Genomic DNA, 144,179 nt, shown 5'->3' with positions numbered 1-144,179 from the left:
TGCAACTTAAATCAAAGACGATGCAGTGAGCTCTGCAAAAGAAAATCACAGCTAAATTTACTAGAAAAGAGAAACAGAGTCGTTCAGGGAGCAAACAGGACTCGCAAAAGAAGTTGATTGAAGCGAGCCGAGAATAAATAACCGCTTTTGGTGATGCTTGTGCGGTTGCTCAATCTATGTTTGCGCCAATAAATTTCACGTCCCTGAAGGATGAGGTTAAGAAGTTTGCGGGGATACGGTGGCCGCAGCTGGCACAGGACATAGTTAACTGGACGAACACGGGAGAGGCCTTCACCCTTCTGTGGGCGTAATATGGGTGGTGATGACTTCGCTGATAAAACTAAAGAGTGGGCCTAAAACCGCTGTTCTTGTGGAATGATATGCAAGAAAAGTAAATCTCACCGGCAGCCATGGACTCTCCAAACACGAAGTCGCTGGTCCCGCAGGTAGAGAATGTGGATTCGTCACTAAATATGACCTGTTGCCATTCCTCAGCGCTCCATGCTTCGTGCCGATGTGCAAATTCCAAACGCTTCCTGCGATGTCCGCTGGTCAAAAGCGGCTTTTAAGACCCGCAGCGTTAAGTCTCTTTCGGATAGACAAAACGCTTAGGCTAAGGCCAAGTTCTTCTTTGATTTTTTTGGCTGTCGTGAATGGATCGTGGACGGCGGCAGCTATTATCAGCGCGTCTTCCTACGCAGTTGTTCTTCTGGGTCTTCTTTGATGCGGGGGATCTTCCAAGCGGTTTTCCCGGTGAAACACTCGAAGAATGCGGTTGACTGTCTTCTGAGGACGGTTCACCTTACGGGATATCTCTCGCTGGGACATGAACTTTCCCAACGAAACAATTTCTTGGCGCTCCTCTAACGTAAGTCGTCGTGGCATTTCGCTTGCGACAAGTGGTCTGGGATCGCATCGATCATTGCAGCAGTTATATACCCTCATGAAAAAATGTTTCGCGGAATGTTATTGGTGGAAAAAGACAATATTGTCACGAATATTACACAGCACACAGAGACACAAGAACTGCTCCAGTCTGCCGAGCGGTCACCAGCAAGAAGACGAACCACTTCTTTTTCCTCGTCACAAGCGAGATGGCGAAGCACTTCTTCGTCCACTTCTGAGCTGTATCATTGCTCCCTCCCCTGCAGCATCGCCCCGATGCGGGCTGCTTTCACAGAGGGGAAAATGGGTTAGACACGGAAAGTGAGACACAGCTATCACGACACACAACCGGCGGCACTCAGCGTCAAGTACAATCAGCAGGACGGTCGTGGTACGGCTTCATACGAACGACGTGCACAACATCCGGATGCGGTGGTCTGCGCGAAGGGCGGCCTGGGTTTGCCGGTGAAACTTCGTACGTCACGTCTCTAATGCGGCGGAGAACTCGGTAAGGTCCGAAGTATCGGCGCAGTAATTTTTCGGACAACCCACGGCGACGAACTGGTGTCCAAACCCACACGTGGTCGCCTGGTTCGTACGTAACAAATCGCCGTCCGAGATTGTAGCGGTCAGCGTCGGCGTGCTGTTGACGGTGTATTCGCTGCCTGGCCAGTTGACGTGCTTCTTCAGCCCGCTGAACGAAAGTGGCGACGTCAAGATCTGGCTCTAGGTCACACTGAGGGTCGACGGGCAACATGGCATCCAAAGAAGTAACAACCGGACGACCGAAGACAAGCTGGAAGGGCGTGAGCCGCGTTGTCTCTTGCAGGGCCGTATTGTAAGCGAACGTTACGTATGGGAGAATTTGGTCCCATGTTTTATGCTCCACATCCACATACATGGAGAGCATGTCGGCCAGGGTTCTGTTAAGGCGCTCTACCAAACCATTTGTCTGTGGGTGGTACGCTGTTGTACGCCTATGGCTGGTGTAGGTCAGATCTAGGACTGCCTGAGTCAAGCGGGCTGTGAAAGCAGCTCCACGGTCAGTAATTATAACCGCAGGAGCGCCATGACGCAGCACGATGTTGTGTACAAAAAACGTAGCCACTTCGACAGCAGTTCCGTTTGCAAGCGCCGTTGTCTCAGCGTACCGCGTCAAATAATCCGTCGCGACAGCAATCCAACGTTTTCCAGTGGATGACTTCGGGAAAGGGCCGAGTAGGTCCATTCCCACTTGTTGGAAAGGCGTCTTCGGAGGCGCTATGGGATGAAGAAATCCTGCGGGTTTGAAGGGAGGAGACTTACGGCGCTGGCAGTCGCGACAGGTTTTGACGTATGTCCGCACTGATGGAAGTAATCTTGGCCAGTAGTACCTCTGCCGAATCCTCGCTAAGGTACGACTGACCCCCAGGTGGCCGGCAGATGGTTCGTCGTGGCAAGCGCTCAAGATATCAGGTCGCAACTCGGACGGGACTACGAGCAGAAATGTTGCAGTGTTGCTCTCAAAGTTGCGCTTGTAGAGGACGCCGTTCTGCAGAGTGAAGGATTTGAGTCCACGAAGAAAAACACGAGGAATGCGGGGACCGTCGCAGCCTTCCAGGTACGCGATGAGCGGCGCTAACTCTGGGTCTTCCCTTTGAAGCTGCGCCATATGGGTTGCGCCAACAGCACCAAGGAAAGAGAAGTCTTCAGTGATTTCCGGGGAAGCAAGGTCCACTGGCGCGCGTGATAAACAATCCGCATCTTGGTGCTTCCGCCCCGACTTGTACACGACCGTTACGTCGTACTCCTGCAAACGGAGGCTCCACCTCGCCAACCGCCCAGATGGATCTTTGAGGCTGGCCAGCCAGCATAACGAGTGGTGATCACTGACAACGCGAAATGGTCTTCCGTATAGGTATGGGCGGAACTTACTGATGGCCCAGACTACCGCAAGACATTCTTTCTCAGTCGTTGAATAGTTGCATTCCGAGCGCGAAAGTGTACGGCTTGCGTATGCGATGACTCGTTCGGCGCCATCCTGCCACTGTACCAGGACCGCCCCAAGGCCTACGTTGCTAGCATCAGTGTGTATGTCAGTTGCTGCGGCGTCATCGAAATGGGCGAGTATCGGTGGACGTTGCAGGCGGTGGCGGAGCTCCACGAAAGCATCCTCTTGGTCGCTTCCCCACAAGAAGGGTGTGTCGTCTCTGGTCAGCGCTGTTAAGGGTTCAGCTATTTTGGAAAAATCTTGGACGAATCGTCGATAGTAAGAGCACAGTCCCAAAAAACGTCGAAGGGTCTTTTTGTCAGTGGGACGCGGGAAACTGGAGACAGCAGCGGTCTTGTCGGGATCTGGGAGAACACCGCGCGCGCTGACAACATGGCCGAGGAAACGAAGCTCCTCAAAACCGAAATAGCATTTCTCGGGCTTGATCGTAAGTTGCGCACATTGGAGCGCCCGGAGCACTGTGCGCAGCCGCTCCAAGTGTTGCTCGAAGGTGGGCGAGAAAATGACGACATCGTCCAGGTATACGAGGCACGTCTGCCACTTGAGCCCAGACAAGACAGTGTCCATCATGCGTTGGAAAGTGGCCGGCGCTGAGCATAGTCCAAACGGGAGCACCTTAAATTCGTATAGACCATCAGGCGTCACAAAAGCAGTTTTCTCGCGGTCTCGCTCGTCCACCTCTATCTGCCAGTAGCCGCTTTTGAGATCCAAGGAGGAAAAGAACCTGGCATCACGTAGTCTGTCGAGTGCATCATCAATCCTGGGAAGCGGGTAAACGTCCTTTTTCGTCACGTTGTTCAGTTTGCGGTATTCGACACAAAATCTCAGGGTGTTGTCTTTCTTTTTCACGAGGACTACCGGTGACGCCCATGGACTTGTCGACGGTTGAATGACATCGTCGGCGAGCATTTCGTCCACTTGCCTTTTAGTGGCTTCGCGTTCCGTCGAAGAAACGCGGTATGGGCGCTGGCATACGGGTGGTGTAGTCTCGTCGGTGATAATGCGATGCTTTGCGACAGGCGTACGACCGACCCTGGAGCTTGTGGCAAAACAACCCGCGAAGTCGGTTAGAAGCGCCGAGAGAAGAGCCTTCTGCTCAGGCGCCAAATCGGGATTGATTCTGACGGACGGAAGGACAGGGCATGGTGGGGCCTGGTCTTCAGGGCTTGTCTCCAGGGCGCACACTTGAGGCACCACAGCGAAGTCATGCAGGAAGGCGACAGCCGTGCCCTTGGCGAGGTGCTGCAACTCGTTGGCAAAATTTGTAAGGAGCACACTAGCACAACCGTCTTGTAGTTGGACGAGCCCGCGAGCGATGGCTACTTTTTTCTCGAGCAGCAGGGGTACGTGGCTATCAGCGACACCTTCGTAGTCGTGGAATAAATCATTCCTCACGAGAACTAGCACACTGGACCGGGGTGGCACCATTACGTCGTCGTCAACAAGTCGCAGAGCAGTGAAGCGTGAATCGTCTGTGTCAGTGCGTGCCACGGCCCGTTTCGTCGAGAACGTGACCCGTGATTCATGGAGGTCAATGACAGCACCGTTCGTGTGGAGAAAGTCAAGACCGAGGATGAAGTCCCTCGAACACTCACGGAGGACTACAAACTCGCCGACGTACACAAAACCACGGATATCGACACGAGCTGTGCACCTGCCGGCAGGGATAATCAGGTGACCCCCAGCAGTGCGAATGCTAGGCCCCGACCACCCCGTCAATACTTTCTTCAGTTGTACGGCAAGGGCCAGGCACATGACAGAATAGTCGGCACCAGTATCCAGCAAAGCGGTCACGTCGATTCCGTCAATTTTGACGCACAAATCGGAGGTAGCGCGTCGGATGCTGTCGCTACTCGCTCCCGGAGAAACATCGTCGCGTGGTAGTGGCGCAGGAGGATCTTCACAAGTCCCGGCATCAGCGGCCTTGCCTCCAGAGGCCGCTGGAATCAGTTTTCCCGGCGTGGACTGGGAGAACGGCGTCCGGAGTAGCCTGCGGCTTGACGGGGGCTTGGAGAACGGTAGCGTCGCGGCGACGGTGATCGAGCCTCCTGGTGGCCTGACGTGATGTGGTTCTGGCGCGACGACAGATGGAATGCTATCTCCTGCGGTCGTTCCCCGTTCTGAGGGCACGGGTCGTCCGGCGCGAAACCACGCAGGCCCACGCGGCGGTATGGGCACGCCCTGTAGAGGTGACCCGCCTCGCCACAGTGATAGCAGAGGGGCCGACGATCCGGGGCACGCCACACTTCACTCTTTCGCGGCCGCTGATAGGCTGGCGGAGCGTCACCACGAGGGGAGCTCGACGAGAGCACTGCTGGAGTCGCGGCAGTGACGTCGTACCCAGGGGCCTGGCGCAGGACGGACGCATACGTGGGCCTTGCATCAGGCTGGCGAGGAACCTCGGAAATCTGGTGCTGTTGTGCTGCCAGGCGCACCTCGTCCCGGATGACTTCGCTCAGTGGCGTGAAAGATGGCGTCTCGGACGGCGTACGGAAGGCCTGCAGTTCCTCTCTGACGACGGATCGGACCAGCTCGCGGACGGGGATCGATACCCCGCACCTCCACCAGATTTGTCACGAATATTACACAGCACACAGAGACACAAGAACTGCTCCAGTCTGCCGAGCGGTCACCAGCAAGAAGACGAACCACTTCTTCTTCCTCGTCACAAGCGAGATGGCGAAGCACTTCTTCTTCGTCCACTTCTGAGCTGTATCAATATGACGAGGCGATATTGCCTTTTTATATTTTTCCAACTTCAAAGTCGTTCAAATCAAGAAGTGCCAAGCACTGGCTTTGCCAGTTCTTTCCCACCAATTTTGTTATCGCCCGCAAGATACGAGAGGTAACCAAGTCCAGACTTTATCGCAACCAATGGAAAGCTTAGAATAGAGAAAAACGGTGGTGATCTCGTCGCGGGGGTGAAGCTTGTTGCATGGAACAGCGAACGAGGAAGAGGAGAGTGCGAAATAATGATTTTTCCTTTTCCAAAGCCGGCCGCTAGGTGCCTGGAGGGCTAGGCTGGTCGACGCTCGCGCGATAACCTTCCAATCGCGCTAGACTGTGCATCCCGACAGCCGTTTTCCTTGACATCAAGGCCGCCTTTGATTCTGTCTTTCACCATGCAATTCTCGCAGCCTTTGCCAGTCTTGGCCTTGGAGGAAAGCTATACAAATGGATTGGGCATTATTTAAAAGAACAGCAAATTTTTAGGACCACTCCAAACGGTCAAACACGCTTTCACGCAGTGGAGACGGGCGTACCACAGGGAGCGGTGCTCAGCCCCCTCCTGTTCAATATTATCCTTATACACATAAGAAGAAACCTTCCGCGAGGGGTCCGCATAACGATTTATGCTGATATCTGCATCTGGACCGCATCATGTTCGCGCTACATTACCCAGCAACGTCTTCAGAGAGCGCTATTGCACATTTAGATGTACCTGGCTTCCAGAGGTCTTCGTCTCTCGTCAGAAAAGAGTGTTGCAATGGCTTTTACAAGAAAAACGATGACCCGATATCCACTGCTCCTACGCGGTCGATCGCTACCACATGTACGATCTCAGCGATTCCTGGGTGTTGTAACCGACTATAATCTGTCATGGTAACCTTAGAATAAAAAACTCCGCGAGTGGATCACTGCAGCATCGCAAATGTTTAGGTTCATAGCGGGAACATGGTGGGGTAGCAACTGCCAATTAATGCTTCTGCTTGAAAAAGCCTACTTTGAAGGAACGTTGCTCTACTGTCAACCAGTGCTTCAAAGATTATCCACATCAAGCAATAAGACTCTCGCTACCGCACGGAACAACTGCCTGCGAATATGCCTTGACCTCCCATCCCAGATGGTTGCTCTGCATCAGGAATAGTAGCGGAGGCTGGATGTCTCCCACTAGAGGTGATTGCCGCCCAGGAAACTATGCGTACCCATCTCCACCATGTCCTGCAAGGGAAGAAGCACTTCCTACACCGTGTCCACTTAACTCACACCAACTCTAGCTTTGGCCAGGCAGTGCAGCTCCTGCCCCTCCCTACTATTAATCAGCCCCAGAATCTACTACCTCTGGCCTTTCCTCCATGGACACTCTCTCCTCTAAAGGTGAAGAAGTTTGTTCCAGGTGTGAATGCAAAGAGCCGCATGCCACAGGCAGCTCTTCTGCAAACTACTCTCGCCTACTTAACGGAGGAATATAGGCAGCACACCCATATCTTCACCGATGGTTCAACTACTAAAAAAACCTCTTCATGTGGCCTTTATGTGCCCTCAATAGGCCATGCCCTTTCTCACCGGCTGCAGCGGAGGACATCGTCTACGACAGCTGAGCTTCATGGCATTAAGGAAGCTGTTTCTTAAATCCTGCGCCGAACTGCCGGCCGTTGGGTTATCTTCACCGATTCAAAAGCATCTCTGCAGATCCTGACCAAGTTGCTGAAGAAAACAAATCACCAGCCAGTTTCCCTGGACCTCGGGTACCTACATGATTTAGCTATTGCCGCAGGCCACTGCGTAACATTTCAGTGGGTACCTGCTCACTGTGGCATTCTGGCTAATGAAAAAGCAGATGAAGCGGCCCGTAAGGGCCATCAACATCGGAGATACATTCGAACTTTTTTCACGAAATCTGATGCGTCCTAAATGGCTAAAATGTTTGCTTCCAAAGAAACTTACCGCCTTTCGAGTTTGCCGACACATCAGTACAATTTCTTCACTCAATCGACCCACATCTTAGATCAAGACTCTCACCCAGAATTATTCGCCATCGGGAAACACTTTATCACCGACTTCGTCTGAATTCTGCATATACAAACGGCTTGAGATACCGTTTTGGACAAATCAACAGTCCGCATTGTGACAACTGTGCCTCGCTAGAAACTGTGGAACATATCCTGCTTGAGTGCCCTGCGTATGCTAACGAGCGTACGTACTATGAACATTGCATGCAGAAGCTGTGCCCAGTGCCCCTAACAATGGACAAAATTATAGGTCCCTTAGCCTGCCTTAGGCAAAAGAGACTTGCAATGAACTTTCTATTCACATATTTAAAAGACATTGGACATCTCGATAAGCTTTAAATTCACTTGCACGTTACCTTCATGCATTATTCATGCAATGAACTTCGTCAGTCCATTTGTCGGTCTATGCACTCCATCATTCCATAGGTTACATCAATACTCGCCGTCGCATCCTTAGTACCCATTTCATGGCGCATTTTATCTTCGTTTTTTTACCTTTACCACACTGCTCTCCTTTTATATTTGTCTCCCGAACTCCCCTCCCTACGCAGAGTAGCATGCTAGCGATTTTTAAACGCCGGCTAAATTTTCTGTATTTTATTAAACAGTTTCTCTCTCTCATAGTGTCCTATTAAGCATTTGGAGAGCAGCAGATTAAATGCTGCAATGTTTTATAACCGAATATTAGATTCAGGCCCAATGCAGCTTTTGCACTGCCATTCGTAATGGTCGCATCAGAAGCACAAATCGCTCATCTGTATTTACTTGACTTTAACATGCCCTTAAGTTTAACGCGCGGCCTTTTACCAAGGTAGGAAATGAAACTTCAATGGCCTCGAGTTTCAACGCGCACAAGATTTTTAAGCTTCGATAAAGAAAAAGTAGTGCTTGTTCAGCGTGGTTAAAGCGAGTAGACGTGCGAAAGCAGGTCTTCATTCTTAGCGGACAAGTAAGCTCGGCCTTAAAGGCATGAAGCAATAGGGTTAATTGGTTAATGACCATATGTGCACAATTAGTCATTCTCTACTCAACATTCATAGGTCGCGCGGAGTCGTCGTACCAATACCAGTGCAGTGGTTAAGCCATGCGCCACTGCACTGCCATGTGGCTGTTTCTATCACAGCCACCGCCCCGAAATTTTTTCGACCTGTCACTGACCGCACCATGGCCCAAGAGCATATCGCGACTTCTCCTGTCATAGGTTTGTTCTTGCCTGGATGGTCTCTCTTTCCGTGTGTAAAGTTTACTATCTGTGTGCCACCCAACTTCGCGCACTTTGACGTGGCGTTCGCGGACACCCTGGAGCGTGTGAGGGTAGCGGTATCGGACTCAAAGCAGATGCCCTCGATTCAGCGTGGCAAGCTCAGTGGAGACCAGCTACCAAGTGACAAGACGTTTTTGGTCGTCTGGTTCCCAGCTTTCGCTGGTCGCAAGCCAGAGAATGCGTCGAAGCCAAAGGTTCACAAACAGAACAAAATTTATACAGCAATGAGACGATACAGAGAACTTCACAATCACTAGTACAAACACATACAAAGTGATTAACAAAATAATGCAACTCGTGCAAAGTTAACCTCGAGAGAGACTACAATGAAAAGAGATATTGCACTTAAAGTGCTCTAACACAAAGTAGAGGCAAACATACAAAAAACAGTTTCTTTAGCGGACACTGCGACAGTACGACGATCAGAGGTCCACGATGATGCCATTCTGCAGACTGGCGCTTGCTTCCTTGTTGAACCGCGGCTGGGTGAGCGGTGTGGTCCCGGGAGTCGAGCGGGCGCGCTTCACTGAAGCATAAACGGCGACTCGGACTACTCTGACAGCTATTAACGGCCTTCTTATATAGGCTTGCTCCACCTCTGTTTGTTCTACACGCCAAAGTAGGCGCGCACATACACACATTATCGGCCGTGCAGTCTCCTTTACCTTCTCGCGCCGTTCGCGCGTCCTCATTGCTCAAAAGCCGGGAGTCGCTTCGAGGAGCATCTTGCAATTTCTGGCGAGGCGCCGCTGCCGACGTGCGAGTGAAGAGGGGGACATGTCTTAGCGCATAGAGCATCTCCAACATTCCGGAGAAATCGACATCATGGCTGACTCATTCCCTCCGGCGAGAGGTGGTGGAGGGGGCAGCCACACACAAAAGGCTATACTGCGTTTCATACATCAGGTGCAATGCTGCCAAAGCTAGCGCTCCTCTTTGCGCCACCTGCATCCGTGACACAAAATAGTGCGTTACTTGTGGTGAGCGAAAACTAACAAATGCTTTGCGAGCAGGCTTCATGGATAATACTTTTGTCATCAGCGTGACAAAAAACGCTGCTATTGCGAGCGATTCGATCTGGATCTGATTTTGTATTTTGCGTTTGTCGTATTTTTCCATTTCACGTTTTCGCTGTCTCCGTAACCCTGGCCATGTTTACTCTTTCTGTCCGTCTCTCTTTCACATTTGAGAAAATGGCGTCCTGCTCAGCGGCCGCAGCCACCTCTCCTGTACGCATTTTCGCGAAGGTTCGTGCATCCAAGCTGTCAAGGCACTCCCGTACCGGGATCCGTTTTCCGGAGAAGTCCGTTCGGGAAGTACTGAGTGCTGTGAACGAGGACATCTCCCCGTACCGTTGCCAAAATCAAGGCGGAGCGTCTGTGTTGGCCTTTGGCGTCTCCGAAGAAAAGACCTCGCGACGTGAAGATTTCAAGCTCGCGAACAGTCAAGAATGAGAGCTTCACAGTCCATGCCATCCGTCTGAAAGTGCACTGTATGTACGCGAAGAGGGAAGTCCCAACACTGGACAGTGTGCTAAAGGCTCTCAATGAGCACGACGACCTGCCGAACTTCAAGAAAACGACGTTGCGGAGGTTGATGAAGGACATCGGATTCACATTTGAAAAAAGAAAACGGAACCTTGCGCTGATCGAGCGAAGTGACATCATTGCCTGGCGTCGCAGGTACCTGCGGGCGTTCAAGGAATTCCGAGAACAGGGCAGGTACGAGTCGTTCCTTGTTTATTTTCTTGCGCAGCACGTTTAGACTGTCGCTTATTTTCTTACGCAGCACGTTTAGACTGGCTTCACATAGAGCTTACGTTATCGTTGCAACCTCGTAATCGTAACAGTGGGTGCTGCTTCTGAATGACACATTTAAAAGAAATTGTCTGAACCACGTTGCTGTTGCGGACCTTTTGCGTAGAGGTGACGTTTCACAGCAAGTTTTGCGCTACGTTTCGGTGGGGCACGAGTCTGCATGGGTGAGATTTAATCGCTTGGCAAGCAAAAACAAAACTGCCAAAAAAGTCGTAGCATCGCAATGGGTAGTGCCACCTCGTCGTCACTGTAGGAACGAATTAACACCTACCGTACACTGCCCGTTGCTCCGATGGTGAGAGTTACTGGCGCTTCTGCTGCGAACATTGGGAATTTTGTTCGCAGTCGCCACAAGTGAAGATATTTCATATGTTGCCGTATTAGTAAAGTACCTCATGCAAACATACAGTGAATATAAAGTGGCTACCAAATGCCGCCTGGGCGTGAAACATAAGCCCGAACAAGGGAGCAATAAAACCGGTAATTTTTTTCTCGATTGTATTTTAGCGGCTGTTTGTGAGACAGTGGTCAGAAGTGTGTTTCTTGCAGTGCGTTGCCTCCTTACATGCTGCAGTGTGTTTGTTTACTGACAAGCATTAACTCGTGCACTTGGTTGGTTTGCATTTGCAGGTGCAACATCTGCCTAGATGAAACCTGAGTAAACGCAGGGCACACAAACGAATACGTCTGGCAGGACAAGACTGTGAAGTCATCTCAGGATGCCTTCCTGAAAGGTTTAACAACAGGATTGGCTGCGCCTTCAAGCAAGGGGGCCCTTTTGATCCTTGTGCATGCTGGGAGCAGTGCAACAGGATTCGTTGGAGATGCTGCTGACTTCTTCAGAGCAAAAAAGCGAAACCACGCTGACTGTCACTCTGAGATGGATGGCAACTACTTTGAGAAGTGGTTCTCCGACAGGCTTTTGCCAAACATTCCTGCCAATAGCATTGTCGTCATGGACAATGCTCCTTATGATAGCGTGGCTCTTGAAAAAGCACCTACCAAGACTACACGGAAAGCTGATATTCAGCTTTGGCTCACAAAGGAAGGTGTTCCGTGGTCACAGGACATAGTGAGGGCAGAACTGCTGGAGCTTTCTCAAAACATAAACACACCCAGCGTTGTGTACCGCATCGACACCCTGGCGGCTGCCCCTGGCCACGAAGAGCTTCATTTACCACCATACAGTGGTAAATGCGAGTTCAATCCCATAGAACTTGTTTGCAGCCAGGTGAAGGGATACATCTCAAGTAGCAACAAAGTGGAAAAGCTCCTGCCGGCAGTACTGGCGTCTGAAGGCTAGCAGAACTGGAAAAACTGCTGTGTTCATGTGGAGCAAGTTGAGGCCTAAGCATGGCAACGCGGTATGTTTGTTGACGCTGAAATTTAACCGGTTGTCTTCAGCATTTCTGACTCGCGCAACTCCTCCTCTGATGAAGGTTGAAGTGGCATCGAGGATCTTGCCTGACTTCGAATTGATGTGTAATACACATGCTAACATGGAAAGAGAGAGGACTCATCGGCTTGCTGTAATAACCTTTGTGCGTGTTTGGGTGGAAATGTGAAATATGTGTGCATGTGGGTGTGTGAGTTTATCAGTCTACTGATGAAATTGTAACATTTCCATCAAATCATTGCATCAAATTGTATCGGGCAATAACTTGTAGTGTAGGTGGTGAGGTGTTCGTGTTAATAGTGTCTGTATAGAAGTAGAATTTGTAAGCGAGCCCACATAGCACTTTTTCCAATTAGAAAGTGAATACTGGTACACGTCGTCAGTATGTGCAGTTTTTTTAAGATCCATTGGAGAAAAATACCGTGGAGCTTAATCAAGCGTTGTGTCAATTATTCGAAAAGTATCTGAAAATTTGCGAGCAAATTGGATTCATTTAAAATAATTTTGAACATGTACTGTTTGGTTCGTTCGACTAAGTGAACAGAAATTTCTTCAATGTGCTGTCCAAAAATTTCGAACATTCAAAAACCCCTAGGAATGGGCCTCATTTTTTGTGTGAGGGTTGGGAATGGTACGTATGGGTGTCTGATCTTCATGTCCTTAAAAGGAAGACCTGGTTTGATGTTGTCTTGCACTACTGTCAATCTCTCGTCGTTTTTATATGTTATGCAGTGCCAGTGTTGAGGTAGTCAGTACTGTATGTTTTGTCCTTAATTTTTTGGGGGTGTGAATGATTTCAAGCTGGCTTTTGCTCAGTTCAGTGTGAATTTGTTTCGAGGGATGTCTTTGTTAGTACATTGGTCAGGTTTTCGTTTTATGAAATAGTGTTGTTCGTTAGCTGCACATTTTTTTTCCTATTTTGGAGCACTTGACTGATTGTGTGTTGGTGTACATCCACTGCACGTGTCCTTTAATTTGTATGCACTGTGATCCATGCCACTGGCTCTTTTCAGAGTAAACCATTTCTCGCAAACACTGCGGGGTCAGCATTCTTTATTGTCCCGTCTCATGTATTGTTTGCACTTTCGAAATATTTTTTTCCTAGCGTTGTGCAGCTTTTTCTGCATTCTTACTTGACGATCCCACAGCTTGAAACTATTTTTACCTGGTTGCATGAAAATCCTGCCTGCAGCTTTTGCTCTTCTAGGAGAGCAGGGAAATCGAGACAAGCTGACTTGCTTCTGTATTACCCTCATATGCATTTGTGCACGACAACAAATCTGTAACTCTTGAGGCAGAAGTATTTTCTGTCACTGTGTGAATCAACACTATGTTCTAAATTTAACACGGGAAAAGAGGCCATATCGAAGTGGTGTGTGTAAAAATAATTGGACCTAATACTGTTCTTTTGCCGCACATAATAGCCAAGTTATAGAGCTCTATTCAATGACAAAGGAAAACACGCTTTGCTTAAGAATCAAAAATATCTTATCAAAAACAAAAGAATTAGAGATATGTACAAGAATGTTGCACCTATAATGTCAGAAAATAGGCGATTAAGAAGTCTAGAATAAGTTTACTGCGCTCCTGCATGATAAATCAGCATTATAAATTAACAGACATCTTGCTTCTGAACTTTGCAATCAGTAGTAAAAAATATTTGCTCTTGCCAAGTCCTTTGGACTACTACTCTACAGCACATTGCCAAATTTGGTCCCGGACTATTTTGGCGAAGATAGGATTAGGCGCTCACCGGTTGCACGGAAAAATTCATAACATGCCAGGGACCTTAAGAGAGGACCACAAAAGAGTGGGTTCCTCGGCAATGGCGTAATGGAAAGTTGCAGACGGCCACTTGTTAATCAGGCCACGGCGGAGCACTCACCCCTGTGCTAATTAATTAAACCCGACGAATGAACGTCGTCTTTCGCACAGATCTCTCGCTTGCCTCTAGAAAATATAGTCACAATACTGCAGAACCGGCCAGAAAACCGCCACTGCTGACCAAAAGCCGGTGCGAGCTCATTGACAACGAATTTCGGACAGCTCACATTAACGCGGTATACATCAAATGAACAGATGCGTGCAGTTCATTTCAGAACCTGGCAGAATATTCAAGCGATTCAAGTCACGCGAAATGCAACGTGGAATGAAAAAAAATGCGCGAAAGCTAAAAGTTTTAGTATGCGGGATTCGAACCCACGCACTCCCATTGCCTGTCGACTCTCCGGAGCGACGCGGTAGACCACACGGCCACGGAACTTTTTTTTTCTCTTCAACATGGTATTTATTACAGTGATGTAATGTTCTATGTACATGAACTATATACAAGCCTTTATGAAAACAGTGTTAAACAATACATGTTGAAAAGACCATGCACTAGAAAAGGGGCAATGCAGAGCACATCACTAATAGTGAGTGCCCCTCCGGTTCGTACTCAGTCTGGGCATACACATTTCTTAGATGAAGAACCATTCCACAGAAGTGGTCCTTTGTAGACACAACAGGTTCACAGTGCCTGTCCATCATGCGGGTTTTCCAGAGGCTGTGCAGTCCAATCAGAAAGAACATGTCCAGGGGTTCATCAACAAATGGCAGCGCAGTGAGATAGCGAACAGAATGTGGAGTCAGATTAATTCTTTTTTTAAATGTGCGTTGCAGGATATCCCAGAAGAGTACTGCATCTTTGCAACTGTTGAAACAATGCTCAATTGTTTCTGGTTCATCACAAAGGCGGCAATTAACGGTAGACACAAAAATGCCCTTTTTCTCTAACCATGTTCTAACGGGCAACGTACCGGTGTGTAACTTCAAGAAAAAGGTCTTTGTACACGGCGAGACTGGCATCTTACGTACTCTTTTCAGTACGTCATGCCCCGGTAAACCAAAATACAGAGAGCGGTACATGGGCGGAGGGAAGAGCATACTAATCAAATCCTTATACAACTTTTTCCTCGACACTAAAAAAAGGAACTCAGGAGAAAAACGAACAAGTAGGAAACGGACAGCCAAATACACCTCTTGCATTATACCCCACAAACACGGACGGTCACAAACATTGAAAGACACAATGAGGTTGGGTAAAACATGAACTAAATTTGTTTGCAGGAATGAACGTACTCTTGGGTGTGTAGTGTCACGGAAAAACATGAACACGCTATGAGAGAGAAATAACTAGAAGAATAAGAATGCGGTGGAGCGCATATGGCAGGTTCTCTCATGAATGGTAGCTTACCAATATCCTTCAAGAGAAAAGTATACAACAGCTGTATCTTGCCGGTACTGACCTATGAGGCAGAAACGTGGAGGCTAACAAAGAGAAGAGCAAGTTGCTGGGCTAGTTGGTACTGTTGTATCTTGGTGGAGCAGCGCAAAGGACGGGACACAAGAAACAAGGAAGCGCCTGTGTACGTCCTTCCTTGTTTCCTGTGTCCCGTCCTTTGCGCTGCTCCACCAAGATGTAACAAAGAGAGTTCAGCTTAAGTTAAGAACAACGCAGCGAGCTAAGGAAAGGAAAATGGTAGGTGTCACGTTAAGAGATATGAAGAGGGCGGAGTGGGTGAGGGAACAAACGCGGGTTAATGACATCCTAGCTGAAATCAAGAGGAATAAATGGGCTTGGGCAGGGCATGTAATGCGAAGGCAAGATAACCGCTGGTCCTGAAGGGTGACGGAGTGGATTCCAAGAGAAGGCAAACGTAGCAGGGGACGGCAGAAAGTTAGGCGGGCGGATGAGATTAAGAAGTTTGCGAGGATACAGTGGCCGCAACTGGCAAAGGACAGGGTTAATTGGAGAGACATGGGAGAGGCCTTTGTCCTGCAGCGGGCGTAGTCAGGCTGATGATGATTATGGTAATGCTGATGTTGCATATCTACGAAATTGTAAAGGTTCTTGAACGACTAAGATTCATTAAAAGATTTGTTCTCCACTTGCTCATTTGTTCGCTTTTAGGTTTTTCATATCAGCGGCATACACTGTTCTGCTGTTTTCGGACGCATATTTTTCAAGACTTCGTGTGATATTTTCTTTACTTATTAAATACGCAAAAACATGGAACATTGGCATCAGTTATCTTTGGCACGATTTTTAAGACATACGAATACATTCTTTTATTAAAAAAATACATATTTAACTTGTTAAGACAGCGCGTAACGTTATCTATTGCAGAATGGTAATGCAGTTACTATTCTTGCATTTCATCCATATACAAATTCTATGAGGAGGCCGCGCTGCAATATGAGCCTCCCCCCCCCCCCCCTTCTGAACAAAACTTCTGGCTACACCACTGTCAGGTAGACATTGTATGACCATATGCTGACTTTCGTGAGCAACCTCTCGCTATCAGACTAATTTATCTGCCACCTGCCCAGTCGGGTTCTAGCTACTCCACAAGGTTACGTGACTTAGATGGCACGACGCCCTCCACACATTCACTACAGCTGGTGGGCGGCCCTGCGAACTAACACGACCTTCCTTCTATTGAGTCCAGCTTCCGCGACGCGCCTCCAAACTTGCCCGAGCTACCCAAGCTACTCGGGTAAACTTGGGTTAGTTCGGAGCGCAAGGCAAGACAATATGACAAGATGTTTGCTCGGGGTCGGCAGATCTGTTCGGAGCGCAAGGCAAGACAATATGACAAGTTGTTTGCTCGGGGTCGGCAGATCTCAGTAGTCCTTTCGCTCTAATACGCACGTGAGGTTGCCCATTTGCCACATGCCTCACTACAGAAGATAACTTTGTTTAAAAGCTTTTCCGAGCTTCTTCCTTAGTGCCCTGCTCTGAGCACGCAGTGCACGCCTTGACCGAGATATGTGGAGCATAACAGCGCGCCAGGATGCTGCGCTTCGATAACATCAGGGTGCTTTTGTCTTTCGACGGGCGCCCTAGCGGCGGTGGCGCGCTCGACGAACTTCGCAGAGACACAATAAAGTCACTGGAACGCGACTTTTAAGAGACACAACGCTTGTGCGCTCTGGACGAGAGCGTGTGCGCGAATTGCCCGCTCGTCATTTGTCTGCCCGGTGGGTGTCTATGCGTATATAGAGAGCCTGAGCACGTAAGGTCGCTTTTTTACAGGGAAGCTGTTAGAGGACGGTACAAGCCATTTAGGAGGTACAGGAGTGGTAAAAAAATCCTAGCCCGCTCCGAACAGCAGCGGAGCAGCTGCTCTCTGCTAAAGGGGCGCTGTTATCGCACGCATCTCTCGCCGCTCTCGGGTTGCGAGGGTATTCGCTGAGAAGGGGTGGTGCTCCGTCTCTCTCTCGCTCTCCACGATAACAGAGCAGTGAAAAAGATAGTGCGGCGCGCGCCTTCACTGCTCGCTGTTCGAGATTTCCGCATTCGGCTGTGGTGCAGCGCGTCACGGAGCAGACGACCATTTGCGCAAAGTGACGCGCGCTGCTGTCGGCCGTATTTAATTGCATTTCAACTGCTTGTCCCAACATTTCGGCTTCCTGTCGTACGATATTGTAAGGGATGAGTAAGTGTCTGCCGGTCCCAAGAAGGCGTTAGTGACGATTGTTGGCACCCGCCGTCATGTTGACCTAAGTAGGAGGGGAGGCAGTTTGCAAACAGGCTTTCGGAGATCATTACGAGCGTCCGTCTTTTGATCTCCGGTGTCCCGCCGCTGCCGGAGTGCCCCCGGCGGGAGGCGGCAAGTAGGGCTCAAGGCAGGCAGCAGCCAGAGATGGAGCGGCCGGCTCGCCCAGGCCTCCCTTTGTCCCCTTTCGGGGAAGGACACGAGGAGAGACACGGGTCGCGGGGTTTGTTTCGCGACAGGGCCGCGTCGCGCTAGACGTACAGGCGCCCAAATTTTTAACTGGCGTGCGCGAGCGGCAACTTTTCTGTGCGCCAGCGCCATATGACGGAGCGAACTTGGCAACAGAATGAGGCTAAGCGCACGCACGAAAAGCACGCTCAGCTGGACCCATCGTCTGCTGGGCTGTTCCTTCTTAAGGACGTCGCCCCTTATTATCGCGTTTAGACGAGCAGGCAGCGTGAGTAGGCGAATGGTTTTGGTCGCATTTTACGTTCCGAGTACAGCGTTGCAGCAACCAAGAGAGGAAAGAAAATTTAAAGATAGGCCGAACACGCCCAATAATGCGATAAGCCGGAGAACATGGATCGGTCATTTGTTACTTGTTGACGCGAACGCTTTTCTTCATCTGTATGAAGGGCGCTTATCAACTCTGCAGGCTTTATTCTTCAACGTGGCGACGAAACTAAAAGGATGCTGTGAAACTGAAGTGAAGCAGTTCTACAGCCGTGCTCGCGGCATTTCGCGACAGTTATCAGATTGCCACCACGTATACCTGAAGCGACAAGACTCCGAATTATAGGAATGTCATTGGGCGGTTCATCGCAGAAGGAATTTGCTAAAGCAACTGGAGTGGCTGGAGCTTCAGTGGGCAGAATCACACGTACCTACCGGGACGAAAAAAGGATCGGAGATGCTCCTCGCTACCTCATCAGGAAAACAGAAGAAGAAGAAGACTTGCAGATTGTTGCCTGCGTTAGTGATAACCCTTTCATAACAGCGGGTGAAATAACGGCTACCCTCGGCCTTAATGTGTCAGACAAATTTATTAGGCAACGGCTAAAGGAAGCAGGGATCAGAAACAGGACCGCTGCACATAAGCCCCTACTTTCCGACAGTGCCAGAGGAAAAAGGCTTGCCTTCGCTCAAGAGCATCTGCATTGGACCGTCGACGATTGGCGAAGCGACACGTTTACAGATGAAAGCACTATCTGCACTCAGTGGGACCAGAACCAAAAGGTATACCGTCCAGTCGTTAAAAGGTAAATAATTAGACTTGCGTTTTGTCGCGTGGCTTGCTTTATTATATACCATATTTCATTTCATTTCTTTGTAATACCTTAAAAACCCACGGGGGGTATTACATAAGGGGTGGGTACAAAACAGTCAATTGAAGAAGTGTTACGTTGAAAAAAGGTTGGTAACAGCTGCGGCGAATGTGGATGGTCATGAGATCATCGTGAGATCATTATTTTGATACTGCTGTCATTAATTCGGATTAAATAGTCCTTTTTTTAAGGTATGGTCCCCGCTACGTCCACAACGTCAAAGCAAGTCGCCGAACATCTGTGATTGTGTGGGGGGTGATTACGAAGGATGGCCTCGGGCCTCATCATCGCATTGATGGTCGGCTGTGCTCCGAAGTCTACACTGGAATCATTGACCACCAGCTCTTCCCTCACGTCCTTGATGGACCATACAGAGATGGATATCTCCTGCTGCAGCATGATCTTTCTCCGATCCACACGGCTCACGCAGTGAGCGCTCACCTTGAAAGCCTTGGAGTGATGACGCTGGACTGGCCGCCCAAGGGCGCGGACATGAATGTCATCGAAAACGTCTGGGGCATTTTAAAAGCCAATATGTCAAAAATGGGCCTCCATACCGCATCTTCTGATGAATTGTGGGACGCCACCAAAAGTCAATGGGAAGAACTGAAGGCCGTCAGTGACCTTGTACCGGCGCTCTAGGAAACCCTGCCACGCCGCAATTCTGCTGTCGTCTGGCTTGGCGGTGACTTCACCCGCTACTGAAAGGCCTGTGAGCGCCCATTATTGGTTCACACGATTTGTTTTTATTTTATAACGTTTCAGCAAGCATGCAGCGCATAATAAAATGGTTTACGACCTTATCTTCTGTTGTTTCGCTCAGATGCTGGCAAAGGGCATTAATACGTTTGACAGTAACAAAAAATATTCCTTACGATCCTGATAAATAACGCGTGACACAAGCCGAGTTTTTAGTAGCGTACCTTTGCGATGGCATTCCATTATTTCTTTAAAACTTTATTTCTTTATTTCTTTAAACTAGCCTGCACGTCTACACTTGTAAAATTCCATTATGTTTGTCTTGTCGCTTCAGGTATACGTGGTGGCATTCTGATAACTGTTGCGAAATGCCGCGAGCACGGCTGTAGAGCAGCTTCACTTCAGTTTCTCTGCGGCACTTTAGTTTCGTCGCCACGCTGAAGAATAAAGCCTGCAGAGTTGATAAGCGCCCTTCATACGGATGAAGAAAAGCGTTCGCGTCAGCAAGTAACAAATGACCGATCCATGTTCTCCGTCTTATCGCATGATTGGGCGTGTTCGGCCTATCTTTAAATTTTCTTTCCTCTCTTGGTTGCTGCAACGCTGGTCTTCGGAACGTAAAATGCTACCAAAACCATTCGCCTACTCACGCTACCTGCTCGTCGAAACGCGATAATAAGGGGCGACGTCCTTAAGAAGGAACAGCCTAGCCAACGACAGGCCCAGCTGAGCGTGCTTTGCGAGCGTGCGCTTAGCCTCATTCTGTTTCCAACTTCGCTCCGTCATATGGCGCTGACGCACAGAAAAGTCGCCGCTCGCGAACGCCAGTTAAAGATTTGGGCGCATGTACAGCCTTTGTCAAAAGTAACCAGGCTGCATGGTTTGCTTCTAGCTTCTATAGCGGAGCCCTTGTGACTTTCCTAGAGGTCAAAAGTTGTTGGAAGGTAAGAAGACCCCCAGTCCTTACCTTTAACGACCATTTCAGCATCGGGGAAACTGTAAGGGCTCCACTATACGAGCTAGAAGCAAACCGGGCAGCCTGGTTACTTTTGACAAAAACTGTACATGGGGCTGTAAAAGTGTCAGCACCGACACTGTGTAGGTGCTAACACTTTTGTAGCCCCTCGTATGTCTGTGTCGCACGTCGACGGCTCACCGCGTCTTGACGGATACCAGATGCTGTTCAATCTAGCTGCGAGCGCTTCGTTCGGAGGTTCGACAGCTCTTTTGAAAAGGGAACACTGCTAGACGAGGCGGGGTCCGGCGAGCCGAGATAAATGGGAGTTTTTGGCGACAGAATTGCTGGCTGGTGTTAGGTGATAGCGCCGCTCTCGAGAACCGGGCGTGCGCAGGAGACGCCACCGGAGAGAGCGAAGGCCGCCGCTTGTTTAAAGACAGTGACGGCCTGTTGGGTTACGACACCGCCCTGACCCCCCCGGGGGGGGGGGTGCGGCTGCTGAGTCAGCAGTTCAGGGTAATCCGACTCGCAGGGGATGCGGTTGGGTGCTCCTGGTTGGTGTGCCCGACGGTCGTGGCTCTCGTTTGGGACCGATAATTACCCTCCCTAATTCCTAGAACCGTCAAGGTCATGGGACCTGAGGAGACCAACGCACCCGTGGAAGTGCTTTGCTTTTCTATTTCTGTTTCTTCCATAGCGGGGAGAGTTTGTCTAATACAGTGGAAGTGTGGGGCGTGGCACGTAACCCAGGGAGCCTGTGTTTCCATTCTCGGAATGTACGATTTTGAAGTGTACATTATGTCCTTTTTACACTACGTATATTTGAGAGAGGGTTTATGTGCCTTATGGAAATTGGAGAGCGGGCCACACGGCTAATAAGCAATGGTATTAACAATTTGCAACGCTTGGATGCAGAAGAATATGGGCCGGGCCCATATGTCTAAAACTGGGTTCCGGAGCCCGGGAAAAGGGTTCTGGGCTACGGTCAGATGTAACGCATCTTCGGATATGCCGAGTAGGGGCCTCCCCTAATGTTAGCCAGTTCCATGTTTTTGTGCTCACTGCTCAACTGGTTGTAAGTATGTAAATTTATGTACATGAAGCCACAGTTTGTATCCCTTGCAAGTCATCGGTTGTTGCCGAATATTGTCTGCTAGACGTTCAGCCTTCATAACAGCAAACCGTCTCCGACGGGCACGCCTGGTGCAAGGGAAGGGAAAGAACCTGAAACTTTACTGATATAATGCATTTACCTCACCTAAGCTCTGTTGTGGCTCTCTGAGCACTCACACTGAGCTGTCACGTGCTATATTTCTATCATTTTTGTTCGGCTTTCAGGAAATTCAGTACACTCGAATACGATTTCAGGACGCAGTCTCTGCCGGTATTTCTAAAGGGTTTTTATTACTCCGTTATTGCCATGTCGCCATCTCGAGTCTTGTAAGAATGAATCGGTTTAGTGCCTTCGCGCAGGTAAAGCAGGTCAAGTCACTTGTGTGCTGGGGATTTAGCACGTGTTGCGGAAGCTTCTGCGAGTATTTCATGTAATGCTATGGCGTATGCTCCAGCTATGAGGTTTACGTTTGCGGCACTCGCGCTCCTCCCTCGGCGCTCACGAAGTTACCAGAAGGCGTATTTTGTCATAATGTCAGCAGAATATAAGCGCCCAACGCGTGGGTTTCACGACATGCCGTCATATGGCTAGTCAAAACTGTAGATATTCAGCGAGATGTTCGTGCAACGTTCCCTCGATTTCAGGTTCCGCGCTGCTCTTAGACGCCCCAATATACTCGCGAACCCTGGATAGGCATAAAGTCGGCATCCGTGATTATCTGCCAGTACTCGGATGTGTTTGTGGTTGCCTTGAAGGACAGCGTTCCACTCTGCGTTCAAGCACATTGCGTTCGGCTTCGGAAAAGGAGCGAATCATTTCGCGCCTGGGCAGTTATACGCATCTCTACTATATACGCACGGTGTCACTGTCAGGGAACTTTTTTTGCTTCTGCGTACTCAATTTTTGATTGCGGAGCGAGAAATGGTAGGAATTTAATATGTTTGAACCGATTAGGATATACGAAAACAGGCTTTTCTTTAATAATCATCCTGTTTTTTTATCTTTGTTGGTGGATTCCCGCTGTATCTGTCGGGGAGCTCGTACTATATTCCGACTGTCTCCGCGGTTGACGTCATTGTCTGCCCTTGCGTGCTCAGCTGTAGTGGAAGTATTGCTCATGAAATCTGTGTAGCTATACTCCATCCGCAGCCATTCTCCTGCGAGCTGTTGATAACGTCAATTCATTTCAGAGGTAAAAAAATGTTATTGAACAGTATTTATGCTGTAACACGTCCGCAACCACTTATTTTTATACAATAGAACCAACATGAGAACGGAACATGATGAACCAGGACGTGCTAGCCGCGTGCTGATGAAATCGTTTTGTGATATGCTCTCAGGAGTCACAACTTCTGAATATTTTATTCATATATATTTGACGCCAACGAACATCGTTCAGTTTTCAGCACCACCTGCAGTTTTGCAAGCCTTCTAGGCCGGAAATGAAAAAAATAAACGGAAAGGCAGCTCCACATGCAAAAAAAAAAAAATGAGGCGCGCGCGGCTGAAGCGGTCAGCTTGACCGCCGTCAATCTGTAGAGTAAATGTGTTCAGCGGCGAAAAAACCTGCCTTTTGCAGCTTGGATGTCTTGCAGTCTTGCTGGCAGAGATGCGTACAGGTTTTGAACCAAGTCTGAATCGGAGCTCCGCCGTTCCCACTCTTCTTTTAGAGCTACGCATAAAGCGTCTCTGCTCGGTATATGAAAGGCACGTCGCGCCAAGTTACGCTTCATTAAGCCCCACACGTTCTCGATGATATTCATGTCAGCACCTTCAGGCGGCCATTCCTGCCCGTTGATCTCGAGTTGATCAAGTGTGGCTCGGACACACCCGCAAAGAAGGTGACGCCTATGAGAACTTCGTATAAAAAGGCGGAACGAATGCAGCTGTACACAATAGTTTCAGAACGTCTTGCCACACAAAAAACAAAATGGCGTAAATATACACAACACTGAGTTGTTAGAAACTTAAGTGCTAGGTGAGATATACTGTTTACAGCTTTTTTTCAATTGTAAAATGGCGCGTGTGTTTAATGTACCGAAATCACGCACAAGCTTTCAGAGCTGCCAAGCAGGTGCATGTTGAACAATCCTGCCATATTTCACCAGCACTGGCACTGAGTTTTTGAATGTTAATTCTCGCTGTCTGAGAACCGAGACAATATTTTTGGAGCAAAGTAAAATAGGGGAGGTCTACGCAAAAATAGTAATTGGTCTTTGATAGCCATGCAAAGAGCACATCGCATCTTATCGTGCCGTCACTGGTGGCCGCTCAGCCCTTGATAGATTTCTCATAGACAAGCCTTGCAACTAGCCGTATCTAACAAGAATCTGCAAGGTGAGGGGCACTGTATGCTGTATGCTACAGTTCATGTTTTTTTTATGAAGAACTTTATAGGAACATTTTTCTTACCCACTTCAGGGAGCAATCGCGGACAAAGATCGCTTAACTATGTAGCTGCCTGAGCACAGCAGTGGTAACGTTCGACCAGGAAACAAGTGATCGCATTGACTTCTTAAGGAACAGACAAGCCACAACTCAACTCGAGAATAACGACGCACAGTTGGAGGCGTCACGACCCATAGTTAGAGGCGCATAGTTGGCCGTGCCTCGTTTCTTTTTTTCTACCACGTTCTTTGTCTTGAGCTGCGTTCTCTGTTTAGCAGTCTAGGCTGCTCTGAAGCCCGTATTCTACTCACTTGGCCCTATGTATGGGGCTTCTGTCGTGTTGGAAGACAAACCGTCCGTCAGGGAACGGTCCATCCAGGAAGAAAGGTAGCATCACTTCTTGAAGGATGTCCACGTAGGCATTTGCTGTCAAGGTGCCTTCAATTCTCTGCAGTGGTCCAAGCCCCGGACGTGTGACCGCGCCCCATACACTGACTGCACAGCGCCCGCTGGCTGCGACTTGCTGGATATATTCTGGTTCGTACCTGCATAAAACCGTTAGAGTTTTTGAGTAAGCGCCATACAAAAACATTTTAAGGCTGTGAAAAATTTTGCCGATAGTGCGCAACTAAATAATTAGTACAACTCAGGAACACTCTGAGGCCCTTTTGAAAAAGAGGTTTCTAATTCGATATGGAATGCGTAGCCGTTTACCATGGGCTACTGTAAGCAACTGCGGTTTTCTTAAAGGAGTAGAGACACCAAATATTAGTTGTGTGTTCAGTGTTCGGAATGATGCGCAGCACATTACAAAACCTGGAGAGCCGCGTTGATTGCGCGAACAATCGATACTTCATTTATAATAGAATTTTCTCTCATGCTGTTCAGGATTCAGTTTTAACGGCAGGACAGCATCTGTGACGTCACAGACGTGCTCCGGTCACGTGAGTCATGCAAAACCTGCGATGTAAGCGCGGCTTCGTTCATTTTAATTCGCCCCAGTTCATACATAATCCTGCCCAAGAGTTGGAACAACAAGAAATTAACAAGCAGTGATTATACCGTGGGTTCTGCATAACTCACGTGACCGGAACATGGCTATGACGGCACAGCCGTTGTTTGGCTGTTCGGAGTGGCTTAGGATCTTTTGGCCGCCCCTGTACATCGGCAGCCGTAACACTGAGCGCGCCCATTGGCGGACAGCAGTGTTAATACTCGACCAGACGTACCGCACCAGGTAGCGAGGTACTGCGTGGCTCGGAGGCTGGTATGGCAAACATGATGAAGCGAGCAAAAACCGCTAGACGAAAGGCTGCCTGAAAGAAAGGGCGAGGAAGGGCCGCTGACGTGTCGCGCCACATCGATCCAGGCAGAAACGGAAGAGCCAACGCTGCAGCCGGACAGAACGGGCGTGGTCACACAGGGCTTACAGCTCAGGGTCCTTAATCTCCGCCTGGGTCAGTCGCTCCCGTTCCACATCATATGGAGAAGTACCAATGGAGGTGATGTGTGAAAGAGCGTAAGCTGCCTCGTTGTCTGTGAATATGATACTGAGAATACACGTTGTAAACTCCGGTATATACACAAGGTGGCGGAGTTTTCAGGGGCTGTACTTGAAAGAGTTCGTTGCAGACTGAGCGCCATGGTTTAATTGCTTTATTAACGCTAAGGAACAAAATGCTAACACTATGGCACCAAACGCGCCCGGCACAACAGAGTGACACCATACGTCTAGAAAATGCCCCACAGGACACGACGCACGGTCGGCAACGGGCACTTCAGTAGTGCGAAAACGCTCCGCGGCACTCGATCACTACCTGTACTCGTTGGGGGAGCGATTCAAAAAGACTGCACAAAGTCGTCTCTCTCGCGGACGAGATCCCACGGTTGTTGGATGGCTGCCCAGAGTTCGTCGGCGGTAGCTGCCTTGAGGTTCTTCTAAGCAAGCTCATTTTTAAGCACACCCCAGATATTCTCAATGATATTCAGGTCAGCTCGTTTAGGCACCAAGGACAAGGTGCACACTGCACGCTCTTCAAGGAGGTCGCGTACAACTTTGGCGATGTGAATAAGATTCAGGTCCTGTTGGAAGAAGAAATGCCCGTCCTTAAAGGGACCTTCCAGAAGGTACGGCCGCAAATGCTGGTGTATGAGGGGCGCAGTAGGCCGCAGCTGTGAATGGTGTAGGTAGCCTGATGATAAGGCCCAGACCATCTTTGCTGACTGTCCCCCACACATTCGCAGAGCAAAGCCCACTGCTTAGGACCTCGCAGACGTAGTGGGGCTCGTACCTGGTCAGGTAATGAGAAAAACGTGAAGGCATCAGTTCTGTTGGCATGCCCGGTTTAAGAAGAAAGCATCCGAGTCAGCGTATTGTAAATTAGGAATGCTAGAAATCGCAAATTACAAAAGGAACGATGATGACAAAGCTGGCGCATGGACTCTGGAACAGGAGAGGTGGGGCAAGGGGAGCGGTCGCCCGCTCTACGTTTCTTCAGAAGGGGCAGCCTTCGCACTCAATTAGATTTCTGACAAATTATTCATTTCTAGGACGTAATCACTTTAAAACACAGCTGTTTGGCTTTGTAGCTACGGGAGTAAAGCATTTCGTTTCAGTAACCTAAAACATGTATCAATGTTCCAACAGAAGTTTTTTCTTGTCTGATCTCTATTGAACAGCGCATGAAACAGAATTTACGCAAACCTTTTGAATGCAGTAGGTCAGTCTTCATTTGTATATCTTTATAAAGCTGCTCATTTCATCATGTTGCAGCAACAAATACACTTTTTAATTGTCCAAAATAAGAAAAATATAAAAGGAAACATAGTTGAACATGCAAATTAAACTTAATGAACAAAGAAATAAATAACAAACTCAAAGTCTTGCCCCCCCCCACCCCCTCAAAATATCTTCCGGAGTCCCTATGAAGGTGTTTTATATTTGCTCGAAAGCGTTCCTGCCGATTTCGTCATAATGAATTTCTGGTCTGGAGAAATACCTAGTGTTCTGGCGCCTCCAAACGCGGCGCTGCTGGTCCCATCGAGAGGACAACGTACTTTCGTCCATGAATACAACTTGTCTCCAGTCGTCCACTGTCCAATTTTGGTGCTGCCGTGCAAAGTCCAGTTTTTGCTTCTTCTGCCTTGATGTAAGTTGGGGTTTTTGTGCAGCGATGTGGCCGTGAAGCCCTGCAGTATTAAGGCGCCTGCGTATGGCACGCTCACTCAGTTGCAGATCAAGGGCTTCTTTGATCTCCGCAGCACCTAAAAATGGGTCAGCTACGGCGGCGGGGATTATCAGCTTGTCGACGTCTCCTGGCGTAGACCTTGGGCGGCCAGGACGCGGTGCGTCTCAAATTCGCTCCTCATCATCCCTGTACGCATGGACGATGCGATTTATGGCCGTCATAGATGCACCTGTCAACTTTGAATCCCTCGCATTGACATACCCTGCACAGAAAGTTTGACAATCTGCCGCCTCCTATCTTCCGAGATACTAGGCGGCATCTCGAAAAACTGTGATACAGAGCCGCAGTGTGTTCGAGAGGAAATTTAGCTTCGAAAGAACGACACCGTCTGAGTGGTGTTCCTGGACGCACACTTCAGAATCCGTTTTGCCATGGTTACCTGTCACAATTAATTCGAAAAAATGCCCAGTCAAATGCGCCCGAGGCAGCCCTGTGCGAGGAAGGCTGCCGGGTGGGTCTGATAACGCTCCAGACTAGAAAGATCTGGCAGGTCGCAGTTCGTGAATGTGGCATATACTTCAATAAGAAGCAAATCTGTGGTTAGCACACCCGATGACCAACTTTTTTTTTCTTGCCACTATCAGGACGCGCTTAGCTATGCATCTATGTCAAGAGTCTGGAGCAGGTCTCTTTCGCATGACCCAGTGCCTCATACTGTGTGCAGCTCTTTCAAGAACAATGTCATCGGGGACGTGGTTGGCTCGTGGCACAGAGTTTTGAAAGACGCCTCTTCAAATTCAACAAAGCAGGAGCGGAACATTATCAACCCTGCTGCGTAGAGCAAGTCAACGATGGAAATTAGAATATTGAAAGGAGAGCCTATGACGGAGTATTGCGTCGTCCATGCATACAACGGCGTAGAGGGGTGGATTGAAAACGCAGTGACAGCAGTGAAGGCAGCGCTGATGCTTTCCATATGCTCCGCTGTGTAAGCTGCAGGTCGAGGGCGCGTCACTTACCCAGCCGCACTGAATGATGTGTGCGCGTTACAAGGGGAGAAAAGACACCTTCGGTAGCGAATCCAAATCGCAACTCCGCGCCAATGAGGGCTTTTGACATCGATAGCTCCGCCATGCGCTTTGCATAACACTGCTGGCGTCACGTCAGACGCAGACGGGTGGTATCCCTGCCAGTTTTGCTTCGCTCATATTTAAAATTGCGCGAACAAAACAAGGACCGAGCAAGAACACAGTAACACACACAAGCGCAGACTTCAAACATTCCTGCCGGCATGACTACAAACCCGCCTTCCTTGTCAGCCTGCATTACTGTAAGGCCGTCCTGCTTCAGGAAGCTGGCAATTTTCTTAAACGGAGGCTTCTTAGGAGGTCCATCACTTACTGTACGAAGTAGGCAGTCCATTCCATCCCCGATGACACGATCCTTGTACCGGCTGCTTGCGTAGCGAACAATTTGTCGCACGGTTGCTACAAGTTGAGAACGTTTTGGTCCCAGTTCGAAGGAAAACTTCGGCCCCTTTTCCAGCCCACTTAGTATGTTATTCGCGATGCTAGCATCTCCTTGTATCGAAACCGTGCTGCTTGGCTTGTTGGCACAAGTCTCCGAAGGCAGTGTCGCGCGAACAATGTGCCACAAAACTTCGGTGGAACAGGCTGCCATTCTTTTCAGTCCCGCAAAGCGCCGGCTTGCAACACCTGCATCCGCTCCATCATAAACAAGAACGCGCAGCCAGTCAGTGTAAAACCGGACTTGTCTCCAGCATTCCGATTTCAAAACCTTGCGCACCGGCGCGGTAGGGACTATGACCCATAACCTCCTCCGCCACTACTCGGAGGGAGGCAAAAGAAAAACTTAAGGGCCGCAGGCTTTTTCGTGAACCCATAAGCGGCAAACACGCAGAGCGTTGGAAACTGCACTCATTGTCACTGCTGTACGACTTTCTGCAGTATTTCCTCTCTGGAATGAACAAGATGAATGCGTTTGAGCACTCACCTGTTCGTTGCCGACGTGCCAGCTGCCAGCCTATCGACACGAAGGGTGTTTTTATACAGATGGTTCTCGATGGCATTGCACTAACCGGTTCCGCGCAAGCATCATCGCGCTAAGTGTAACGTATTTTCCTGCTAGGACGACTAGGGGTTATGCCTCCACGGCACCAGATCGGTGCGCCGAGGGCAAGGAAGGAAGGCTCATGCACGTGCCGTTCCTTTGGAACCTACGTCGTCATAGGGAGCAAGCCGGTCATACTATGTTGGACAGGAGGATACGGTTTCGGCACTTCAGCTCGGCGTTGCTGCCATGTCCACATGCATATAACTTATCACTAGAGGCCGGATTTTTAGGCACTAAAAAGCACGTTTTAGGCGCCATGAATAGGCGGCTAAAATTGCATTTTAGGCACGTAACGGAGAAAAATAGGCACTATAAACTTTAGCAAAATTGTTCACAGTTCCAAACTTCAGCGCGCAATATCTGTCGTAAAATAAAACAAAACACAGCAGGAATGATTTGGGACCTTAAGCAAGGTGCGAACATTAGAAGCCGTTTTTTTAAGGCTCTCGCGCAACTTTTCGTACAATACACATGCTTCAGCAGAGCAAAAGGGAAGGTTACCAACCGTTTTAAAACACTTTGGTATACCTCGAAACAAACAATTCGCTTGTCGAGTACAGAAGTAGAAAGAATGAACACCTTAACAGGAGGCCATGTATTTAGAAATTGATAGAAACATTGTCAATTCAAAGCATCTGACAAATAATCTTCGCTCACACAGGAATCGAAGAGTGTTTTATAGTTTGTGGCTTCACGTGTCTGGAGCCACGCGACTATCAAATGGTGCTTGCCATTAGAAGAGTTTGGAAACCATAAATACGAGATGCTAGAAAATGTTATACAGAGTGCTGCTTGATGCGGAATATGCCGAAAAGAATCATAGTTCTGCACGGGACGTACATCCACGAGGATCCATGGTAAAATAAACATCATCCATCTAGAAATCACTGCTAAAGCTATGGAAGCAGTAGCAGACAAGCACCATCCCCAGGTTAATGGACTCAAATTTCAATTCAGTTTATTTATTTCCATGGAAAGAGGAGCTGAGGCAAAAGGCTGACTTGCCTGACGAAGGCCTTAGCACCCATACACGGTTGGCAATGCAGTGGCAAAAGTAAATCATGTGAAAAAATCTTACTTGTAATACAAGTTACGAAAAAAAAAGAGGACGCATATGCAGGTTGTAATACAATAATGCACAAAAAAAAATAATTTGCAACACACACTTCTGCACATTAAGTTCACAGAGCAAGAGCAGGCAACACAACCAAGATTTACTGATCAGAATACATAATCATCAAACAAAGTAGCATGATTCACAGAATACACACAGTAGCTGTAAAGAAATATCGAGTGAAGTATTATGGAAATTTAATGTTACTGCTTATTAAGTAATGTTTAAGGTTCTTATTGGACGAAGATGCGGAAGAATTGAAGTCAAGAGGTGGCGGTAAATTATTTATGGCTGTAGGAACTTGGTAGCGTAGTGTCTGTTTGCCGTAATTGGACTGGATTTTAGGTACCAGTTTTCTTTGCATTCGGAAGTGGTACGTTGTGGAAGAGTTGTCAGGAATAGAAGCGTATAGTCGGTTTTTGTGAATATATTGAAATAGTCGGAAGAAGTATATCTGATCTGCCTTCAGAATGGTGTGTTTGATGAATAGTGGCATTGATGGGAGGTTTTGTGGTCGGCCGTGATATCGTTCAATTGCTCTCAGTGCCTTCTTTTGTATCTTAATTAATTTTTCGTAACTACCGGAAGTTGTAGTACCCCAGACGAGGACGCAGTAACAGATTTTAGAGTAAAAAAGTGCACAATATATAATTATTGTCACCGACAAACGCAGCAGAAAAGCGGGAAGCCACGTAGGTATGATGCCAGCCAGTCGGTAAAGGCAGCCAACTGTTCTGCTCAGACTGGAGGAAAGTTTCAAAATATGTGTATTCCAGGACAGTGTCTCACTAAACCAAACGCCAAGAAATTTGTAACTGGAAACTCTGTCAATCGTAGTGTTAGAATAATAAATATTAAGCGAATGTCATTCTATAGTGTTAATAGGCCTTAAAATTATGTAGTGAGTCTTCGAAAGATTTAATGATAGTCTGTTTGCCTGCAACCAGGATTGAAGGTTATTTAGGTATGCATTTGCCTTGCCTTCCAGGGTGCAGAGAGCTCTATCACTGAAAAAAATGTTTGTGTCATCAGCATACATTACCATGTCTGTTGAATCTGTTATATTACATATATCATTAATGTAAGTTATAAATAGGAGCGACCCTAGGATTGATCCCTGTGGCACACCTTGTGTGATGGGGAGCTTCTCTGAATTTTCGGAATTAATGTGGACATACTGAAAACGGTTATCTAAATAACTAGAAAGCAGGGCTGAAGAAATTCCACGCACACCGTAACAGTTTAATTTATGGAGGAAAATAGTGTGATGTACGCAGTCAAAAGCTTTTCTAAAGTCCAAAAACAAACCAAGCGTGTATTTTCTCGCTTCAATGTTATCAATTATTTTTTCCTTAATTGTTAGCAGCGCTTTTTCTGTAGACCTATTCTTCAAGAACCCGTACTGCGAATCGTTTATAATGTTATATTTGGCGAAGAAATTTTGTAGCCTGCGGGTGATGGCGCCTTCAAATATTTTAGATAAAATAGGCAGATCAGAGATGGGTCTGTAATTAGTAATTTCGTTTCTGTCGCCACCTTTGTAAATCGGACAGACTAGCAACCATTAGGTCATCCGGAAACACACCGGTTGTGAACATGAGATTTATGATATGAGCTAGGACTTCTGATACGGACGCGGATACATACTTTAAGGGGATAGGTTTTATGTCATCATACCCAGCTGATACGTTGTTTTTAATGCCATGTCTTAACATGGTCACCTCATTAGGCGTCGTTGGGGTAAGCGTTAACGAATTTGGTATGGGCGTTATGAGGTTTTGATATGTGGTATAATGGGCAGGTTCATCAACCACAGAATCGGCTACTTTCACAAAAAACTCATTCATAGCTGTTGCTAAGTCAAAACCAGTAAGTTTCCCTTCGGGTATGATTATTTCATCAATATTACATGGCACGTTGTTATCGAGTAAGTAGCCGAGTTCTTTCCAGACTTTCCTGTAATTATCATGTGTTTTGGAGAAACGCTGGACATAGTAATTGGTTTTGGTGTATTTAAGGTCACTGTTTAGTTTGTTTCTGAAAGCCTTGAATTTATTAAAAAGTGTTATATGACGGGTTTGGACAAATTCGTGATCAATTTTATTTTTCATGCGGATGCGTTCATAGAGGGATTTGGTTCCAGGGTTTCCTATATTTCTTGGGATTTTTTTTTCATGAAGAGGGAAGGCTTCATTATAGCATTTTAGAAAGCTCTTGATAAATGCAGCATCAGCACTATTTACACCCTGAATATTGTATATGTCGTCCCAGTACTGATTGTCAATTAGTGCTTTAAATTTGGATAATGTGACGTCATGAATTTCTCTACATGTGTAACCGACTCTATGAGTAGAATGTGTGTTTCGTTTAACAGGGAGGAAACAGAATATGGGTAAATGATCGCTAATATCACTACTGAGTACGCCAAACAAAGGTTCCGAAGGCATCTGAAGGCAAACGTCCAATAATGTGGCAGTCTTAGTAGTCAGTCTAGTAGGCAGTGTTATGTGGTTACAACATGCATAGGAAAAAACAATATTGTTGAATTCACGGGTGCTACAGTCGTCGCAGAGTAAATTGATGTTCACATCGCCCATGACCACAAACGGAAGTTTCGTGGAAATGAGGTGTTCAAACAAACTTTCTAAAAATTGGAAATAGTGTGACTTGTTCCCGGCCGGCGGCCGATATATGGCAACAACTATAACATTTGATAAAACCACAGACAAAGATTCAACATCCGGGGTCACGACCGAAAAGTCGTCTAATACTGTATGTGGATAACAATCTTTCACATAAATTGCCAGACCACCACCACGTCCATGTTCTCTCGTTATGCCATTACATTTATAACCATTAATATGAATATATTCGTCCTGAGTGGACAGCCATGTTTCTGTGAACAAAATGACATCGAACTTTACCTTTAACGATAAAAGCAATGCATATTGATGCATTGCTTTTATCGTTAAAGGTAAAGTTATGCCTCTTATCAGTAAGAACAAGCTTGTATGCTGAACAGCAACGCTCAACATCAACGGATGTTACAGGAGCGTGCTTCTGCTTAGGAACATTTGATGGCTTTACAATGTTCGGTATCATAAAATATTCACCGGTAAGTACTCCTGAAATTTGCTTGAGGAGCGAGAACCCATCGTTGTTGTCCAAGACGGACTGCAACTTTACACGGATTTTCTTGGCAACTTCTCCGTGAGGAAGTGCAGCGATTCGTTGCTGCACATTCTCAATTAGTCCAGAGTTGGCAGTGAGCATTGCACCCCCACATTCCATTTTTTTAATAGTGCTCGCAAGAGAAGTGAAGTTAGCGCACAGGTACGCGAGGTCTCCTTGGAGGTTGTCTTGAGAGAGTTCTGCTTGAGCCCTCCTGACTAGAGCACTCTCATCACCTGAGAAACTGTTTATGACGGTCTTCAGGTCAGAAAGGAGGTAGTTGTAGTATTCAACGGCTTCCGGCCACGTTCCCCAACGTGTGATGATAGGTTCCGGCGGGAGAGGCACCTCCGGCAACTGCTCTTTAAACGCGCACACACTAGAAGGCGCTTTCAAAAACACACCCTTGACTGAAGCAATAAGTTCATTAACGTCCTTGCAGTGCTTTTTGAGTTCTTCAGAAAGAAAAAATCTTCAGAAAAAAAATCAGTTAAACTGTTTCCAGCAGGTCTATGGAACATTTTACAGTTGGTTTCAATTCGAACCAACTGGAAATTATTTGGAAGAACCTATAACTTACTCCGTATACTTTCCGAAATGTGGTGCCATCTGGTTAACTACCATTTTGACAGCCAGTCATCAACAAGCTGCCACGATAAAATGGCACATAATAGGAAAATGGTTGCTTCGATATTTTCGGCTGACATGGTTGGTATTGTGTACACAGCCGGCGTAAATACAGTGTTCACTACAGCCAACTCACGAGGTCATCTAATGTTGCCACGTGTGTGTTCTACTCAAAACCGAAATGAATTCGAAAGTAAACAGAATCTGAAAGCAAAACCACAGCGTATTTCAGGCCCCGTTTCTGTAAAATAGGGCATTTTTAGGCACCGACGTCGGAAATAGGCATTTATAGGCACTGACACCCGAAATAGGCATTTATAGGCACTGTAAAAAGAGTATTAAACATATGGAAACGACGGAAACATATGGAAAACATGGAAACGACGGCCGCGGTCCCATCGCTGCAATGGTCGAAGTGAAATGCGCTTGGATTGACTCTGATGCTCGGCACGTAAGTCGGGGAAGAACTATGTTGTTTCGATGTAGTAGCTGCTGGCAGTCACTGCCCTTGACGACTAATTTCCATGCGGAGCCTTCGGGACTACGCACAGTGACGAGACATCGGTCCAACGCTCAGGCTTCGCGACTTCGGAGAGGCGGTGACGCTCCGTGTGGCCGTTGTCTTCCGTGGCCACAATTGCTTGCTGTAACCTTTTCAGCTGGTCGTTCTGTAGGCCGTCCTTGAAAATGACCATATTGTTCGCGCTTAGTGGGTTCATCTGATTGCTTATCTTGGCGAGCATAACGTCTGCACCTTGAACAGTGTCCGGCCACCGACAACTTGACCATTGAAATTTTTTGGGGGTCCAGTTCTGTTCGCAGGTGAACTTGAATGAGTTTAAGCTAGCCATTACACGGGTAAAGTCCGCGCACAGGGCGGCGATCTGTAGGCTTAAAAATGCTTTGAAATATCGTGGATGTGTAAGTTTTACTGAAGAGGGCATTGCTGCACGATGAGCTCTTGAAAGAAGACATTATGTGGCGTAACCGCGAGATATTTTTACGCCGTTTGAGAAAAGTAACCGTCAAACAGGGTTTTGCAATTCGGAAGCGGACGATACCACAATTTTCCTAACCGCAGGTAAGCAAGCAGATGTAGAGGTACGGGCAAATATGTTGCTTCTGGAAATGGACTTTTGGGCTCAAAAAACCCTCAAAAATAAACACTAGCGAAACAAAAGCAGCGCTATGCACTCGAAAATTGAATGAACTATTAAGAGCCTATGGTTAGGAACACAAAAGGTTGAAATCGTTAACCCTGTGAAAGAAATTGAGTGGTATTTTCGAGACACCTGACATGGAACTACCACATAGAGTACCTACATACTCGTATGTTGGTCGCCGTTGTTTCTATGGCTATGATTCCTTCTTAACATAACTCAGTATGTATACTCTTCACGACAGGCGACTTATGCGTGACATGCAGTTTCTGTAAAATTCTGTGCGTGGCTCCATTGATTCTCAAGAATTATTGATGTCACTGAGATTTCGCGTGCCTCATTCAACAGCCACCAAATGTTCTGATACTTTTCATCCTATGATGAATGTCATGTGTTCACTAACTCGTTTGTAGAACATATATAATTCCACATTTGTAAGCACTGATATATTTGAACCGGTTTTCATGCGTCATTTTAATGAATAGTTTTTAATTGTCTTTGTTAATTATTGTGTGCGTGACATCTTTGTATCTGACTTAGTGTGCGCTCGTTTTAGGCCAACTGGCTGTTGAAGTACACCCAAATAAATTTATCAATTATTACCTCTATTAAAAGTTGAATCAGAAGTAGGCACCATCACCCGAACAACATGCTTACTACTGTCTAAAAGAAAACTTTTTTTTGTTATATAACCTACTTGTGGTATCGCTTTTACAGTACTGCAGCTTAATTTGATGCACCACAGGGTTAACCAACTTATGAAAATTACGCTTACTGCAGAAAAGATCATTACGTATTTTGCATTTATATCTTACTGCAGTCCAACCGCAGAGCCTTTTTTGAAGCGCAATCCACTCTCAGTGTTCTTCATTCATTACAGGATAATTGTAGATTATGAATATTCCTTCAAATCTAATGATGCGCAATAATATTGTCACGAGTGGTGGCTGCAGTCCGGCGAGCGGGAAAGCAGCGAAAAGGGCTTCCAAAAGAATCCGTTTATTGGGCTCACTTGTGCCCACAAAAACTTGATGACTCGGCGGTGGAGTAGCAATAAAATAGGCGTGCCCGGCAGTTGTCGAGCAGAATGCGCACCCCTCTCGGCCGTGCTCAATATAAAGCTGATATCTAACTTCCGATGCGGCGTGCAGAATTGCTACAACAGTGTGGAACAATGTAGAATCGGCTCCGAATGGATGAGATCAATGGAGACAAATCTGGTCTTGTCTTGCATCACAGAGATAAAGCGGCGTGCCGGCAGCTCTGAAGAATGAACAAAAGAGCACAACAAAGATTTCCGGCACTATAAACCTTGCAGAAGAAAGAATATATTCGAGACCGCCAAACGCGACACAAAGTAAAATATTTTGTTTAAATACCTCGTACGTATTCATAGAGTCATTTGATATTATGAACTGTACCGACACTGCATAACAAGTAGCATGCTGCTGGATGCAATCCAGTTAATGACCCTTACCACGAAATTGGTGTTTTTTATCGCGAACAACTGTTGTGAATAAAGTTCTGCTTTGTGTTTGGGATGTTTTTACCTTGATGTATTATAATTTTAGAACACTTATTATAACACTTATATGGCCATAATAAAGCAATAACGAAACTACTACAAAGATGCAAAGAGCGCATTTAGAGCGCCAGTCGTGCGCTGGTGCCTCTACGTTTTCAAGGTCATACAAGGGCGCTTCAAACTTAAAACAATGAGCGTCCCCATGTACGAGGAAACTAAATCCGCGTAATGTCGTGGAATGGCGAAAAAGGAATTTGGAGTACGCTTACGCTTCGCCTTAAGTGTAGATGCAATAGTGTCTTATTCTCCTCTTTCGTTCTTTGTCATTTATTCATTACAAGGCGCCAAATGTCAATCGCTATCTAGGTTGCACATTACGACATACTACGCAAATCGTCGGACATGCACACGATTTGTTTTAGTACAATGAACCACCGTAACACCGTCGTTTCATTCCGCGCATTTTTTAAAACTTCAATTACTGTAATTACTGGCTACTATAGCCTCCGTACACATCTCCAATACACATTACAAAGTCATAAACACCGCAACGCGTTCACTAGGTGCCCCTCTGCCGCGTTTGAACTTTTTGTGACTTATGGCTTACGGGCCTGCCTGCCGCGCAGAGGCGCAAGCTTGACCCCCGATGCCGGCTAATTTCTTTTTTTTTCAGCTTTGTTCGAAAGTTCTATCATTTTTTCCGACTGACACACGGTGACGGACGACGACGCAGACTTTTCAGCAGAACAAGCTGTCGCGTAATATAGGCAACAAGCTGCGAGGTCGCAACTCACCTGTGCGTAGGCTATCAAACAGTCAATTCGTGCACGGGAGACATCGCTAACGCGAACACGTTTTGCCCAGCTGTTTCAGGTGCTGTTCGTCTGGTGGTCACCCTTTACGCTAGTGCCGTATCTTAAGATTACTGACAAAATATTTGGTTAGACTATGATTGCTATTTGGAATCAGAAGTAACATGGATTGGAAGTGTTTTATACACAAATGAGAAAAATGTATGCCAGGAAAAATGAAACCTAGTGACTTGTCAGATGTCCTTGCAAGGCGGTTACTTGCGCCATCTGCCGTGGCATTGAGTTCTAGAGCAATGGAATGACATCCCGTCGTCCACGTAACACCTCCCATTCCTCCGCCACTGGATCCCATTAGGAGTCGGCCGTAATGGGAACAGCACGGCGGGTCCACAGTTGTTGTTTGATTAGGTCCCCTGCATTTTCTATTGGGTTGAGGTCAGCTCCTTTAGGGGGACAGTTTAGTTCGCGCACTACATAGCTGTCGAGGAGTATCGCCACTTTACGGGCTGTGTGCACTGGACCTCTGTCCTGTTGGAACTGGATTTCACCGTGAGGGAAAGGGCCGTCAAGAACGAATGGCAACAGGTGGTGAGTGATAACTTTGCAGTATTCTTCTAATGTAAACAGCCCTTCGATGCGGCAAGCGGGCCGAGCCCTTCCTTCTGATCCCCCCCCCACGTTTACAGAGCACTGCCCGCTGCAAAAAATGCTTTGGGTGTATTCCGGGAGGTCGGTAAGAGTCGAGAAATAAGAAAGATGGTGTTCTATCCGAGTAAGAAAGATATGTATTACTCAAAACGAGGAAATAGCATGAGCAATCATTAAAAAGAATCGACAGGGCAAGGAGGAAAGGCATAAAAACGACACATGCAGAGACTATTACTGAGGCGTACTGAAGCGAACGTATTTTCGTCAGTACCAAACAAGCATGCTCACGCGATTACACACAGCAAAACCATAGCACAAGTTAGGTTAAAAACAAAAATTAACTGTTCTATAAAAAATACACCATGGGAGTACTACGAAGCTTATCACTTATGAATCTTGCTATGTGCAATGTCAGCGTGCGTTATAGAAGCCTTGGTGGCCGAACCTACCCTGATGCATGCCATATCCCAAGTAATATGCAGGGTGCAACCTGCACGGGCGTACTACCAAATCCTTGTCTTTTATAGTAAAACTTTAAATAGTATTAAAATTTAAATAAAAAAAGTTTGCTTCGACATCGTATGGAGGCGAGCGCTAGTACTTTATGGACGAAGACCGACCTTGGCCCGAATGCGAGGACACTGTAATTAAATATGCATATAATTTGGGCGTGGCATAATCGAGAAGCGAAAAAATCAGCGCAAAGGTAGGTACCTATACCTTACAAAAAGTGATATGAAATAGACGAATTAGACAAAGTTTCCCGGGTGTCAGTGCTAGAAATTTGCTGAAAATTCGCGGAAAGGAGAGTGTCCGTATTTAAAATTTTATCCACGAAGAGGGTTGGAGATAGAGGGTTCGAATTGAGCATTTGTTAATAGATGCACTTTGTATACAGCAAAAGCTTTGTTTTCAGATTTGCTTTGTTTTCAGATTCAGATTTGCTGAGTGGTCGCCATACATGCCATTGGAGGTCCCAGTAAGTGCTGAAAGTCGGTTAGTCTGAGAAGACAACTTCGCCCCAGTCTTTCACTGACCACTGCTCAACGGCTTGTACAAAGATCAACCTTTCTTTGTGCTGTTTATCTCTCAGGTGCGGCTTTTGGACTGCCACGCAGCTATGGAGACCTGCTTCCTGCAGTCTCCTCCGTATCGTCTTGCATGAAACAATCAGAGCAAGGGCGTCCTTTAGTTCTTTTGCGCTGAGGAACAGATCGGCAACTACCACAGCCATAATTAGTCTGTCCTCGTCTTACGTCGTTGCCCTTGGTCTACCGCTGCGTTGGGCGACAACTAGCCTCCTTTTAGGCTTGGATTATCCGGTTCATAATGACTCTTGACCTATTAGTGCCCCGGCTAATTTCCCTCTGGGAGACACCGATGAAAAGACGCACAATGCGCCGTATTTCTTCTAGCGGCACTTTCAGTGCCATGATGCTGACTGAAGTCCGAGCTGGAGAACGGGTTTTTTAATTGCTTACGACGAGACAGTCACCGTGGTCACAACATCTAACATAGCCGCAAAAGCAGACCAAGGTTTCCTGCATTCCCAGGAAGCGGCAGTAGCAACAAGTTCGTCTATCGGCAAGCGAGACGAAACGAAAGTTAGATGGTCGATGGCCCGCATTTCCGAGAAGATTACCGAGGTGAAAGTAATGAGGAAAAAAAGCGTTTCCGTTGTGTCATTCTGCATCAGCGCCGTAACGAATAGTTAATCCAGTGCCTCCTCTATTTTTACAATGCCAGCCGCATCATCGGCTTCGGAATGGGAGCCGTCCGTGCGCCGCAGTTCAGTTGCCGCGATGTAGCGCTACTCAGATGGTAGGGCTGCTCGCGTCATGCTTGCTGTATGGGTGCGCGTTGCTGGCATTATGGTGATTGCTCTTTCCCACTCCTACACCATGCGTCTGTCAGATTCTTGCTTCCCACCGCTTCTTCCGTATCTGTCGCTTCATGTTCGGCGCAGCGCTTTTGCCAACACCAACAGGCTGTAGCGGCAGCTTTTCTCACCGTTTGTAGAGGTGGGCTGAGGCGTTCGTTCCGCGCGCCACTTGAGGATGGCGGCTGGCATAGTTGAGGCGCTGCTTGAGGTGCTTCCGCTGCTTATTGCTGTTATTTGCCAGACGAATAGAGCGTTGTAAGCTTTTACTTTCGTTCTTTTCGTGTCACCATTGGAAACGAAAACTTATTTGTGCGGGTAAATGGTGTGGCCCGCGACGCTGATGAACTTTCCTCGCACATAAATATAGCGGCACTGTTTAATTAGGTGCAGTGCGGTTGCTGCTTTTAGTTTTGTGTGAAGTCGGGGAGTTTTTAGGCTCGTTTATGTGGAGCTGAGGAACTTCGCTGCACAGATTGTAGAAAAGAAAGTGGTGTTTAAGTACACTTATTTACATATATTTACAACTATTTACACTAGCACCATAATTAGGGAGTAATTACTAATAGGCATCCACAGAAGTGAACTGTTCCCACTTCGAGTTATTGATCAATTCGCTCTCGCCCTACCATAAGCTTGCCGTCCCGGTTAGCTCAATTGGTAGAGCGATTGCTCCGGTGAAGCGGTGGTCCCGGGTTCGATCCCCGGACCAGGACGAATTTTTCTTTAACTACGAAGTTTCTGAGAAAGCTGTATAGCTTTCCTTTGTAGCCGTATGGCTGCGCTCAGGTGGATGCCAATGTGTAATTACTCCCTTATTACAAATCTACTCCACCTTGGGGGATTCCCCTAAAACATTTGACCAACACTAGCACCATATACGATACTTTGCATGTGTCTGTAATGCAAGTGTTTGTATTTACAGCCATTTACATTTATAGCATTTGTGTACATTTACAGTAAATATAAATTTGCATTGCAGCGCAACCACTTTCGTACGCTCGAGCATCAAGAAGCACCTCATGAGCTAGCGAAACACAACAGCCAGCGAAACAAAACAGTCCTAATGCCCGGATGGAGCCGCAGCTAACTATGCGAATTTCTGAGCTAGCTCCATAGTCTAGCTCTGAAGCATGGCTGGCATGGCTCGACAATAATAGTGATGGCATCTCTTCGCACACCTCTGCGCCCTCAAAATCAGTTCATACACCTATACTCAGAGTTTACTCCTACTCACAGTATACTCACTTTACGCGAGAGCGGCTTTTTGGCGTATAACTTGGCGAGAGACTTTTAGTCTGTAATTTCAAGGGCATGGTTGCTAAGGAGGGGCCTAATGAGCTTCGTGCAGAAAAGCTCTAAAAACATCCTCTTGTTAGTAGGGCCTTCGGTGTCGCACACTAGCACAAGAGCCTCCATCAATAATTTAACGGCGTGTTCGACGCTTACTCATGAGTGGCTTGCTGATGGCCTTTCTGTGCTGCGGCGAAACGTCCAGGGAGGCCTTAAGCGCCACCAACACAAACAGGTTCCTTTGTTGGATATTTCATCCTTCCACGATCCTGGTATTTGATGAATCAGTCGATCGGCGAGTCTCCCACTGCTTTTGAACAAGTTCAATGCAGCGTTCACCGCTCCAGTTTTCTGTTATATCTCGAACAATGTATCCGCCAATCATCACGATGCTGGCTAGCTTCGGATCCGGAAGGCGATGACTTGGAGGTATGCACAATTTCCATAGTTTTTCCTCTGAGGCAGTGGGGAAAACACTTTGTCGAACAACTGCGTTTGCTCACTTTAGCAGAAATGGCAGTGACGTTGCAGAATGATGTAGACCAGCTTACTTTGCTCGACATCGCGGAAGGCACTGTGGCTGTTTCTAGCATCTTTCTTTGTCCTCATATTACACTGGCTACATCCATAGTGTCGCTTCATCCATAGTGGCTACATACATAGAAAAAATTCGAACAATGGCTCAATTGGGTCGCTGGGAAACTTTCGAGTGAGCACAAGTTTGAAACCTTGTCCTCCAATAAAGAAAGAATGCACTCCATATTCGATGTGGTGGTGAGAAAGAGTGCATGGCGTGTTTCGTTGCTGAGGTAGCTTTCCTGGCTGCTTTTTTCCTTGAGCCTCGACAGGTAAGGAATGAACTCGTGCTCGAGCCATTCTGGTCTCGGATCACCGGCGTCGATGAATGGTCGGGTGTCAGGGTCGTTGTTTTGAAGATGTTGCGTTGTGCTGCTAACATCTATGAGGGCAAACCATCGGGGCATCATCAGCATGAATTTGACCGTTGGGACTACTGACACGAATTCCAGGGCTGCTGTAACCGATGGGGAAAAAATTTGTACAGCACTCTTGATGCTAATCTTATCAATGTTGGACGGATACAGATGGCGACGCGTGAGGAACATCACCGGCTTCACTGTTGAGGCTCGCGACTTTTTGTAGACGTTCTTCAGCGGGGTCGAGCTAATCTGTTTGTCGGCCCCCATATCCTTTGCCTGGAACTGCGACCTCACATTCTTTATGATATGGCTCTGGTCGAAAGCAAGGAAAGTACGCCTCGACTCGCCCAACGGGTGTGGAGCAATGGCCGTGGCAGACTATTTGCGGACGACGCCCATTGCAGCGACATTGCTTTTATAGTTGTCTGTCACCAATCGCACAATCTAAACGCCAATTTCTTCAGTTTTTTTGATGACATACGTCATTGTCTCAGCAAACTGGACACCAGTGGTAACTTTCGTGAACAAATAGGCCAGAGGAATCTTAAAGCTTGCACAAAGACCACAGAGCAAAAAACAAAGCAAACAGTTGGCGAGGCCATTTTCGGTGCCCACCAAGTGCTGCAAATCTGCGCTCATGTGGACTTCTCCAAAAAAAGCGTCACGCTGCTTATGATACAGCACCCGTTCCTTGATTCGCATTTAATCAACTATTAAGCTGCATACTCTTGCCTGAGGAGCAGTTAGGCTCAGCAATTCTGCTTCCAGTCTGTAGCTTACGACAGTGCTGAGCCTGATTTGTCCGGCTGTGAATCCAAGGCACTTTTGCGAAGTGCTCCTGCATTGCAAACGAAGGACGCATTCGGACCGCAGGTATTCCTATACCTTTGCAGACAGGCTACGGATGATGGTCGAATATCTGATTGTCGCTTCCGACCATGATGGTCATTTTTGTCCGCAGTTTTTTACTTGGTTGTGTATAAAGGACGCTTGCAGATCAATTTCCTGGGAACCTTCTACAATTCTCAAGAATGCGCTCACTCGAGAATCCTCCTTCATCTTGAGCAAGTCCTCCTTGTTTCGTTCCATCGTTTGCGTAAGGGTGTTTACCTTTTTTCTAAGGGCTCTTTCTTTAAGTTTCCGTTTCCAGCGCTCCATGAAGAATCGAAAACTTTTCATAGGACCCATTTGAGTGATTTAGCTTCTTTTCACTAACGGTATGACGTTTTGGAGCGAGGAAACGGTGTTTTTAAGGTCCCTCTGACCACTTACCGGCAGTGAAAGCACGTGTGTTGCAGTATATATCGCTTGCGGGTGGGATGCAGTGATGAGAGAAGTGGTGGGCTTCAAATGTGTGTTCACAGCAGGTGATCTCAGGATCGGCGGGCTCGCAGGTTCCGGGTTGTGTTGTCGAGATGCATCTGCTGAACCGGCCATTTCAGCGCGACTAGTAATTACGGAACAGCGTTGAGCCTTCCTGGCTTTGTAGATGCTCCTTCAGTCGGTGGAATAAAATTGTGCGGTGTGTTGGGCAAGGCTGGCATTGAAAGGGCAACAGAGCTAGATACATCCGCATGGCCGCCACGTGATGTAAGGAATAGGACTATACGAAATGTTTCGCCAGGAGCATCAACAGAAAGCTCGCCACACGTGGTTTGTTGTTCTTGGTTGCGAGGCTTTTTGACTGGCACGCTGACCTCGTCGAGTACGTGTCCCGCCTCCAACAGATGTTCGGCCACACTACAACTGCAGCATCCAGGCGGAGCACGTGCAGAGCGCATGCACTCTCCATACTCAGCACCGACCCTTTCTCAGTGTGCGCCTCTTGCAGCCCTCTCTGAAATCTTAAGGAAAAAATGCTTGATGCAGGTGGTGGAGCGAGCTGGCGCGTTGTTGGGCCGCCACTCTCTGGGTCCGTTCACTTTCAACCATTGGGCACGCATCACATCGTCACTGGGAATCCAGTGGAACGAGACATTAGCATCGATCCTGTCTGTCCGTGACTTGCACTATGGCGCACAGCAGATACGCAGCGTGCACCAAAACATGAAGCGTGCAGTCTGCACTCCATCACCTTAGGAAAAGAAGCAAGAAATACGAGGCAACAGCTGGCTTGCATGCTTCGTATCTAAATGCCTGAGCACGTATCTTATCTCGAGCAGTTACTGTTCCGGTTGGTGCGGAAATTCACTTCGTTTACGCGCACTCATCGAAGTTTCGGTGACTGCGTGTGAATACGTGCTGAAACGGTCTTGATTTTGGTTTTATCTGCCTGCTTTCCTTGAAGCGTTTTTTTTATTTCTCTGTCGTTTTATCAGCCCTTAGTTGCAGTCAGCACAGGGCAGAACGTCCGTCGAGTGAGACGCCGGCAATGATTTTCTTGCGCACTCCCTGATTGTTCTGCAGCCCCCCGCCCCGTTAAATCATAAATGTTTTTAACAGGACGGGGAATTTTGTTTAATTGCGCGGGAAGAAGGACATGTACCCGAAGAGGAACATCGTCCACGACTCTCTTGTGGTGGAGTTTGTGAATCCTTCCACACGAAAGGAAGTTGAGTACATCTGCCATTTTGAATCTTGTAACCAAGCAGTTCTTCAGGGGTACACCCACAAATCTGCATTACCTTTCTCCAAGGAATTCAGCTGATTGGCTGGAAGCGACAAAGGTGAAGAACTAATAAAATCTTGAATAAGGGGCAAACATCTATTTCGACGTTTGAGATTTCCTACACGGCCGATGAGTTCACCGACCTCAATGAAAGTGATACCGTGAGTCACTGCATACGCTACATACGAGCTCAATTTAGCAACGCGAGAACATCTTTTCGGAAAGCATCGCGCCTTTGAGGCATAAAGCGTCCAATACGGAAGTCTTATCTCAAAACAAAATTTAAAAGCGACTAGGTAGCAACGGCGCACGTATGTTATTATCGCAGCAATTGGCACGGCTCACAATCCGCGCAGGATCACGCAAAGTGCGAGGTGGAAGTCAAGAATGCACTTCTCCATTAGTCTCTCAAGCGTCAGCTATTCTCCTCGAAGCTGCGTGCTGTTGTGCCATAGAGCTGGTCCCTTAACGCTCGCCGCCCGTTTTTTGACTCAGCGCTGCCAGCTCTCTTGGCGCCAGCGAAGACTCAGAGTCCTGCGTCGGTGAGATTAGGAAAAAAAAACATTTTATACACTATATGCAGGGCGTTGTATAGAACAAGACCGGCACGAGCGCCGAGAGCTAACAGAAAACGCGACTATTCTCGCACAGCGACGATCGGCCAGACTCCAATGCGTCACACCATCCGACTCCATCCGTGAACAGCACTCGACTCACGGTGGGTCGGTCTCTCCATCCAAGTTGGGAGCATTTGTTTTTCTGTCACGGACTGTACGGGACCACTTGCGGACTCGAGTCCGGTATTCGATTTTCTCGGGCAGCCCGAAAGCTCCGCCCACCAGTCATAAAGCTGCCCTAATCGCCGTAGCAACGCGTTCGTTTTTCGCCCATGGCTGTCCGTGGACTACTTGGGGCTGCCAGGAGACTTTTGCGCCGGCGGACAGCAGACGACAGCTGCCGGGAAAATAAAGCTCCGCGCTTGTGGCCATATTGAATGAGACTCAATGGTCATTCCGGGTAATTTTCGTTCTGCTGACGGACGATGTCATGCATTAATATTTGCATAGGCTCCGTTGGTGCTCTCTAATCTAGCGCAAGACTTGTCATGTGTCATACCCATGCTGTATGTTTTTTGAAATTCACAGTGTACGTACGGACTCAGAGCATCCCATCATTCCTTTATTTGATGGGCTTTCATTCGCAGTGTTTGCAGCCTAATCGTTGAACTGTTAATTCATGCAGAGTGTAGTATATCAGCACATAAAACTTATCTAGACAAGTGAAGCGATTAGTGTCCTGGAGACGTTTGCTCAGTAACAGTGTTCTCCCTATGCATGCGGTACGTCGCGCAAGGTTTTCGCATTTTCTGCGGGATTTTCAGGTCTCGTATGCTCACATTTAACTTTCGTTTTTGTTTCGAGACAAAAAAATGGCGAAGGTTGTGGTTATTGTCGGTGGGCAGACGGCGGTATACCCGTTAGTTGACGAGACAGGTCGACAGCTTTACGAGAACGGCCTGCCTCTGTATGAAACAGACGGTAAGTGATGCGCGTGAAGCAGACTCGAATCATTCCTCATGTGTGCATGTGTTCGCGTCACCTCGACAGGGCTCTGGTTTCCAGACGGCCTCCGCATCTGCATAGACGACAGGCCAGAGGAGAGCACCGAGCCGACCGAGCCGTCCGTCGCAGACACCGTTGCCGACCCACCACCCCTGGAGCCACCCATTGACGTCATGCCTGAGCTGCCTGAGCCAAACGTTGTCGGTCCGGCTGACCTCGAACCGCCCGAGGAGCTGTGGGCGAGGGCTAAAGTACTCTGGCTAATCGAAGCGTACAAAACATTTCGAGCAGACCGTGGGAACCGCCTGACGCCCAGCGCATCATGTGGGAGGACCCGGCCGGGACCCTCAATAAGGATTTCCCGGCCAGCATCGTGACCTCCTCCCAGGTCGAGAACGAGTGTCACAATCTGAAGAGGGGATTTTTCAGAGTGCGCCACCACAACAGGCGGACGTGTCAATTTGAAGAGTGAGTCGTATGTAGCCTTCAATATGACACCACGTAATGCCTGCAGAAATTAACACTTGCGTTTGGTATATGCTTCTTGTGCAGAGAGAAAGAATTTCATTGCTTATCGAACCGATGAGCTTGACACAAGTTAATTGCTTGTGCTTATTTATAAGTTAATTACATTGGCCTTAGAACATGATGGTTTGGTTTGGTTTGTTGGGATTTAACGTCCCACAGCAAATCGGGCTATGAGAGACGCCGTAGTGAAAGGCTCCGGAAATTTCGACCACGTGGGGTTCTTTAACGTGCACTGACATCGCACAGTACACGGGCCTTTAGAATTTCGCCTTCATCGAAAATCAGCCGCCGCGGCCGGGATCGAACCCGCGTCTTTCGGGACAGCTGCCGAGTGTCGTCACCACTGAGCCACCGCGGCGGGGCGGCATAGAACATGAGGCCAAAAATATTAGAACCCCCCGTGAGGCAGAAAATATGTATATATATAGAAAGTTTGACTGTATAAAACTTTTAATAGTGCACAAATTGCCAAGCCAGCAGGATCCCTGTCCGTTGCGTGCCAGCACAAGGAGCGTGAAACTTGTGTGGTTACCTGCTATTTTCTATGTCCAGAGAGCTGGCGGAGGTCTTTGCCAGAAGCCACGCAGTGCAGCCTCCGTACCTTCCTGGACCGGGCCTAGTGCGGACACCACAAGGGTAATTACTGTTCATGTACGCCTTCTGCATAAGTACGCAACTCTAGTGGCCTTCTCGTCAGAAAGAACCGAATTTGAATTAATCCAGATTACGCCACCGAGGTTACATAAAGCTGAACACACTACAAACCTTCACAGCAGACACAACACTAAGGGACTTGAGGCACCATCCTTGTGCTGTTGGTGTATGGTTGCATTGGCAGTGCGATGCAAAGGGCACTATTCCAAATTCACTCGATGTAGTCCCAATTGTACAGTGTGCAACACTGCTGTCTCGCACACATGAAAATGTTAATCTGCTTCCACTAGCGTACAGGCCATTCCTGGACCGAGCAGAGAGAGCGAGAGGCTGCTGGAGGACAATGGCACAGAAGACAACGCAGATGCAGTGAACACTGGCCGTCAATCTAGCCAGCAGCCCTCACCGTTTCCACCTGCTCGGAGATGGCGTTACAGCACAAGCCAGGACGTGCTGGCCTCCCTGGTAGTGCGACTAGACAAGGAACAGAGAGAGGAGGCGCCAGGATCTTCTTGCTTTGAAGGCAGGCAGAAGAGCGGCGCGACCGCCGTCGCATTGCAGGGAGCGAAATGCTTTGCTGGAGAGGCTTGTGTCTGCTTTTGACCAGCAACATGCTTCTCGGTGCCCAAAGAAGTAATTTATTTTGTGTTACTGGGGGGCTATCTACATTTATGGAATTTTTGTTTACATAAAGGAGATGAATGTAGGTTAATTTCACACATTAAGTTATAAACTGTACAGGTCCAAGATATCTGTTTATTTGTATTTAGTTTTTGTAAACAATTTCCAGGAATGCAGGTTTTTTGTGTGACTGTGATAATGTACAATCTTTGTCAGGAGTTTAGAGCCCAGGGGGTTTTTCTTCTGGGCCGCACTGCTTTGCTCATAATGCGCGCTCAGCGTCCAAATCTCCTGAAGGTAAGAAAATTTTTCCTCCTGTTCCGTCCAATGCGTAGAACTTCCATGAGTGCTACAGGAGCGCCCCAATAGTGCTTTGAAGCAAACCCCCCGGGCTCTCTAAACTTTTGACAAAGGCTGTACATTGTGAATATTTTATGTAATCAGGAATATGTGTCATTTGTGTAAGAAGCTGCAAATATGTACAGAGTCAATCACACTTAGCGTGAACACGGCTCTGCGTGGCACCGCGCTCTGCGCAGCGCCGCTTGCAGCGCCCGCTGCAAGCGGCGGTGGATTCTCGGGCAGGCGCAGAGAGCGCGATGGGCGGGGCCACTAACGCGTCGTCTGCTGTCGTGTGAAGCATCGCCGCGCAGAGCACGTGCATCAGGTGCTGATATGAAACCGTCGACTGTTTCAGACCGATCAAAGTGCTCGTTACGCACCACACACTTTTATAAAACGGTAGCTCAACATTACTAAAACTCTCTCGGAGTGTAACAAGCCAGTTCCATGGCTCCAACTTCATACTGTAGGAATGCGAAATGGCTGGTGAATGGCACCTGCATGCCCCGCTCCCTTCCTCGCCTGTCTCTCAAGAGCAGTGAGCGAAAAAAACGAGTTCGAATTGCTTCTTTGTTTTATTTCGAACGAGAACGGTACATGAAACTATCACACGAGCAAAACTCGAAGCATCTCTAAGGAGCGCACATGTGGCCAACGAAAAAAAAAAACCTTAACAAATGAATGGAAACGATGTCGATAAGTCGTCGCTTAACACCTAGTGATGTCGCCGTTTGTCTCAACGACGTCCCTTATTCTGGACGGGAAGGAAGAGTACAAAGATGCACAAAACGCAGTGTCTTGTTTCAAAACCTCAGAGTCTCCGGCGACAGCATTCCAGTGGCGCTCTGCTGAGAGTCCATGGATGAATTGGCGGGACATAGAGATCTTCGTTGAGTCCCATAAGTTCTCAATTGTACTGAGATCTGGAGACTGTGGTGCCTAGTCCAGCAGTGTCGCGACGCGCTCCTCCAGGAGACCCTTCACAACGTGCGCTGTGCGAATCGGGGACTTGTCTTGCTGAAAGATGTAATCGCTTTCCGAAAACGGACCACTCAGAACGTAGGGAATCATGATGCGGTCGATGATGGCGCAATATCTCTCCGCGGTGAACTTCCCGTCAATTCTGACTAGTGGCCCAAGGCCGTACTTGGTCATACATCCCCAAACGCTAACTGCTGAGCGCCCTCTTCTCGCTGTTACCCTTTGGAGATGTTCTGGGTGGTAGCTGGGGAAATGAAAAAAGAAACTTTTTAATGAGTGATTTTATATTGAAGTAATTTCTAGAATTAATGTTGTAATTTTGAATGACAACTAATTTTTCGGTGAGTTATTATTCGAAAATTATTATGTGGCTGCACTTGCTCAATAGTAGAGCGCATGAAAGTAATCGTCGTTCAAGCCTTTCTGCTCATTGGAGTTTTCTTATTATTAAAACCACCATTGCCTGTATACACGGGAATCTACTGCCAGTTACTGATGAAGCGGTTGAGCATTGTTGAATAATATATAATTAGCGTCCTTTGGCACCGAATTTTTCCAATTGTTCTAAACAGAGCAGCGCAATCGTTTTGTAGCCCTACGGTTACCAGGCTGCATTAGAACATTTACAAAAAACGGTAAGAAAAAAATAAGCTTGGTGTAAAGAAGGTCTTACCGAGTGTTGTCGGGTCGCCAAACCCATGCTCTTTGGTCCCACTTGGTGGTAAACGTCGATTCGTCATTAAACACAATTTTCTTCCACTCTTCAGTACTCCAGTTTTCGTGCTTGTAAGCAAACGGCAACCTCTTTTCTTTGTTTTCGTTCGGAAGAGCGGCTTTTGCGCAGCAGTTCTACCTTTTAAGACCCGCATCATGTAGTCGGCGCCGCTCGGTTGCCATTGAAGCCTTTAGGTGCAGAGCTTCTCTGACGTGCCCTGCTGATGCACGCGGGTTGTCAGCTACCGCGCCAACAATGGCGAGTTCTTCATCTGTCGTCGTAGCCTGCTACGGCCTCCGACGGGGAGCATCCTTGATACGCTTTTCGTCACAATATGCTTGAATAATTCTGTTCACAGTTTTGAGAGGGCGGCCTGAGATTCTTGAAATTGCTTCCTTGAAGAAGCGTAGCTTGTTGGGCCAGTTGGTGCATGGTACGTAGAAAACCAGCGAAAAGGACGCGTTCACAAGGAGGAGAAGTGTACTTCTCCTCCTTGTGAATGCGTCCTTTTCGCTGGTTTTCTACATACCATGCTTGCTTGAAATTCCCCTTTCAATCTTAACTCCAAAATTTGTACTCTTTGCTCCTCTGGGGCACGAGACATTACGAAGTGCTTCTCCGTTCACAGATTAACTGCTATTGCATTTAGGGGCTGCAATTTCTAACTGAAAGCAACCAGAGATAAGTCGATGACCGCCTAAAATCTCTGCAAACTCATAACGCAACCTTTCCAACGTTACTAGATTACTTTTTCAGTTTGCAAACTCCGACGCGGCGGATGTCGCCCTTGCCTGTACCGCCGAGCGGGGGCGCTCTCATCGCTGTTTGACCGGCTTCTCGATACAGTAACCGCGCTGACCACGTCAGCGAAGACTACAGCGAAGCGTTTTTGTGCCAGGCGTTTCTTTGTTGGGCTAAACTGCGCTGCAAGTCGATCTCTGCTCCTGTGTGTGCTTGCCACATTTATATTGATACGTGGCGGCTAGAAGCAGTAATAGAAACAGCAGACTTAATCTGCTACTCAAGGGACCGACGGCTTGGAGTAGTCTCACAGCACACAAGCTTGCACCTCAGCGTCGTCTTCTTAACAAAACCACTTCGTCGTCCTCCCAGCGTCCGTAGCATGACCCCCCTCGCGGCAAAAGCACCGTCCAGGTGCGCACTACACAGGCCAGCTAGACGGCGAGTTGTAAGGTTTGAGGCGGGACACATGGACGATGTCGGTGCGGGGAGCAGCGGCCGAGGATGGCGGATGTAGCGGGGTGATCTCGTACGTCACCGCGGTCACCGGACGTACGACCCGATAAGGGCCTGTATATCGGGGAAGCAATTTTTCACAAAGGCCCACACGGCGGGAAGGGACCCAGAGTAAAACAAGAGAGCCAGGAGAGTAGGTGACTTCACGACGGCGACAGTCATGACGTCGTTTCTGATTGACTTGGGAGGCTGACAGCCGCTGGCGGGCGACAAGACGGGCAGCGTCGGCGCGAGCGATGGCGTCCCGAGCGTAAGGACTCGTGGAGGCGGTGGCGGGCAGCACACTGTCGAAGGGCAGCAAAGGATCGCGGCCAAAGAGAAGATAAAAAGGGGAGAAACCGGCTGTATCGTGACGTGTAGAATTGTAGGCGAATGTAACAAATGGGAGGCTAATATCCCAGTCGCGGTGATGGTCGGAGACGTACATGGAAATCATGTTGGTGAGGGTACGGTTCAGACGTTCAGTGAGCCCGTTCGTCTGCGGATGGTAGGCCGTGGCGAATTGATGACGGACGGAGCAGAAGCGGAGCAGTTCGGCGACCACTTTGGAAAGAAAGCAGCGGCCGCGATCGGTGAGTAGGTGACGGGGAGCACCGTGGTGGAGTATGACGTCGTGCAGGAGAAAGTCAGCGACATCAGTTGCGCAGCTGGTTGGGATCGCTCGAGTAATAGCGTAGCGCGTGGAGTAGTCCGTCGCGACCGCGATCCATTTGTTTCCCATAGCAGACACCGGAAAAGGGCCGAGCAGGTCGAGACCGACACGGGAAAACGGGTCTTCGGGGATGGGAATCGGCTGAAGGTGTCCGGGAGGGAGAACCGAGGGCGTCTTCCGTCGTTGGCACAGCTCGCAAGCGGCCACATAACGGCGGACAGAACGGTATAGACCGGGCCAAAAGAAGCGGCGGCGCACGCTGTCGTAGGTGCGGGAGACTCCAAGATGACCGGCCGTGGGAACGTCATGAAGCTGCTCAAGGACGCTGCGGCGCAGGTGTTGCGGGACCACGAGCAAGAGGTCAGCGCCGTCAGGCCGCATATTGCGCCGGTAGAGGACGTTCTCATGGAGCACAAACGGGGCAAGGGACGCATCACAGCGGTTGGCAGTGAGGCGGTCGATGAGGGAACATAGAGAAGAATCCAAGCGCTGTTCTTGCGCAATGTTGCGGAAGGCTGAGATGGATAAGACGCAGGCGTCAGCCTCGCATTCGTTGGAGGTAGGCGCATCGACAGGGTAACGGGACAAGCAATCCGCGTCCTGGTGCAAGCGGCCGGACTTGTGGACGACACAAAATGTGTACTCTTGAAGGCGAAGAGCCCAGCGCCCCAGCCGGCCTGTAGGGTCTTTGAGCGAAGAAAGCCAGCATAAGGCGTGGTGATCCGTGATAACAGAGAAAGGGTGCCCAAACAAGTAAGGGCGGAATTTTGCAATAGCCCAAACCAGGGCGAGGCATTCCCGCTCGGTGATAGAATAGTTGCGCTCTGACACAGAAAGGAGACAGCTGGCGTACGCAATAACGCGAAGCTTGTTGCGTTGCCGCTGAGCAAGTAGGGCACCAATGCCATGGCCGCTCGCATCGGTCCGAAGTTCCGTAGGGGCTGAAGGATCAAAGTGAGCCAACACAGGCGGAGCAGTGAGGGCATTGATAAGGGCTCTGAAGGCGTCAGCTTGGGGGGGTCCCCAAGAGAACGGGATGTCCTTCTTGAGGAGCGTGGTAAGAGGTCGGGCTATGTCCGCAAAGTTCTGGATGAACCGGCGGAAATAGGAACATAGGCCGAGAAAGCTGCGCACATCACCGGAGGAGCGCGGAGTGGGAAATGAACGCACGGCGCGGACCTTGTCGGGGTCGGGTTGGATCCCAGCAGAATCGACCAAGTGGCCAAGGACCTTGAGCTGTCGGCGGCCGAAGGTACATTTCTTCGAGTTCAGCTGAAGACCAGCGCGGCGGAAGACGGCAAGGATGGCTGAAAGGCGATGCAGATGGCTTTGGAATGTGGACGAAAAAACAATCACGTCATCTAAGTAGCAGAGGCATGTCGTCCACTTAAAACCGCGCAGGAGGGAGTCCATCATGCGCTCGAAGGTGGCAGGGGCATTGCACAGGCCAAAAGGCATGACTTTAAACTGGTACAGGCCGTCCGGGGTGACAAAGGCGGTTTTCTCCCGATCCCGTTCATCGACAGCGATCTGCCAGTAACCTGAGCGAAGATCGATGGAGGAAAAGTAACTGGCGCCGTGCAAGCAGTCGAGAGCGTCGTCAATTCGGGGCAAAGGGTAGACGTCTTTCTTTGTGACGGCATTCAGATGGCGGTAATCGACGCAGAATCGCCAAGTTTGATCTTTCTTTTTAACAAGCACGACAGGGGACGCCCAAGGACTAGTCGAAGGCTCGATGATGTTGCGGGCCAGCATCTTGTCCACTTCTGCCTGAATAACACGGCGCTCTGCGAGGGAGACCCTATAGGGCCGTCTGTGAATGGGGCGGGCCTCGCCGGTGTCAATGTGGTGGGCGACAACAGAGGTTTGACCCAAGGGACGGTCCCCAAAATAAAAAATATCACTGTAGGAGGACAAGAGGCTGTGAAGAGCAGAAGAATCAGCAGAGGGTAGATCGGCCGCTATCATCCGGGAAATAGAATCCTCACTGGAGGGCTGCGATGTAGGGACATTGGATACGGCAGTCGTTGGGTCAGGAGCCAGGACAGAGACTGTGCAATCGGTCAATGGGGACAGATCAGCAAGTGAAATGCCGGTCGGAAGTACCTGAGGGGACAGGCTGAAGTTGAGGACAGGGAGGCAGGTGCAGTTGTTGGTGATGTGGACAATGGTGTGGGGAAAGAGGACGTTACGATTCAGAATCACAGCGGTGATAGGGCAGGCGACGTAGTCTCCATCAGGGACGGGAGGAGAAGGCGACATAGGGATGTAGACAGCAGCTTGTGGCGGGAGACGAGCAAACTCGGTGGATTGAAGGCGAGGTGAGCTGGTGGAGTCGTCATTGCACAGGGGCAGATCCAATCGGAGAAGGCCTGAGGAACAGTCAATAAGAGCTGAATGGGCGGTTAAAAAGTCAAGGCCAAGGATTATGTCCTGAGGGCACCTGGTCAGGACGGTGAACAGAACGGGTATATGACGTCCGGCAATGCTGACTCTCGCAGTGCACATTCCAATCACGGCAGCGGGGCTGCCATCGGCGACGCGAACCGTGGACATGGCGGCAGGCGTTAAAACTTTCTTCAGACGGCGGCGCAAAGACGAGCTCAGGACAGACACTTGGGCGCCAGTATCAATGAGGGCAAGGACCGGGACACCATCCACGAGAACATTCAAGAGATTACGTTGGGCAGCGGGGGTCAAGAGAGGATTTTCAGGCCGGGTCAATGATGCAGCGTCACCTCCGGGGGCTGCATCGGCTAGTTTTCCGAGAAGTGGCGGGAGGTCGAAGGAGAAGGGCTGCGGCGTGTGGTAGGAGAACGGGAGCGGCGGCCTAATGGGGAAGGTGAGCGGCTGGACCCACGAGCTTGCGGAGCGGGCTCGTCACGGAGCGGATCGGGACGTGGGGTGAAGCGGCGCGGGCCGTAGTCGTTGCGGCGATCGACGAAGGTGTAGGGGCGAGGTGGCGGGGACCAACGGCTGCGGCAGTGACGGGAGATGTGTCCGACGCGAGAGCAGGTAAAACAGATCGGCCTGTCATCAGAGGTACGCCATTCGGCTGGATTGCGATATCGGTACCGAGGCGATAAGCTGCGACTGTAAGTGGCAGCTGCGATCACTGGAGGGTCCGGGCTGGCATGAGCGTTGTCCACGACGCGAGAAGAGACGGCCATGTTCGCAACCTCCTGTCGAACGACGGCTTGGATGAGGGCCAAGGTGTTGTCCGGCAGTGGCAAGGAAGAAACAGCGGGCGTCATCGCCTCCAGTTCGCGGCGCACGATACGGGTTAAGTTAGCAGGGTCGGAAGGCTGCCGCAATGTTGGCAGATCTTCACACGAGGAGCTAGCAGCAGTGTTCGGCAGCCGGTCAAAACGGTGAGAAATGCGCCGGTGTTTGGCTTGCTCGAAACGCCGGCACACCTCAAGAACAGAGGCGACCGTGGAACAGTCTTTGCATAGAAGCAGGTTAAAGGCATCGTCGGCAATGCCTTTCAGTATGTGGCCAACTCGATCTGCCTCGGACATGTCTTTATCCACTTTACGGCACAAGGCGAGGACGTCTTGTATGTACGCTATGTATGGCTCGGAGGAAGTTTGGGCGCGTGACGCGAGGGCCTTCTTGGCGGCGAGTTGGCGGCCGATGGGTTTTCCGAAGAGGTCGCGGAGCTTCTGTTTACAGATGTCCCATGAGGTCAAGTCCTCTTCGTGGGTTTCGAACCACACTCTCGCGGTGCCGGTCAGATAAAATATGACATTAGCGAGCATCAGCGTTGGATCCCACCTGTTGTGCGTGCTGACGCGTTCGTAAAGGGCCAGCCAGTCGTCCACATCAACGTCGTCGGTACCGCAGAACGTGCCCGGTTCGCGGTGGTGGGCGACGACGACCGCTGGCGGTGTTGACGGAGAGGGAGATGGCTCGGACTCGTTAGACATGGTGGCGAGACGGCGGCCACGGCGGAGAGCCAGCTTGAGGTCGGGGATCGAATTTAGCAACCTCCACCAAATGATACGTGGCGGCTAGAAGCAGTAATAGAAACAGCAGACGTAATCTGCTACGCAAGGGACCGACGGCTTGGAGTAGTCTCACAGCACACAAGCTTGCACCTCAGCGTCGTCTTCTTAACAAAACCACTTCGTCGTCCTCCCAGCGTCCGTAGCATTATAAGTTCGTTTCGTGGGACGCAGCTCGTGCGGCGTTGCCTCCGGCTGCAACTCAACACTGAAGCGCAACAGCGTCGGTGATCCCGAGCCATGCGTCCGTGAGTCGGTGCGGCCGAGCTGTCGACCTGTGTGCTTGCAAACCAAGGCAAGATAAGCGTTCTACGTAATGTGCGACCGTAATTCACACTGCCCGTCGCCAAGGCTGCAAACATTTTCTGTAAAGTGCTGGTAGAGCTAGAGAAGTGCAGCCTTGCTCGCTTTGGTTGTTCTGAGCACGTGTCGGCATTCAGTTGTCAGATACTGAATTTTGTTATTGCTACAAGAATGCACTTTTTCTCTAGAACGTCTCTTGTCTCTTCTAAAAGCACGTCTCTTGTAACTGTTTGGCCAATTAAAAGTGGCCCCCATTAAGATGTATATGCTTTTTTCCTATATGAATTGAATAAACGGCTTTCAATCTGACCTCTGCTGTTACCGTCATTTTTCGCGTTTTTTGACTTTAATAACGTCGAAGTTTCACGGTGGTAGTCCTCCATCTCCCTTTAAAAAGCACGTATGCATCGTTCACTCTCTTGCTTCAAACCGATGGTACTTGGCCCTAGGTTTCGATATTTTCGGCACCATGCGACTCATTTACCGTTTCGTGGCTCGCCGTAAGCAAACATTTAGTTTGTAGGGAAGTAAATGAAACAAAAACTATACCGGACCAAGAACCAGATAGCTCATCGAAATAGCTAATGATTCAGACATCCCGATCGTACTTCTGCCGCCCAGGACCGTTCGCGCAGCGTTAATGCCACGGTAGTTGCACATTCAGAATAATATTTGTGCCGTATGTTGGAAATATCTTCGTTAAACAGGAATTACCGGCGTAAAGTGGCGTAAAGCACTTGCGCACACGTCTCATAGCGATAGCTCGTGTGACCAGAGACCGGCCGGAGCTGGCCAACAGCGTCGAAAGCGCCACCTCACGAAAGGGAGCCGAATGGGGCCATGTTTAGCTGCCGAAGTGCAGCGGAGTTCGCAAGCTGCACAGCTAATCTAGTAACGTTGAGTGCGCCATTCTGCCGCTCATTGCCCTGACTGGGCTGGCCAGCCGGCAGCCGCGCTTGGTCTCGATCAGTGCGAAAACCACAACGCCTCTTCATGACACGTCAAGTATTTACCCAGAATAGCAACGCCTACCATTTCTAGCGCGCAAGCGCGCTACATGCAGCCACCGTGGTTTTCGCAGTTATCTAACCTCACCATCACTGGCGACTTCCGGCCGAGACAGCGCAATGACTTGAAGAATGCGGCTCTCCGCGTTGCGTGATGATTTTGCAGATATTTTGTTCAGACATTTGCGTGTCTTTGGTGGCTTCTAGTCTGGAATCACAGCTCGACTACATTTGCGTGTAACAAGCACTGAAATGCAGTAGTGCAACTCCGAGATAAACATGCTTCGTGTGATAGTTTCATACACCGTTCTCGTTCGAAATAAAACAAAGAAGCAATTCGAACTCGTTTTTTTCGCTCGCTGCTCTTGAGCGATAGGCGAGGAAGGGAGCGCAGCATGCAGGTTCCATTCACCAGCCATTTAGCATTCCTACAGTAGGAAGCTAGAGCCATGGAACTGCCTTGTTAAACGCCGAGAGAGGTTTAGTGATGTTGAGCTACCGTTTTATAAAAGTGTGTGCTGCGTAACGAGCACTTTGATCGGTCTAAAACAGTGGACGGTTTCCTATCAGCACCTGAGTCACGCGATCTTCGCGGCGATGCTCCGCACGACAGCAGACGACGCGCAGTAGCAGACGACGCGCTGGTGGCCCCGCCCATCGCGCTCTCTGCGCCTGCCCGAGAACCCACCGCCGCTGGCAGCGGGCGCTGCAAGCGGCGCTGCGCGGAGCGCGGTGCCACGCGGAGCTGTGTTCACGCTAAGTGTGATTGACCCTGTACATCATGAACATTTCCCCCTCACTAAGAAATATATTACAAATGTGGAAATGTATTCGTGCCTCCTTAATGTACAGAGCTTGGTTCCAGAGCGAAATGGCCACCCAGCGAGTCGCCTGTAATAACAAATCATAAAAAAATAAATAAACACTTCATGATTAGTCTGCATTTGTGCATAAAAATGATCTACAATGAAGAGGAAATTACACAAAACCTTGGGAGCTTGAAGAGGTTTACTGTGGTAACCATTCACTTTATAACAAAAAGGCGCACGAGGCGCAGTTCGCTGTCTCATGGTGTGCTGATGCGTGTCCCACTAAGACTTTTCACGTCCCATGAACAGTTAGTTACCTTACATATGTCAGCTGAACGCTGTAGGATACGACTGTAAATGTAGCACACACTGCCGAGATTGTTATTTTGTGAAGCCATTCATACAATCCATCAAATTCGAAGGCGCATTGACTCGACACCCAGACATTGACAAATATATCACCACAAAAAGAAAAGACCATCACTCGGCCATTTGCGCTTTGACACTACCTCCCGCTGGTGTGCTTCACTCAAAGTATAGCAAAGGAATGATGCAGTTGAGGCAGTAGAGTTTCTTTTTTACATTTGTCACGTATTGATGCCACAAAAAGACATTCCCCGTATTGTGGTGTGTGCATTTGTACCCTGTCCGTTGTCAGGAGGAGTTTCATAACTATGAGGTGTAAGCCAAGTGAAAGTTTGGTCCCAAGAAAAATGGTCCATAATTCGAATCATCCTTATTAGGGTGGTGACAATAACGGGGCACGACTGCAATTGTAAATACGTATATTGTGAATATGTTTCCCAAGCAGCGGGACGCCCTTTATTTGTGTAATTATCTTAAAAGATCACAATTGTGAATATTGTCCGCAGGCAAAAGGAAACGTCAGTTTGACATTGAGAAGATTTGACATGACATTTTAAATATGTTGTGAGGTGCTCAAAAGTAAGTAAATATAGAATTTTTTTTATGGTAGACATTTTATCTTAGGTGTCGGATGCGTGTTTCTTTCTTCCCCTGGACTTTCTGTGTATTTTTTTTTATGTGACATGAACAGTGCTGCTATGAAATTATCGTTTCCTGAGGGAAGATTTCAGCGCCATATATCAGCCCATAGGTAAACAACGTTACGAGTGCCAATATAGGATATTTTTGTGTCTAAAACACGCTTCACTACTCAGTTGTAGTCACGGCTACAACTAAAAATTCAGGGGGCACTTCGGCTCTCTAAAAGTGCTGCAAGGCGAAAGCGTTTCCTGGCGCACTGCTTGTTTTTATTTTTATTTTTCATTCTTGTTTGTTTTTTATTCTTTATTTCTGCTCTTTTTCTTATCTTTATTGTTTTTATTCTTTTTTCATATATTATTTTTATTTTTTTATTTTTGTTTATTTTCTTATTTTTATTTTTTATTTTCCCTTTCCTTCACTTAATTCCTTTTATTTTACTTGTGAAACCCATGCATTCAGTAGATGCGCCTTTATTCATGCTCGAACCTTGAGCCTTCGTGGCGGAGTGGTAGCGTCTCCGCTTCAAATGCCAAAAGCTCTGGTTCGATTCCCACCCTCGGCGCAGTTTCTTTTTAAGCAGTGACGCCGAAACGCAATCAAATCTGCCGACGCATCTGTCGACACGGCTGCCGACAGCGTCTGCAAACGACAGAATGAGGCATTAAAGGCTTTCGCCTTAAAAAGCACACGTCTGTTTTTTCTGGTGTGTATAAACGTTTTATGCTTAAAACTATTGAAAAGCAAGCTACTGCGGCATACATTTCAGCATGTTTGTTTACATGTAATGAACTCCGCCGCGATTACTCAGCGGTTAGGGTGCTAGCCTACTGTACGAAAGGAGTCTGGTTCAATGCCTGTCGCAGAGGCCGTGTGTCAATGAAGGTGAAACCCAAAAGAGTTCCATGTGTTGTGTGGTATCAGCGCATGTCAAGGAAGCCCAGATGATTCAAAATTAATTCAAAGCCCTCCATTACAGTGCCCCTCATAATGTGTGTGCTGCTTCACAATGTGAAACCTCGCATATGTACAGCCTTTGTCAAAAGTTTGGAGCCCAAGGGGTTTGCTTCTGATACACGCCGTATGGTTCGTAATGAATATCCAGTGTTCCAAATTTCCTGAAGATAAGAAGATTTCCGGTCCTCCCTCCTGCAATGGGTAGGACTTCCACGAATGCTACAGGAGTCCCACTAGAAGGCTTAGAAGCATACCCCCTGGGCTCTAAACTTTTGAAAAAGACTGTACGTGAAATGCGTAGTCACCATTCACTTCTCGTTCTGCCAGAAATGTGTGCTCACGCTATCATTGTACTCGCATGATAATGTCTACTGCGAGCAGAAAGTACAAGTGACTAACATTGCAGTGTGTGACCTTTTCGCTTTGTTTTCTTTCCCACAGCACTCAGGGGTTGGAATCCAGGCAGTTCATTGCACACATATCGCTGCACTGTTAGTATGCAATTACAAATTTCTTCTTTGATAGCTGATATGCGCATGCCACTTGTGCAGTGTATTGTTTATATGGTTTCTTGCACGAGTTGAAAATAGCTTTCTTCCTACTTGTGGTTAGTGCATACATTGTGAGCATGTGTGTGTACCCAAGGTTTGCTTTGGAGGTGTGGCATGTGCATGTTGCAGTAACGCTGCTGTGCTCATGATGTGTGTCCTTATACAGGCGATGCATTCATGAAAATGGATGTGCATGCTCTGTGCAAGCTCTGCGTGCTTTCCTGCACTTAAAGTAGTTTAATTTTTAGGCGCATATAAAAGCAACTGAACGAGGCGGTGTGCACTTGGGAGGCACTCCGAGGCATGAATGGTAGTTTAGCAATATCAGTGCTGGTACTCACCTGTGAAGCAGAGCCACTGAGGATAACGAAAAGGGTTGAACCTAAATAGAGGACGGCACAACGGGCTATGCAAAGGGCAATGTTAGGTGTAAGCATTAAGAGAGAGGAAGAGAGCAGAGTGCATCAGAGAAGAAACATTAATGGCATCGTAGTGAAGTCATGGTAAACATGGAGACCGAAAATGAGGAGACAGTAGAGATGATGATTGTTAACGGTGATGGAGTGGACGCCAAGAGAAGGCGAGCGTAGAAGGGGCAGACGAGGTTATGAAGTCTGTATAGACACAGTGCCTGCAGATGGCACAGGACAGGTTTTATTGAAGAGACGTGAGCGAGGCCGTTGTCCTGTAGTGGCGTAGTCAGGTTGATGATGTATAAAATTAAGTACAACCACTTAGGAGTGGTTTTTAAGGCGAAAACCTCTAATGCCTCATACTGCCGTGAGCAGACGCGTCGGCAGCCATGTCGACAGATGCATCGGCAGATTCGTCCGCCTTTCGGCGTCACTGCTTAAAAGGCTCAAGGTTCCAGCATGAATAAAGGCGCATCTAGACAATGCACGGGCTTCATATATAAAATAAAAGGAGTAAACTCAAGTAAAGGAAAATAAAAATAAGAAAATGAACAAAATAAAATCAAAATAAGAATAAGATGTGAAAACAAAAATAAAAACAATAAAATTAAGAAAATGAGCAAAAAAAAAACAAAATATGAAAAATAAAAAAGTAAATAAAAACAAAGTGGCCAGGAAACGCTTTCGCCTTGCAGCACTTTAGAGAGCCAAAGTGCCCCCTGAATTTATTCACTGGCTGTGGAGACACAGCCTACAAAAAATTCCCTCGCCACTGCACACACGAAATGACATAAGCACAATGGTCCCATTTCCACTCATGACACCCTCATGGGAAAAACAGTACATAGTGTTGTTCACTTGTTTCACTTCTTACACATGATTGAAGGGAGGTCACTGGCTTTAGACCTATTTTTCTTATTTTTAGTCCAATCCTATTAAACTATCACTGCACAGTTTTTTAAATCAATCTCAAGTCTGAAATTAACTTATTCGTAAATTACATAGTTCCCAAGATGAATCGTTTTAACTTGTTATTCATTACTACCTCAGTGCAAAAAGAATGGGTCAATAAAAAAGAATTTTAATCCATGGCTACATACTATTATACATGAAAAGGGCAACGATCGGAGCCATTTTACACTCATTCCTAATTGTACTGCAGTTGCAACATCACCATTCAAGGTGTGAATGTCAACCGTCGACAAACATTGCAAAATTATAAACCTTTGAAGCACGACTGAACACCTTCGCTTCGACTGTTGCACACACTGTGCCTTCAGCTTGCCTTAGCAAAGAATATGCAATCTCTATCTGTCCTAGATGCTGACAAAAGCATTTGTTGGGCGAGTTGGTGTTTTCGATGATCCATAACTACAGCGCAAACGACAGGACAGAGATGAAGAAGGGACACCACACAGCGCTGACTCACAACTAAAGTTTTATTGGATGCCAGCAGGTATAAATACCTTCCTGGCGGCCAGAAAGAATGCAGTCTACACTTACATGCGTGACTGACATACTAGTATACCAGTCACGTGCCACCAAGCAAATCACATGCGCGAGAATACAATGTAATCAGTGAGCAAGCACTTGTCAATATTCGCAATCAAGGTATCGTCTTTCTTTTTCTGACAACGCGACAGATGAAGCACTGATGCATTCTTCCGAGAGCATACCTATTAAGTGAGCTTCAATGATCTCCCTTGCTAACGAGTCACGGTTCTTTTCTAACACTGCACTTTCCTGATAGTTTGGCGCACAGACGTATCATCGTCATCTTCATTGCCTTTGCATTGCCTACAATGTTTCGCCACGTGGCCAGAGATAGCGACACGGGAGACATTATACACATGCTCTTTGAGTCTTTCGTTTAAACATCGGCCGGTTTGGCCGATGTATCGCTTACCACCAGGGAGGTGTTTATACCTGCTGGCATCCAATAAAACTTTAGTTGTGAGTCAGCGCTGTGTGGTGTCCCTTCTTCATCTCTGTCCTGTCGTTTGCGCTGTAGTTATGGATTTAGATGCTGAGTTGCCAGCATAATAAGACAGCCAAGTTTCCAAAATTTTCGAGCTGTTTAATTATCTGCACCTGCACATATGTAGCCTCCACGGTCATCCCTATTTAATACTACGTTCTAAATAATAATTTCCTGGAGGAACAAATTTGTACAGCTGAAGGATAACAGTTGCAGATTCCAGGAATGTCCTTTTTAGACGATAGATAAATTTTCGTGGTCATTTTTTGGCCTCAAAGACCAGTGTCCGCCCCTTAGATGGAATGTTGCTTTGCTGCAAACAGTACGAGGTACACCAAAATACAAAACAAATGGACACAATGCTGATGTGAAAACTGAACTACTGCCACTTATTTGAAAGTGGGCGCATAGTACGCAATTAATATTTGCAGTCTGCACGTGCACTCCTCAATATAAGATAGAAATTAAGTAAAAATATGTCCATACGGCCTCGGCCAAAAATGCCCTTTAGTGGAAGGTCAAGTTTACACAAAACCGGCAGGTCATCCGAGACGTGCATCCTGTAGTAATTGTGCTGTACAGAATCTCCTATCGTATGCAACATGACAACACTCCCACATGATGTCGATCGTATGGTATTTTCCTGGATGACACATTTCATGTTTTCATTGCCAGCATCTAGGCCAAGATTAAGCGAACAATTCTCAGTGCAATTTCCTCGCGAAGAAATGAAATCTGCCGCCTTGAGCTAGCAATCAGCATGCGCTTTTGGATGCTTGAAAATGAGTTGTCACCCATCACCTAAAAATGCAGGGCTTACAGTCATAACGAATAAGCAAGTAGTAAGGTTTAGGACCAAATCAAGATGAGTCAGCTGCAATGTGGCAGAAGTGAACGATGTTAGGTACACTTTCAATTGGTGACTGAGTTTGGCGACATTGGGTCCATTAAAATCGGCACATGACCTCATAACAGCAAGAGTGCTATTACTCCGCACAGAAGAGGTGCTGTCACTGCAGGGAAAGCTTTCAGGAAGAAACCACATACACAAACACTTCACAAGTGCACATGGTGCCAGGCTTGCAATATCTAAAGCTATGCTCACAGCTGGGTCAGTGCGTTGCTGCCCAAGATGTGGAGAGCATTCCAGCGCAGACAACAAGCTGTGTTGTTGCGTGGCCACCAGGGAGCAAGATTGACCCCTTACTGTGGCGTTTTGAAGAGATACCAAGGTGAACAACATTTATTTATTGTTTGCAGTCAAAAGTGATATTGCTGGCTTTTCTGGGATTATAAACACTTGTCCGAGAGCAGCACATGCATTTAAGGCTACGAGCAATAGTTTTAAAAATTTTAAACTCTCAACGCCTCCACCAGAAAAGACTGGTTTTCTATGTTTCGAAGTGACTAGTGATGATGCCAAGCTTGTGGTATGTGGGCCCGATAATCTGCGTTGGCACTCGTAGTTTGCGAAATACACTGGCGATTCCAGGATGGGTATTTTGGCTTTTGATGTTTTGTATTTTGTAAAGGTTCGTTTTCAGTTAAAGTAGTCTCCTTGCGTTGGAAGTACCCTCTTCATACAGGCCGACTTCATTTTGTCGTCATTGTCGACAGCAGAGTGTCCTTATCCTCACTATGGCGTCGTTGGCGAACGGATGGGGCTCCTTATTGTACCTCAAGGCTCTCCCTTTCTCAAATGTGGCATTTCCACAGCAACACTTCAATTTGGACCTTTTTGAACTGGATATCACCCTTTCCTGTACTTCTTGACGAGGAAGGATTCCTGTATGGCAAGTTGCAACGGAACGTTCCTTGACAAAACACATCATTCACACAGTTATTTTTAGCATTTTTTGAGCAAGTGAGGCAACTGTCACTGGTAAAAGATGATTTTCTTTTCATGCTGACTGAAAACTGCACATTCCGTTTTTTTGTTCAGAAATGGCTGCTATCTGGGGAGGCCAGATTCACAGGCTGGGCCACGGCCAGTTTCAGAAGAACGTGAGAACCAGTTGGGCCCGTCTACTAGAATGTGTTACCTAGCAGGCGTGTGATCGATATTCCTCAATGGAAAAGGTGCGATGAGTTTTGATCGCCACGACACTGATTGCAGTGAGATGGCTCACCAGCAGTCTGTACCTGCGACACGTTTGCACACCAGGTGCTTCCACTTAGTTGCCAAGCATCTTATCTAAGTGTGACAGTGCAGTCTATTTATAAATATTCTTGTAGGCATATATGCTTTGTTGGCACCGTTTTCAGTAGGCACCTCATAAACTGGGCTGTTGAAACTAAAGCAACTGGATCGAAATGGGGTGCAGTCTGGAGTTTGATCGCAGTTACTGTGCGCTTCGAAAACAGGTTCTACAGACGTGTAGAACCTACAGACGTTCTACAGACGTGTTGTACAGGTTCTACAGACGTGTAGACGTGTAAACATATTCTACAGACGTGTTTGGCTGTAATATCGCCTACAACAGCAAGTGCACTGGAACTTTTATCAGCAAATATTTGAACCTGGTAGCTGACAGACGAGTCTAAAACCTCACTGTGATGAAGTTGAATGTCACAAAGGTATCTTGGGCAAGGCACACCAATGTACAACATATTTTTTGGCGTACAGAAGTTGGGGCCAAGGCCCCCTATCTCAGCGTGTTGCCCCAGAGAAGGCATGCTCCAGGTCAATGAAAAGCCTGTATCCACCGGCAAGTCAACTGGTACCTGACGGCACTGGGGTAAAAAAACGCTACACAATGCTCAACCCACTGGACCACCATTGTGGTAAGGGAGTGAAAACTGGCATGAAATCCCGTGTGTACAAAAAAAATAAATCAGACATATTTTTCAGCTGCCATTCAAGTCTGGCAGCTGGCAAGTCTGGCGTAAGGCAGCTTTAGATTCGCAGGTGTGCACACGGAACTTCAGCCAGTTCAATGTAATCGAATTTTACCTTTACTGTGTAACTTATCTACTTGATATTGCTGAATTGGGGGTTGCAATACACCAGCCCGGAAACTGCCTTTACCTGGTGACCTCATGGGACCCCAGAAAGCTCTCGTAACAAAGCTGACAGTTTCAAGGAATACAGCTGTAGCTTCCTGGACAAGTTCTCCATTATTATTATTACCGTCCTATGACAGTCGAAGATACTCGATGCAGCAGGATTGGTTAACAAATTATTTCCAGCATTCTTGGCCGTTCATTACAGCGATGTGTTTCATTACCTGTACCGTACACGCCTGCAGTGTTGTTATCTGCACATGTTTAATTGCAGCATCCAGCCGGATCGCACATTTTCCTGGAACGCACGTTGTGTTGCCAGTTTTTGCATCGACAATGCTTAGCGGTCAATGTCATGCGTCAACGTCATCTGACTGGGTGACTTTTTGCTTAACCAGGCTTACTTCAAGCGTGCAGCATTCCATTGAATGCGCATTTGACCGGTAAAAGAAACACCCACTTCTCTGCTTACATGCGCCTGTGTGCACTCAATAGACTCTGAACGCAGGGAGCTCTGGCTTGAGCCACGTGCTTCGTCCTTGCCACTGTGTGCATGCATGGCACGTGAGGCATTTCCCTCCTCCTGGTAAGCACTTCGTTTAGTGCTATCAACAAGTCCACTAGTGTAAAAGTTTTGCATCTCGATGCAAATTGATGGGACACAGAAGCTGTTCAAGCTGTACTCCTACACAGTGAAGTTCTGCAACGTTTGGTTGCAATTTCTGTCGCTTGTAGTACTTCATGATGATTCCATTTCGTATCTGTTTGGTGGCAGTTTGTTAAGCATTGCAGCGTATGATAGCCTGAACACTCCGAGCACTTTAAGCAGTGTAACGCCGACACATTTCTGTACACAGTAGCATAGCCACAACCCCAGAAGCACTGATCATAATGAAAATGTTCACTGGAAGTCATTGCTCGTATTTTCACCCAGGAAACGAACCATCATTCCCGTGTTAACATGTTGGCAATGGTGACTTAAGCCTGACACCAGGGCTTTCCATTGCGCACATGCGTAATGCCTCAGTACTGAACGCCACTGACACATGGCACTGCACTCAGAGTAGGTGTATTGTAGTCTTAGGCTGGGCCACGAAATTAGGTTCTTATCTCATGACAGACTGCTAAATGTCTAGCCGAATGAAGACGTGCCAGTTATTGCACGGCACTGCTTTCAGTCAACTCCTCTTGAAGTAATTCACACAGAGGAAGCATTGTTTGCTGCCAAGCAACTACGGCAAGGCAGAAAACACCCCCAGTACATGCATGCTTGGCGCCAACTCAGCTTAAAAAACACATCTTGCTGTAGACTGTAGGTACAGTCGTTTTCAAAAATACAGGGCCCACGGCATCAGTGCATCGAGCGGCCGCGGGGCCGCACCGCGGCGCTGCTGTCTCCAACCACCGCTTGCTGCGAGAGTGCCCCGCGTGACGACAGCCTTCGCCCTCACTCTCTAGGTGTTACGTAACACGGCTAATAAAGTCTGTGCGGCGTTCGCCTGTTTCGCCGCTAGGGCTCGCTTCGAAAGAGGGCGCCTTGGTATTCGCGTGTGCCTGCGCGCGTCGTGCGGACACGAAAATCAAGTGTCATGGCACGGTGCTCCTGCTTTGCCGCGCTCACTTGCCGCTGCTTTTCAACAAGTATAGGCTCGCGCAGCGATGAGATACGGCGGTTGGCAGTGGCGAGGCATTGCTTCTCTGTTCTCATTGCACTTCGCATGTATAGTTGTGCCAAAAGCGAGGTTTAAAATTTTTTCGTTCCGTTTTAAGGCGAAAGCGTTAATGGCCCATTACGAGAATTCCGATCGCGTCTGTGTAGGGAGATGGTACAAAAAGGAGGTTGCCCTGATTGGCAATGCCTACATCATCAGGAAAGTAAAGCTGCATTAGGGTGAGTTATGGCGTATTGCTCTGGAGCAGGGGTGGATTATACTGGATTGCAGTGAATTACCTAAGATTCAGTTGTATTACGGGCATACTGCGGTGGATTCCGGCAGATCGCGATTGATTAAGACTGGATTATATGAGATAAGGTTGGATAACGTTGAATTGGGTACAGTAGGTGTGAGTTATGCGAGAATAGGTTGGATTATGGTATATTATGTAGTGTTACGTTGGATTAGGTTGGATGAAGAGGGGATTACGTTTTATTTGGATATTGATATGGAATGGATTTAGAGTGTACTGCATTACATGAATCTGCAGTAGGGTTGATTAAGTTGGATAGAGCTGGATTATGTGATGGATTACATTAAGTTTCAGTAGGGCTCGCACACTTCGAAAATTTTTGTGCAACAACAACACATTTTTCGATTCTTTTCCACTTGCAGTGCGCGAGTGGAACGCGCTTGATCCAGAAATAGCACAACAAAACTAACCTGAAAAGTTCACGCAGCTTTTGGAAATGTCGTTAGTCCCGTAGAACGCACAATGAACCTATATTCTGATAAGTATATCCTTGCAATGTTCTTTTTACTTTTCAGTATTGCTGATATTACCGCGCTTGTACCTTTCTTTGTATGCCTTTACTTTCAAATCCAGAGTGCTGCATAGCTTCGCTGTTCCTTGCACCTACCATTTTGTTTCGAATTGTAGTGATGTGAGTTGTCGACTCTGCCACCTTAACCACAGTGCCTTAACCTCTTGCCTTAACCATAGTGTGCGATTTTCATTTTGACCCACCCCTGTCGCAATCTGTGTTGGGAATGACAGTGTCTTGAAATAAAAATATAATAATTTGGATTGCAGTCGATTGTAGTTCGTTGCTTTAGGGGGTTTAAGGTCCGAAAGCAACTCAGGCTATGAGAGACGCCGTAGTTGATTAACAGTGGATTGCATTAGATCAAGTTGCACTAAGGGGGATTATGTTGGATTATGGTGGATTGGTAGATTACGTGTGAATTCGGACGGATTGAGGTGAATTAAGAGTGGATTACGTATATTTAATTTGAATTGCGATATATTAATGCAGGATATTGGCGTGGACTGAGTGGCTAATGAAGAGTTGGATTTAGGTGGATTTTGTGGGATTAAGTTAAATTAGTGTGCAGTATATTTGGATTACATTGGATTTGTGGGGGGATTAAAAAGAAGTCAATCCTTTCGAATTCACAGTACACAAGTAGTGTTAAGTGCCTCCGTTTCTTTAAGTGCATTCAGTTACTACCGTCAGCTTCATATCACTGTGCTTGTAGTTGAACCTGTATTTTCGAAACATCAATGCCAGCTTTGCGCATAAAATATGACTAATTGGGGCTTTATTTCGCATAGAATCAAAATATTTAGGTTGGTGTTGATAAATATCTCTTTCATTAAAAACAGCCTGCCAATCGATATTGTAAAAACGTGGCTGCGATTTTTTACGACCAGCGCTTTTTCCTAAATGCACGCTTTTCAGTGAATACAGCTGACCACGCTGCGGTCTGTACTACTATAGGTTCACGATCTATGTTCCATGTTATTTCCGACTGCCAAGCAGTATCTAAGCTAACAGGTGCCTAATTTATTTTATTTATTTAGGGCATACTGCAGGCCCAGTGAAGGGCCCTGGCAGGAGGGGCACAATAAACAAAATACAAAAAGCACAAAACAAAAGTACAAGGCAAGTAAAAAAAAATCAATGAATGAATGGCCTGTTCAATGGCATCAATGTCAACTGTTGATGATGGTGGTAACTGATTCCACTCGGTAATGTTGCGGGGAAAAAAAATTGAATATGTTAGTTCTGGCAAAGTAAGGTTTTAACGATTCAGTGTGCCTGTTTCTTGTTGACATGGACGTTATCGGTTGGAGATACAAATCGGGAGCCATTGTTTGTTATTTTTCAATAGAAAGAGAAATCGTAACCTTTTTATTCTACGCTGAGTTTCAAGGGACTGTATATTATGTTGAAGCAACAAAGCACATGGTGAATCGGTGGTGCGATATTTCGAAAATATTGTAACAGTTGTTACACTGAAAAGTAACTGCAGCGGCTGAACGAGGGCACCAGAGAAACGGACCTCCACTTCAGCATCGTCTACTTCGAGCGGCTGCGATCTCTTTCTTCTTCTACCTCCAATCCTCGTGTCACTGCCCCCTCTTCAGGAGCATCGCCCCGATGCGGTGTTACCGTCAGACCGAAGGAAAAGTGTTCAAGAGTTGCACCACGAGTCTGACACCACGGAATATGACTACATGCAGCCGGAAAGTCACTCGGGGGGTCGCTCGTAGTACGGCTTCATTCGCACCACATGCACAACGTTGCTGCGCTTGCCGTTGTGCGATGAACGAGCTGGCGAGGCTGGTGAAACTTCGTACGTTACGTCGCTGAGGCGGCGGACAACAAGCTTAGGGCCGAAGTAGCGGCGCAGCAACTTTTCGGACAGCCCGCGGCGACGAACGGGCGTCCAAACCCACACATAGTCGCCTGGGTTGTAGGTAACGTAGCGGCGTCCAAGGTTGTAGCGGTCAGCATCGATCTGCTGCTGACGATGAATGCGGTGTCTGGCCAGTTGCCGCGCTTCTTCCGCACGCTGAACATAGGTGGCGACGTCGACATCAAGTTCACTCTCACTGTCATGGGGGTCCACGGGTAGCATAGCATTCAGGGGGGTGGTAACCTGTCGACCGAAGGCTAATTCGAATGGAGTGAACTGCGTCGTCTCTTGCTGCGCGGTATTATACGCGAATGTTGCGTATGGAAGAATTTCGTCCCATGTCTTGTGCTCGATATCAATATACATGGAAAGCATGTCGGTCAAGGTCCTGTTGAGGCGTTTCACCAAGCCATTTGTCTGCGGGTGGTAGGCCGTTGTACGTCTATGGCTGGTGTGCGTGAGCTTGAGTACAGCCTGAGTGAAGCGGGCCGTAAATGCAGCTCCACGGTCAGTAATGATAGCTGCAGGAGCGCCATGAAGCAGGACGATGTTGTGGACGAAGAAGTCGGCGACTTCAGCAGCAGTACCGTTTGCAAGTGACGCGGTCTCAGCGTATCGGGTCAAATAATCTGTCGCGACCGCAATCCACCGTTTTCCTCTGGACGACTTCGGAAAAGGGCCGAGGAGGTCTATGCCAATTTGCTGAAAAGGGGTCTTTGGTGGTGCTATGGGCTGCAGAAAGCCTGCTGGCTTCAGAGGAGGAGATTTGCGCCGTTGGCAATCCCGGCACGTTGTTACGTATCTACGCACGGATTGTAGTAAGTTGGGCCAGTAATACTTAAGCCGAATCTTTGCCAGCGTGCGACTGACCCCCAAGTGGCCGGCGGATGGTTCATCATGACAAGCGCTTAAAATTTCGGAGCGTAACTGGGATGGCACAACAAGCAGAAACGTCTCCTTGTTGCGGTCAAAGTTGCGCTTGTAGAGGACTCCACGCCGCAGAATGAAGGACTGTAGTCCACGGCGAAACACACGAGGTACATGAGCATTCAAACCCACCAGATACTTAACGAGTGGCGCCAACTCAGAATCTGCTCGTTGAAGCTGCGCCATACGGGAGATGGTAATGGCACAAAGAATAGGGCAATCTTCGGTGATGTCTTGCGTAGCCGGTTCCACGGGCGCTCGTGATAAACAGTCCGCGTCTTGGTGCTGCCGACCCGATTTATAGACGACCGTAACGTCGTACTCCTGTAAACGGAGGCTCCATCTAGCCAACCGGCCAGAAGGGTCTTGAATGCTGGCTAGCCAGCATAGCGAGTGATGATCGCTGACAACACGAAACGGTCGGCCGTAGATGTAAGGTCGAAACTTACTCAGAGCCCAGATGAAGGCAAGGCACTCTTTTTCTGTCGTCGAATAGTTCCGTTCCGATCGAGAAAGTGTGCGGCTCGCATAAGCGATTACTCGCTCTGCGCCGTCCTGCCACTGTACGAGGATCGCTCCGAGGCCGACATTGCTGGCGTCAGTGTGGACATCATTCTCTGCATTCTCGTCGAAATGAGCTAGTATTGGTGGACTTTGAAGGCGGCAGCGGAGTTCCTCGAAGGCTGCGTCTTGGGCACTTCCCCATACGAAGGGTGTGTCATCTCGAGTCAAGGCAGTCAATGGCTCAGCTAGGCGAGAAAAATCTTTAACAAAGCGGCGGTAATACGAGCAGAGGCCCAAAAAACGTCGGAGGGCCTTCTTGTCGGTTGGGCGTGGGAAACTGGAGACGGCGGAAGTCTTGTCGGGGTCTGGAAGAACACCTTGTGCGCTGACAACATGTCCTAAAAAACGGAGCTCCTCGAAGGCGAAATGGCATTTCTCTGGCTTGATAGTTGTGCAGACTGGAGAGCTTGAAGGACAATGCGCAATCGCTGCAAGTGTTGTTCGAAGCTAGACGAAAAGATGACCACGTCGTCCAGGTACACAAGGCACGACTGCCACTTCAAACCAGCTAAAACAGTGTCCATCATGCGTTGAAATGTGGCCGGAGCGGAGCAAAGGCCAAACGGGAGCACCTTAAATTCGTACAGACCGTCGGGTGTCACGAAAGCCGTTTTCTCGCGGTCTCGCTCGTCCACCTCGATCTGCCAATATCCGCTTTTCAGATCTAAGGAAGAGAAGAACCTGGCGTCCCGGAGTCGGTCGAGGGCATCATCGATCCTCGGGAGTGGGTATACGTCCTTTTTGGTAACATTATTCAGTTTCCTGTAATCAACACAGAATCGCAACGTGTTGTCTTTCTTTTTCACCAGGACCACCGGCGACGCCCACGGACTTGTTGACGGCTGTATAACATCGTCTGCAAGCATTTCATCGAATTGCGTTCTAATAGCTTCGCGCATTTTAGGCGAAACGCGGTATGGACGCTGACAAACTGGTGGCGTGGTCGAATTGGTGACAATGCGATGCTTGGCTACCGGCGTACGTCCGACCTTGGAGCTCGCCGCGAAGCAATCTTTAAAATCAAATAGCAGCGACGACAGAAGGTTCTTCTGATGAGGTGACAACTCCGGGTTGATTTTAACCTTCTGAAGGGCGTTACTTGGTGCGGCATCGTCGTGAAGATTCACCTGTACGGGGCACAGATTCGGCAACCTATCCACGTCGTCGAGGAAGGCGACGGCCGTTCCCTTGGCGAGGTGCTGAATTTCATTCGTGAAATTCGCCAGAAAACTGTCGCACAGCCGTCATTCAGTTCGGCAAGACCGCGCGATAGCCACACCCTTCCGAGCAACAGCGAAGGGTGACTGGCCGCAATACCTTCGTAATCGTGAAACGAGTCGTTCCTCACTAACACCAGCACACTGGACCGTGGTGGCAACATTACGCCGTCTTCGACTATACGCAGAGCGTTGACTCCTGGGCCTTCTGTGTCACTGTGCGCCACGGCTTGCTTCGTCGAAAATCTGACTCGCGCCTCGTGTAGATCGATCACAGCACCGTTTGCCTGTAGAAAGTCGAGACCCAGGATCAAATCTCTCGAACACTCTCTCAAGACGACGAATTCACCAACGTAGACGAAACCGCGGATGCCGACTCGGGCTGTGCACCTTCCGGCCGGGCTAATGAGGTGACCTCCAGCCATGCAAATGCTAGGGCCCAACCATGGTGTCAAAACTTTGCTCAATTCCTGGGCGAGGGTGTGGTTCATCACCGAATAGTCAGCACCAGTATCAAGTAAAGCGATGGTGTCAGTTCCGTCAATCGTCACACACAAATCAGAAGTAGCGCGTCGGATGCTGCCGCTACCCTGCCCCGGTGAGGAATCAGCGTATCGGTATATCGGCGGCGGAGGATTCAGTTTTCCCGACAGCAGCGGCCTTGCCTCCGGAGACCGCTGGAATTAGTTTTCCCGATTTGGACTGGGAGAACGCCGCTCAGGGTAGCCGGCGTCTCGGCGAGGGCTTGGGGAACGGTAACGCAGCGGAGATGACGACCTAGGATCGTAGCGACCGTATGTCCCAGGCCTCTGACGGGCCGTCAGATGAGCTTCAATTTCGAATGGCCGTTCGCCATTCTGGGGGCAAGGGTTGTCGGGCGCGAAACCACGCAGACCCACTCGGCGGTACGGGCAGGCCCTGTAAAGATGTCCCGCCTCACCACAGTGGTAGCAAAGGGGCCGCCGGTCCGGTGCACGCCACACATCACACTTCCGTGGCCGCTGATAAGCTGGTCGAGCAGGCACACGGGAAAGACCAGACTGCTGCGCTGCGTGAGTCGCGGTATTCGCGTCGTAGCCTGGCGTTGGGGCCCGGCAGAGGACAGATGCGTAGGTAGGTCTGACCTCAGTCTGTTTTGGGATCTCAGGCAGTTTTTGCTGCTGTGCTGCTAGGCGCACCTCGTCCCGGACAACTTCAGACAGCGATGTAACAGACGGCGCGCTGGGAGGCAGCTGGAGGGCTTGTAATTCCTCCCTGACGATCGACCTGATTAGGTCCCGTAAAAGGGCCGCATCACTCCCTAGCAGCATCGAAGAAACAGCGGGCCCAAGCGTGCTTACATCAGATTGTACTTACATCCTTACATTCCGATTGTACTGCCGGGCTCGTTGCAGGAGCGTCGTCTCCATGGTAGTCGCTTCCGTGAGGAATTCGGCAACAGTATGCGGTGGACTGCGCACAAGACCGGCGAAAAGCTCGTGCTTGACCCCGCGCATGAGGTGGCGAAGCTTCGTCTCCTCCGCCATGGATGGGTCAGAACGCTTAAAGAGGCGCGTCTTGTCCTCCACATACATGCGGACACTTTCGTTAGTCCGCTGGTTACGGGAGCGAAGCGCAGCTTCAGCTTTCTCCCGGCGGTCTGTGTTGGGGAATGTAGCTAGGAGAATTTGGCGAAATGTCTCCCAGGTAGACAGGTTGCTCTCGTGGTTCTCGTGCCATGTCCTAGCGGAGTCCTCGAGCGCAAAATACACGTTATGGAGCTTACGGTCGTCGCTCCAGCCGTTGTAGCGGGCGACCCGCTCGAAGGTGTCTAGCCAGTCTTCCGCATCTTCGTACACGTCACCGTGAAAAGATGGCGGTACTCGCGGCGTGTGGTAGAGGATGGGCGCCGGGGACCTACTGTCTGTGGCCATTTCCGGTGGGACCGCCGGTCGAGGCTGCGTCATCCTCGTCGGGTTGGCAAGAGGCCCGAACTGAGGTGACTCACCGCGGAGGCGGCGGCTTGGGCGCTGATGGACCGGTGTGAGTTCCGTCTTTATCTCGTAGGCGTACGCAGGTCGGGAAGCATACCCCGCACCTCCACCAGATGTGTAACAGTTGTTACACTGAAAAGTAGCTGCAGCGGCTGAACGAGGGCACCAGAGAAACGGACCTCCACTTCAGCGTCGTCTACTTCTAGCGGCTGCGATCTCTTTCTTCTTCTACCTCCAATCCTCGTGTCAATATAAACCGAACTGCTTTGCGCTGAAATCTTTCAAGGGCATTAATGTTAGTCTTTGAGTGAGGATCCCAAACAGTGCATGCATACTCAAGTTTTGTTCTAATCATGGTCTAATTTGGTCTAATGTCCCAAATTAAGTCGACGGCAGCAAAGAAACACCAAGTTGGTGATCTGGTGTCTGGCTGATCTGCCCTTTACTCGTCAGTGCAACGAATCTGGGCAAACCCTTTTCATGTGGTGTATGCATCACAATGTTGACTTTTGAATTCAAAGTTTTATGCGAGCATATTCTCAGCTACCAGTACTCCTCAATAAGACTGTTGATATCCCTTTCAGCAAGCTTTCTGAACAAAAAATAGGGCGTGAATGAAAGACTTTCAGCTACCCGTGCAGAAATTCACTGTCACATTTCGTGATAAACTTTCGGGGAAAGAAAGGCATTTTTTGAGTCAGAAAAGAATGTTTACTCTCCTTTGGACTTCAAACTGATACGGAGACAGTAATTTTTCGAATAACTCGTACTTGTGTTTAAAAGTGAAAAATGCGAATTAATAATTTCTGACATGTCAGTGAATTAATTTAGGCGCACTAAGGACAATTTAACGTTGCCTTTCTAATTATAATACGTTAGTTTGCATAAGAATATTCTTCTTATCAAGGTGAAAACCCTTCTTTTCTCATGAGTCATGAGAGTAAACAGAACGAAGAGCACAGAGCGTGTGGACAGAGCAACTTGGGTCGCACAATCCCTACAGGTGATTGTGGCAAGAACAACCACCTGGCAGTGCATTGTAGCATCGCTTAAACGGTGAACCACTGCGCGGGTAATGTTATGAGTGACTCGACGTTTACAATGGATGTCAAGTAGAGAATGACAAAGTCGGCATATATGGGGACTGACCCACGGAGGAGCTCCGACTAACGTGTGGTTTGGAGGCCAACATTAACTAAGTTACACAAACGCAGAAACCACAAACGCCCCAACGGAATAAGGAGTAGTGCGCAATGCTTTCGAATTTCTCCACTAAAGCAGACTTGAGTGCCCAGGTATTTTTTTTCTTTTCCATCAAAATACTGCGATGAGATTGTAATTTGAATTTTTGCGAAACTCACAGGAGCAAAGCGGTAAAGGTAAAACAACATCTGCTTCATTACTGAAACGTGCAAAAAAGTAATACCGAAAATCTCGCTGCCTTGCGTCAAATGCTCTTAAATAGCAGTGCTCTTATCCACAGTGCACTGAATACAGACAGAGACAGGTGTTTTTCTGTTGGCATCCACGTCTGGTGGTTTCGTTTGCTTTGATCTTAAAGCTTCAAAATAAACTGTGCCAGGCCAACTGCACAGTGAATGTCCCAGGGTGAGGTTCTACTAATGCCTCGTAAACGCTCCACCGGCTTCAACCACATCCTGCAGGCGCGTCGTTATCGAGCGGTAGAGAAGGAATGGGGCTCGGGGAGTGAGCGGAGTTGTTCCCAGTCCTCTCGTATAGCTGGCCACAAGTCTTCTCGGGTCTGGGTCAGGAACGAGCGTCGCGCGAGTCGTTTCTTCATGAGACTCCAGATGGTTTCTATAATGTTAAGATCGGCACCATTTGGGGGCCATGGCAGGACTTGAATCCCAAGTTCCTCCAGAGTTTGGCGCACTTTCCTGCATAGCCAGAAGAAATAAGGAGAATGTTCAGCGCACACGCTGGCTTCACGTACCATGTGTGTAAAAACGTATATGGGCACTGCAAAAACTCTTGCAAACAAAAAAGTACGTTCTGTGAAAACTCCTGGATGTTCCGTATTTTTATTTTTGAATGAAAAAATAAAGTTGCCGATATTACCATTTATAAAACACAACGTTGAACTCAAGATTGGTGCATTATAAATTTATAATCAAGATGCTCTATTTCCAAACAACGAAAAATAGCCATTGTAATGATGAAATAAGCAAACATTAAGAGCAATTTTGACATTTTCTAACTTGCAAATGACGAAGTCTTTGTTAAGGCGTTTCTGCTGAAGAAGGTTGTGCATTCTTGTGTAGCCTATATTCGGGCGGATAAATTTGAGATGCCACAGATATTTCTGGACTTTGAAAAAATGGACGGAATTTTTTAAACTGATCTATCTTTACAAAACGTGCGAAATTTATTGTTTAATGGCGGTTTCTCAGTTACAGCTATATATCTGAGCTGTTCTTTTTTGGCTACTTTATCTTCGTATCATTTCACCTTGCTGTAATGTTGGGAATCGTGTTTACGTCCTTTTTTTTACGACCAACTTCTAGCATTTGACTATTAAATGTTGGCATGTCTTAGAAGAATGGCGGTAGCAGCAGAAATAGAGATTGTGTTCAAAATTACGCCTCAATGATTTTTAACAAAAAAACCAAGAGCAGTACACAAAAGTCGTTATTCTAAACGTGGTTATGCGGCCAGCCGGACGCAAACCGAAAGAAAAACTGTCATCGTAACCTCATTAGTTATCCAGAAATCATCAATTCGTTTTTATTTGCTGCATTTCGATTGCATGTTTATACCGGAAACATAAAGGCAGTGGTATTCATTTTTCTATTTTGAACAATTTTAGTAACGCTCCTGTGTCTTGAGATATACGCGCGTCTAAACTATCGGTCATATCCGTTAATTACGCAAGACGTCGTGGCATCACAATATTATGCCGCCGTAGTAAAATAACACGGCGTCTGCTAGCACGAAGTCGCTCCCCATATCATCAACAGCCGCATTTTAGAAACAGGATTTAAATATTATGACCTTCAGCAGCAAAGTTGGTATCACGTTAGTGGCGAAAGCCAGGGAAGCCGTGGTTGGCTCAAGTCTCGAGGTGGTGGAACCCGCTACTGTCAGGTACAAATTCAAAATCAAGCCGCAAATGCCCCTCTAAAAAGGTTGGTTGGTTTATGGGGTTTAACGACCCAAAGCAACTAAGGCTGTGAGAGACGCCGTAGTGGAGGGCTCCAGAAATTTCGACCACCTGGGGCTCTTTAACGTGCACTGACATCGCACAGTACACGAGCCTCTAGAATTTCTCCTCCAAAGGAATTCAACCGCCGCGGCCGGGATCGAACCCGCGTCTTTCGGGTCAGCAGCCGAGCATCATAACCACTGAGCCACCGCGGCGGCTGTGCCCATCTAAAAAGCAGCGCAGCAAGTGTTGCCGACTGAAATTATGACGTCACGATTAATGTGTGACAACATGCTTCCCTTCCCTTTCTCCCTTTTGATGTTATATGTTATCAAGGGCAAAGATATTGTCAACAAATTTATCCCTATCTGGTGACGCGATTAGTTGGAATGCCTCTATAAGGTCATTTGCCATTTTGTCGTAGCCTTGCACTCGATTAGAATCTGCCTAAGCCGGGAAACAATGAAAATAACGCCAAGCAAAGCCCTACTGTAATTCATATTGTCACGGTTTTGGTGAGGAAGTATAAGGGACAGCTTGACAGCACGTCCTTCAGAAGGGGAGCTGGAAAACTTCAACACCTTTTCGATTTACCGCCACGAACTTCAACGTCTGTTTGTCGCAGGACCATCTGGCAATATAAACACCCCGCCACATGTTCCACTTCATCATCATTTCCACCGGCGTTGCACCATATTCACCCAGGAAGAACTTCTATCCTACCAATGTTTTTCATTTTTCGGCAAAGTTGCCTAACGTCTTTCAAACATCTAGCTGTCACCACAGGAGTGGTGCAAATTTCCAGGGCCTCCTATACACACCTCACTGTGTGGATGGGGCTTCGGTCTTATTCAAAGATATAGACTCCATCATGAAACAGACAGTCCAGCACGAAATTGACGAGGACTTGCTCGATAATCCCCGCATATTTGTCAGCGGTGAGACTGCCATCGATAGGGTGCAGGCGCCCCAGCCCGTGGGATGTTATGGCGGCCCAAACGCTGATGGAGCAGCGCCCACTAGAAGCCACTTGATGCAGGTATTGCTGGTCATACATGGGAAAAAAGTACAGAAGCGAAATGTAAAATAGATTAGTATTTCAGGATTCTTTATTACAAAGCCCAATAAAAGCGCTTTGCTTTTATGACCTGCCGAAGAAGTTTAATAAGAGAATAAATATTTTGCGCCAGAAAAAAACCTTCCATGGCATTTCAAGTATCAAACCAGCGAGCTCAACAACACTTGCTAATATATTTTGTGTATTTGTATATTACGGATGATTGTAATCTGTCTCAGACCGCTGTAATGCGCTGTAGACATAGCACTGCGCCTTCGAATATTGCTATCCGAGTCGGCACGCAATACAGTTGGCAAGAAATACAGCCTTCTCCTTAACGAATAATCCTGAATTACTCTTTGGTTGGAAATTTAATGAAGGGCAGGTGAACAGACATCCAGTGCTCCGTTGCATACTTCAGATATGCAAGAGCATGGCTCAAAACACTGATCCCGAAGCTTCCATTTTACTTCCTTTGTCAACGCAACAACATTACAGCAGACATTCGGAGGAAAAGGCGGACGCGTTGTCACACAATTCCGAATTAGTTGACAGCGTTGTAACGTCACAAATGCCGGTGTGGACTAAAAATAATAAAATTTTGAGATAAATTGCGACTCTGCGGTCGTAGCATGAGCGAAATGTCATTATGACATGCAAGAATCTGATGGAAATTAAAACGCTGAAATGAAAATTGGGGTAATTATTTCGAATTCGAACCCATGGCACTGGCTTGCAAATAAGACATGCTACCCCTTGGCCACTGAAGCACATTCGTTCGACTTGCTTAAGGGAGACCTTGTGTGACTTGTCGTGTGTCACTTGGTCTAGATGCCTACATATGTATGCTAATGAGTCTGTCATTAATTAAGAAAGTGGTGAATAATTAATAACGCTGGCGCCGCATACAATTCAGCCAGTGCCTAAGCGTGCCTCTCATTTTTGTACTTTCACAGTTTCCTGAAAGTTTTGGGGCCGGATGGCGTCATTGAGCTACCAAACAACAATGTATTACTTAACCCACTGCACAAACACGATACCGAACCTTGTGTTCATGTTCCTATAGTGTGTGTGGCAGAGCGTTCTGTTACTTGAACATCAAAACGTGGCACACGATCGTCATTGAATGTCTCAGCGACAAACCTTACCCTCAGGCATTACAAAAATCCTTCATTATTTCGCGGTGCGTATGGTTCTCTGACAATTTTAAACTTTGAGGTCTATCGAATGGATTTTATTGTGTAAATTTAGTTACCTCTATTTAGTAGCAATGCGGCAAACTTTTTTCTCATTATTAGCAAATATTATTCCGAAGCCCTACACTACGGTACCACTTTCTTCCTGTCTTCTATCACTCCCTCTTTTATCCCTTCCCTTACGGCGCGGTTCGGGTGTCCACGGATATATGTGGAACAGTTACTGCGCCATTTCGTTTCTCCAATAACGAATTGTTATTATTATTACTATTATTATATTGAGCCATTTTTCCTCACTTGCTGTCTGGTGTGCAGGCGCTTTTTAAAATCGATGATGCAGCGATTTTATTCATAATTATGCTGACAAAGCGTGCAACTAAAAGCAAGTCTTGACACCCTCACTAAATATTTATTTTTATGTCCTACAAAAAGGTTTTAAGCTCCTAAAAACTGTGCTTCATAAACATGCTCACTTACCGGGTGCCGAAGACCCTCCACACTCGCCGCTGTTTGTCCCACTTAGTGACGGAAGTGGATTCTTCGCTGAATACGACCTGTGGCCACTGCTCCTGCTGCCAAGATAGGTGATCTGTAGCGAAACTGAGGCGGGCTTGCTTTTCGGCTGCACTTAAACGTGGCCTCTGGCAAGCAATCCTACTTCTCAAACCGTCTGCATTTAATCTTCGCTGGATCGTGGCGATGGACATAGTCAAGGACAGCTCCTTCCGGATCTGGCTGACCTCAGAGCAGGCTCACAGTTCACAGCTGCCACGATAGCAAGATCTTGCTCCTCGGTCATTGACAATGGTCTTCCGGATCTTGGTGCATCTTCGACAACACCTCTGTGTTAAGGCACGGCATATTGGGTCAACTGCACATTTAGAGCAGCCAACAGCTTTGGCGATTAGTCTTCTGCTGTTTCCGGCAATGACAGGTTAATTACTTTTTGAGTCTTCGCTGCATCAAGGTGGGCCATGCTTTCTACTGCGCACTATGCGACAGCCCTCTAAATCTTCGCTTAACGTTGCGTCGACACGTCGACAAGGCAGTGCATTGCAATCACTGATAAGGCTCATCAGTTTTACCGTTTTCTTGCTCTTTAACGCTACCGAGCGAACTAGGCTACACACTCACTGCTGCATAGAATGACTGAGCAATGGTTCCATGTTACCTCAGACAGATCCTCCGAACTGAGCCATTCGAAAGTCGCACAAAGAACGCTGCGTGGCACGTTTTCTCTTTTTTTTCTGTGCATGATAAGGGATGGCGTGCATCGTTCGCTGTAGGAATTAGTTGTCTTACTTGTTTAGCGCATTTCTTTCGCAAACGTTGTCATTAATTTTTCTTCCTTTTCGGCATTTCGTAATACAGTTCCAGCATCATGACAACGTTTCTTAAGCGATTGTAGCCTAGACAACATTTTCATAACAGAGGTAGGAAGCGAACTCGACGTTTATCCGCTACAATACTACTACATGTATTGCTTCTTCCCTGTTTCTTTTTCGTTTCAGGGGCGACAAGTAAAGCAGCACGACTTGCAGGTTGCAGCGGGTTAAAGAATAGTCACAGCAAAGCGTGCATTTATGAAAATCCCTGCTAGTGAAATATCGCCGGCCGGTTTTTGCAGTACTCATTGGGAGGTTATTTTTATTCCATGAGTTAAAAGTGTCCACTGTAACTCAAATTTCTTGATTCGTTTTAAAATAGCGCCCCTTGGTCATTTTTTGTGCACAAAGTAAGTTTTCTGCTTTCCTGGCTTTCATGTTTTGAAAATACCGCAGAAACACGCGTATATTACGAACCCGCATATAATACGAGGCGTTCTTTGGGGATAGCAAAAAGAGAAAAAAAGTTTCAATCTGCGTATAACGCGAGCAAAGAAAGGCAGTCAGTTCGAAGATGTTCCGGAAGTAGCGGAAGCCGAACGACCTCCGATTATTTGTTTGTGCCAGCGCGCCGTATACGACGCGTGTAGAGCACGCGCCAAATACATGGCATATACAGATCAGAGCGCCACGCTCGCGATACTTGCGTCCTGTGCCGCGGGCAATTGCATACCGGTTGCGGCATACGCGTGGACGCGCACGCTTTGGAAGTGTCTATAGTCGAAGCTTTAGCGATCGTCGTCGTCGTCGTGTGCTCTGTCCTCCGAGGGTTTCATAGTCCTGTACCATCGAGCTCGTTCGATATTCCGGATTTCTTGAAATCACAGCCGGCGATCTCCTCGAGCATGCTGAAACGAACTTCTGCGATCCAACTGCGCAACACGGCTGGAGTGGCCCGTGTCCGGCAGCAGTGCTGTCCACACATCGTTCAGACCATGTAGCAGCGCTTGACGAGGTACCGATGTTTTCACAAGGTATGATCACTTTCTTTTAAAAGCCGCCGAGTACTGCTTTCGCGGTCCCGAAAGCTTGGGAGGTGCGATCGTCCTGGGCGCCGCGAGGTGAAGCCAGTGTAGTGAAACCTCATCGAGATGGAAACTACCGACCTACGCCACCGCAAGATAGCGCCTCCTCTCACCAGAAGCGTGATGGGGATGGCACTCGATAATAACGAAACCGGAACTGCGGATTTCGGGCGAATATTGGTTGGATCCGCATATAATACGAGATGGAAGTTTGACATGCCAAAATCGGGAAAAAGAACCTCGTGCTATACGCAGGTTTTTACGGTATACGCTTAACTCCAAGCGTTGTGATGTGAAGCGAGCAATAGTAACAAAAAAAATGGAGGGCACTCACGATTACGTTCTGCGAAGGTGAAAGCATTGACTTGTTTTTAATCCACCCTCAGTTTCTACGTAATCCACCTTTACTAGACCTCAATTTAGATTAATTCCACATGTTCCACCTTTAATGTACCCTTAATTCACCCCTGTATAACGTAATTCAACGTAATCATCTCATAATGTACCACAGTCCAGGGTAATATCCGCCAATAATTTATCCCAATCCAACTCAACGCACCTTACTGCAAAAAATAAAATGTAATCTCCTCTTCATCCAACCTAATCCAGCGTAACACTACTTAATACACCATAATCCAACCTAATCTCACATGACCCACTCCTCGTCTACACAATTCAATGTAATCCAACCTAATGTCATATAAACCAGTCTTAATCCATCGCGATCCGCCAGAATTCACTGCAGTATACGCACGTAATACAACTGAATCCTGCGTAATTCCCCGCAATCCAGTAGAATCCACCCCTGCTCCACCCCGCAATCCACGCCATAACCCACCCTAATGCCACTTTAGTTTCCTGATGCAGGCATTGCCGATGAAGGCACCCTCCTTTTTGCACCATCTCCTTACATAGATGAGACCGGCTTTTCTCGTAATGGGCCATTAAAGCTTTCGCCTTAAAACGAAATAAAAAAATTTAAACCGCGCTTTTGGCACAACTATACAGGTGAAGTGCAATTAGAATAGAGAAGCACAAACTCGACACTGCAAACCGTAGTATCTCAACGCTGCACGAGCCTACACTTGTTCAAAAGCAGCGGCAAGTGAGGGCGGCAAAGCGGGAGCACCTTGCCATGACACTTCATTTTCGCGCACACACGGCGCGCGCACACACCCGCGAATATCCAGGCGCTATCTTTCGAAGCGAGCCCCACCGGAGAAACAGGCGAACGCCGCACATAGACTTTATCAGCCGTGTTACTTAACAGCTCGAGAGTGAGGGCGAAGGCTGGCGTCACGCGGGGCACTCTCGCAGCAAGCGGCGGTCGGAGACAGCAGCGCTGCGGCCGCTCCGCGCGCTGAAGCCGTGGGCCGTGTATTTTTGAAAACGACTGTACAGGTGCGGCCAGAATAATACGGAGCACGCGAAAGGCGGCCAAGCTAGCAGAAACTGCATCTAAGCGCCACCTATCAACACAACAAAGACACCCCCGGCTGTCCGCGCGCAGCGAGAGTGCCTGCCGCCGAGCCCCCCCTCTTTGCTGCAACCCTGCCGTTATCACTGGAGGGACGAGATGACACGTAATGCCAAAACGGCCGTCTTGCGCCCGTTTACAGCGCTCGCCGCTCCTCGATACGAGAAATGATGCAACGAAGCGCATGACGCTGTCACCAGAGTATCAGTCGATCGTAGAGCAAGGGATTGCATGCTATATGCTGTGATGTTGATAGGCCTGCGGAAAAAGTGGGTCCGTGCTACCGGCGCCATCTCGCCGCGTCCAAATTAAGATAGTTCCTGTCGCCACTACTAGGCAGCGCGCATAAGCACGTTTCCGCTGCTCCGCGACCCTTCCTGTGCTCCGTATTATTCTGGCCGCACCTGTACATAACAGAACAATGGCATGAGACCAAACGCATCAAGAGACGTCACCTTTTGACAAATGCAGCACGTCATAGTCCGTGCATGATAAGCAGCGAAGGCAGCTGGAGGCACCACAGAAGACAGTCATGGCTTGTGTGCAATAAAAGTGTGTTCTTGCTGCAAAGTGTGACAGTGCAACACGTACTGTGCTCTAGAAAAACTACAGCACCTCAGACACATCTTCTCTGCATACCACAACTGCACTGATAACCATGTGTGTAACATTTAAGTTCATACTTCATCAGTGCAACGGCCCACGGCCAAAGAAGAGAAGGACGGACACAGCGCTGTGTTCATCCTTGTTCTCCTGTTTGGTCAGGTGCCACTGCGCTGAAAACTATGAACGAAATCTACAACAGCTAACTCTAATATGAATAAGCTTCGCGGCAAATGCGTAGAGAGCAGCGATTACATTTTCCTCGTCCCTTCAATAACAGTCACGGCGGCCAACGCCCAGTCTGGTAGCTCACATCCACGCGCGCACACAGGAGATGATGGCTAGAGCGGGTAATTTTTGGGACACAAGCAGAAAAATATCGCAATCATAATGCTAGCTGTCACGACACATGTACCATAAATCGGGCCTTTGCTGCAGCGTCTTTTGTTCAAATTAGATTCCGCTTCAGCTGAATGTGAAAAACGCTCTTTGTCATCATTCTAACATTCATTGCACACTTATAAATGGTTGGTGCCAAGCTGCAGCTGTGGTTTTAAGTTCACCTGGCTGAGTGAAGAGATTGAGAGGGTCACCTATATCGCTGGCAGAGCTTGGGGCAGCCACAGATGAAGGTGACAAAACAACCAAGTGCATCCCTAGTCTAAGGGCGATGAATAGAGGGCCCGCATTATGGCCTGCCAAAACAGGAAAGCAGCCAAGAATGCTGAGCACTCTAGCCACCATGAAAACCAGAGGCAGATGAATGTAGTTGCTTGTATAGGAGAGGAAGGCAAGCACGTTGAACGAATATAAGTGGCCCAGAAGAGATGCTCTTTGACCATGAAAGCACCGAGGGAAACATTTGTGCTTGCTGGCTCCAATGCCAGAGCTATGTGAAGAGGGGAACAAACAGCAGCCGATAAACCTAATCAGTACCCAAGTGTGCCTACCAAAAACGATGAGCTGCAGTAGAATGGGCTATGGCACTTTCCAGCAATGTATTTCATTTGTACACTAAGTCTCGACAAGAGGTAAATTACCATTTTTTTTCCTGGAGGGAACTGAGCTAACAAAGGTTCTCTTTCTATGGTTGCAGAGTGTTACCTGGAGACAGTGGATAATATCTGTGCGAACATAGCATAAACAATGCAAAAAACAAAGGTACCGAAATGAAACACCGCCGAATGGCGAGATGTGGATATTGTACGAGGCGTTTTAGTCACCTAAGCAAGGGCGGCATGGTGGAAACAACATTCGAGATCATATGCGATCCCAAATTCACAAACAAGCAACCACCCACCTATCTTTTCAGGCACCTCTTGTTTACACATGGCAGTGGCATCAACAATGTGCGCACACGCAGTCAACACTGGAACCTCATGTATTAAACCTAATTCGTTTTACTGCACATGCCAGGTTGCGTTGCAAGTGATACAAGAAGAAACAGCAGCAGCCGTCAAGACTGAAAGGCTACAGTAAGTCCATTGTTTGCTACCTCCACTGCCGTTCACACATGGCAAAAACCTATGCAATATGTGTGGTGGGTAGTGTTTTCGATATATGAAATTGCCACTGAATATTCAGTAAGGAGAAATGCACCAAAGAAAACCCTTCCATGTTTTGGAACCAATAACCTACATATTTGAAAAACACTTCCAAAGGCCCAGGTGGAATCCCCAAAGGCTGTTATAAAACAGTTTGACATACTGTACATTCCACGCAACAATGCTACTGAATTGGACGCACTATTCAATACAATTGGGAAACAACCGGATGCAATGAATAAATTCTTTGCTGCAATGAATTTGCTCCTTGTAAACGCTGCCGCCAAACGAGAGTCGCATGATCGCCAACCGCATCGTTGTAGGGGTCAGGGACGACATCCTGTGGATAGATTTTTAGGAGAGAGCGAAGTAACGCTAGAGGAAATTGTTTGCCGGCTAAACAGCATGTTTCCCACGTTCAAAACAGCAAGGGGGAGGGTGCAGTGATTTCTATACGAGGTCTGTTAGAAAAGTATCCGACTTTATTTTTTTTTTGCGAACACCTGACGGATATGAAACAAGCGCGCTTGCACGAGCCGACCTTGAACCTTCGTGCGCATGTAAGAATATTTTCCGGCCTGCCGATAGCGTCAGTCGCTGGGACGCAGTGTTTGAGTGAGGCAGTGCGCAGTGCTCTCGTCGGTTTTTTATTACAAGGAAAATGGCGGAGCGACGGGAGCCGCGCTACTGCATAAAATTTTGCCAGAAACGGGATGTCACCCAAGTGGAAACTGTTCGGAATATTCAGTGCGGCTTTCGGTGAAGATGCTATGAGCAGCACACAAATTAAACAGTGGTACAATTGGGTTAAAAATGGCCGCACATCGGCGGAGAGCGAGCCACGCTCCGGTCGGCCATCAACATGCCGGAATGACCAGGTCATTGCCGAAGTGAACGCTTTGGTGATGCGAGACCGCCGCGTGACTATCCGAGATATTGTGGAAGAGCTGCACATGAGCAATTTTTCTGCACATTCCATTATCCCCGAAGATTTGGCCATGGAGAGAGTTGCGGCGAAATTCGTGCCGAAGCTGCTCACGGCGGAGCAAAAGCAGCTTCGTGTTGAAGTCTCGCAGGACATCCTAGATTCCACAAACAGTGCCCCCAGTTTATAAACACCATAATCACTGGTGACGAGTCTTGGGTGTACGAGTACGACCTGGAAACCAAGTCCCAGTCGTCGCGGTGGAAGCATTTCATGCCACCGAGACCAAAAAAGGCCCGCCAAGTGCGCAGCAATGTCAAAGTGATGCTGACAGCTTTCTTTGACTCCCTCTGTGTGGCACACCACGAGTACGCACCCTACAAGGTCAAACAACGACCAAAGAGTACTATAGGGACGTCCTCCGTCGCCTACGTGGTGCTGTGCGGCGCAGGAGACCGGAGTTGAGGTCAACAGGAAATTGGCGCATCCATCACGACAACGCTCCTGCACATTCCTCGCACTTGGTTCAGACTTTTTTAGCGAAAAACCAGACTCCTGTAGTTCAACAGACTCCGTACTCTCCTGATATGGCCCCCTGCGACTTCTGGCTGTTTCCTAAAGTCAAGAGGACAATGAAAGGAACGCGATTTCAGACAAGAGAAGACGTAATGGCGGCAACGACAGCTTAGCTAAACTCCATTCCGAAAGAGGCCTTTTCGGAATACTTCCAACAATGGCAGCACCACTGGGAGACGTTTGTGGAGTCCCAAAGAGACTACTTTGAAGGTGATTAGATTTCCAACGATCCAGTTATGCCAGCTTTTTTTCTTCCGCCAAAGGTCGGATACTTTTCTAACAGACCTCGTACAGCTCGCACTATGTTAACAATGCGAGACAACCAGGCATTTTCCTCACTCCAGTGCACACTGCACGTACAGCCACCTGCCTGCTGTGTTCACCCTTCTCATTACAGGTGCTCAAGATGTGGTGGCACTCATCCACCATTCCTTGTCACTCTTAAACCCTTCAAGTGAGGTACTCTGAACAACTTCACAAACTTTTCTTCCGCTCCTTCTGCACCTTGAGGTTGTGTTTACAACCAAAGCTGTTAAAAGATGAATTGAAATGCAGATGGCATACCAACAGAGGTAGGGTATCTTGCTGAATTCAATTTGTCAACATTCACAGTGTTTAATTGCAAGGCACCCTCCTGGCGAGTGAACCTCGAAGAGCGCAGCTCCAATCTTGCGCGTTCAGCACGCTTTGTGGTCAGTGCACATTTTCCGCGCTTTCCTTTGGTCCGAAGTATGCGTGAGATACTTCAACGAGCCATGGACAACATCTTCACTGGAACTTAGAATGCTCGCCATACTTTGACGAAATATTTATTGCATCCTGGAATATTGAGGTGCTGAGTGCTAAGATTCGGGAAATGGCAGAGGTAGCAAGATGAAATAATTTAAAGCTGAATGCATAAAGTATAAAGCTTGCTGTCCGAAACTTTCCACATAAATTGCACACCTCACTGCTGTACTGAACAACGATGTTGCATGGTACTGGGATGCAAATACAAAGATTTCGAACACTTCAAGACAGTCCTTGCAGAGGTACCGGTCCTTAAAAACTGCAAACCTAATCATCGGGCTTCATGTGCGGAGATGCTAGCATGTAGAGGAGAGGTGCAGTGCTGTCTCAAAAATGAGCAACCAGTTCCATATGGCTTTGCATCAGTAAAGTGTGGGTAAATTGACAAAGTCGTGCTGTTGTGTCTGTTTGTGAATGCTTTCACCATTATTCATATTGCCACACTTATTTTAGACACCACTCTGCCGGCGCCCCCGTGTGGTCTGTCTTCGTCCTTTGTCGCGCGCCTGACTTCGTCCTCTTCTGCTAGGTTCTACGGTCGGTCGGCTGCGCTCTGCCCAGTGGGCTTGCCAAGTAATGTTCTGCCAGGGAGAACATTCTACCGGCGTCCGGCGACATTTTGGAGGAGGTGCTGGGTAACGATCCATTTACGAAGAGGTCCCAGCAACCTCGAGCGCTCAGCACACCCTCTGCGCATGACGCCTGTCCACAAGTCAAGCCGCCGCTTGAAAGGCTTAGCCCCCGAGTACAATCCCCTCACCGCGCCATCCCGCACGATGACCTCTACGGCGGCCAGCCAGACCTTCGAGCAATTTGTGAGTTCGCTGCCGCTACTTCTTCATACGCCCCGTGCGCCCGCTTCGTTTCATGGTGACAAGTTTGAGGATGTGGAGGACTGGTTGGACGGGTATGACTGCGTCGCTGAATTTAATCTGTGGGACGAGGACTGCAAGCTTCGGAACGTCTTCTTTGCCCTCCAGGATGCCGCCAAGACGTGGTTCAAAAACCACGAGTTCGCCATCCACACCTGGCAAGACTTCCGGCGGCAGTTGCTGGGTACGTTCAGCAGCAACGAACGGAGGGAGCGTGCTGAATTGGCCCTGCAATCCAGAGCGCAGCAGCCAAATGAAAGCGTGGCGATGTTCGTGGAGAACATGACCCGGTTTTTCAACTGCGCTGATCCTTAGATGTCGGAAGCCAAGAAGGTGCAGTGAAGGAGCAGTTGTTCGTCGGGCTTGTGTGCGATCCTCCGGCTACAGTCGCCGATTTTTCAAAGGGAGCAGCAGGCATGGAGCGCGCCCTGCAACAGCAGTTTGCACACTACGGCCGTTCATCAAACATCACTGCTGTGGAGTGCCACATGCCGAAGCCCAGAGCTCATTAGGAGCATCCTCCGCGAAGAGCTGCAGAAGCTTCGCTCTGTGGAGCAGCCTCCTAGTTTCACCGCCATCCCGGATGCTGTCCGTGATGAGATACGCCGCGCGGTGCAGCCGATTCCACCTCCCCAACCACCAGCACCCTATGTGATGACATACAGCGAGGCATTGCGTAGTCCTGCGCCACCACGGCCGGCGTTCTACTCTCCTGCCCCTACCGCACCTTCCCACCGATCCCCGTATACGACAGCGCTGCCAGACGACCGCCCACCCGTCACGAAGGCAAACATGTGGCGCACGCACGGTCACGTTCATTAACTTCGATCTGCCAGTACCCACTGCATAGATCAAGAGAGGAAAAGTACCGGGCATGACGCAGGCGATCGAACCAGTGATCATTTCCGGGCAACGGATAAACGTCCTTTTTAGTAATCTTGTTGAGGCGACGATAGTCGACGCAAAATCGGAGAGTGCCATCCTTCTTGGCGACCAGCACAACGGGCGAAGCCCACGGGCTTGTTGACGGCTGGATAACCACGTTGCGGAACATTTCTTCAACCTGCCTCTGTATCACCTCCCGCTCTTTTCCAGACACTCGATAGGGGTGGTGTTGTATAGACCTCACGCCTTCATCAACTACAATGCGATGTTTAGCGACCGATGTTTGCCGTGCTTTAGAAGTGGTCGCAAAGCAGTCACGAAAAGAGTCGAATATCATGTGGAGGCGGTGTTTCTGATCGGCGGTTAGGTTGGGGCTCACATCAGTCATAACGGGGGCGTCAGACGTCGATTCATGGGTGTCGTTGAACAGGGAGAAGGCGCAGTGGGAGACTGACTCATGAATTTCTTCGAAATAGGCTATGGCTGTTGCTTGCGGCAAGTGGCGGTATTCGGCGCTAAATTTGGTAACAAAAAGCTGCTTTCTCGTTCCGCGGAGGGAAGTAACACCCCGCGGAACGAAGACTTGTTGGCTCAGCAGTAACGACAGCTAGGTTACCTTACTGAATCCCTTGAGGCGTGCGTGGGTTGGAGCATTCTACCGTAATAAACAAACTGGAGCGTGGCGGTAGCGTGACATTGTCGTCACACACGCGAAAAACAGGCCTTTCGGGCTCGCTGCTGTCGGCTATGGCACACTGAGTTGAGAACGTCACGACAAGTTCGCGGAGGTTTATTATTGCACAGTGTTCCCGAAGAAAATCAAACCCGAGGATGAGGTCCTTCGAGCATTGAGCCAACACAGCGAAGCAGGCAGTGAAGGTTACACCGTGAATGTCCATTCGAGCGGTGCAGACGCCAAGCGGTGTCACCAGATGGGCTCCAGCTGTCCGGATGTGCGTTCCAGGCCAAGGTGTCAGTATTTTCCTCAGGACAGTCGCCAGGCCACGACTCGGTGCTGGTATCTACGAGAGCAGTCACGTGGCGGCCATCAACGATGATCGGGATTTCAGCCGATGCTTGGTCACCTTCAGGAAAGCGCTGTGTGGGGGAGGTCGCGGTCGAGTTGGGGCGTCAAGCGGAGTCGTCTCTGTTCGCCGAAAGGTCGTCGGACTTAAGGGTCGTTCGGATCGTCTAATTGAAGCGTCAAGCATAGGCGTCTCTGTGCGTCGAAAGGTCGTCGCGGCGTGAGGTCGGAGGTTGGGTCGCATGCGAACGTTGGTGAGCGGAGGATGTTCGTCATTATGTCCAGTGACGGCGGCCCTACCTCCGGGGGTCATCGTACTCAATATGGTCATCCCACGGAAGACCACACTGCTCACGAACAGCTCACAGTTCGAAGTAATCCCGGCCACACTACAAGATCCACTCCTACATATCCGGATATGCCACGTCAGTCTTGTGCATGCCCCAGGCAAGCGACATACTGCTGCAGCCGCACTTTCACGTGCCCCGGGCGCATTACTGTACAATGGCACATGAGGTTAGGAAGGCTTCAGAGAGGCGACCATGACCACTGCCTTAAAATGCAAAGTTGCAGGACCTTACTCTTGCAACTAAAAAAATTGAATTGAATTCTTCAGAAAGTACCCCAGCAAAATAAGTGGCCAGAAAAAGTAACAGTTGATGCATTCACTATACCATACGCTCATTTCGAAGCTACATCTGTGGAATGGCATTGTTTTTCATTGAATTCCTTGTCACTCTTTAACCCTTCAAGCGAGGTACTCCGAACAACTTCACACTGCATACCGTGCCGTGACAAGCTGAAGAAGTATAGGTGATGGCAGAAGGCAATGATATTTAATGATATTTGCCAAGCATGCGTGCTCCTGCCAGCGCCACTGCCTGCTTTGTCGTCTTGTAGTCCGTCATAATACCAAGGAAATATAGGAATAAAAATCAAAGCACGCAGTACATTGAACTGCCGGCGCTCAGTGAAGACATGGTAAATCTGGACACCATTCGCAAGCTCCACCGCATCTTGACAGATGATTGCCAATCACACCTGTAGCTTTCACAATGTCAGCAACTTGCTCAATGCTGGAAATGTCAGAAACCACATTGTTCATAAAAAGGTAACAGACTTTTCACCTCCAAAAGTGACCGATACTCTGACACAAGTTTTCTTGCTTTAATATTTCGTAAAAACGAAACTGCGACATCGGGCTACCATTGACCTGCGAAATCTTGAAACATTTTCTAAGCAGCTGGGACATTTTCTTCCACCCTAGCTCTCGGTACTACCCAAAGTGCAGCGGTCTCAGAGTTCCCGGTGCAAAGAAGCGAGGAACAGTTGGACTGAAGTGCTGAAATATGATAGTGACTTGCAAGTGCACAATTTGACAAAAAAAATTGTAATGGCAAACAAGATATAGATATTGAAGTCATTTGCATCCCAGCAGTTTATGCGGCATTACAATCCCAGTGCAAGATAAGCACACCCATAGGTGCACTAAAACAGGCACACTGTCGTGTACACAACTATGCAAAGCCGCTGTCTCTCTGTCACGTAGTCAGCAAGCCTATTTTTTTGTAAACAATATACATGACCCCTAAATACTAGGCATCCAAGTAGGTCGGGAACCACAGCCCGGCGTATTGCAATGCAAGAAAAGAAGGAGAAAGAGACACATTATATTAAGGCGGAAGCCTTTAATGTCTCATCGTTGTAAGCAGCAGTTGTCGACAGAAAATGTCACGCTTTTCAATTGGTGGAAACGGTCGTGACGTCACAGTGCGCGAATTTCAAACGGGGCCAATTGCACCTTGGCTAGTAAAAAAAACAAGACGTTACTTGGCGTCGTCTACAGACGAGATCGATACGCACCTCATCACTCCTCGCGCACATTTATCCAGATCTTTACAACCCAAACTGCAAACACTGTGGCCAACGTGCTACCTACGATCACATCCTGTGGGACTGCAAAATAGAGCCACCTCCGGGTGATCTAGTTAAAGCTCCTTCTCTCGAGCGGTGGGAGACCGTGCTGGCTAGCTCTGACCCCAGAACGCAAGTTTTGGCGGTGGAGTGGGCTGACAAAGTCGTCGAGGGCTATGTACTCTCGACCACTTAACGCGACCTCTTGCCAAGCTCTTCCCGGCGAATAAAATGTTTTACAACTAGTAACCATGCAACCAATTGAAGGGATCCTATAGTGATGCTCCAAGTAAGTGGGACTGAGCTTAGTTAATTGCTTAATTACCCAATTAGCCTAATTAGCTTTACTAGTCAGGCCATATAAATAAATAAAACCGATTAAGAAATTGGTCGAGCTCAGGAATCGAACCCCGGTCTTCGGCGTGAGAGACGAGCATGCTATCCACTCCGCCATGCCAGCTCGATGGTTTGGAATGAACAAAGGCGCGTCTAGTGAATACGGTGTCTTCACTCACTCTCATCCTCCTCCATTCCCTTCCGGCGAGGTTTAGGTGTCCACCGACAAATGACAGACAGATACATTTCCTTTCCTCAAAAACCAATTTACTGACGAGCGAGGCGTAGAACCGAATGGGCGATGGCGTTCTATGGACTCCTTGGCAGCGTTGCAAGACGCTGTCGCGTTCCACTCTTAGGGGCATCAGTGACCACACTTTAGGTCAAAAAAGTGCCCCCCTGAATTTTGTGAGACAGTTACTGCGTAATTTCCTTTCCTCAAATACAATTTTCATTTCCTTCATTACGGCTCCTCTTTATCTATCTTCTTTCACTCCCACTTCCTCCCTTCCTGTGCGGTGCGGTTCAGGTGTCCACCGAGATGACAGAGAATTACTGCGCCATTTCCTTTCCTCAAAAAGCGTTGCGTTCAAAGGGCAAGGCATCGCGCTGAACGGGTGGTGTTCTGTGGACTCCCTGGCAGCACTACAACGCGCTGTCGCGTTCCACTCCTAAAGGCGAAGCTTAAGCGTCATTAATTAGCAGTTAATCAGTATTCAGGCATTAATCAGTAATTAACCGTTAATTAGTGATTTGTCATCACTTAGTAATTAGTACTAAATTATATGTGACGCCACCGGTGCCACAGAAACAGCGAAGGTGGTGCGGGAAACGCTTCCGCCTCTACCCACTTTAGACTGTCAAAGTGCCCCCTGAATTTTTTGTCACGTTGTAGTGCTGGTAGTCCAGCGGCCAGAAAGACAGCAACAAGACTTGCAAACGAAGCTCTTTATTAGGGCTCACTTGCGCCTGCAAAATAACTCAATCACTCGGCGGTGGCGTAAGCAAAAAACGTGCTCGTCAGTCGTCGAACTACGAATGCCCGCCGCTCGCGGCATCGCTCAATTTTAAGCCGGCAAGGAAACTTCGAGATAGCTGGTCAAGATCATCTACAGTAATCTGGAAAAACGTAGATGCAGCTCTTCATGACTGTCATCAATCGAGATTAGTCCGGTATCTTCTCGCGTCAGGAACAGAAATGATAACGCCCCTTTCCTGGAACCCTGAGCGCGAACGAACGGACACTACAACGATACGTGGCAATATAAAGATTACGCTTCTCATTAATGGGATTTTTGAGCCAAGCTACCGTGCTAATTCAACCTGCATATTTTTTTATTTTATTTATTATTACCCTCAAGGTATAAACATTACAGAGGGGAGTGGGCTTTAATCAATAAACAAACAAAAAATATGCACAACAACAAGAACATGCAAGGAATACTGTAGGTGGCAGTTAAGTTTGGTTAAGAAATGATCTAAACAAAGTCCCATAACACTTAATTAATATAACAATGAAATTCGCGATAACGTTTGAGTGTACACAGTGGTGAAATTAAATAATATATGAACACACAGGAAGAGAGGTAGGTTTTATACAATGTTAAGAAAAACTCGCATGGTCTATACTGCGCACGGCCGACTGAAATAACCAAAATTTATAAATTGTTGCAACGGAAGAGAGAAGGCGGTTCCAGTCTTTAGATGTGTGGGCTATGAATGAATCGGAGAAACATTTAGTGTTGCATGAATTTATGCGAACCTTGTGAGCGTGGTCAATGCGTGATGATACATATGAAGGCGGAATGAGCAATTTACCGTGTAAGTCATCATGGTAACATAATCTTATGAAAGAGGCATAACTGTGCATGCTTTCGACGAAATGTGAGGGGTAGCAGATTGAGATTAGATTTCATTGAGGATACACTAGCGGTGCGGTGATAATTAGAGAAGATGAAACGAGCTGAATTATTTTGAATCATTTCTAGCTGGTTAATGAGATCAGTAGTGCCCGGGTCCCAAACTGAAGATGCGTATTCAAGTTGCGAACGAACTAATGTTTTGTAAAAGAGAAGCTTGGTACTAGAAGGGGCCGAGCGAAAGTTCCGTTTTAAGTAGCCTAGCATGCGGTTAGCTTTGTTGACAATGAATTCGACATGACTGTTCCAGCTAAGGTTAGAAGCGATATGAATGCCTAGGTACTTGTATGACGCTACTGATTCGAGAGCTACATTGTTAAGGTGATACGTCGGTGAGTTGCTAGATGACCTTCATACGCGCAGGAATTTACACTTGTTAACGTTTAGCGTCATTTGCCATGTTTTGCACCAAAAGGAGATGTCGTTAATGTGAGTTTGAATTGCGCGTACGTCATCGTCGGTTATTATTTCACGGAAAAGGACGCAGTCGTCTGCAAATAAGTGAATTGATGATGTAACAGAATCAGGCAGATCATTAATGAATATTAAGAAGAGTAAGGGCCCAAGCACGGTACCTTGAGGAACGTCAGAAAGAACGGGGTGTAAATGTGAGTTAGTTCCATTAGTTGCTACAAACTGCTGACGGTCTGTTAAAAAGCACTCTAGCCATTTTAGTACGTCAGTATCGAGCCCTATCATGCGCAGTTTTAGTAGCAAAAGCCGGTGACAAACTTTATCAAAAGCCTTGGCGAAATATAAAAATATGCAATCTGCAGTGGAACGATGATCAAGAATTGCATGCAATTTATGAGTAAAGAGAACAAGTTGCGTTTCACATGAATCTGACTTACGAAAACCGTGTTGTGCATGATGAAAAAACGAGTTTGACTCTAAGAAATTTGCTATATGTGAAAAAAGAATGTGTTCTAGGATCTTACAGGGGATGCTGGTGATTGAAATAGGCCGGTAGTTGTAAGGTGAGTGCTTGTTTCCAGATTTATGTACTGGAATCACCTTCCCTATCTTCCAGTCTGCCGGCATCGCGCTATTTTCTAGAGACTGCTGAAATAATTTAGAAAGAATAATGGAGGAATATATCTTAGTGCTTTTCAGAAATTTTGAGTTAATGCAGTCGATGCCGGCGGCTGGAAATGGTTTCAGGCCGTCCGGCCGCGGTGGCTCAGTGGCTACGGCGCCCGGGGTGCTTTCCCGAAAAACGCAGGTTCGATCCTGGCCGCGGCGGCTTTATTTCGATGGAGGCGAAATTCTAGAGGCCCGTGTACTGTACGGTGTCAGTGCAAGTTAAAGAACCCCATGTGGTCGACATTTCTGAAGCCCTTCTCTACGGCGTCTCTCGTAGCCTCAGTCACTTTGGGACGTTAAACCCCAATAAACCAAACCGAATATGCATATGAAGCATGCAGTGTCGAATGGACCTGGCTATGTGTTTCTGCTTGGCAGCGCACACAGCGATCCGCTGTTGCTGAGCCTCGCCTGGTGCGAATGGACTGTGGCACCGCCTCTTAGCGTAACCCCCGCGCTTGCGGAAGCAAAACGAGGATTCACTCGAAGTCATCCTCCGCAAAATTATTAAGCGGGCTCTAGGCCTCCCCGTGACCACCTCCAACAAGCGCCTCCTGGGGCTAGGCATGGTGAACACATTTCGGGAGCTCCGGGAAGCCCACTTGACTAACCAATACACACGTCTCTCGGAGACATCGTCGGGTCGCCGCCTCCTTGCCCGACTACACATCCAACATACCACTCTCATGGAAGAGCGCATACGTATTCCATCCCAGTGGAGATGTGCCCTCCACGTGCGCCCTCTTCCCGCGAACATGAACCGTGAGGACCATAATGGCCGGCGCCTGGCGCGGGCGGAAGCCCTGGCCCGCCACTATGGATCGAAACCCGGCGTATTCTACGTGGATGCCTCCGGCCCCCACCATGGGGGATGGTACACAGCCGCAGCCATCCACCAATCCAAAACAGTGAACGGCCTTACTTTCCGAGCCCGTGACATAACACACGCGGAGGAGGTCGCCATTGCGTTGGCTGCGTCTGATTCCAATTCAAAAACAATTATTTCCGACTCGCGAGGGGCATGTCGGAACGTCGAGCAGGGCTGGGTACCGTATCTAGCCTACCGCATTCTTCAAAACAGCGTCAACACCGGTGACCCCGCGCACCGGCGTATGGTTTGGGGTCCCGCTCACATGGGCCTTGAGGGAAATGAGGCAGCTGACGCCGCCGCCCGCGCGCGCTCTCACCGGACATGCCCCTCCGACCCTGACGATCAGGAACTCGAATTTATTCCAGCTTACACCTTCAAAGACATCGTTTTACTCTATCAATCTGGCCATTGTCTTTATCGCCGCCCGTGTAAAGGTCTGTCAAAAGCGGAGGAGCGGCTTCTGCTCCGCCTGTATACTAATACTTTGCTGTGCCCGGCAGCTCTGAAACACTTCGACCCTTCTTTCTCGGGCAGCTGTCCGCACTGTGCGGAGAAGTCTTCGGATATCTACCACATGGTGTGGGCCTGCCCCTCCCACCCTGCTATCCCCCCTCACCCCAACCCAAGCCGGGAGGACTGGGAGGCGACCCTGCTCGGCTGCTCTGACCTGCAGGCCCAACGGGCCTTGGTCGGGCGAGCCTGGGCGGCGGCCGATGCCACTGGGGTCCCGAACTAGGGACCTCCACCTGGTATTTGTAAGGGCTGGCCCCCTCTGGGTCAGCTCATGCATAACCTCCTGTATTATACCTGTACATAAATGTTTTCCACCACCACCACCTCTTAGCGAACCACCGCCGACAGAGTCCATCCTCAGGCCGCCAGCCACGCCTTCCTCCTCCGCTTACCTCTTAGTGGTCTGTTTGCTATCACCACGCTTTCATCTTCTGTTGCACTCTGCGTTCGCTCTCCTTCATGCTTCACTGTGCTCGTTGTTTCCGTCGAGGTCGACGACGAGGGAAGCCGCTCAACCCTCGAAAAGGCGCTTGCCATATCAGTACCATATCAGAGCAGGGCTTTCACACAAGCACTCAGTTTTCTGTCTGTCATCTCCGTAAAGTAAAACAATCAGTACCGAACGATCAGTAAAACGATCAGTACTGGAGTATCACAGTGGGTTTTGAGGGGCTGTAGTTGATTAGTTGGCAGCAGGCGCATCGCTTCGAAAGGCGGCACCATGAATAAAATACTAGTAAAACATTTACACTGAATCTAGCACAGACATGCCAAGTGCACACGGTGTAGCGAGTTCCTGGCGACGTCACTTGTTCACGAGATGGAAGGAAGGTGCCGCAGGAGGAAATATGCGCTGTGCGCGCGTACCGATTACCGCGCACTTTTTTGCATCTAAAGGAAGGCGTAGCACCAGTTAATAAATCTAGTCGATTGGTGTTCGTAGTGCTTTCTACTTTTAATTTAAGTGCTCCTCAGTTTCCTTAAAATGGTTCCTCTGCCCATGAAAGTCACATTTTTGAAAGCACTATAGAATATAGGCTAGAACTTCATTTGGTGCGAAGATATTGCAAACCACGAAGCGAAGGATGCTGCACCGTGCACTATACCCTTAGCGAAAAATAGGATGTGCTTAAAATGCAATTCAAACATATTGTATCAATTTCATATTTATTTCGCATTTTTTTTGTCCCTATGCTTAAACTGCAACACGAATGCTTTCTAAGTATACTACGAATAATACTTTGAACGTTGTTTCAAATACGTAAAAAGTACATTTTTGACCGCTTAGCATATTTATAATGCATTAAAAATATACTAAAAATATACATCAAATACATTAGAAATACACTAAAATATACATTTAGTACATTGAAAATACATTCACTTCGGCTTAAAAAAGGTCTGCTGGTCGGCTTCTGTTAATGCTTCAACTGCAGAACAAATTTTACAAGCGCAGTTATCAGTCACGATGTACATCAGATTATAAGGTCACGTGACGGCATGACAATAGTCGCACCAAAAAAAAAGGCGTTAGTGCGGTGTTAGTGGAATATTTACAATATCATTGATACACAACAGAAACAATAATGGACCAAGTATAGACCCTTGTGGTATCCCATATGCGATAACACCAATAGCTGACTGCGCTTTTCCTACCGCTGTGTACTGGAATCTGTTTGACAGGTAACTCTTAATTAAGTCTTGAGCAACACCTTTAATTCCGTAGTTGGGTATCTTTTGCAGTAAGATTTCATGCTTGATAGAGTCGAATGCTTTTTTGAAATCAAGAAACAATCCTACTGTGTACAATTTACGCTCAAAGTTATCTATTTTATCTTTAGTATTTAGAAGCGCCGTTTCTGTTGACTTACATTTTTGGAACCCATACTGTTGGTCTGCTATGAGGTCGTTTTGCTGGCAGCAGTTCAGAAGGCGTGTATTTATCACTTGTTCTATTATTTTAGAAAAAATGACAACACAGAGATAGGTCTGTAGCTGTTAAGGCTACATTTACCGCCTCCTTTATGAACAACGGATACTCTTGCTATTTTCAGTTTATCAGGAAAGACACCCGAACTTAGGATCAAATTGCATATATGCGGAAAAGGGCGGCTAATAAGATGTGCAACTGATTTTATAGGTTGCGCTTTCAAGTTATCCACTCCGAAAGCACTACTTTTACTTTGCTTTTTTAGTAGCGAAAATATTTCTGCTTCTGTAGTAGGAGTCAAATAGATTTAACCCGCAATAGCCGAACTCATATTTGATTTGCAGACAAGGTTAGAGCTATCCACGTTGTTCGTATTAACTGCTCCTGCTTTTAGGAAGTGCTTGTTGAATTCATTTGCTAGCGAGGTTCCCGTATAAGTTGTGCCTTCAATACTCAATTCCTGGAGTTCTTTCTTCTTAGTATTTGACATTAGATGGTTTGCAGTTCGCACATTTTTCTTGGGTTGTTGATGACACCTACAAACAAAGCTTTTGTAGTAAGAATGGCGCGCTTTTTTAATGTCATGTCCTAATTTGTTTCGGAATTTCTTATAATGATTTAAGCAGTCCATAGCTCCAGTTCTGATAAATAGAGCGAAAAGTCTATCACGTTCCTGGATTCTGTTTAAAAGTGCTCTGTTAATCCACGGCTTTATTACTTTCTTACTTTTCCTAAATTCTAATACTGGAAATGATTGTTTAAAAGTGTTGTCACCTTTCTCTGAGAAAAAATTGTACGCCATTACTGGGTCCTCTGAGCAGTAAACGGCGTCCCAATTTGTTTGCGCTGTCAGTCTTTCAAATATCTCAATTGTTTCTTCATTAATGACCGTGCACTGTTAGGAATGGTGCATCCCACCGCTGCCACCACTGTTGGGACGCGACACCCCACCGCTGCCACCACTGTTGGGACGCGACACCCCACCGCTGCCACCACTGTTGGGAATGAGGGGCATCCCACCCTAGTCACCACTGTTGCGAATTGGTGCGTCTCAGTCTTCTGCCTCTGTTCAGCAGACCTGAGCGAAGAACGGTCGAGGCGACGGTTAGTGAACTGAAGTTTATGTACAATATTCACAACGCTTTTTACATTAATGTACAAGGGCCGTGAGCACAACGGGCTAGGACGAGGCCCTGCGGAGAGCGTCTCTCTGGCACGATGGCGTGTCTGCTGCCCGTCTGCTACCCTGTCTCAGTGCGACTCTCTTCTTATAGCCGCCGGTGACCGTTGCGTTCCTCTGCACCAGGCGTTCGTCTGCTCCAATAAGGTCACGCCACAGGCCACTGCTCGGATTGGCTCGATCCTGTATCAGATGTGGCTATCAAGCAAACGGCCTGATAACATGTCAACGCCCCTTCTTCCTTTCCCTCGCTGCAGCCGCAGCTATAAATCTATAGGGCAAAAACTAAATACAAAATAAAAAAGATGCTGCGATACATTAATTAGAGGGTTTACGACATCATGCATGTGCTTTACCACCTGTCAAGTAAATCTTGTGATGTCATTGGTTACTGCTGTATTTATTGCACTGATCTGAGGTATTGTTATGCCACTTTGGTTTTTCTTCCTTGCGATTTAATCTGATGAGGATTTTTTTTCCTTCATGTAACATGAGTATTGTGTCTATTTTGTTCTCACCGTCATACTAATTTGATGTCCGTTATTTTGAATGTGTTTTTTTTTTGCCTGTGTGTGTGTCTGCGCGGTTCCGCTGCCTGTCGGGCTCTGCCGCTCAAGCCCTATGAGGCTTTGGCAGGCCGGATTTCTGTACATTTTTTTTAAATATTTGGCGCAATAAAGAATTATTATTATTATTTTGCGCAATAAAGGACCGGGCGTCTTTTCTGGCCTACCTACTGATGTATCGCGTCTCTGCATGAAGCGATCGATACATGGTGTCAGAAGTGGCCCGGTGTACCCAGCTGGATTATTCAAGCAGCCGAAGCAATGGACATCGTGAAACCGCCGGGACCACTTCAGTTGACTGGGAATGTCAGAAGAAACTGGCTAATATTCAAGCAGAAGCTGCAACTGTTCCTGACAGCGACGTCGACCGCCACCCCAAACTCAGCAGCGGTCAAAGCAGCGATCCTTCTAATTGCCGGATGCGTCATCAGTTTCCATCTCCCAGGCAAACCTTCTTCCCCTCAGCATATTTCGACGCATCTGCAGTACAACGCCCCTTCGCAAGAGTACAGCGGTTCTTACTGCCTACAATGGCAGCGTTATCAAGCACGTGGGTGTCGCCACAGCATCACCGTTAGATGAGGCCACGTCGCGAATGTGCACGTTTGCGACTCCGTTCGGCCGCTACAGATTCCTTCGGCTCCCTTTCGGTATTTCGTCTGCTAGTGAGGTCTTCCAGAAGACGCTCGCAGAGATCTTCGACTGCCTGCCAGGGGTTCATGTATATGTTGACGACGTGCTAATCTGTGGCAACAGCAAACAGCAGCATGATGAGCGCTTGCGAGCAGCACTGAGAAGGGCAGAGGAAGCTGGTCTTACGTTCAACCGTCAGAAGTGTGCCTTCGGTGCGAAGGAAATAACATTTCTTGGAGACGTCAGCAGTGAACATGGCATACCGCCGAGTTCTGATCTAATTTCAAGCATTCAAGCTATGCCACACCCGAACGACAGAAGCGCAGTACGCAGAATGCTTGGAGTCGTTAACTATTTCCGCAAGTACGTGCCTCGACTGAGCGATAAAACGTCCCTACTTCGCAGCTTGGTGAAGGAGAACGTCGTTTTTTGCTGGAGTTCGGCTCATGAGCGAGAGTGGAAAGAGGTCTGCGAAGCATTAACAACGCCTCCTGTGCTGGCCTTCTTCGACGCGAAGAAAGAAACCAAAATTTCGGCTGACGCATCTGGGCTAGGGTTAGGCGCAGCATTGTTGCAGAAGCATGGCAGTGAGTGGCGCCCAGTCATGTACGCTTCGCGAGCGCTCACCGATAGCGAAACAGGGTACTCGCAAATCGAGAAAGAAACCCTGGGCATTGTTTTCGCATGCGAAATGTTTCACCAACTGGTATATGGCCGCAAGATTGTCATTGAAACGGATCACAGACCTTTGCTGGCAATCGCGAAAAAGGCAATCGGAGATATGCCACCAAGGCTGCAGCGTTTCTTTATTCGTCTTCTTCGTTGTGGCTACGAACTGCAGTTTGTTCCTGGCAAGGACCTGCTGTTGGCGGACATGCTGTCCCGTGCTCCTGCCTTCCGTGCCGTCCTGGAGTCAACCGAAGACGTCGACGTTCATGCTGTACAGGTCCTCTCAACCATAGTAAGCACACCAACAAAACGGCGCCTGCAAAGTGAGACTTTAGTGGATCCATACTTGAGCAAAGTCTTGGAGCAGGTGGCACAAGGAACTAAGATTGAAGTAGAGGTAAAGCCATTTGCAGCAGAACTATCGGAAATTGATGGAATACTGCTGAAAGGAGGCAAAATTGTCGTACCGAAGACAATGAGAGTGGAGATGCTGCAGAAGTTGCACGCGGGACATCTTGGGCTGAATAAAAGTAAAGCCAGAGCTCGGGACCTGATCTCCTGGCCTGGAATGGGCAGTGCCATTGAAACGCTCATTCGCAAATGCAGCGCATGCCAAAAGTACGCCTGCAAGCAAGCTTCTGAGCCTTTTATTTTGTGGCCAACACCCAAGGTGCCATGGCACCGGGTGGGAATCGACCTTTTTCATTTCGCTGGTGACATGTACTTAGTGGTGTTTAATACGCATTCAAACTTTCCAGACGTTGAGAAACTCGCCATCACCACTGCGCGCGAAGTCGTTACAAAGGTTGCGTCTATTTTTGCGCGGTACGGAATTCCTGCCCAAGTGTGTACCGACAACGGACCTCAGTTTGCTTTCCAAGAGTTCGCGGAGTTTGCGCGGCGCTATGACTTTGTCCATATTACTTCCAAAGGTAAAAACTTGCGCAAACAGTAGAAGAAGAAGGAGACGGTACAACAGGACAGAGCGCTCTGTCCGCTCTGTTGCGCTCTGTCCTGTTGTACCGTCTCCTTCTTCTTCTACTGTTTGCGCAAGTTTTTACCTTTGGAAATTATGAACCAACTCGCCCAGAAGAAAGTACTTATCCATATTACTTCGAGCCCTGAATTTCCGCGGTCGAATGGTTTGGCCGAGAAAGGAGTACAAATAGTGAAGCGCATTATGAAGAAAACTGCAGAGTCTCGTGACGACTTCTGGATGGGTCTTTTAACATATCGTGCGTCCCCATTAGAGGACGGACAATCACCGGGAGAATTGTTGCAGGGTCGTCGGCTGCGCACTACTCTGCCTGAATGCAGCGTCGTACAGGAGCGTCCGGTAGTCAAGCACCGCCAGTCGTCCAAGGGCAAACTACTGCCTCCACTGCAGCAAGGAGACACGGTGCGGGTTCGTGACGACCGCCAATGGTCGCGCAAAGCGATGGTTCTCCAGAAGGTGGCTCCACGATCCCACATCGTGAGAATGGACAACAACCGTCTCCTAAGGCGTAATAGGCAACATCTGCTGCGAACCCAATAGCACTACAACGTCATCGATGACAGCGACGACGACGCGGACATCCGCTCCGAGGCTAGAAGAACCTCAAGTCTTGGTACCGCCGATGGCCAGGGTGAGCCACGTGATGGACTTGCCACAAGCACTCAGCTCACAGCATGAGGTGCAGCTGGTGGATCAACCGTGCCAGCCATTCCACGCAGGACAACCCGGCCACGCATGGAACCTAAACGGCTTACTTATGATCACAAGTTTCGGCAAATTTCTTAGAGCATTGTCAAAACTGATCTTTTCACGGAGGAAAGAAGATGTATCAGATGTGGCCATCAAGCAAGCGGCCTGATAACATGTCAGCGCCCCTTCTTCCTTTCCCTCGCTGCAGCCGCAGCTATAAATCTAAGCGCAATAAAGGACCGGGCGTCTTTTCTGGCCTAGCTACTGAGGTGTCGCGTCTCTGCATGAAGCGATCGATACAGATCCGACGCTAGTGAGGAGGAGGAGGAGGAAGGGTCTGCGCCGGCCAGCCAGGATGGCTCGTTGCAAGCCGTGCCATGGCGGCGAGTTCGGGCCTGCTTTGCGCGTCGGCGGGCGCACAGCTCTGGTTCCCAGACAGGCCAGACGCCATGAGGGTTCAGGCACAACAGCACCCCCGCCGCCAGACAATGCGCCACGAAGACGAGCTGCTTCCGCGTGGCTCGGATGCGGGGCGCGCCCGAACACCAGGCTCCTCCCAGTTCCCGTCTGGTGTTCAGCCGCAGGTGGCTCCATGCTCCTTTCCGTGAACAGGCCCCGCTCGCAGGACAGGATCGCTGTTCCTCCGCATTGTCACCCAGGTGTCTGGACCAGCTTCGCTCGGTCCTTCAGGAGAGCTTGCCTCCTAGCACCGGTCGTTGATCATCTGCATCTTGGCAAGAACCGACCGACAACAGGCAACACACAACACGAGCAAGTGCCCTCTGCGACCCGTCAAAATGCCAGACTTCAATGCCACAAAAACTCTGCTAGCTATAGTTCTGTCCCCTTTTTGCTCCCTCCTCAACAAGAGGCACATGTGGAATACCAGAACTCTCAAGTAATAACTCAAACAAGTGTCAAATACACGTAACACACTGAATGAAATGTATGCAAAATAAATTTGGTCCCTTGAGATCACTTGGTTCAGAAAACGCTCAGCGGAGGCCACAAACGAGGATATCAAATTTGCCCCGATCTAAGAGCGAACATGACAGTTGTTCAGAAAGTTACCAAATGTAAGTCACGAGGAGGTCGAAGGCAGCCTTGCTCAGAACGCACGGATTAGTGCGTCTACGTCAGCGTTTAACTCGCTTCTAACGGACGTTAACCAATACTCGCTACCGTGGAAGCTAATGTCTCTGCCTCTTTCGCTGTAGCTGCGCTTTGCTCTCTCTCCGTACTTGTCGTTCCAGTTTCTACGGGAAGAAAAAATGGCTGAGGCTTAGCTAAGGTTAAGCCTAGTCAGATGCGAAGCATATTGATGGCTAGGCTTGGCAATACATGGCTTTCCTTGCTTGACGTTCATCCCGCTCTTAATCGGTCTCTGTGGCACGCTGAAGCTTTCGCTTCTCGTTCAAATCAGCCCTGCTTCTATACTCCGTCTCACAAGCTGTTTGCAGCACTACGAAAGGTACAGCTCTCTCGTCCAATCAGGATGGCGCTCACTACATTAGTGTGTTCCTACGCCCCTGTGGTTCGATCCGCCTGATGTCCAGGTGGCTTCTTTCTACCTATAGCAGGTGGCGCTTGATGTCTTTTTATTCTTTTTTTGGTTTGTTTTTGGACAGGCGGACGCCCGTTCCAAAGGGACTAGCCCCACTTTTTTTTTTTTTGCCGCAACCTGTTCTCATCAGTACCTCTGTTGTCGCGTCGGAGTAAATTTCAGTAATCGTGTCATGTGCGTATAAATTTATTTACTCCAGCGTGCCGAGGCAGCCGAGTGTCGATGGTGGCGAAATGCAAAACAAGCCCATGTGCTGCGCGAGAGGCAACGCACGTTAAACGGCCCGCGTTCAATGTCTCCGTTTTCCACTTGTAAAGCGTTCGCCCGCTCACCTGCGTGAGTTTTGCCGTCCTCTTGATGAGAGCATTTGTACTCCAACTGCCCCCGCACTCGACGCGAAGCGCATCAAGAACATTTAAAGCCACCTGCTTCGCCTGCTTGGGGAAACAGCGCACTGTCGGTGTAAAGCACACAGGAGACACAACAGACTCGACCGACGCCATGTTGGAAAGTGGCGACGCATCACTACCTCGCAGCAGGCCTCCGCAGAGCTGTGTCCGTACGGGCTTTGTCTGGTAATTTCAGCAGTGATTGAAACACTCCCTACCATTTATATATACCTGTCCAAATCATGTTTTTAGTTGCACTGCTTATCGTTTTGATTAATAGTCATACACTCCTCAAATATTCGAGGGACTATTTTCTGCGTTTCTGCAGCCCTGATTGGACGAGAGAGCTCTACCTTCCGTAGTGCTGCAAACATCTTGTGAGACGAAGTATAGGCGGCATCCCAACACCTGGCCGTCTCGTAAGTGCCCGGAGAGCGAGGCAAGCTCAGCTTTATACCGCTGCTGTAGCGTCACGTGGTCAGCTGCAGCGCCTCTGATGTGGAGCCTCCACCGCCGCGGCTGACCGCGCGAGCCGGCAGCCCATCTCTCCTCTGCTGTGACGTCATGTTTTCACGTGGTCAGCCGCCGCGCCTCTGATCTGGAGCCTCCACCGCCGCGGCCGACCGCGCGAGCCGGCAGCCCATCTCTCCTCTGCTGTGACGTCATGTTGTCACGTGGTGTCACGTGGCCACGCTAAAGGTGAATGGTAGCTCCACCGCCGCGCTCGACGGGCTGTAGTGTAGCTCTAGTAATATGCTTCGCAGAAAAGAAGGAGTTATTTTCCTTCACTGACAACTTGTCCCTTTCCTTACGCTTCTCACGCCAGTCGCGGCGTTCAATTGCGAGTGCGCAACGCTTCCGGTGGGACCACTCTTTCTTTCTCTTTGTTCGTGACGGCGAGTGAGACCTTTCACGAATCTTCAATTTCACGCGCACCCGTCCTTTTCGCTCGATGCGAGGTCCGCATCTACCCGGCCTTTTGATTTTCGGCCTACAAAATGGTGTCGTCTAAACTCGCTGCTGTCCATCGATATAACTATGCTTGGCGGAGCGCTTAGACGCTTCCTTCTGGCAAGTTAACTTGTTACCTCTCTCACCACTGCCCCATACTATCTTTCGTTTCATGAGCCACACACGCGTTTTCACTGCGCGCGCCTGCCGTGTTCTGTGGGACCGTCGTTTCTCCCGTGACCGCAGCGGAAAATGACAGCCTACATGACAGCCTGTGCCCTCGCACATTTCGTTAGCTCTGATTCTAACGCTAGTTTCGGGGCTGACAAAGTGACGGACTTTGCTGCAGTCACTTTGCCGGTGACGCTGGTGCTTCCGATGGTGGCAACGCGTTTCTGGCGCCAAACCGAGCAACTGGAGGAGCAAGTGGCGGCCCTCCCGAACCAAATCATGTCAGCAGTCCGCGAGTCCTTCCAGGACATGTTCAAGGCAGCTTTACCGCAAGCACTTCCCGACCTTATGGCCCAGGTCACTGACCAGGTCCTTAAAGCCGTGCAGCCCTGGGTCAGCACCCAAATTAAGAACGCCACAAGCTGCGAATCCCCTCACCTCAAACGTAAGACAGCCTTCCGTCAGGCAGCGGAGGAACATGGTTCAGGCTCGGCAGCTGGTGGGTCGGTGCGGCCCCTCACTGGGGTTGCGCCGGCTCCCGGCCAGAGCTATTCCGATCACCCTTAAATAAATACGACAAGATGGCTAGCAGATGTAATAGGAATGCTAAAAACTTTGAAAAATTCCAGATCATCCAATGGAACTGCAGGGGTTTCAGATCTTGGAAAAAGCGGTCACACCTCCAGCTTTACCTGCAGTCCCTAGGTGACATGCCGGCGCTCATTGCCCTACAGGAGCCCGGCATAGACGCTAAATTATCAGGCTACAGCACCTTTCAGGGGGGGCCCTCTACGTGCATCCTGGTGAATAAGGCTTACACCGTGGTTCAGGTCGACTTAGACTTGAGTACCGAGCAAGAATATACAATGGTCCGAGTGCTGCCTCTCAGACGCCGCGACCCGTCAATACATATCCTCAACATATACTGCCCTCCGCGTAAGCCGCGCGTAACTTTCAATGAAATCTTCCTTCGCGCGATAAAATTGGCAGCCAAAGAGCCTCTAGTGATCGTTTGAGACTTCAATGCTCCCAGCCTTCATTGGGGCTACCACTTCGAACAGGCAAGAGGACGTAAGCTGGCGGAGCTCATCTCCACCCTCAGCCTCACGTTGCTCACGGACCCGGCGTATCCCACTCGAGTGGGGAATTTGGTAACCCGCGACACGTGTCCAGACCTTTCTCTCGTTAAAAATGCTAGAGCGGCTGCATGGGAGAACTTGGGAGATTCTCTAGGCAGCGATCACCTCCTTCTCCGGATTACACTCGAGGCAAAGGCAGCGCGCAAAAAATGGGGTCAGGCCAAGTTGACCGATTGGCAGAAATTCCGGAATCACACTATCCCTCCCGTACTATTTTCCGGCGGCTACGCGGAATGGGCTAACCACATATACAACATTCAGAAATAACACGTCACAACACTACATACCACCGAAGAGATCCCCGCAGTGGACACCCACCTCCTGCATTTGTGGGAGGCGCGCCGGAGCTTAACTAAGCGGTGGAAAAAGCAGAAAACTAATCGCAAATTACGCGACCGCATAGCCAAACTCACAGAGCAGGCGACAGCGTATGCTGCCGAGCTCTCAGATTCAAATTGGATAGCACGCTGCGACGCCGCAGCTCATCAGATGAGCTCGAAGGGGACGTGGCGTCTCTTTCGCAGTCTAATCGACCCCTCCCAAACGAGAGGGGAGACGCAAAACCAGCTCCGGCGGGCTCTGCAAGGGTTCCAAGGTACGACGGCGCAACTTGCGGACACTCTGTGCGACAGATATCTCTGTCGTATGGAGGACCCGCCTGGGCCAGAGTACATGTACTCTGGCAGGCCTAATGAAACACTCGATGCCCCTTTTGAGTTGCACGACCTTAAGGCGGCCTTAGCAAAAATGCGCCGGGGTACGGCTCCGGGACGGGACCACATAACAGTGAACCTGTTGGCGAACCTACCGGACTCAGCCTACCTTCATTTATTAGAATACATCAACCAGATCTGGGACGGGCGTCCACTCCCTCCCGAGTGGAAAACGTCACTTGTGACGTTTATCCCTAAAACAGGTAAGGCCGTGAATACGGACAACCTGAGGCCCATATCACTGACCTCATGTGCGGGCAAGCTTATGGAGACGATGGTACGGGATCGCCTCTCTCCATACCTGGAGAGTAAGGGCTTTTTTGCAGTCACCATGTTCGGGTTTCGCCCTCACATGTCTGCACAGGATGTCCTTCTCCAGCTGCACAGGGATGTAATACGACCCACAACTATGCAACACAATGACAAAGCCATCCTCGCCCTTGATCTGAAAGGGGCTTTCGACAATGTGAAACACGGAAGCATCCTGGCCAACTTGAGTTCTACCGATTGTGGGGCTAGGACCTACGCGTATGTAAGAGATTTCTTGTCTAACCGCCAGGCCTTTCTTCGGATTGAGGGCGAGGAATACGGCCCTTACATGATGGGAACACGGGGTACACCTCAGGGAGCAGTGTTATCACCGCTGCTGTTCAACATTGCTATGATGCGCCTCCCGAGCCAATTGGCCCGGGTGGAAGGCATTCAACACGCGTTATATGCAGATGATATTACAATTTGGACCACTCAGGGGAGCCTTGGGGACATGGAGGACCGCCTTCAGCAGGCTGCTTCCATAGTCGATGCGTATGCTAATGACTGTGGGCTCCAATGTGCTCCAGCGAAATCAGAGCTTCTGCATGTCAGAGCGAACCCAAAGGATAAGACAGCAATACATATCTCTCTGTCAGGAGGTCCTATTAGAGAGGTGGATTAGCTCCGTATTCTGGGCCTTTTCATTCACCAGAGACTCAGACCGGACTCCACTATTGCGAAACTCAAGAGAGTAGGCGAACAGGTAGGGCGCATGATCCGGCTCGTTTCCAACAAGCGGGGTGGTCTGCGGGGCAGGGACGCGCTTCGGCTCGTCTATGCCTTCGTGACTAGCCGGATCCTCTACGCCGTGCCATATCTCCGCACTACTAAGCAAGACGAGGCGCGAATAGACGCCATCATCTGCAAGGCAACTAAGCGAGCCCTGGATCTCCCGGTGGCTACCTCTAACGCCAAACTCAAGGCATTGGGGGTGCTAAACTCCTACCAGGAGCTGCGGGAGGCCCACCTCGTGAACCAATACACGCGGCTCACGCAGATGGCTCCTGGGCGCCGCCTGCTAAACCGCTTACACATACAACACGACTGCACTCCAGAGGAGGCGGAGCGTATCCCAGTACTATGGCGCCATATGCTCTGGGTCTCCCCGCTCCCCCGTAACATGGACACCGACATGCATGAAAACAGACGACAAGCGCGGGCTCGGGCTCTTGAGAGACAACACGGCTCCCGACCCGGTGTATATTATGTAGACGTAGCAGGGCCATCGCCCACGGGATTTTACTCGGCCGCTGTCGTTCACCAGGAAATGCACGTTGATGGACTCTCCTTTCGAGCCCCGAATTCAATGCGGGCCGAGGAAGTAGCGATAGCGCTTGCTGCCGCCCACGCCAATTCGAAAATAATCATCACGGACTCCCGAAAAGCATGTGAACATTACTTGGCAGGGGAGGTCTCCCCCTTAGCTGCTTGTACTCTACGACGGACTGCCACTGATCCAACACCCAAACGAATCATTTGGGCTCCTGGCCACCAGGGCTTACGAGGTAATGAGGCCGCTGACGCGGCTGCCCGAGCGCTTACTCACCGGGCTCCTCATCCCAGCTCTTCTGGCTCGGAGACTAACCAGCCGCTGCTGCGATTCAGGGAAATATTAACACATTATAGCGACAACCACCGCCTTTTCCCGGCCCCTGCAAAAGGGCTGAGTAAGACGGAGGAGCGAACTTTAAGGCGCCTGCAGACAGGTACTCTACTCTGTCCTGCAATAATAAAACATTACGATCCTAACACGGATGGGCGATGCCTACCCGCACCCGAGGCTGAGTCGAGCGGAGGCGGTACTACTGAGACAGCTCCAGACCGGATCGCTACCGAGCCCGGGACTGATGCATCGCATGTACCCCGAGACCTACCCGACCGATACGTGTAGAGTCTGCCGGAGGGAGCCGGCAGATCAGACGCACATCTTGTGGGACTGCATCAGAAATCCAATGGAAGCAAGATCAGGAACAATCCCGCCGCGGCTGGAGGCAGCAGCGAAGAGCAACGACCATGACCAACAGCTATGGGCCGTCCAGCAGGTCCTCGGGGCGCTCGAAAGGCAGGGACCCAGCGAGCCGGCAACGGTGAGCGGAGACCCGCGCCGAGTAACGGCAGCCTCGTAGACGACGTAGGCCCTCGTCGGGGCGCGCGAGCGCCCAACTGCAGGCACAAATAAAGTTTACTCCAATCCAATCCTACACTGTGGGGAGACCTGTGATATCTTCCACATGGTGTGGGCATGTACTCAATATCCCCACCTCCCCCCTTCCCCTACCCCTTCCAGAGAGGCATGGGAGACTGCCCCCCTCAACTGCTCCTCGCTTGAGTCCCAAAGGGCTCTGGTGAAACGGGCGAGAGACGGGGCCTCGTCGTGCGGTGTCCCGGACTAGGGACGCCGACCATGTAGCGGGGCCACTCTGTGGCTCCCAAACTATTTTTCACAAAATAAAAGTTTTCACCACCACCAACGCGTTTCTGCGCACGTGCCCTTTCTCTCTTTTCGGAGGCGCCACTCTTTCTTATGCCTGCCTTTCATCTTTCGGTGGCAACTCTCTTTCTTGTGCTTGCCTTTCCTCTGCTTTCGGCAGCACCACCGTTTCTCCTGTTTGTTCATCACTTTGTGGTGATAGTTCACTTTCCTTAACTGGCGGTTCCTTTCCTCCAGGTTGCAGCTTTCTATTTTGAGCTTTCTTTTAATTTTCTCTTGTAGAAGCGCATGCTGCTTCTGTCCGCTAGGTGGCTGCTCTCTGAAAATAGCACTTTGATTCTCGGCCGATTGCCGTGCACACTCTGGCTCACGTCTATCTATGGCGCCTTTACTTAATTCCTCAAACCAGCGCTCTTCGGCCTCAGCGTCCCTGAGTACACATACGCCCACATCTTCCTCGGATAGAATGACGTCTACAACCCCCATGTCGTCTAGATGGTTCTCAAGTCCACTGATTTCCAGCAGCTTAGCGTCTCCAGGCGCAGATGAACCAGCGTTCTCTCCCGACATGAGTACTGGCACGCAGCTCTCGCCATGCTCCTGACGCGTTCCAGCCGATTGCAGATGACGGTCTGCCTTGCACTCAGTTGCGGCGTTTTCGCTACTGCAGCTGCTTTCTGCAATGTGACTGAGCTCACAGCGCTGCGAACGCTCGAGACTCGTTTTGCATCGATCACCGTAAACACTAGCTTCCAACTTAGCGTCCGCTAACTCTATATGCATCCGAATCCGTTGACCGAAAGTGTCACGTTTCTGCGTTTCGGCCGAACGCGATGCATAACACAGTGTGTCATCCTCTTTGACTTCGCTAGAACTGGCACTGGCCTGCGGTTCTACTGAACGCGATGCACAACACAGTGTTTCATCCTCTTTGACTTCGCTAGAACTGGCACTGGCCTGCGTTTCTGCCGAACGCGATGCACAACACAGTGTTTCATCCACTTTGACTTCGCTAGAACTGCACGGGCCTTTTCATTAATGTCCAGCCGAACATCCTCTCTGCCATTCCCTACAACTCCTGCTTTTGACACGCTAGGAGATCCAATTTCCTTCAACTCTGCTCCACTCTCAATGGGCGAGACGTCTGTAACTGCGTCCTCCGGTGCAGTGGTTACCTTATCCGAAGATAGAGAGGTTTCCTCAGTTCGCGAATACGGGGCATCTTCCACTGTTATAGCAGCAGTCACATCTGCCACGCACGGACTACCTTCCTCTGTGCCGCACTGGCAGGGCTGCTCCACGCTATGCACTCCACCTCTGTGTCACGATCGTCCGAACCTTCCGAACCTTCCGCATTTTCCAGCCATTCTAAAATGTCGGCTTTTAGCTGGTAGGGAAAATCGTAAAACGATTTGGTACTATTTTCCTCTCGCTGGTACCTTTGGCGAAGGTCCGCCGGTGACACGTCATATCTCATCAGTAAAAAAATGGCCTGGCTTAGCTTATGGTTAAGCCTAGGATGCGAAGCACAGTTTTGCGGTCTGGCGAGCCGCCCTCTCCCTGGCCGACATCTCGCTGCTCAACTGACTCAACGAGTGCGTCGCCTTTTGCGTGACGTCAGTATCTCCTAGCGGTAGGAGCGGGAGTCAGGCCGCTGGCGGAGGCTGCGCGTCCGCAAGCGAGCGCACGAGGCCCCAGCTTTCACAGCTGTTGTGACGTCATATCACGTGGTGCGCCGATGAAGGTCAAGTGGTAGCTACGCGGCCGTGCGCGGCGCAGCAAGGAAGAGCTCGGTTGTGCGAGTAATATGCTTCGCATAAAAGCCTTTCAGCCCATCGTAGTCTGCCAAGCCGCCGTCCAACAGGCGCTTGATAACTTCATACGCTTCGCTGGAAAGAAGGGCTACCAACTCCTGTGACCAACTATTCCGCTCAGACGCGCTCTCTCGCAGACGCGCTCAAACTCCGCCATATACTTCGCCATATCTTCGGCGACCACGAAGGGCCGTAGCCTGTCTCCCGGCTGCCGGGCGTTGGACTCATGCAGAACGGACAATGCTTCAATTCTCTCGCAACTTATCCGATGCGCTTCAAGCTCCAGGTCCATAAGTTTCCTAACGCGAGCACACCGTTTTATCTCAAGCTGCTTCCGTTTTTCTGCATATTCGCGCCAACAGCTTTCTTTGCCCTCGCGAGCAAAGCGTCCCTTGGCCTCGCGTTCCACGCGTCCTTTGGCCTCGCGCTCACGGCGTTCTTTCGCCTACTCGCTCTCACGGCGTTCTTTGATCTCATCCCAGGCCTCGTTGGCTTCCTCAGCCGTTACTTCCTGTGCCCGCATGATCTCAAGGATCGCACGTTTTCGTTTCGTGGGGCCCAAATCAATGCCCAACTCTTCGCAAATTTCGATGAGTTCCTTCACTTTAAGGTCCTCCATCGCACACAATAGCCTCTTGCTGTTCGCCCTTTTATTTGAATTCTCTTGCCGTTCAATACTATAGCACTACTAGCATAAAACGCGCTAGCAATTCTTTACAACAAAGCCTTGTTAACTCCCTGTGCACTAGCTTTCGTCTCAAAGCACTCCGACTTGGCTCGAAACAGCAAAGCTACAGTGCTACGCACAGGCCTACTCTAGACTACAATCACGTGTGCTAGAGCAGTCTGGCGAATTGAGGGGAAAACATCAGACACTCACCGCGTCGAGGTAGCGGACGCCGGTCGACCCCACCGCTGCCACCACTGTTAGGAATGGTGCATCCCACCTCTGCCACCACTGTTGGGACGCGACACCCCACCGCTGCCACCACTGTTGGCAATGAGGGGCATCCCACCCTAGTCACCACTGTTGCGAATTGGTGCGTCTCAGTCTGCTGCCTATGTTCAGCAGACATGAGCGAAGAACTGTCGATGCGACGGTTAGTGAACTGACGTTTATGTTCAATATTTACAACGCTTTTTACATTAATGTACAAGGACCGTGAGCACAACGGGCTAGGACGAGGCCCTGCGGAGAGCGTCTCTCTGGCACGATGGCGTGTTTGCTGCCCATCTGCTACCGCGTCTCAGTGCGACTCTCTTATAGCCGCCGGTGACCGTTGCATTCCTCTGCACCAGGCGTTCCTCTGCTCCAATAAGGTCACGCCACAGGCCACCGCTCGGATTGGCTCGATCCGACGCTAGTGAGGAGGAGGAGGAAGGGTCTGCGTCGGCCAGCCAGGATGGCTCGTTGCAAGCCGTTTCATGGCGGCGAGTCCGGGCCTGCTTTGCGCGTCGGCGGGCGCACAGCTCTAGTTCCCAGACAGGCCAGACTTCATGATGGTTCAGGCACAACAGTACTGAATCCGTTTGCGCGAGGGTCGCGCCATGTGTTGTGTAAGATGTGTTAGAAAAATAAAGTTCGGTAGTTGGTCGCTGTTGTGCTGGCACCCACATTTCGCGGGCTGGCCTCTCTGGAAACCAACGCCGCGCGCCCGCCGTCGCGCAAAGCAGGCCCAGACTCTCTCAGTCATGTTGCGGCGTGCAGCGTGAATCATCCCCCCTCAGCGGCGCCCGGCGTGGACGCTTCATCCTCCCCCTCCTCACCGTCAGTCCGAACTCCTACGACGCTTCGCCGGCCGCCCGTTCCAGACTGCAAGCAAGCCTTCAACGGCCGGGTGCCTCTCGACCATTTGTCTAATTTGAATGGTGGCCAGTGCCGTGACCTGACAGGAGGATTTGAACTGCTGGCTGGCGCAACGGACACCGGCGGCTATAAAAACGGAGCCGCGCTGAACCCGAGCAGCAGACGGGCAGCAGAAGAGCCATCACGCCAGAGCTACACTCGCCGCGGGGGTCGCCGTTCTTCTTTGTGCTAGCCCGTGGTGTTCTTGGCCCTTGTATCATGTAAAAGCACTTGTACATACTGTACATAAAAGTCCTTTGACTGACCGTCGCCTCGACCGTTTCTTGGCTGGGATGCCCCAAAGTCCCAACATCGCTCAGGTCCGCTAATAAAACACCAGATCCAATATCGGCTGAGCTACAGTTCGTGAAACAAAGATCTAGCAGGGTTCCCGAATTGTTTGTTACTCTTCTTGGTACATAAATGACGTTTCGTACCCGTATAAAAGAAACCCATCAGTAAGTTTTTGATTATTCAAATCAGGACAAAGAACGTCTACATTGAAATCACAAATGAAAACAACCGGTGAGCTATATTGTACACAGCATTCCAAAATTTCATCGAGAAATTGAAGAATCATAGACAGTGTTCCGGATGAGGGTCGGTGTACTACCACACATACTGTGCTCTTGCACTTTATCATAGCCGTCTCATAGTGTGGACTTATTCGGCAATATTTTGAGATGACACTACAACTCAAATTTTCCTTGAGATAAACGGTCACGCCTCCACCTCTTGTGTTAGTGCGAAAAATTGACGTATGTTTGTACCCGCTGAATTCAATAACATTCATTTAATTGGAAAACCAGGTCTCAGTTGAAACTAATAAGTCAAACCGATGATTTAACGAGTCCAGAAGCATATCCCACGCGTCCTTTTCTGTTGGTACGCTTTGAACTTTAGGTGGCAGACAGAAAAGCCCTGAGCACAATGTGTCTTAAAATCACGGAAAGATACAGCCTCATGATAGGCGCCTTTAGAAATGCAGTTTGTCATTGGCATAAAACCACTAAGTAAGCAACTCTTGGCCCATCAGAATCCTTATCGTATTTTCTCTAGATCATCGATAGAAGCGATCCTGATAACCTCGCTACGTAGGGCCTGACGCACAAACAGCTTTCCGTTCTTAACCCAGGCAAACTCATATTCCTTTTCTTTCGCCTTTGACTTCATTCTCCACAACAAGTCCTTATTTTGTGCTGTACGATTCTCGTTTAAGAATATCTTGGACTGTTTGTCCTTCAGTTCATTCTTCTTGCTTAGCCACTTGTCCCTACTCACACGAGATGAAAAGCGAACTAGCACAGGGCCTATCCTTTCCGAAGCGTCCTTGTCGCCCATTAGTGGAAGTTGTAATGATCGGAGACCCAGCAAGCCGAGAACGGCGAGCCAGTCAGGCGCCGTCAGGTATGCGGCCAAAGGCGCTGCTGTTTCTCGGCGTTGGCGTGGACAAAGGCTCAAATCCCCTTCGCCGGCGATGATGAATGCGGCTCTGGTGCCGGACTGCGCTCCTGGGACTGGCAGCGGAAACAGGCGAGCCAGTCGGGCGCCATCAGGCCACTTCGGCCGAAGCGCTGCTGCTCAGGGAAGACAAAAGAGACACTGCGTGGGGCAGCTACTGGCGACGGCGTCTGCGTACACAAAGGCGTCTAATCCCCTTCGCCGGGTAGGCTGAGTGCGGCGCTTCTCCCGGACTGACCGTGGAACGACGGAAGGGACCCAGTGGCGAATACAGCGGGGGCGACGGCGCCGCCAACTCATTACCCACGTGCGCCCTGAGGAGCCGACAAGCGGAGAGGCGACACGGCTGATTTGTCCCTTCCATCGAACTGAAGAGGTCACCGGTGTGAGCGGTCAGCGATTGCGTCCCCATCGATCAGGATCGTCAATCAGCAGCGAACGACCTTTGGGCCTGGTCAAACAGTTGGCGACTCAGAGACGCCAAGTTCCTCCTTGCCCGTGTGTGTGTGTCTGTGCGGTGTGCGCAATCACGTGGGGAGGGCGGAGCCTAAGAAGACGCTAGCAGCCCATTGGTCGCTCAACCAGAGATCAGATTCCCTAGCTGGGTGCCTGGGGAATGTGAACTGCATTTAAGCAGCAATCTGTGGGGTGCCAGATCATCCTCCCGCATTTTCTGACTTTGGTCTCCTTGCTACTGTACATAATGTAAAATAAACCTTCAAGCTTGCTATTCCTTCCGAAGGCTTCCCTTCGTAGCCTGCTGCTTCGTCCTAACGCGGTGAAGACCCTGGTCCCGATCCCCGAGCACATCAACTGGATGGCAGCGGTGTGATGGTCTGCGCCCGGTCCTGACTCTGGTATGGTAAGTGCACGGTCCTTCTCTTGGAGCATTGCCAGGTTTTACAACTTTGGGAATTTGTTAGCCTAGGCAATCGAAGGTTGGTAGAAGAAGCAGCCGGGGCTCCTCTAACCACGTGCAGTAGAGACTTGCCATTGCTGAAATAGTCATGGACTGGAAGAAGCTGCGCAAACCAGACCTTGTTCTTATATGCGGGGAATTGGGCGTTGATTGTGGGTCCATCCGTAGAAAGCCGGAATTGATTAAAGTAATTGAGGATTTCGGTGCGGACGCGGACGAGATAGCAGAATGTTGGGAGCTAATCCACAAGGAATTAGCGATGGGTCAGGAAGAAAAGAGGAAACGCGAAGAGCATGAAAGAGAGATTGAGAAAAAACGGCTCGATGAAAAGAAGCGAGAGGATGAACAAAAAATGAAACGCGAAGAGCATGAAAGCAGATGGAAAAAAACAGCTCGATCTACAGATAGCTCGGGCTGCACAGGCAGAACTTACTAGGCTAGAGGTGCCAAACACTGTGGCGAGCCAGGCAGCATCAAGTGCAAAAATAAAAGACCTCTTGCTGCCGTACAAACTTGGAGAGGACATAGGGTTCTTTCTCGTGAACTTTGAGCGGGCGTGTGCAAGTTGCGAGTTGCCGACCGAGTCTTGGCCGCAGAAACTTCTGACCATTCTTCCATGTGAGGTGGCTCAAGTACTCGCTCGCCTGACGAAGGAAGAGGCGGCAGACTATACTAAAGTAAAGGCAGCACTCCTAAAGAAGTATCGCTTGTCCGCAGAGGCCTTTCGGCGCCGTTTCAGGGAAACCGGAAAACAAGCCTAACCAGTCCTTTCCGGATTTTGCGTATAACCTTAAGGCAGACCTTAAGGAATGGCTGAAGGGAGAAGAGGCTTTCGGAACTCACGGCAAGGTAATAGAGGTGATCTGCCTAGAACAATTTTATGGTTCTTTGGGGGAATAAATGTGCGTGTGGGTACAGGACAGGCCGGGAAATAAAACCCTAGAACGCGCAGCAGAGGTCGCCGAAGAGTTCTATGCCAGGCGTAAAGCAGAGGGTGCGCGTACCCGTGTAAGCCCCAAAGCAAACAAAAACTTTCCGCGGACTCAGACGGGAGGCGCGATAAGCCGCAACTGGGAGCGGGACGAGGGCCACAAAGCAGAAGCGAGTAACCCCCCAAAAGTGGCGCCCGAGAAAGAGGAGAGTAGGGTTTTTGAAGCCAGAAAAAAACATGTGTGCTACCGATGTCACGAGCCCGGTCACCTCGCCCACGCGTGCAGGAAGGAGAAAATCGTTTTCTCGTTGGTGGAGGCGGGCGATGAGAATATGCGCCTGCTAGAGCCATACCTGAAAGACATGCAGGTTAATGGTAAAGCTTGCCGGGTTCTGAGGGACTCCGCGGCCACAATGGACGTAATCCACCCCACGTACGTAAATGCAGATGACTACACTGGGGAATGTGCATGGATTAAGCAGGTGGCTGAGGAGAGCAGTGCCTGCTTGCCGATCGCACGAGCTAGAATAGAGGGCCCGTTTGGCGTTCTGGAAACGGAGGCAGCGGTATCGCGGAATCTGCCGGAGAAGTTTCCGTACCTCTTTTCAAATCGGTTGGAGCAGATGCTCCAGGTAGAGAGACGTAGTTTCGGCGATCGAACCGTCCAAGCGCTCACTCGTGCGAAGGCTCGCGAGATTGCAGCTGAAGTAAATCGAAGGAAGAACGAAGGTTCTTCCACGACGGGTCAGGCAGGAGCAAACCCATCAGGCGATGCTTCCGAGACCAGGGGAGAGGCTCGCGCCAGGGACGGATGCGACGCCGAGTGCAAGGAACCGGTATCCGAGATGCAGGGCGGCTCAAGGGAGATCGAGTCAACTGTCGTGCAACCACGCCTGGAACCTTTTTTAGATCTAGCAAAAGTCGATAGAGACACGATTGCAGCCGAGCAGGCGGCGGACGTCACACTTCGAGCTTTATCCACCAAGACAGCTGAAGAAGGTGTGGCAAAGAAAAACATCACTATCCGTAACCGTTCCGGGGTGTTGTACCGACAGTACAAGGACTCAGAGGGGGTCCAGTTTGATCAGATCATTGTGCCACAGAAATACCGCACCGGCGTCCTTAAATTATGCCATGGGTGTGGTTGGTCCTGCTACCTTGGAGTGAAAAAAACGAAGGCTAGGCTTCTACAGGAGTTTTATTGGCCTGGCTGCCTCAGAAGCTTCTCTGCCACAGCAACAATGATTGAAGCTGTGGCAGAGAAGCTTCTGCGCAAACTGAAAAATAGGACGTGCCGGGATAGTGGCCGTTCTAAGGAAATGAGGCCACCGGTTCTACCGTATATTCACAGAATTTCCCACAACTTGAAGAACGTGGCGAAACGGTACGGCGTGCCGGTAGTTTTTACCGCCCCATGCAAGTTGGCCTCATTGTGCCCTCAGGTCATGTCCGGAGGGAAGAGGAGAGCGGACTGCGAGAAGCGTCATGCCACTCGTTTTGTCAGGTGCCAGACGGGTGTCGTTTATCAGATTCCCCTCACCTGTGGCAGGGTATACATCGGTCAGACAGGCCGATGTCTGAATGAGCGCTTAAGAGAACACCAGCTTTCCATGAAATCAGGGACAGGGTCGAATTTACCCCTGCATTGTGGCGCATGCCCGGATGCTACGCGCAATAACCCTTGCCTACCTTTGCTGACAGATACAAAAGTTTTGAGGAGGAGCCGTGACCAGGTGGCGCGTGAGTTGGCGGAGGCGTTTTGCATCAAACAGAAGGTTAAAGATTGCGTAAGTGACCCTTCTATCAAACTGTATCACAATGAAGACAGGTTTTTGGTTTCATCATGTGTGTGATGTGACAGTTTTGAAACTATAAAAGGAGTGTCGTGTTTTCAAATAAAGTTAGTCGCGAGTCTGCGCTTGTTGTGTTACCTTCTTGTCCTTGTCTTTTTGTGCGCAGTTCCCCCCTTGTATTCACCATCCCTGTTTCATGTTCATTTCGTACTTCTTAATCCTTCAGGGGCGTCTTGCTTTGAAAATCACTTTTCCCCGGCCATCATTCGTGCCTCTTTTTTTTTTCTCTTGTAATTGGTTTTTCTTAAATTTTCTCTTGGGCGTTGGCTCCTTTTCTTTTATGGTTAATTGGATCGCCTGCGATAACCTCTGGTTGGGTGCGGGCTTCCTCTCCAATTTTTGTTAATTTTATTTCATGTCTTGAGAGTTTACAATAAAAGACTATGTGCTATGAGCATGGTAAGGACTGGGAAGCTTGCCTGCCAGCAACCATGTTCGCTCTCCGCTCAGTGCCGCATGAGGCCACGGGCTTCAGTCCGGCAGAGCTGGTGTACGGGCGATCACTGAGATCTCCCCTTCGTATGTTAAGAGAGGCATGGGAGGTAACCGGCGACGATCCTACCGTGGTGGAGTATGTGCTGAGCTTGCTTGATCGGCTTCACTCGTGCCAGGAGATGGTAGCGAATAACATAAAGTCTGCACAGCAAATAGCAAAGCGGTACTATGACCGCAATGCGCGCCAACGCACGTTTGCTGTGGGTGACAAAGTGTTGATTTTAACCGCTTCACGAGCGAACAAGCTCGCAGTTCAATGGGAAGGGCCTACCGAAGTAGTTGACAAGCTCTCTGACGTTAACTATATGGTTAGGATGGCAGGGCGGAGGAAGGAAACGAGGGTTTATCACTCGAATCTCATGAAACCCTACAAGGAACGCGAAGCCATTGTCCACCTTACTTTTAATGTACCAGAAGAAGTGGAGACAGAATTTGTGTTTCCTGGGGGCGAGTCCGAATCACACCCGTTCAAAAACCTGCTCGAGAAGATTCATGCCGAGGAAAGCGTGAGGGCCGAAAAACTGGATGACCTGGGGAAACTACTGTCCGAATTCCAGGCTGTTTTTTTTTCGGATCAACCAGGGAGAACGGATTTGATAGAACACGACATTGAACTAATATCAGACCAAACCATTCGCTCTAGGCCATATCGAGTCTCGCCGCAGCAGAAGGAAATTTTAGCTTCTGAAATAAAACGGATGCTGGAGCTGAGGGTTATAGTTCCGTCGGAGAGTGAATATACGTCTCCCCTCATGCTAGTGCAGGTGCCTGGCAAAGACCCGAGACCTTGCATTGATTACCGCCGGCTAAATGCTATAACCCGCGACCAGCTGTACCCAATTCCTAATTTGGAGGAAAGAGTAGAGACTGTTGGCCGGGCCGCCTATGTGTCGACCCTTGACTTAACGCGGGGATACTGGCACGTGCCCCTGACAGAAACAGCGAGCCGTTACGCGGCGTTTATCTCGCCCATGGGTACCTTCCGACCGCTTGTGATGAGCTTTGGGCTAAAAAACGCCCCCTTTTGCTTTTCCCTGTTAATGGATCGTGTCCTCAGGGGGACGGAAGACTTTGCGCTTCCTTACCTCGACGACATAGCAGTTTTCTCGCACAGCTGGGATGATCATTTGCGTCATTTGCGGGAAGTATTCACCCGGTGCAAAAGGCCGGCCTCACAGTCAGGGCGGAGAAGTACCAGATTGCAAAAGCTGAGGTAGAATACTTAGGGCATGCAATCGGAGGGGGAACCCGAAGGCCGCTGGATGCAAAGGTGCAAGCAATCCAGGAGTACCGCCGACCTGTGACTAAGACCGATATACGGGCCTTCTTAGGTCTAACCGGCTATTATCAGAACTATATCCCCAACTATTCGGAAATCGCCAGTCCATTGACGGACAGTCTAAGAAAGGCCGAGCCGGTTCGGGTGATTTGGGACGATTCTAAGGAAAGCTCTTTCAGGGCCCTAAAGGCAGCATTAATAGGACAACCTGTGCTGAGAGCCCCCGCGTATGACCACCCCTTCATCCTTCAGTGCGATGCTAGCGACAGGGGCATGGGAGCAGTGTTAAGCCAGCACGACGAGCTCGGAGCAGAGCATCCTGTTTTGTATGTGAGCCGAAAGTTGACCACAAGGAAGCAGGCTTACAGCGCGTCTGAGAAAGAATGTGGCTGTTTGGTATGGGCCACTTAGAGGCTAAGGTGCTACTTGGCAAGTTCAAGGTTCACCATAGAAACTGATCACTGCCCGTTAACGTGGCTTATAAATATGTCACCAAAGAATGTGAGACTTTTGCGCTGGAGCCTAGCTCTTCAAGAGCACAACTTTGAGATCCGCTACCGGCAGGGACGGGAAAACGGGAATGCCGACGGAATCAGTCGTAGCTTTCCTTTATAATCTCGAAAAATGCTCCCGTCCAAATTGTTTTTTTTTGCTTCTGCGTACGTACCTCATTGCTTTAAACAAGGACTGGTTTCCCACCAAACTTCAGATGCATGTCTTTTGCTAAAAGAAAAAGAAAAGGAGGAACCAGTTCGGGTTCAGCAGACTTCCGGGCGTGTGCTGTGAGCGAGGGTTAAGTCACCCAAAATTTGCAGCCATGTTGCTCAGTATTAAAAACCTGGCGGTGTTCTGGGGCTGGCCGCGTACTGCCTTGCCGGAAGTGGGCGCTGAGCTCAGATCTGATCACTAATGCTCCGTTTCGAGGACCACTGCAAGATGCGCAGGGCTTCCTGGCCGACCTGTCGAGCAGAAGGACTGGACGCTGACGTACATTCGTGACGCACCGATCAGCTGCAACCACTTCGTGGCGTCTTCTTGGCGGCGGACGGACTGTAATGATCGGAGACCCAGCAAGCGGAGAACGGCGAGCCAGTCAGGCGCCGTCAGGTATGCGGCCAAAGGCGCTGCTGTTTCTCGGCGTCGGCGTGGACAAAGGCTCAAACCCCTTCGCCGGCGATGTTGAATGCGGCTCTGGTGCCGGACTGCGCTCCTGCGGACTGGCAGCGGAAACAGGCGAGCCAGTCGGGCGCCATCAGGCCACTTCGGCCGAAGCGCTGCTGCTCGGGGAAGACAAAAGAGACACTGCGTGGGGCAGCTACTGGCGACGGCGTCTGCGTACACAAAGGCGTCTAATCCCTTTCGCCGGGCAGGCTGAGTGCGGCGCTTCTCCCGGACTGACCGTGGAACGACGGAAGGGACCCAGTGGCGAATACAGCGGGGGCGACGGCGCCGCCAACTCATTACCCGCGTGCGCCCTGAGGAGCCGACAAGCGGAGAGGCGACACGGCTGATTTGTCCCATCCACTGAACTGAAGAGGTCACCGGTGTGAGCGGTCAGCGATTGCGTCCCCATCGATCAGGATCGTCAATCAGCAGCGAACGACCTTTGGGCCTGGTCAAACAGTTGGCGACTCAGAGACGCCAAGTTCCTCCTTGCCCGTGTGTGTATGTCTGTGCGGTGTGCGCAATCACGTGGGGAGGGCGGAGCCTAAGAAGACGCTAGCAGCCCATTGGACGCTCAAGCAGAGAGCAGATTCCCTAGCTGGGTGCCTGGGGAATGTGAACTGCATTTAAGCAGCAATCTGTGGGTGCCAGATCATCCTCCCCCATTTTCTGACTTTGGTCTCCTTGCTACTGTACATAATGTAAAATAAACCTTCAAGCTTGCTATTCCTCCCGAAGGCTTTCCTTCGTAGCCTGCTGCTTCGTCCTAACGCGGTGAAGACCCTGGTCCCGATCCCCGAGCACATCAAAGTCGATGCACTGTCTCAACGTCGGCATCGGGAAGTCGAGAAATCTCAAGTTCATCGGCCAGAAGGTTAATGTTTTCTAAAACCTTTTCATCGGTACGCTGAGGCAGTCCATGTATTTTTATATTCTGCTGCCTTTTATACTTTTCGAGGTTGTTGATCTCTTGCCTCAGTTTCTTTGTATCTTGGTCATCAACTTTTTCCTCAAGCTTTTCCATGCGTTTTTTTAAGCTAGTTATGTCTGCACTTTGAGTTTCCATGCACGTCAGGACTTCGTCGCATTTATCAGACGGCGAGACTGAAATTCATAACGACGCAAGCAGCGTGGGCCTAGGCGCCGTCCTCGTTCAGAAAATTGACGGACAGAGGAAAGTAATCGCAAACGCTAGCCGTTATTTTTCCAAGGCCAAGGCTAACTATTCGGCAACTGAGAAAGGATGCCTCGCCATAATGTTGGCGATGTCGATATTCCGCCCGTACTTTTACGGACGAGCATTCATGGCGGTCATGGATCACCACGCACTGTGCCGGCTTGCTACTTTGAAGGACCCCTCCGGTCGCCACGCTAGATGGAGCCTGCGTCTCCAGGAGTATGACGTCGCCCTCGTTTACGAGTCCGGACGCAAGCACTCTGCAGCCGACTGCCTCTCACAAGCCCCTGTGGATGGGCCGCCGCCGAACGACGATGAGGGTGCCTTCCTGGAACCAATCAGCTACAGCTCTTTTGCACAGCAGCAACGCTTGGACCCCGATATAAAATGCCTCATTAAATACTTAGAAGGCAACGTTTCTTCACCCCTCGCCTCGTTCAAGCGACAATTGTCTTCGTTGTGTGTACGAAATGATGTCCTCGTGAAGACGAACTTTGCAGCGAACAAAATAGCCTACCTCCTGATTGTGCCCGCAAGTCTGCGCGAAGAAGTTCTGCAGGGTTCACAAGACGAGCCCACAGCTGGACATCTCGGGTTTTCTCGCACCCTCCGCCGCATTCAAGACAAGTATTACTGGGAAGCCTACTGCATGGAATCGGCAAAAAAGACCTTTGTAAGTGACCCCTCGGTTTTGCTTTCCAAACAGGAGAGGCAACTCTTGGATCACTGTGAACGATTGTAATCCAATCAGCTGGGACAAAATCTCTTTTTTTTGCTTGTTGACATGATTGAAAAACTGCTGTTTAACTCTTTTGGTGCTTTATGTTATGACGTGAAGCTTATATACGTGTGTTCATCGCAATAAAACGTCAGTTCACAGTTTGCGCACGAGAGTTTGTGTCGTCCCTGTTTTGTCCCGTCTTTTCAAAAGCGCAATTATGTTTGACCAAGTATTACTAACACAGACTGTATGCCGGTATTGCATATGATGTAAAAACCTGCCGAGATTGTCAACGACGAAACACCCCTCCCACCCAACCAACAGGATATCTGAACCCTATTGAACCTACCCTCAAAGCCATTCCAGCAGTTCGGCATGGACTTACTTGGGCTATTTCCCAAAGTCAACAACTGAAAATAAGTGGATCATTATAGCAACCCACTACATGGCCCGCTGCGCCGAGTCAAAAGCCCTACCCAACAGAACAGAAGCACAAGTCGCCAAATTTTTCGTGGAGTGCATTCTTCTGCAACACGGGGCACCCAATGTGCTGATCACGGACAGGAACAGCGTTCACAGTGGAACTGACACAAGCCATCCTACGTTATAGCCAAACCGGCCACTGGAAGACAACTGCATACCATCCGCAGACCAACGGACTGACTGAGCGCCTGAACGAAACCATCGCTAGCATGCTCACCATATATGTCGATGCCGAACGCAAGTCCTGGGACGTCATCCTGCCTTACATCGTCTTCACCCAGACAACAGCTCAGTGCAGGATACCACCCAGCTGATGCTTTTCAAGGCCCTTCCATGACAGGGAGGCCACGACCACGCTACACACCATGCTGCCCAGCTTTACCGAAGAAGATGACGGCGACATCGCCGCCTGCCTTATACGCGCAGAAGGAGCTCGAAGCCTTGCCAGGTTACGGATCAAGGACAAAGAGCGGACCGACGCCAGACGCTGCAACCTACAAAGCGGCAAAGCGGATTGATAGCCAGGAGACCGAGCCTTGGTTTGGACGCCCCTTCACCGCTGCGATTGAGTGAAAAACTTGTGCGCCCCTATTCGGCCCGTGCAAGGTTATTCGTCAGCTAGGCGAACTGGACTATGAGGTCGATCCTTACGAAATGACTGCATCCCAGCGACGCCGCGTACGACAAGGAGTTCCACAAGTCGTCCGTCCAAAGCACTATTGTGAGTTATAAAGGACGCTTTTTTGTACACTAGGTGTTTATTTTTGCACAGTCTGTTTTATTCGATTCTATTGCTATATTTGTTCTAAAGAATCTGATCGATGCTTCTTCGAGAGGGGAATTATGCCGCAAATTTTTGTAGTGCTTGTTTGTTCAGTCTTGAAAGCTGCCGGCATGCTGCTTTATCGCTTTGTTTGGGCTGCAAGGCGAGACCAGGTTTATCTTGATTGCTTGCATCTAGGTGGAGTCAATTGTATGTTGTTCCAGAATGCTGTAGTAATGTTGCACATCGTATCTCGAAAGTTTGTTACAAGCTTTAAACTGAGGACTGCCTAGGGAGGCGGGAATTCGGCTCGACGACCGTAATTGGTAAATTGGTTGTTGGGGAAAGGAAATGGCGCAGTATCTGTCTCACATATCTCGGCGGACACCTCAACCGCGCCGTAAGGGAAGAGATCGCACCGACGACGCCGGACGACATCGGACAGCCTGAACGTTATAGCGCTAGAATATCAAGGTAATCATCATATACAATGGAACAGATAACGTAATTACAAAATGCAAATGAATTGAAAAAGGTTGTTCGGCACTACGTTTTCTGCATGATTTTTTTTGGAGCAGCTACAGAATAGAACGGCCTCGCTCCCCATCGCTTCAGCATAAGCTTTCCAAGAATATGTAACTGGTTATCTACAATGCTACATAATCATCGTTGTTTCTTTTCCTAGATGAAAATGTAATCTCATCCCTTATGTATAGCAAGCGTCGCCGGGGTGGCTCAGACGTTGTGGCGCTCGGCTGCTGACGCGAAAGATGCGGGTTCGATCCCGCCTGCGGCGATCAAATTTTGACTCTCGATTTCCAATTTTGAGCCGACATTTTGGAGGCCGGTGCACTGTGCGTTGTTAGTGAACGTAAAAGAACACCAAGTAATCTAAATTTCCGGAACCTTTCACTACGGCGTCCCTCATAGCCTGAGTCGCTTTGGGGCGTTACACCCCCATAAACCACAAACCAAACATTATGTAACGCCGCTTTGAATCGGGTCCTGTAAGGTTAGTTTAAAGGGATTTAACGTCCTAAAGCGACAAAGGCTATGAGGAACGACATAGTGAAGGGCTCCGGAAGTTTCGATCACCTGGGGTTTTTAAACGAGCACTGACATGGCGCAGTACACGGGCTTCTAGAATTTCGCCTCCTACTAAATTCGACCGCAGCGGTCGCGATAGAATCCGCGTCTTTCGGGTCAGCAGCCAACAGCCATGAGCACTGAGCCACTGCGGCCACTTAGGTAATAAAAACAACTTAACTGTGTAGGGCCTGGGTGTCAGCCTCCTAGAAATGATAGCATCTCACCCTGCATTTGAAGCGCCGATTTTTCGCCGTAATCTCCTGCACTTCGCGGCCTCTGTGCGAATGTCCAGCCCGTAGAGCTAGCGGTGCAGCTACACTCAGCGGAACACAGCGGCCGCGTCTAATAAGACGCTGGCTGTTAACACCAGCAGAAGACAGCGTTCGTAATAACTCCAGTAAGTTGTGCGCTACCACCGCGTTTCAGCGAACGGGACACCACCGTCTAGTTTCATTTATGCCGCTGATATGCGAAATCCCTATTAGAGTGATGCAATAGGTGTGGATGGAAAAAATCGCGCAGTAACATGGCGCGTACTATCGCGCTCAATATGAGTTGCAACGCGCGGTCATCGACCGGGGCTCGTTCCGTGGTGTGACTCCTCCAAACAGTCACTCGGAATTCTGGGAGAAACTGCTGTTCCAGGAAACAACAGCACCCCCGCTCAGGAAAAAATTTCTCCCAGAATTCCGAGCGACTGTTTGGAGGAGGCGCACCACGGAACGAACACCGGTCGATGACCGCGCGTTGCAACTCATATTGAGCGCGATAGTACACTACAGCAGTTCTCCGCTACTCGCCGCGATTGAGTTCCGCATATTGAGCTGCGAATGAATCAAAGGTGGCAGCGTATTCATTCTTCAAGGCGTAGCCCCTAATAATATCCGTCTGTGATTTAACCGTGTCGCACACAACCAATGCAAAATACATTCATCTTTGAAATAGGGGTCTTCAGGTACACCGGCTTCAGGACGTCCAAAGTAACCTTTTTCTCACGGCCGTTCTGTAGCAGGGTGGAAGTTTTCTGCTGCGGCGAATGGCGCTGAATGCTCCATCGGATGCCGGGATTTATGGCCTCCGTACGGCATCGTGCCGAAGAAAACTGTCGTCGTGGAGTCGTCGAGAGGAGACTTACGAATGAAATGCACTGCATGAAAGGCTTACCGTAATCTAGGACGGCTGACGCGGACAGCCCACGCGAGTATTGGGGAGCTTCCCTCATCAACCACTCTTCCTTCCTTTAGCTTTGGCTCCCGAGCGATAGCCCGTCCTTCTTTCTTTACCACTTTTATGCGAAGCATATTACTCGCACAACCGAGCTCTTCCTTGCTGCGCTGCGCACGGCCGCGTAGCTACCACTTGACCTTCATCGGCGCACCACGTGATATGACGTCACAACAGCTGTGAAAGCTGGGGCCTCGTGCGCTCGCTTGCGGACGCGCAGCCTCCGCCGGCGGCCTAACTCCTGCTCCTACCGCTAGGAGATACTGACGTCACGCAAAAGGCGACGCACTCGTTCAGTCAGTTGAGCAGCGAGATGTCGGCCAGGGAGAGGGCGGCTCGCCAGACCGCATAACTATGCTTCGCTTCCTAGGCTTAACCATAAGCTAAGCCAGGCGATTTCTTTGTCTATATTATCTATACCGACCCGCACGGCTAGAGCTCGTTACACGCCGAAGAAGAGGGAATGCTTGCAGAAAGCGCTACAGAAAACACGGACATTCGCTAAGCCTTGCCCGCCTGTGCCGACCACCACACGTACTATACTTGGTTACTGGCCGTGCTCATAGATGGCGCCACAGGATCTTGTTTTTAGGCTTTTTCAATAAGTAATGACGGAACTCATGCGGCGCTGCCGCCTAGCTTATCATATGCCACCAGGACTGTGCTTGCCCCTCTTGCGATAGAGAACAAAACATAGGCTCCTCCGCACCGTGCGGTAGCTCTTCGCCCACCACGGGACTGCGAATACGCTGCTACGAATGCGCTGCCGCATGCCGGCCGCAGCGCTGCTCGTACCAACGATGGACTAAAGCTTCGCTAAAGCTCGTTTATGCGCCAAGGCCAACCCCGGCGAGCAGACAAGAGGAACTATAGGTATTTCAAGCTTTAAATCGCTGTGCCTTTCTGGCAACTTACTATATACAGAACCCTGGTGGTTAGAATTAGGATCGTAGAAAGTAATCGTGCCCATGAAACGAAACACGTACGCATTGTGATGAGTGGCTTAGTAAATTTCACAATACCGTCCGTTTAAAATGAGAGCACAAAGGTGAAAGGTCACTGAGTAAAAATATCAAAGCACTTCGCAACGCCTTAAGGAGTTCATGTAGGAACCGTTAGCGCAACCAAATGCCTTCACAAACTCTGGCGTGTTCATGAGAGGCACATTGCAACGCAAGTCCATCGGGGAGTAAAACTTAACAACGTCGTCCTTGTCGTTGCTGCTTCGGATGTACCTAAGATCCGAGAGCGGCCAGCACCACTTGTAGCAACTCGCGACGAAGAAGAGCTGGTCGGCGCTGAACTGCCGGCCACCAATGCTGGCCCCAGGCTGCGGTCCGAGGTTCTGGAAGGCCTGCAATGCTTTCGCCATGCCGCCGCAGTCCGCGAAGTTTTCCGCTAGTGCTGTGTTTCCGAACGGGATCCCCGTGTCTGCGGAGGTCTCGTTGTACAGACGGCGGAGGCAACGGAGCCGTTCGCTAAAGTTCTCACGGGACTGCGGCGACCACCAGTCGTCACGCTCGCCAAGCTCGTTGTAGAGGCCGAAGTCCTCGTCGAAGCTGTGAGTGATCTCGTGGCCGATAACATGGCCGAGACTGCCGTAATTCAGAGCCGCCGGCACGCCCTCAACCTGGAAGAAAGGTGCGAATATGATGGCCGGAGGAATGACTATGAAATGGTAGATGGGGACGTAGAAGGCGTTCACGAACACCATGGGAACGTCCCTCTTGACGGGGCTGAAGACGGGCTGCGACGCGTTGAGAAGTTTTAGCTGCGCTGCCGCCTTGGTTCGCTTCACCGCGAGCAGCATCTCCGGGTAGCGTTGGTACTTTTGTGCAGCGGGCAAGTAAGAGTGGTACTCGTCCAGCTGCGGGATTGCCGACAGATTCTCGGGGCGCCCCACAATCTTCTCCAGGTCGGATAGGCGGCGAAGCGCCCTTGCGCGCGTTAGCTCGTCGATCCAGTGCAGCGAGAGGAATGCCTGCCGCGTTGCGTTCGTGATGCGCGTCAACATGTCCTGCGCAGCGTCCACGTGCCCGCCAGGGAAGAACCAGCGCATGAACAGGTCTCCTGAGAGGAATGGCAGCTCCAGCACCGCGACGGTGAAGCAGTGTTGCAACGAGAGCATACGAGCCTGGAAAAGCCAGAAGTTCGTTCTTCGGTCATGTTACAGGTATACATATTCGGAGATTGTTAAGCGGAGCACGCTGTAATGTTTTCAGTGAGAATGATCTCTGCCAAGCAGAAATGGAGAAACGTTGTAATACGTTCATGAGCAGTTACAGTGACCACTACAAGCGTGCACTTTACACAGCTCCCAATTTTACCTAGCCAAAGCGCAAATAGCGTTGGGAAGCAATCGATGTCAAAATAAACTTCAGTTCACTTCAATAATAATAATAATAATAATAATAATAATTCTTTATTGCGCCAAATATTAAAAAAAATGTACAGAAATCCGGCCTGCCAAAGCCTCATAGGGCTTGAGCGGCAGAGCCCGACAGGCAGCGGAACCGCGCAGACATACACACAGGCAAAAAAAAAACACATTCAAAATAACGGACATGAAATTAGTATGACGGTGAGAACAAAATAGACACAAGACTCATGTTACATGAAGGAAAAAAAAATCCTCATCAGATTAAATCGCAAGGAAGAAAAACCAAAGTGGCATGACAATACCTCAGATCAGTGCAATAAATACAGCAGTAACCAATGACATCACAAGATTTACTTGACAGGTGGTAAAGCACATGCATGATGTCGTAAACCCTCTAATTAATGTATCGCAGCATCTTTTTTATTTTGTATTTAGTTTTTGCCCGGCGAACACTTGGAGGTAACCTGTTAAAGTGAAAGGGAACGTAATAATCTCTTAAACGCCTTCCATATCTTGTAGACCGTCGGGGAATACAAAAAGGTTCCTTCGGTCGAAGAGACCGTGTGGGAACATACGGAATCTTATAGTCACTAAGCCAAAAATGTTTCAGGACGATCGTTTCCATCAAAAGGCGATCAAAATCAGGTAGAGAAAATACCTTAAAGAGATCAGAATTGGAGGGAAGGCCTAAATCATAGCCGATATTTTTTAATAAAGATCGTAGGAGAGAATTAATCCTGCACTTCCAGCGAACTGCACAGTGACCATAAATCGTTATGCCATAGCGCAGTATGCTATAACCAAGGGCGTTTACGATAACTTTGCGTATTGAAAGCGGCATGTAGTACCTGATGTTGTAAAGCACACAGGAGACGGTTCGGAGCTTTTTACAAACGTGGGACAAGTGATCATTCCATGAAAGAGCACTGTCAAAGTATAATCCTAGGTATTTCACTGTATTTGTATAGCTCAAGGGTATACATTGACATTGGGAACAATCAGATCCGTGCAAGAAAAGGTGATGGTTTAAATCTACCTTCTTCATCGGGCTGTGAAAGCATATAAGCTGAGTCTTAGAGCTGTTAACTTTAATTAGGTTATTTGAGAACCAGTCCATAGAAATTATTGCTGCAGCTTGAAGAGAAGAAATTGAGTCAGAGTAGTTCGGTGACTGGGTTACAAGTACAGTATCGTCAGCGTACTGGTACAGGCCTACAGGAACAAAGTTTGAAAGGTCATTCACGTAGACGTTAAATAACAGGGGACTAATTATAGAACCTTGCGGGACGCCAGCTTTAATTAACAAAGAAGCGCTCTTCGCCCGGCCAATGGAGATATATTGCGTTCTCTGCAGTAAAAAATTTTCCAAAAGCGAAAGAAACGCTCCACGGAAGCCTAACTTGGACAGTTTACACAATAACACGCTGTGACACACGCTGTCAAAAGCCTTGCTGACATCCAGAAACAGTGCACACACCACTTGGTTACGTTCAAAAGATCGATTTAACTTACTACATTAATAACCTACTCCATTTGCATGTGCTCACAACTGCACAAGAAACATATTTAACGTGGTCTGTAAAGTGGACAGAAACACGAAAGCAAAACTAGGACATCAAAATATACATGCGTGGAGCGCCGTGCTCAGCTCTAAGTGCACGCCACAATTTCGTGTCTGCATGCAACACGGCAAATTATCAATGTCGCAAGGATATGCTACGTTTCCCGTTGTGTAACTTGCAGAAAAATCAGCGGGCTGTTATAAAAATGTTGTACACAGTCTATAGACTCTATTGCTTTCCTATATTATTTATTTTTGTCTATTCATAGCCTATAGGTAAAAGTATACTAAAAGCATTTGGCCATAAGTCTATAGATTGTCTATGGACTGTCTATGGCGTTTAAATTGCGTATAGACTAATCTATAGGATTTGTCTAAAGAGAGTCTATAGACTTTATAGAAGTCTATAGACTGTCTAAGAAAAATTGTAAGAGGAGACAAAGAACACCAAGTAGTTTACGCAAGGCGAGGTTAAAGACTCAATTTTAAAGCATTTTACCCCAAAGACACCCAGAACCAGGCCTACGGTAAGTAGTACCGCAGCGAGAGCACCACGCGGAATACGGGACAGCGACGAGAAGAAACGTCCCTGTCCCATTTTCCGCGTGCTGTTTTCGCTGCAATCATATTATTACGGGGGGTTACGAACTAACCCCGCTATTTTCAGCAAAGTTTTGCCCATTGTTTAACCGGTGGGTATCCGGCGGCACAGCCGATGAAACCCTGCGCTTCCGACTAGCAAGCCGGTTGCTCAAAGAACTGGGGCACCATCGTGGTAGGCCAATTTTTTTGTTACCCAAGGGATACCGTGAGCTGTGAGGTACCGCGTAGTGAAAGTGAAACGAAATCATTCGAAACATTTTGATTTCTTCGCGTGCAGTGAGCTAATACCGCACCAGTGATTTACTTTAAGCCTCTACGCAGTCACCTGGCCTAGGATAGAATTGTCTAAGTTGTCGTCTAGAGCCGAATGCTGCGCGAAGTAAGACGCTGCGAAGCGGGCATGTGCGATGAGCAAAACCGCGGCAGTTATTGGGTAGCGGAGTTCCTTTCCACGAAACTGTCGATGGGTTTCAAATTTTGTCTCCGCCATTGGCCGGTGTTGCTGAGACTCGACATGTTCGCAAGTAAAGTGCAGTGCATATAGACTGGTTCATACCAGGAATACGAAGCAAGCGCTTCTAGTTCCCTTGGCAGCCCGTACGCGCTGCATGACATTGAGCATTCAAAAATAGCGCGCTGACATCATCCGTGACCTAAGAAAGAAAGCGAATGACCGAGTGGCTGCAGAAGAGAACGTGATAGGCCGCTAGGTTTAGCAGCACTGGCTCGGAGCTGCCGTGAATGGCTGGTAATGCAAATACTATGAGACTACGCTACACCCCCGTTCAAGTCGTACTGGCTTTGAATGAACTCGCGGAAAAATTGTAAATCCAATTTTTTCAGCAATACGCGTAAATTCTTCTTCTGTTCCGGCCAAACATCAACATAACCAGAAAGATCCACAGAATACATTGTTAATCATCACTTTCCCATTAATATTTCTCCCCGACTGCCGCCGGGCAAATGCAATCGCTGGCGCAGCATGATAAGCACATTAACTCGTTTGGAGGACATGGAGCAAACTGACAGCCGTATGTCCTTACCAGCCCGGAGGCGTCTCCTCCCGGCGCGTGCGCTTCACTGAGCGCTGGCGAAGCTGCGGGACCCAGGGCTCGGGCGAGCATGAGCGCCGCATACGCGCGCAGTGTCACCGATTCACGCTCCGCCCACAACAGTCGTCCCAGGAGCCGCAGGTGGGGACCCTGCGTCACCACGATCTCGTCCTCGGGAGACATGAGCTGGAAACGGGGTTCCAGCACGTGGTTCACGGCGTCCATGAGGACGTGGCCCGGGAAGAACTCGCTGGTGTGGTTACTGAGGTCGGCGAAGCGCACGAACGTCTCGGTGTAGTTGAGGCGGTCGGTAAACGAAGTACCCATGGCCACCGTCATCACCATATTGTCCAGTACTACTAGGCGCTCGACCAGGCGTGGATCCATGGGCCTAGACGAACAAAGTAAAAAAAACTGTGCTATTCTGGAATGAATACGAGTATCAAATCATGGCTGTGTTTATAGTGAGCGCGCTGCTCAACAAGAGCTGCGTCAGAGCGCCAGATTTGTTTTTCTAACCAGCCCCGGCAGCTGAGACGAGTTGGCGTACGGCTGCGGATCCCATGGTTGCGGGTTCGATCCCGCCCCCTGCAGCCGTATTTCAATGAAGGCGAAACACAAAAAACGCCCGTGAGCTGAGCGATGATAGCGGACGTTAGATTCCAGACACCCAAAATTAACCCATTGCCCTCGACTTCGGCATCCCACGTGACTCAGTGTCGCTTTTGGAAGATAAACTGTACATTCCAATACCTTATTTTGTTTTTATATAACTTTTAATTCGCACAACTGCGGCGACCGGCACTGCATCTTACCGTAATGCCACTTGGTGCTGCCTGCCAACAACCTTTTCGATTATGTTCGGTAAATAGCTGTAGGCTGTGGGCGCAACGTTTACGCACGTTAATGATGTGCGCTGCGGTATACGTCCTCCTGACTCGCGATAGAACTGGCAATTTTGTCGTACTATGCAGTCAAACTGTCGCACACAATTTTCGCTGCTGTGTTTTCTCTGCAAGACAAGAGGCTGCACAGCGACAATAGCAATCCTTGAGGCTACGGAGATTGAAGCTGTTCGCCACGTCGGATGATGTTTTGTCTCCCTTACCGTGCATAGGCATATCTGCAGTAAACCTATGTAAGTCTTGAAGACAATGCCTGAATTATAGCCTGCCCATCCACAGCCTCTTTGCTTCACTTTCAGTTTCTTCTTGCGTGCAATATTTAAGATTGCGTGGTGAAGTAAATTACCTGCAAGCATTCGCATATGTGCTCGTTCCCAAGCCTGCTCACATGAGCACAATATTTCGGCGCCAGTCACCAGAGCATACTGATGTTGCAGTTGCGCATTTAATGGAAAGGCTGTAAAAATGATTGGACATTTTTACAATTTTTTCAAACTGTCACGCACCGCTGACCAAAACCACCAGCGCCGGAAGTCATGCTGGATTTTGTCACCTACAATGTTCCTCTCTGAATAGGAAAGACATTTTGGCGAACACATTGCTAACTGGGGTTGGATTACGTGCAACGCCCATACACCTGGAGGCATGTAACGCAAAGAGCCCCATCCTAGCACAAACTTTCAAGGGCTTATCGATGTCAAGTGGTCTCGCCGTGGCATCTCGCGGCGGCCGCGGAGTCTGCGGAGCCATTGATTTCAATTCCGAAACTTAATGGGCATAAATTTCCCATAAACTTTGGACGCGAAAGCTGCATTGACATTTCAAAAGTCGGGCTTTATATTTTAAATTGGGGAACTTCAATTAATTATTATTCTTATAAACTTTTTACGTAAAGGTGCACTGACTGTTTAAATCTCGTACATCGGACCATGCAACGAGACCAGCCAAATCAGCGCACTATCAGAGAAGTTGGCAAAGTACGCAGCGAGGTCCAATGAGACGAAGTGTTGCGGCGATTCATTTGTGCCGTCATGCCACAAAAGAGAATATTATTCATTTTATCTTCGCACTTCTAATGCGTATTTAGCAAAACTTCTCATTTATACATACGCTTGCTGTTGCGACTAAAATTTTGGTGCAATAACTAGCAATACATGACCGGTGACAGCTGCTGCTGCGCAGTACACTGGAACGAAGGACAGCGACTTTGAGATTTTTCCCTGGCCGTTGCATATGTACAAAAATGTACAGGTTCTTGAACGACAAAGATTTATGAAAATATTTATCCTCAACTTGCTCATTTCATGGCCTTTACGTTTTTCATATCAGCGGCATGCACTGCTATGCACGTTTAGGACTGATATAGTTCTATAATTCATGTGATATTTTCTTTACTAAATAAATACTCAAACACTTGGAAGCATTGGTATCAGTTATGTCTGCCACGATTTTTAGGACATACGAATACATTCTTTTATTTAAAAAAATACATATTTCACTTGTCTAGAAAGTGCATAGCGTTAACAACTACTACCCAATGGCATTGTCAACGGCAATGCAGTTATTATTCTTGCGTTTGATACCTCCACAAATTCTATCAGAGAGCCGCGCTGCGAGATGAGCCCTCCCGGTCAAAATATCGGGTTACGCCACCGGTCAGAAGGTATCGCTATCTCTCTCGACCAAATTTTAATTTAACTGGCCCCTGTCAGACTGGGCAGGCCGCTGACAGTGCGGTAGGCCAGGTTGCCATCTGCCGCGGTGGGCTGGTTCGATGACGTCACAAGGTCACGTGACCTCTTTCGACCAATCATCAAATTACTTCACAGAAATCTTCTTCAGGAGGTAGGGGAATTGAACCCCGAGACATTCAGGCTTCGAGGAGACCAGCGAACCCATGGGCGAGAAAACCGCATTGCTTTCGGCAAACGAGTGTGCTTTTGGCGAACGAGTTCGCGGATGGCCTTACGAGTCTATGCTAATGATCTGAATAGAAACAGCGCATTACACGGGACCAAAAAGAGAGAACACACAGACACAGGCGCTGTGTCTGTGTGTCCCGTCCGCTTGGTCTCGTCTAATGCACTGTTTCTATTCAAATGATGTACCAACTAGCACGGCTTATTCCTCTCTTGGGTCTATGCTAATGAGTAGGTGTGTCATTAGAAATGAAAAGAAAAAATGTATACATAAAAAAAGGAATAAGTAATGAAACAATGATTTCTCATTCAAAACACATAAGTAGTCTTACCTGCCCTTCGTAATTTTCTTATCTGTTCAGGAGACAGTGCACTGACGTGCAATACCAGCATGCGCGCCCCATAGGTCGCAATTTCAATTAGGCAAGAGATGGAAAATGTTACAAGGCAACAGCGTGCTCTGTTGACTTTTGTCCGGGTAACCCATAACGATAAGGATTCCGATGGCGGCGTTGTCTAGCCTCAGAGATCCTAGCCCAAAAATCTGCCTCGGCGCACTCTTCTCTGCTTGCGAAAACGTCGAAGGGGGAGGGGGGCGACATCTGTATTTTGGTCGTGTTACGCGTTTAGATAGAACGCTTCTACCCTGCTCACTCCTGACTGAGTATCGGTACAATTATACCCACACTACCTGAAGCTTGAAACTTCGCTTGAGTTTTGTTACGGTAGCAGCCACTTTCTCATTACTGCTGAATAATACATTTAGCTATATCCTAGGACCCTTAAGGACCCTTGAAGACCAGCCGTTATCTTGCGAAGGCAAGATAACCGCTTATTCTTAAGGGTAACGGAGTGGATTCCAAGAGAAGGCAAACGTAGCAGGGGACGGGAGAAAGTTAGGTGGGCGGACGAGATTAAGTTTGCGGGGATACAGTGGCCGCAACTTACAAAGGCCAGGGTTAATTGGAGAGACATGGGAGAGGCCTTTGCCCTACAGTGGGTGTAGTAAGGCTGATGATGATGATGACTATATCCTAGGACTGGAGATGATATGGAGAAGTTCAGAAGGGAGAACATATGACCCCTCATTATTAACACTGGATTCGCCCGATCGCTGCTCCTCACCTGCCTAATCACCATGACATCGCCTTCGTTAGCATGATGACTTATCTAACACCCCGGCTAGGCTGGCCAGAATGAATAAAGATCTTGCGTTAAAGGCTACGGGGTTCAGCTTCCAAGGGCGGCCTGTACGCATAGCGCGATTCACATCACCCATGGCAGCGTCACAGACTAAGCTACCACCCGGCTTATTCAGTCTCCAAGTGGTCTCACGTCTTGGAGAGTACACCGGCAGTGTGCACGAAGAAGGCGCCCAGGGTTCCCGCCTGGATGAGTGATTTTCGCACGAGTGACCACTGGGCGAGCAGCTGCATGTCGATCCCCAGGCGGAGCGTGTAGTATCCGGGCCTCTTGAGGTACACGGCCGGCTCCAGGGAGAATAGCACGTGGATGCCCCGCACCAGGCTCAGCTCCACTAGGCGCTGCACCAGCGACCCGCTGGGATTCTCGACGGGCGGCCACGAAAGCTCGTGCTCGGCCATAACCTCCCTGACGAGATCTGCGTCCAAAGGAACGCATTTGACGAGAACCTCCCGTACTATCTTCCCTATTTCACACATCTGATTTTCGAATGCGGGCGAGAAAATGAGAGCAGATGCCTGGATTCAAACTTTCTCAAACTGTTTTGAATGAGTCATAGTAAGTAGTAGGGTGTGTGCATACAATGCTACCCTTTCAAGTGTCTACTTCACGTTGACAAACAATTTTCATTGAGGAAACAGCGTGTCAAGTTCTTGATAAAGTACGCATATTCGGAAAATAGGTGCCGTCGACCAGACACAAAACCACATCTCGAAATCTTCAGAAATGTTGTTGATAGAAATACAAAGGCCTTCAGAGCTACCATGCGTCAATCCGAATTTTTTTTCTTCCGTTCTGACCCTGACGTCGCCACCCCTTTCTCTCTCCCACTAGGCCCTCGTTACCATCTCAGTCGACAGTGAGTGCTGAGTGGCTGTCGAAAATATTCAACTGAAACCAGCACGGCAGTCTGCTCAGAACGGAAATGAGCTTCTAGCATATATAAACACTTAGCATTAGAACCCCAGCATTGGAAATGCCTGACCCTCCGAAGCCTTGGTTGGCAGGCGGCGAAATGGAGAATGTATCCTCCATTTCCCTTTTAGGAACTAGGAGTAAGAGTTAAAGCAGGGATGGATAATTCCGAGAAGGTCCGAGGAGCCGGATGGCCGGTGGAGGAGAGTCGAAGGGGGTACGATGTGTCACAAGGTGACTGACGGACTGGATTACGCCACCCGCCCGCATGGTCTGAACCCAATATTGGCAGCATCTGCCCTGGACAGAGTGAACACTTCATAACAGTATACTCTCCGCATCAATCACATTCGTCGTCTAATTTTATAACTCCGGTTTTAAAATAAAGGCGATGCGTGCTCGAAGCAGGTAATGGTCCCTTCTTAGCAAGGGGAAAATACTACCCACACAAGACAAAAGCGGCAAGAAGATCAATATTTTGAGCTGCTGTGCGGTTGCTACGCCAGGAAGCCGGCGGCTTTCTGACTGAATGCAGAATAGGATAACTACAGGGAATCCATCCGCTAACACCCTGTTTGAAACTCAATCGCCAACTCAAGCAATGAGCCGACTACAGTACAACCAACCGGAGAAAACTGTTGCGCCTTTAATTTCAAAGTGGTAGCTCTTCTTAGCTCTTTTCTCAGGTTTGAACCGTTCTCGTCGGCACCATCTTCATAGCACTGCGGACCCGCATGATGCCTCTCCAGAGCACCGTACGGTGGGTGAACCCGCCAGTAAAAATGCATCTCTGACTTATGACCCCAGTGCCTGCCGCAATAGGAGGCGGATGCGCTAACTCCTTCGCCTGCCACCAACCTCTCCCTTGGCTTGCTGACCACGCCGTTGCATGTTCTTTGGTGGCTGGATTAAGTGTGCCGACCGGCAAGTAACAATGCTTAGTTCAGAATGCCTCCACTTCATGAGGACGAAAACGCATTGCTTTTCTCCGTAGGGCGATTGCGCGCGTACCGTATTCTACTCGTAGCAGTTGCATTTCTCCTTTCACTATTTTTGATAAAACATTGCAGACTGTGGTTCCTATCAGTAGACACAAGGCTAACACAGTCTGAGTACTTTGCAACGAAAAGTTGAGCGTACAAGCGCCACTGCAAAGTGTCTGTTTTCGGCAGCTCTCGTGCCGCTTAAATTAACAATCCCTATGTTTTATAGAAGAAAAGAAGACAATCTATAAAATCGTCTTCAAATTGGTGAAGGACAGGCCTGAACTACCACTTCTATTGTATCGCGGGATCCCTACGTGTTTGAAAAATACCAGTTAACAACTCTATATTGTGTTTGAGTGCCACTTCGCACAGTAGTGCACCGTAGAGGCCCGCACAATCGCCATCGAATTCTAGGTCACGTTTTTCGACCATGCAAATCGTTTTGTAAAGCAGGCTGTGTAGCGCAAACGTTTCATCACTGAAACCACGAGGCTCTCGTTATTTTATTTCCAAGCTCAAACTTTAAACGACCTCGCGACATGTTGCTTCTGGCACCTCCTCTGACTCCTGCGGTGTGAACGGAGAAGGGCGGCTGTGACGTTGCCTGTGCGTTTCCAGCAGCTCAAGCTTCCGTCTTCACTTCATCGCCGTGAAAAGCAAGCAAAGCTAACATACAAACTGCTTCCCTATCTCCATTTCATTCACGGTCAACGTCAACTTACCAGCAGCTTTTCACCCCCCGCCCCCAACTCGGCAAGGGAAAGTGTGAGGAAAAAGATAAAACCTATCTTCGAGCCCGTAGTGGAAGGCAGGAGTGCGTTTTCTTATTTCAGTGAATCCATGTTCAAAATTATTAAAAAAAAATTGAACTCGAACTCTCATCCCTGTAAACAACTGAGACTTCGCGTCGGTTTCTTTGCTGGCCCCATTAGCAGGAAAAGGTAATTTTCCGATGCGCATGACTTCGTTTTTCGTGTCCGGTCTAGCGTCTTTCTATATCGCGTCTTTCTAAATTTACACATTTCATGTCATGCCAGCGCAGCCACTAGCGATTTCTGTTTCGCATGAACATTCATTTTGCACGAATATTAGCGCGAGTGTTGGATTCGTATTCTCTTCGGTTCTTTCACTCTTCGTCTCGAATTTGATTCGTTTTTATCTACACAATGGTATTCGGTTCGGCTACAAAATGAACTATCTGCATTTGATCCTTCTTCTAATATGCTATTTGCACACCCCTAGATAATATACTTATCATAACCGAGCTGTGAAAAAAAGGTATTCGAAACTGAGCGGCCCTACCACTGTAATATACATGTCTTTCTCGACTCTCTTCCGACTGTCACCGAAGCCAAGGAAAGAACGCAGGAATGTTTCTCTTGTGTTTAATGTATGGTGTTAATCAATGGCAAAAGTAGCGGAACTATTTTATGAAATATTGGTTAGAAAGCAGAAACAAAAAATTGGCTGCGGTTTAGGTCTGGTTAATCCGGGTAGAGTAGCAAGAGGGACTAACGTGCACAAAAGTGGTCTACTCCATGCAGCATATGACGAGTATTTTGCGGCACTTTGCGGCAACTGCGGCATTTTGGCCAGCTGTAGCACGAAACATTGAAACGAGCCAAGCGACATGCCTGCTGATAATAAAAGTCATGAATTGGCTGTCTCGATCCCAGACTCCGCCTGTAGATGGCGTTGCAACGCTGTTTTCCGTTCCTCCGCTTCCCGCTGCTCCGCTTCCCGCTGCGGGGATATACCACTTTTGTCCCCGATAGTACATACCACTGCTTACGCTTAGTCTTCCCTTGAAAGTAAGACACTACACAGTGTTCGGAGGCCGTGTGAGCGGATGCACTTCACATGCGCTCCGTAAACTTTACCCTTTACAACCGAATCACCTCATCCCAGTCGTCTGGAGCTAGTGTTATCAGTCTCCGCTTCTCGTCGGGAACCTGGCCATACCAGCCTATCCCCGTTTGGAATACCACATCACGAAGCAAGTCCATATCTTTTCCTCACAGCGCTGCGCTATGACGCTAAGCCTCGCGACGTAGCAGCCACCGATACCGAACGCCGCTAGAGACGCAGCTTGTCGCTCGGACCACCGGCGCGTCGGCACTTGGACGGTGGCATGGAACTCATTGTAGTAGAGGGAGAGGACATATCACTCTCGGAACTGATCTCTACCGAGACGGCGAGGCCCGCGGCGTGCGCACCAGCTCCATGCTCTGACGTCACTCCGTGCATGCGCACAGATGACGAGCGGGCGGCGTCTCCTCCGCCGTCGGCGCAGCGGCGAGGCACGCGGCGCGCACCCCAGATGCACGCTTTGACGTCCCTCCGCGCATGCGCACA

At 48.9% G+C, this 144,179-nt stretch overlaps 1 protein-coding gene and 1 pseudogene across 1 annotated transcript in view; both read right to left on the bottom strand.

The window, feature by feature from the left end:
• Positions 1–49,851: 49,851 nt before the first annotated feature.
• Positions 49,852–113,651, bottom strand: LOC149344703 (uncharacterized; annotated as a pseudogene).
• A 17,721-nt stretch (positions 113,652–131,372) lies between these two features.
• LOC149344702 (neprilysin-21-like) overlaps positions 131,373–144,179 on the bottom strand; it is a 26,127-nt gene continuing 13,320 nt past the window's right edge. Inside the window, exons 4-6 of the mRNA XM_089547285.1 lie at positions 140,056–140,341; positions 135,888–136,287; positions 131,373–132,434 (exon numbers count right to left, since the gene is read on the bottom strand). Coding sequence (XP_089403411.1) covers positions 131,373–132,434; positions 135,888–136,287; positions 140,056–140,341 — 1,748 coding nt within the window. The remainder of the gene's footprint in view (positions 132,435–135,887; positions 136,288–140,055; positions 140,342–144,179) is intronic.

This window comes from Amblyomma mixtum, chromosome 5 (assembly GCF_055824585.1).
Source record: "Amblyomma mixtum isolate Tamu chromosome 5, ASM5582458v1, whole genome shotgun sequence".
NCBI lineage: Eukaryota > Metazoa > Arthropoda > Arachnida > Ixodida > Ixodidae > Amblyomma > Amblyomma mixtum.
Note: the sequence above shows the minus strand (reverse complement) of the source record. Positions and strands in the feature narration are given on the sequence as shown.